This window comes from Miniopterus schreibersii (genome assembly GCF_964146895.1).
Source record: "Miniopterus schreibersii genome assembly, chromosome: 2".
NCBI lineage: Eukaryota > Metazoa > Chordata > Mammalia > Chiroptera > Miniopteridae > Miniopterus > Miniopterus schreibersii.
Genome location: NC_138102.1, coordinates 50,664,042 through 50,781,173, shown reverse-complemented (window position 1 = coordinate 50,781,173; position 117,132 = coordinate 50,664,042). Strand labels below are relative to the sequence as shown.

General features: G+C 38.8%; 1 protein-coding gene across 4 annotated transcripts; it reads left to right on the top strand.

The window, feature by feature from the left end:
- The first annotated feature begins 6,816 nt into the window (after window positions 1–6,816).
- SCEL (sciellin) lies at window positions 6,817–105,306 on the top strand. 4 transcript variants are annotated; one of them, XM_081129597.1, is made up of 32 exons: window positions 6,817–6,969; window positions 23,978–24,039; window positions 24,725–24,842; window positions 27,455–27,514; window positions 31,042–31,110; window positions 35,925–35,993; window positions 36,818–36,856; window positions 38,147–38,227; window positions 41,704–41,769; window positions 55,606–55,686; window positions 58,168–58,233; window positions 59,953–60,012; window positions 63,741–63,785; window positions 64,955–65,014; window positions 65,316–65,375; window positions 66,016–66,075; window positions 67,651–67,710; window positions 69,903–69,962; window positions 73,215–73,274; window positions 73,886–73,945; window positions 74,843–74,902; window positions 75,970–76,032; window positions 79,556–79,615; window positions 79,759–79,818; window positions 79,961–80,017; window positions 87,474–87,536; window positions 93,065–93,157; window positions 93,829–93,900; window positions 95,745–95,819; window positions 98,671–98,779; window positions 101,041–101,143; window positions 102,844–105,306. In XM_081129597.1, exons 2-32 carry the CDS (start codon window positions 23,997–23,999, stop codon window positions 102,858–102,860), a joined length of 2,049 nt encoding a protein of 682 aa, XP_080985723.1. In that variant the 5' UTR covers window positions 6,817–6,969; window positions 23,978–23,996; the 3' UTR covers window positions 102,861–105,306. The 4 variants fall into 4 exon arrangements, with proteins under 4 accessions (XP_080985723.1, XP_080985726.1, XP_080985724.1 ...); XM_081129600.1 differs by lacking the exon at window positions 35,925–35,993 and having other exon boundaries at window positions 6,826–6,969; XM_081129598.1 differs by lacking the exon at window positions 73,886–73,945 and having other exon boundaries at window positions 6,830–6,969; window positions 102,844–104,628.
- The last annotated feature ends 11,826 nt before the right edge of the window (window positions 105,307–117,132 follow it).

Genomic DNA, 117,132 nt, shown 5'->3' with positions numbered 1-117,132 from the left:
CTTAGAGTGATTGCTATGTTACATCTCTTTCCTATAACAAACGATAGATTTCTAGGTATTATCATTTTGGGTACTATGAGTCTTCCATGTTGAACTGCCACTGTTAGTGCGTTCCTATCGACTGAGTTTTCCGAGGTTTATCTCTGATCTTTACAACCTGAAAGAGGCTGACAAAGTAGGGAAACAGTTTGAACAGGAAAGAGCCCAGTTAGTGGGTGATTGAAATAGTGCTCCCTCAAGATGATGAGGTTGGGACCAAAGCAGCGGTGGTGAGAGTCAACAGGAAGGGGAAGGTTAGACTGAATTGGGAGGCAGAATTGACAGTGATGGGCCAGTGATCGTTTAATTGGATGTGGGTGTGAAGAGAGTGAGGGAGTTTTCAACCTTGGGCAATAAATTCCGCTATGGTAATTATTATTTGAGCAATCTCTATATAATCTAGAGAAATCTTCTCTTGTTTTAAGAGAACAGCAAGTGTTATAGGTGAGTTGAAGAGCTAATTTTATAGTCTTTAGTGTAGCCTATTATAGTCTATAGTTTAGCCAGGGATGGAAATGCCTGACAAGAAAATCAGATTTATAAAACAGATAAACCAGATTTTTGGCAAACTGTGAATACCCTTTGTGTATGCACACTCACTGTTTATGATCACTGTTCCTTCATTCAGTGAACAATTACTGAGTGCTATTATGAGTCAAGAACTGTGCCATGGTTTTAGAATAAAGACAAATTTGAAGGCCTGGTCTCTGATCTCAAGGGGCTTATGATATAATACTATGAAATATTTGGTGATGAAGAGACAGTGTAAAGTGGACAAATTGACTACAAATTGAAAAAATCAGAAAAGATGATCATGGCATTACAAAATAACAATCTAGATATAAAAGTAACACTTTAATTATGACGTTAGATTTGCGATCCTAAGTTTTTCAGTAGAAGAAAGAACAATTTTTCCAATCTTTGTGAAATTGTTTATTTTAGCCTGTGGGCAGAAGGATTACTGTATATTTGAAGGGTATCTCATGTTTCTCTATAGAAGACCATGGAACTAGGAAATGTATGCCTCCCCCCCCCCCCCAAGTATTGCTGGGCTTCAAAAATGCTGTATTTGGTGGATATAGGAACGAGTAGAAAAACTTTCAAGCAGGGTTTCTCAACATTGGCACTACTGAGGAGAGTTTGGCTGCGAGTCCTGCTTACCCAATTATAGCTCTGCTCCTACTTCTCTCACTAATTGGAAAGATTAGTGATTGCTCAGATTGCCAAACTGTGAACTATATTCATAAGCAGAAATCTGGAAGATGTTAAGAATAAGACCCAGGAAGGCAGAGTGGGTGAATGGCTCTCTTTCCTCTTGACCATCTAATTACTCTCCACTTAAACTTTAAAACTCAGTCAATATCACCTCTCAGGTACAGGTATAATTCTATTCATTCTCTCTACTATACCATACCCAGCCTTGAAAATTGCTCTGTATTAGTTTATTCTGATGTATTATAGCTATTTCATTCAATGTCTGTCTCACCAAACATGGTAAATTCTTGGAGAGCAAGCACCAGGTCTCACTAATTTTTCTATTCCTTAGGACTGAAACAGTATACTAGAAGCATACTGGGTACCTAATATTTTGTTAAGTGAACAAATGATGAAAGAAACTAATGAGAAAAAGAGGGGTACATTTGTAAATCCATTACAGAGGACAATTTGGTATTGTTTATCTTCCAAAGTTAAAATGGACAAATCCTGCCTGGCCCGCGTGGTTCAGCAGTTGGGCTTCAACCTATGATCCAGGGGATCTCGGTTTGATTCCTGGTTGGGGCACATGCCCGGGTTGCGGTCTTGATCCCCACCCAGAAGGGGGCGTGCAGGAGGCAGCCGATCAATGACTCTCTCATCGTTGCTGTTTCTCTCTCTCTCCCTCTCCCTTCCTCTCTCTGAAAAATTCAATAAAGACATAAAAAAAAAAAAAGGACAAGTCCTTGGATTCAGCAATTACATCTCTAAGAATGAATCCTACAGGTATTTACAAGCATGTGCCAAATATTTATATACAATGTTATTCACTGCAGCATTGTTTATTAGCAAAAGCTTAGAAATGATGGAAATGTCCACTAATATTGATGAAATAGATTATGGAATATCCGCACTGTCAGTGCCAAGCAGCTGTGAAATACACAATGTAGAAAGATCTTCAGGATATAATGTTAAACGAACAGAGCAAGATTCAGAACAGTGTAATCTGCAAACAATAGTGTAAGAAATGGAGAAAATATCGGTATGTTACATTTACTTATACATGTATAAATGTCTCTGGAAGGACCCAGATAAACTAATAACTGCTTTTATTTGGAGGCTGAAGTTTGAAAGGAGAGAAAGACTTCATTGTATTCCTTTGTACACTTTTAATTTCTGAAAAATATAAACAAATGGCTGATTCAGAATATTGTATAAGTAATTTTTTTAACAACTGCATATGGATGGTTATAGAACGTTATTTATAAACATTGCCAAGACTTGGTAGCAACTAAGATGGCTTCATTAGGGGCTTGAATAAACAAAGTGTGGTATACCAAGACAGCAGAGTATTACTCAATGCTGAAGAGAAATGAGCTATCAAGCCATGAAAGTCATGTAGGGAACTTAAATGCATATTGCTAAGTGAAAGAAGTCAGCCTGAAAAGGCTACATATTGTATGATTCCAACTATACAACATTTTGGAAAAGACAAAACTGTGGAGACTCTAAAAAGGTCAGTGGTTGCCAGGGGTTAGGTGTAGGGGGGATGACTAAGCAGAGCACAGAGGGGTTTGGGGCTGTAAAACTATTCTGCATGATACTGGAATGGCAGATACGTGTAATGACACGTTCATCAAAACCCATAAAATGTACAATACCACCAGTGATATCCTAATGTCAATTACGGACTTTGGGTAATGGTGATGTGTAGGCTCGTCAGTTGTAACAAATGTCCCACTCTGGAGGGAGATGTTGAAAACAGACAAGGTTAGGCATGCATGAGGGCGGGATTATATGGGAACTCTCTATACCTTCCCATTTTGCTGTGAACCTAAAACTGCTCTAAATATAAGTCTATTTAAAAGGAAAAAAGAAAAAAAAACTAGTGAGTTAGATTCACACTATCATTAAAGGGCCTAAATTCCGAAGTGATTCCTGGTCATTCTGTGGTCTGACGCTGTGATTTAATGGATGTGGCCTGTAGTATATTATTTTTGGTGCTGTGAGTGAAATAGGTGCACACATCTATGCATATACACATACGTTTCCTGCTAGAAGCCACTGTACTTTTCTGTAGCCTATTAGTCAGGCTCAGGCCTGCTGTAAATTTTGCTTGCCCTGCAGTCTGGCCACAGTCTTCTGATTCAGGTGCCTGTGCTCCTTTCGGGCACTTGGGAGACAGTGGAGCTTCATACTCAAGAAGGTGGGCTCTGCTGTCAGCCTGTCTAGACTGGAATTTTAGACACATCTGATTCCTAGCTGTGTGACCTTAGGCTTTTGTTTTCTTATCTCTATCTTGGATATAACAGCAGCTCCTATAGTGTAGGTTTTTTGTGAGGATCAAATGAAATAATACATGTAGAGCACTTAGTAGTGATTGGCATATACTAAAACTATTGTTATGTTGTTATTGCTATTTTTATTTTCATCAACATCTGCCATGCCTAAACTCTGCTGATTTCTTTGGGCAAGAGTAGTTGCCTGTTTGAAGCTTGGAGAGGATACAGAAAGCCTCACTTAGGAGGTTCAGCTGCATCTTCTTGGTTCCTCCTGATGTTGTTTACTGGAGCACAGGTTTGGAATCCCGGTTTGAAACACCCATATCATTTATGTCATCTGTCCAGTTGACAAAAATATTGATCTCATTGGTCTGACTGCACTAAGGAAGACATGGGCATAGGGAAAAGAGCTTTGCCATAGTGAACAGTGGGTCTGTACTGAAAATGGATTTCAGGCTCCTGAGGGTTCTCTGCTGTGCTCTGCTCCTGGTCATGGTGACGCCGTAGAAGTGAATCAAGCAACGCACCAGCTCCTGCAGCACTGACCATAATACACTAATTCTCACCTCTGTCTACTACCAGCCAAAGGGGAATTGATTCTGTAATTATCACCATAATGACATATGTCTTGTTTTAACATGCACATAGTATTTATTTTCTCCACCTGGGAGGAAAATTGGGAACCCTCTATCTTTCAACCCCTCAGAGTCCCAGAGTAATAGATTAGAGATGCTGATTTGTTCTATTTGTATTTTTTGCATTTTCAGCATCACTTTTGTAATCTTTCTGGGGTGAGAGGTATCTTAGTCCATCTAAGCTTCTACAAAGATATACCATAGGCTGGGCAGCTTAAAAACAACAGAATTTGATTCTCACATTCTGGAGGCCAGAAGTCTGACATCAGGGTGCCAGCATGCTTAGGGGAGGGCCTTCTTCCTTGTTATAGCTGGGGCCTTGCTGTGCCCTCACATGGTTGAAGGTGCTAGAAAGCTCTGTAGGGTCTTTATAAGAACACTAATCCCAGTCATGAGGGCCCTACCCTCTTGACCTAAGCACCTCTCAAAGGCCTTACTTCCTAATACCATCATCTTTGGGGATTAGGATTTCAACGTATGAATTTGTCAGGGTATGGGGCACCACAATCATTCAGACCATAGCAGGAAGAAACAACCATCTAATAACAGTTATTAAATTAATGTATGAAAAGTGGTTAGAAAAATGGCTGGCACATTAAAAGCGCTATATAAATTTTGCTATTTTCATTATTATGTAGTAATAGTGCTCATTTTGGCTGATTGTTTCGTTGGATACAACACATGGAAAAAACACTGTCCTGTTTTAGGTGATACGGTCAGCAAACACTCCTTCGTCTGAGACCTGTGGCAAACATTGCTAATTAACCATGGCACTCTCCTGGGTAAGTCCAAAGCTGTCTTACGAACCTCATATCCCTTCAGGCAGCCAGCACCAAGCAGTTGGCACTGGCACCTGAGGAAAACATTTGCCATCCCAGCCTAGGAGCTTATGTTCCAAAGAGACCTCAGGAACTCTGACACTCACAGTGAAGTAGGCGTGGTGGAGACAAGTTATTCTAAGTATGTTCAAGGCTTCCCCATTCAAGGCCAGAGTGAAACCAAGGCCAAACCTATTCGGCCACTTCCACACCCATGCACATTCTTGATCGACCTCTTCACATTTTGAGATTCTTAATTTTGGGCAGGTTTTTTTTTCTTTTTTTTTCCTGAATGTCTGTTCAGCAATAAGGAGGTCTGAATTTTTCCCAAGTGTTTAGAATTAGCCCTATTTTTGAATGAAAGATTTGGTTCTACATGAAAAGACACTGGTGTGGTTTAGTGGTGTGGGTTCCTGGTACTTAAAATAGGAGAAACCCTCAATTACATGCTGAAATAATTGCTTAAAAGCTCAAAAGGCTTAAATGTACTTTGAACAATGTATTTTACTTCATTACAAGGTAATAACTTATTTTTCTGGTTCTATATTCTATGAAGAACAAAAACGTACATTTATTTACACATTCTATAATGGAAGTCACTGCTTATCCCTACAAGCCAGCTCGGAAACTGTTTTAGCCCATCATTTGGCTAAATGAATGCTGAATATAACTTCTAATTATTTTTTTTTTAGTTTAGCCACATCATTCCCTGTTTTTTTAACTTTCCTATTTGTAGTATTAATATCCAGCCTCAATCCAACCAACATTTACGGGCATCACAGAAATTTAAAACATATTTCTAAAATATTTTGCATATATAAAATTCCATAAAAGGGCTGAATAAACACACACACATATGCACATATATGTATGTATGCTACTTTAAAGAACATTTTCATTTTAGATTTTCAGATTCCTCAGCCTAAAGTAAGGGCACATTAAGGAAGTGATGTCCCAGTTCATAGTGACTGCATACTGCAATTGCTGTGGCTTCCAAACTGCATCTTTCTACTTCTTGTTATAGTCATTTCTGTAACTATAGCTCAGCTGGACTGTAGTTTTCAGGAGCTGTCTTGAAACTGGGATTATTGGTTAACTCACGGTGTGACAGATGAGTAAAGGTGAAACTCAAATGCCCTGGCTTCTCTCTGCACTGTCCCAGGCATGCTAAGCTTTTTCAGAGCCTCCTAGGCCACAGTGGAAGATGCGTCTTAGAACCGGTGTATTAGGAGCCCTCACCTGACATGGCTCTTCTGCAGGTGTTGACAGTGAGTCTGCTGCCGCCCTCAGATGTGAAAAATGTTTTAAGCATCCTTTCCACATTTTTGTGCATAAAAGGATCAGAACTCAGATTCCAGAATGTATTTTTCCTCTGATAGTTTTACAAAATATTCCATGTGTACAGTTTGCATAACAGATTCCTTTCGTATATTCTGATCTCAGGGTTCCAGAGGACTTTTGTCTTCTAAGGGATCTTGGTTCCTATGAGCAGTGTACTTCCTGTGGGTGTATCTGTGCCCCAGCCTTCGGGCACTGTGGGCAGGTAGAGATTCCTCCTGCCTTGAGGTTTTTGTTTTGTTTTTAAAGAGAGAATCCAAAATAGTTTGTGTACTATACCACCTTGCCAGTGATATAATCATGTGTGTCGTTGATATCAATTAAAAAAGTGATAACAGCAGTACTTTTATTTTATTTTTTTTGCCAAACAAGGCCATAAATTATATGAAGAATTCACCAAACAAAGACAGTAGGTCCACCAGTGAGCCTGTTTTCATTGAATTGGTATTTGTACAAGGTGACACCCTCTTTCACACCACCCACCTCCTCCCTGAATGAGTCAGCCACTGAGGGAGAAGCCTCTGAACTGCTCATTAACACAGTCAGGTAGAAGTGGAAACTACACTCAGCCAACGCCAGGTACACATAGGTTTCAGCTGGATCCACCTGGGGAATCACAGCAGGCTGTTTAGACAGAAAGTCCTGGTTGTCTGCTCAAGAGAGGTAAGTTGAATCATATTTGTAAACATAAATATGTCTACTTTACTTGCATAATTTTCTGTTTCCTAAGCAAATGATTAAAATTAGAACTTACTGTATTAACTGTCTTTTTTTCCAGTTAAATTTTGACAACTTTCAATGGGCTGTTCTGCTTGTCAATAGCTAATGATTCCTTGTTGTGCTTTAGATCACATTGCTTTGGATTCCCTGGCAATTTTACACATCTCAGGCATCACAGAAATGGGAACCTTTTTGAGTTTCTGTGTGGGAGCTGTCAGCTAGTGAATTCTCTCAAACATAGGATAGTAAATTCTTTAAGTCAAGAGGCCAGCACTCCCTGGTCTATTTTCTGAAGTGATTATAAAAACATTTTTTTAAAAGGCTCTCCCTGTTTTCACAGATGATGCTTTTAGTGAAATGATGAACCCTGCTGTCTTATAGATAATGTTATATTTGTGTGTGTGTTTTTACTGGTAAAAACATTACAAGTCACTGAGCTGTGAGAGAGGTGCCAAACCTGTTCTCCATCCACTCCATTGTCCCTATTAAGAAAATCACATATTTTGCATTAATGTACCAAGGAATTAAGCAGGGTGGGGTTAAATGGGGGGTGTGGCCTTACAGGGACTAGTGTATATCTGGCCTGCCTCTCTGTTATCCCCTGAGTTCTAATCTAAGAATAGGTATATGGGGGCAATTTTCAATTTCTATTCATATCCTAGTCCTGAAAAACCAGTTTTGAAAGTCCTTTGATAAGAATAGAAAAGTTATTTTAATCAGGCTTTCCTTGATAAATAATAGCTAAATTGGCTCGTCGGACTTGTGTTTTTCTCTCCACCATTTCCATTCGTGATACAGAGTGGCAGGAGTCAAATTCAGGGGCCCCTCAAAATGTGCAACTAGCAGCTCTGTGTCCTTCAGAGGGGCATTTCCCATAGTGTCACAGGCTCTACCTTAAGTTTTAGAGTTTTCATTCCTTCCCTTGCTGACCAGGTCATATGCCATCTCAGGGGGTTTTAGAGCTCAATTCCTGAAGGTTTGCTGAAGAATTTTATAATTGGGCTTTCAAATATTTATAGTAGTCAGAGAGCTAAAGTTTAACATTTGTGGATTATAATTTTACTTTTTATAACTATGATCAAATTTAAAACTGGCTTTCCCATCCACAGTTTATAATGCAGATACAGTCTTTCTGTACTCCAGCATTTAAAGTATTGGAGAAAACTGAGATATGACATCAGTAAAAATTCTAATAAAATATTTGGTTGATTCTAAATTTCAGGACAGAGGGAGAATGTAGGTAAACCTACCAAGGATTTTATTAAAATTTTAGTTTCATGTAAATCTTAGATTCAATTGACATAATTTTCAATTGGAAAAAACATAGGCTCATCTAGTCTAACTCGTGAATTTTCTAGATGAGAACAACACATATGAATGGTAAGCAACTTGCCAAGATCAGAGTAACAGAACCTGAATAAGAAGCCATGTCACCTGACTTTTGTCTAACTAAATTCCCTCACTGATTTTTCAAGTTTCTTTCTTATTAAATATATAGTAGCAATAACTGGGCATTCTTCTGGCTTCATAAATGGACTATAATAATATATTATGCTAAGTGAAATAAGCCAGGCAGTGAAAGAAAAATATCACATGATCTCGCTTATACGTGGAATCTAAAGAACTTAATAAACTGACGAGCAGAATAGATTCAGTGACATGGAAGCATAGTTGAGACTGACGAAATGTCAGAGGGATGGAGGGGGGCGGGGGGGTGGAGGGGGAGAGAGTACCCAAAGAATTTATATGCATATATGCACAACCCAAAGACACAGACAATGGTGGGGAGAGGGACTGGGGAAGGGGAAGGAATGGGGGGGAACGGGTCATTGGGGAGAAAAAGGGACATCTGTAATACTTTAAACAAAAATAAAAATTATAAAAAGTTAAAATAAATAAATAAATAAATAAATAAATAAATAGACTGTAAATGATATGCAAGTGAAAATTTTCTTACCTAGTGATACTTGAAAATTTATTATAGTGTGTATGGTATGACTATGACATAATGGGGTTATTTACCGTATTCATGGGGTTTTTACTCTCTGGAACTGTTAGCCCCTCTGTAGGAAGGTAATGTATATGTGTGTGTAGGTTGTGGTACAGCCAATCAGGGACATACTCACCTCAGCTGCCATCCCATAGGTGTGGCTTACCTGCCTAGCTGTCTTCTCTACCTTTTGACCCTTCACCCATTTCTCTCACCCACCACCTTCACCTCTGGAAACCACTTTTCTTTGTATCTATGAGGGTTTTTTTTAAATGAATGATGTCATACAGTACTTGTTTTCTCTAACTTATCTCACTTAACACAATGTGTTCAAGGTCCATCCATGTTGTTGCAAATGGAATAATATCCTCCTTTCTCATGGCATAATATCCCTCTTTCTCATGGTTTCATATAGTATCCCCCCAAAATGTATACACACTTTACAGCTGATAGCTCAATTGATGTTTCTTTCCTTCCAGATTTAACCCATTGGAATTAGTAATTATTCAAAGTGTGTATACACATTAATTCATTCATGGGCATTTAGGTTTTTCCACATCTTGGCTATTATGAATAGTGTTGTAACAAACATGGGAATGCATATATCTCTTATATAATCCTATTGTCATTTCCTTTGGACATATACCCAGAAGTAAAATTGCTGGACCCTATGGTAGATCTATTTTTAATTTTTTGAGGAACCTCCATATGTCTTCCATAGCGATTGGACCAATTTACATCTTCACCATCAGTGCACAAAAGTTCCCTTTTCACCATATCCTCACCAGTATCTGTCATCTCTTGCCTTTTTGATGATAGCCATTCTAACAGATATAAGGCAATATCTCTTTGTGGTTTTGATTTGCATTTTCTTGATGATTAGGAATATTAAACATCTCTTGATGTACCTGTTGGCCATTTGTATGTCTTTGGAAAAACATTTATTCAGATCTTCTGCTCATTTTTAATCAAAAAATTTTTTGTTATTCATTTGTATGAGTTCTTTATACATTTTGGATATTACCCATTTATCAGATATATGATTTGCAAATATCTTCTCTCATTCAGTAGGTTGCCTATTTATTTTGTGGATGGCTTCCTTTACTCTGCAGAAACATTTTCATTTAATGTAATCCCACTTGTTTCTTTTTGCTTTTAGTATCAGATTCAAACAATCATCACTAAGACCTAAGTGAAGGAGCTTACCGCCTATGTTTTCTTCTAGAGTTTTATGGTTTTAGGTCTTACATTCAAATCCTTGATCCATTTTGAATTAATTTTTGTGAATAGTATAAAAAAGTGGTCCAGTTTCATTCTTTTGCATGTGGCTGTCCAGTTTATTGAAGAGACTACTCTCTTCTCCATTGTATATTTTGTCCCTTTTGTCATAAATTAATGGATCACTTAATGGGTTTATCTCTGGGCTCTCTATTCTGTTCCAATGATCTTTGTGTGTTTTTATGCCAATATCATACTGTTTTAATAACTATAGTTTTGCAATATAGTTTGAAATCAGGGAGTGTGATGCCTCCAGCTTTGTTTCTTTTTTCTCAAGATTATTTGACTATTTGGGGTTGTTGTGATGCCATACAAATTTTAGGATTTTTTGGTTCTATTTCTTTGAAAAATGCCATTGGAATATTGATAGAGATTGCATTGAATCTGTAGATTGCTTCGAGTAGTATGGATATTTTAACAATATTGACTCTTGCAATTCATAAGTACAAATACCTTTCCATTTATTTGTGTCTTTTCCAATCTCTTTTATTAATGTCTGATAGTTTTCAATATACAGGGTTTTCACCTCCTTGTTTAAATTTATTCCTAGATATTTTATTCTTTTTGACATAATTATAAGCCAGATTGTTTTCTTTATTTCTCTTTTTGATAGTTCATTATTAGTATATAGACACACAACAAATTTTTGTGTATTGATTTTGTATCCTGCAACTTTGCTGAATTCATTAGTTCTAACAGTTTTTTGATGGAGTCTTTAGGATTTTCTATATATAATATCATGTCCTCTATAAATAGTAACCATTTTACTTCTTTCTTTCCAATTTGGATGCCTTTTATTCCTTTTTCTTGCCTAATTGCTGTGGTTAGGACTTCCAATACTATGTTGAATAAAAGTGGTGAGAGTAGGCATCCTGGTCTTGTTCCTGATTGTAGAGGAAAGGCTTTCAGCTTTTCATCTTTGAGTATGATGTAAATTATCAGCTTGTCATATATATTCTTTATTATGTTAAGGTACACTCCTTTTGCACCCACTTTGCTGTGAGTTTTTATCACATGGGGGTTTTGAATTTCGTCAAATGCTTTTTCTGCATCTATTGAGATATTCATGATTTTTATCCTTTATTTTGTTAATATGGTATATCACATTGACTAATTTGCAAATGTTGAACCATCCTTGCATCCCTAGAATAAATCCCGTTTGATCATGGTATATTATTCTTTTAGTGTATTGTTGATTTTGGTTTGCTAATATTTTGTTGAGGACTTTTGCATTTATATCTTCAGGGACAGGGCTATTTATCTGTAATTTTATTTCCTTGTAGTATCCTTGTCTAGTTTCTTGCTGGCCTCATAAAATAGTTTGAAAGGGTTACTTCCTCTTCTATTTTTTGAAAGAGTTTGAGAAGGATTGATATTAAGTCTTCTTTGAATGTTTGGTAGAATTTACCACTGAAGCTGTCTGGTCCTGAACTTCTGTTTGTTAGGAGATTTTTGATTAACCACAGGAATTGTGACTGAAATACCTGAGAGATTTATTTTTCTGGTGACTTTGTAAACAAAACAAAGAGGATATGTTTTGAATGACTGAACTCATACTGTGGAATGAACTGCATATAATCATATAATTCACTAAGCACTTAACTTAAGCAAACATTATTTAACTGATAATATCGCATATGATTTAGCCATTAACTTGAAGCATTCTTTAAGAAGAAAGTCCAAGGGAAATCTTTGTTGCTTTTACACTCTTTATCTACTGACATAATCTTGCTTCTAGGCCATTTGTTGATTTCTTTTCCCTTGCTGAGAACTGACATAAGGGCTTTATGTATTAATTGCTATGTACCTGTTTACAATTGCTTAAAGATCACTTTTTAATCAAAAGTCTTTATCAAATGTAATTAAGTGTGTCCAGTTTACTGTTGTAAAAATCCATGTAATTTTAGAATTTAGGAAAGATCTTTTCTCAAATGGATGCTTTGTCAAATGACAACTACATTTTTAGGTTTGCATTTTATGTTAGTTGCTAAACTTTTTAGAGATATAAATCATCCTTTTATTGTGATCATTAATTGGAAGAGTGCACTTTATAGCAATCCATTAAAGACAACTGGCTTACTTCTAGACATGGGAACGAATAGTCCTGAGTACTCATTGTAATTGTATACTTGAGAGCTCTAAGCGTCTAAATAATTTATTCTGTGTTTCTAGACCCAACTTCTCTGGCCTAAAATGTGATTAAGTTTCCTTGATATGGAACTTTTTGGGGGAAAGTAGTGAACTATAAACCACACTTTTTGAAGTGGGATACACATATCCCAAGAGACAGTGGCAGTATTCCAGAAAATGGACAGAAGCCACAAGACAAGCATGCTACATCTACATCAAGAGCTAATTTTAGTTAAAAGATTTTGCAGAGAGCTGCTCACTTAAAACCCTGTCCTCTTCCCTACTTCCCAGCATACTCTCTGGTGTCATTAGTTAAAAGCTTGAAAGGAAGTCATATAGAAAGAAGTGCAGGAGGCAGGAATCCAGATAGATGTGGATTTAATCATGACTCCATTTTAGCCAAGGGTAACTTGTATGACTGTGCTTATCTCACAGCACCAGCGGACAAAAAGAAAATTTCGAGTTCTTAGTGAATTATATAGATAGATGATATAGATATAGATATATAGATATAGATCATATGATATAATATGACGTAGTTTATATTACTATTTCTTTCATAATAGCACAGAGAAGTGTAAAACATTAAGAAATAAATCTCTGCAAGAAAAATGTGGTACTCAGATGAAGAAAATAAAAGTATTTGCTGTGAGAACATAAAGACTTTCTTGAGTAAAAGCCCCTCTGAGTGCTGTTCCTGGATGAGAGACTGAAAATCACAAATGTCAGCTCTCCCCAAACTATTGCATAGGATTCATGCAATTCTAATCCAAAGGTCCAATAGAGTATTTATTTTGGAACCAAACAAAATGATTTTTAAGTTTATCTGAAAGGAATGAATGAGTGAAAATAGCTGATAGAATTTCTACAAAGGAAATTAATCAGGGATGCTTGCTCTAGATATTAAAATGTATTATTAAAAAAAGAATAATTAACAGATTTCTTGACTAGAACATGAAGCACATTCTGGACTATATTATAATTTAACATATGACCAATGAAGAATCATGTATCAATGAGTAAGGGATTCATTCCACCATTACCAAAGCAAACCCATGAGCATTAGAATTGCTATGTAACAATAAAATGTTTTTTTTTAAATGAGAAGAAAAAAATGTGTAAATATTTAATCAATCTGATTTGGCCAGCAAATATTCCTCTGTAACTGATTATGTGCCAGATGCCGTGATAAGTTTTGGAAATACAACTGTAGAGAAGACACCCTTGATTATGCTCTCAAGATCTACAACGTGTGTGTGTGTGTGTGTGTGTGTGTGTGTGTGTCGGGGTGGTGGGTGTGAGAAGAATGTTCAGCCACACAAACAGGCAGCCTGTATGGCAGTGCTATAGAGAAGTGCCCTTTGCTATCTGAGCACTTAACAGGGCCCTTAACTCAGCCTGGGGAGGTAGGAGTGGCGCAGGTTGAGATGGCGTCACTTAATGCTTCTAACATGTCACTTAAGGATATCTAACATGTGACTTCAAATAGAAGTCTTTCCTGAAAAGAAAACAAGTAGTGAAGGGAGCTCAGGAATAAGAATGTTTTAGGCACAAGACATAGAGTGAGCACAATGGCTTAAAGGTGACAAAAAGGAACTGGAATGACTCACTGTAGCTGAAGTTAGAATTTGAGTGAGGATCAGGAAATTGAAGAAATGAGGCTGGAGAATATGGACTGGTAAGTCTTATTAACAATCTGGATTCTATCCTGACAGAAATAGAGCACCACTGAATTGTTTTAAGCAAGGTGTTGACAACTGTGGCACCGGTGGGAATGGGTTAGAAGAGAGCAAATCTAGAGACTGGAAATGTAGCTGGGAAACTGTTAAAATAGTAAGACTTGAATTGGTATCTTGAAATAAAAAGAAGTGCAATCAAGAGATATGTAGAAGTAAAGTTGCAGGACTTGGTGATGGCTTGGATTTTGAGGTCAGAAAGAAGTTGCATGGATGGGATGAGGGGATTTTTAGTGGGTGGAAGAGTTCATAAGGGGAAAGACAGAGAATGCAAAATAGAAAGCTGCTGATAGAAAGCACCCCAAACACATCACAATGAGCTCAGTGAAAAACGGGGAAAATATAGATTAATATCTCTGATAATAAAGAAAATAAGAAAACAATAAGAAATTCATAATAATAATCAATGGATAATTTTCAAAAGAAATAACCAATAAAATTAGAAATGTGCAAGTGAAACAAAATGGTAACACTTTCATCTATTAAATTATTAAAGAGATTAATAAATGATAATTCTAAATGCTGGCAAATGTATGGACTCTCATATGTTCCTAGTGGATTATAAATTGGTATAAAGTTTATGGAAAGAAATTTGACAATAGAGATCAAGAACATTTTAAAGGCTATACCCCTTGGCAAGTAATTTTGCCTGTAAGGATCCATTCAAATAAAATAATCAGAGGTGTTTTCAATGATTTTTCTATGGTTTTATTGAAAAAAATGGAGGAATTACATTATATTGATAACTAGACACAGAAGATGAAAATTATGTAGTCTCTGAAAAAATAATTATTTTTAAGTGGCATTGAAAAATGTGTACCTGTAGGATCCAATAGGCAAGAAAATAACGATGACTGATGAAAGGTGTCTGATTTTCTTTTGTGCCTTCTTGTATTTCCCACATTCTCTGTAATGAGCATGTATTAATAATATGAAAAAGATTATATATAAAATTGGAATAAAGAACAACCACATGACAGAGCTGTTGTGAATATGAAATATGATAAAGTATTTAAGGTAACAGAGTTTTGGCCCTAGTTTGTGGTCAAAATTTGTGTTTTCACTCATTTAAAAAATATTTCCAGTTAGAACCTATGAGGGGCTCAGGGGATAGATTATTTTTATTAAATAGCATTCTCATTAATGAATGCTAGATGAGCGTTTTTGTAAAATGAAACATAACTGTCCCAGAGAGTAGGACACTTTATGCTCATGCTTGATGTTATCATTCCGCAGAAACGATAGGTGGCGGAAACAAGGGTGGGTAAGGTCTTATATTAAAAATGAGAAGAAACAGTAAGAAGATTTTATGGTTGGTGGTTATCACACTCAGAAAATCAGTAGCATATAGACCTCTGGCTAGCTAAAAGATTTCATCTGTGCTACATTCTGAACCATTTCACCGTCAGCAAGTTTCCCAAGTTTAGTCACTGTGAGGCCACATGACTAAAGAAATAGCCAATTTACAGCCGTTGCAGGAGGCTAAAATCAGTCTGCCAGCCTGATAATATTGGATTTCCTTCTACACTGCATATTTAGACCAAACACAGTCCATTAATTTAAACGAACTTCTTGACATTTCTGCTTTGTGAAGCTCTGTTTGTTTTCTCTTTACATAATATTTCATGTTTTTTAATGTGATAATTAGTTGTTTAATGGGTTTTTAAAAAAATTTATCTCTAGAAGATAATGCTTCTGCTTATTACTTTGCAATCATTGGGTCCCACTTATTCTTCTATTGAAAATGGTTTCATAGAACTTGTCCTCTTCAAGTTTCTAGGGAGTTTTCCTTATTACCAGTGACTTCTAAGATTCAAATCCTAGTGGATATGGCACCATTATTGGGCCATGAAACCCTCAAGACTTCATACACAAAGGTGAATACCACTAGGGTGTGTACATATGCCATTTCCTGGACGTTTTTTGCAGTATTTCTTTCCATAAGGAAATGTTAGCTTTTTAATACTTTCCATCACTATAAAGATTTCCCCTAAGGGACTATTCATATTTGGTCTTTTCCATAAATATATCAATTTACATTAAGTATATGAGAAGCTTGATAAATTAATTGAAAAAGTTTGGAGCAGTTAAAATATTCAGTTATCACTCTGTGCTGATCTCACGAGATTTTGGTAAAATGATCAAAGAAAGTCTGCTCCAAATCCCACTCTTGCTTGGGCCCATCACAATGTCTACTGAACAGGGAATGTCATCCTTCTCACCATTTCTTTTAGTCTGGTAACTTTGGCCCCTTTTTTTCCTGGGCTCCTGGAACAGGAACTTCGGTGTCAAGCTGACTTGGGTTGGAGTCCCCATGGTGCACTAGCTACGCGACCTTAGGCAAACTGCCCATCCAGAACCTCTTTCCAGAAAGAACTAGCTTCACCCGCTTCCACCTCCTGCCCTAGCCTTCTACAAAAAGACTGACTTCATTGAAATCCTTGGTCCTAAAGTTTCACTTATGAGAATAATAGAGTCACCCTTAAAGCATTGTGTGAGTCTTAAATGAAATAACACATATAAAATTTAGCTCAAATAGCTGTAACTATCATATGATCCAACATATCAGCAGTCGTAATGGATTTTCCCCCACCCTCTTCTCTTATTCTCTATTTTGTTCATTTATTTTTGTTCCACATTTTTTCCTTTTATGTCTTACTTTTCCTGTTCTTTTTTTGCCCCACCCAATTCCAGTTTCTCTGCTCATATAATCTTTCTTAAGAGCAAGTTAGCAGGTAATGGTAAAGATATTATTATAAGACAATTCAGGAGGCATTTTGTCCTTGGGTGGTAAGAGAAGCGAGAGGTCTACAAAGTCTTGATGTAAGAGGACCCAAAAGATGAAGAATAAGGTTATACTTGGTTGGAAGGTGGCCCAGGGAATTCTTGGAGTTGGGACAGGAGGAGACAAGGCTGGGATTGGGCTATGGGAGTCGCAGATTACCTAATGGATCTACATGATCCCAGGGAAGTGCTATTATTAAATATAGAAATATACTAAAGGAAACTGAGAAAGATCATAAGGGGATAAAGAAACACTGAATAGAAGACATTTTAAGAAATAGGAGATGTTTGATAGTTTCAAATACATCCAGAGAGCACTAAGAAAGTTGATTAGTTCTGTGATTCAGAACTTCAGATGAGTGATTTCACCTAAAGCCTAAAGAGAGGTGTCTTTCGGCAGAAGCTGTAGATAGTGGGCCAGAAGTTGAAAAGTTTATATTTTCTTCTATCCTGATTGATTCTGACATCATGATTTCACATCAGAGTTTCCAACTTGTGTATTCAGTGCTTTAACAGGAAAGGTTTTTGTAGTCCCCAGCATAATTGAGACACACAGCTTTCACACAATTTTGCCCATAATATTCCACATTTAAAATACTGTTGCTGGTGTCTGACATTGTTAGTCATATGTACTGGTAACAGCTTTTGGAGGAGCCACGATTAGAGTTTCATCTTTCTTGTGAGAAGTTAAAAACTTAATTAGAATGAAACTGAATGATGGCACTTAATAATAAGCCCAATTGTCTGAATTGAGGCTACTAAGTTGTCATTATTTGGGTTTTGAGTAGTTTTGAAACTCAGGATAACCTCAGTCCCTAAATAAGTAATTCCTTTAAAGAATGACATAAAATTAATATTTTGCTGCATGTATTTTTTATACTACCCATTTGAGAGGTTTGTAATCTCTAATTCACTCTCTAAAAGGCTATTTTTAACAAGGGCATTATTCACAGAAGCATATGCTGTTGAGCCATTTTTAATAACAAGAAATATCCATATATAAAAATATTGCTTTATATTCTGGGCAAGATGAAAAGAGTTCCGTTGCAGTAAAATTTCTGTGGAATTAGAGGTGGGTGAAATCGGTGCTTGCACTTTAGCAGTTTTAGATTGGAGGTTCTAACAATGGTCCTGGGGCCACCCAATGGGTTGACATGAGGAGATGGTTAAGGTGAAATGGCCAATGGGTTCTAAGGGGAAAAAATGCAGAGCAGATGGGGCTGAGGGAGGTCATGCAGGAGAAGTAAGAGAAACACACATAGATTTGCATTAAAAAGCTCCTGCATATTGATTAAACTATTATCACCTAAAAATAGAATACATAATAGGTACCTCTGTCGATGAATAACTTGGAGCTGGGTAAGAATATAAAATGTTATCGAACCGTCTAGTGGGGAGATAGATCCAGGGAAGAATATAGTGCCAGGCTACTCCTGGCTTCGGTGTGGCCATGGGAGGGGTGAGGCTCGAGGCTGAGCTGTCCAGGGATGATGGAACAGTCATTCATTACTGCTGTTCCTCTCAGCTACTCTCCCAGTATCTTCCATCCTTTGGAACTCCAAGGCATTTCCCTGAGTGTCTGGTATTGAGCATATCACATGGTACTTTGAGAGACATATAGTATGTGTACTGAAAAGAGCTCCTGGGGATGCAGTCACAGTTCCTGGTTCTGCTACTTACTGTGTGACCTTGGGGAGGTTATTTAACTTCTCTGAGTTTGGGGTTTCTGTAATTAAATATAATAACACTCACCTAGGAGAATTAAATAAGATAACATGTATAAAGCATGTGGCACAATCTGAAATACATAGAAGAGACTCAACAAGTAATGCTTGCTGGAAACATTGGACAACTAAACATGTTGCTAGAAATCATATTTTACTAATGAAAGAGTCACTAATATCTTATTTTGTAGATCACCATGAACTTTTAGACCTATTTGCTCCACAATGTCTTCATGACAGGTAGAAAGAACATTAGGATCGAGTAACTGAAATATGGAAACACAATATCCTGAACAAACTAGGTTTATTTTTCTTTTGCAAGGAGAAGTTCAGAGATGGATAATCCAGGGCTATGTGGCAGCTCTATGATAGTGTCAAGGAACCAGTCTCCTTCTGTCTTCCTGCTCTGCCATTGTTAGTGTGTGACTTTAGTCCTGGTGGTTAGTCATGGTCCCAAGGTGGTTACTCCTACCTTCTGCAGCGCATCCTGGTTCCAGAGAAGGGGAAGTCAAAAGGCTAAGCAACTTTCATGGAAGAGACAAGATAAAACTGGGAAAGCAAGTGTGTTCGTTGGAAACTATTCTAGAAAATATATCAGAGATTCTGGAATGGAGCTTGTGAGGTGTTTATAGGCTACCCAAGGCTAGTAACTGGCAGGGAGAAAGAGGTGAAGAGCCATGAGATTGTTTGGAAGTCTTATCTCAGTTGATTCCATTTAGCTAGGCCTTCTCCAGAAGGCATGAAAATATCAGCCCCTCTTGCAGGATGCTGGATCTGATGAGGGCGAGCCATAAGGTAAAGAGGAGATAGCTGTTTTTCTCTAGACAACTCTCTGCAGGAAGTGCTGACAATCTGGATGAGCCTCAAGCTGGAAAACCTCATGTTGAGTCCCAGCTTGTCAACTCATCAGCTACTCAAGCTGATTCCCTGCTTCTGTATCTGCAAAGTAGGGATTATATCATTCTTTTTTTTTTTTTTTTTTTTTAATATATCTTTATTGATTTCAGAAAAAGGAAAGGAGAGGGAGATATAGAAACATCAATGATGAGAGAGTCATTGATTGGCTGCAGCCCGCAGCCCGGGCATGTGCCCTGACCAGGAATCGAACCCTGATCGCCTGGATCCTAGGTCGACGCTCAACCACTGAGCCACGCCCGGCCGGGCAGGATTATAATCATTCTTAAAACACTGTTGTGGAAACTAAATGAGATAAAATATAAATTACTATAAAATCATTGAAAGTATTAGTATTGTCTGAACTCTCCTCCTTACCCAGTGGAGCCTAAAGGGATAACTGCGGTGGGATACCAAGGAAAATCTAAAAAACAACATCCATATGGAATCATACATATGTCATGTTTTATGCCTGGCTTCTTTCATCATAGCATGTTTCAAGCTTCAGCCATGTTGTAACATGCATCAATACTTCCTCTTTATTGCCAGGTAATATTCCATTGTATGGATATGCCACGTGTTATGTATCCATTCATTCCTTGATGGACGTTTGAACTGTGTTCATTTTGGGGCTGTATTAAATAATACTGCTATGACCATTTGTGTGCAAGTTCTTGCATGGGCATATGCCAAGGGGGTGTCAGGGAGAACACAGAGAAGGCTGCTCTGTGAGGGTTTGTCTGCTGCTGCTGCAGTGATTCCCTGGTTCTCCTGCTGCAGGCACTGGACGCAGAAGTCATGGGACTTCCAAAGACACAGATGCCAGGAATCAGGCAGGCCCCTGCTGTCTACCTTCCCTCTCTCACTCTAATGCCAGGGCACTGGTCTGGGCTTGCAAAGATTTATAATGAGCATTATTTCTGGTTGCTGAAGAAGGAGTTGGCTTTGGTTTACAAGCTAGAGTCTCCTTATCACCTTTGGCATGTTAGATACTCTCTCCCTGAGCTTCAGTTGTCTTATCTGGGAGGTGAAGGTAATAACTTGCAGAGTTCATTTGAGGCTGAGAGACAATGCCTGTGAAGAAACCTATTCAGATCAGGTGCTCAACTAAAGGATATTTACATTGTTAGCAACTTCCCTGTGTGGTAGGACGCTGAAGACGCAAGGGCACAGGTCAGAAACAGTGTGGTACAGAGCTCTTGGAATGACTTAGCTGTTTTAGGAACATTTAAATCACTTTTCCCTTAAGCACGCTATTGGTTTGCAAAGGCTGCCATAACCAAATACCACAGACTGGGGGACTTAAACAGCAGAAATTTGTAGTCTCACAGTTCTGGAGGCTGAACATCCAACGTCAAGGTGTTGTCAGGTTTTGTTTCTTGTGAGGCCTTTTTCCTTGGTTTGCAGATGGTCACTTTCCCTCTATGTTCTTGTATGGCTCTTTCTTTGTGCACACACATCTTTGGTGTCTCTTTGTGCATCCAAATTTCCTCCTCTTATAAGGATACCAATCAGATTCCTGATTGGATTACCACCCCCAATGGCCTCATTTAACGTAATCACCTCTTTAAAGACACTCTCCAAATACATGCACATCCTGAGGTACAGAGGGTTAGGGCTTCAACATATGGATTTTCGTGAGACACAATTCAGCCCACAATAGCATCTAGAGAGCACCTGCTCTGGGAATATGAAAGAGGAAGACTTAGACCTTGCCCACAGGAAACTCAAGCTTTTGGGAGAAACAGACAAATAGCAGATCATTATAAAATGCCTTTTCTCCCTTTAGCCTATGTCTCAGGATTTAATTTGCAATCTCTGCAAATGTATCATCAAATATACAGTCAGCATTTTGACCCCCGCAGAAACCCAGTTCAATCAGCTGTGAACTCTTCAGGTCTTTACCTACTAAGAGGAGAAGAATTTATCAGAGCCCGTTTTAGAAACACGAAATGGGTTAGCCAAGAACTCAGAAAAACAGGGCCAGACCGAAGCAAAATGAACAAGTAGTTGAGATGGAAATTTGCCTTTAGATACTTCTTTACCTCTCTTTCTGCCAAAGTTTTAGCAACCTCCAAACACAGCCAGCCAGGGGCTACCCAGACTCCCTGTGTGCTTAGCAGCCCAAACTCAAGGCTGCTCCATCTCCTCCCCACACTCAACCACCCCTCCCCTATGTTTTTGCTCTCTGCCTTCTAAGGGGATAGAGGCATGAAGTTAAGAATTATTGAGCACCTACCGTGTTGGACAATAATTAGACACTTTACATATGTCATCTAATTTGATCCTCAAAACAGCTCTATTTCATTTTATTTTACAGATGAGGGGGCTGAACTATATAAGATACCCAAGGTGACACAGTCAGTAAATAGCATCCTTAAATGCAGATCTTTCTAACTTCAGAAAGACTTTCAGACTCAGCTCTTAGTAGAGTGTACAGCCATGGCTGATTACACTGGTTGTTAGTCTTTGGCTGGGTTCCTTAGAAGCAGTGCCTGAGGGTGTCTGTGACTTACTGAGGGTATGCTCTGGGGAGAAAGGAGAAGGGGAGGCAGAGAAAGGAGCAGAGCGGGATGTGCTCTGGGCTGGCCTAGCTTCAGCCAGACCCCATGGTGAGCTCTGAAGCACAAATCAACCGCAGAATGGCTCTACCTTGAGGCAAGAGAGTCAGTCAGTCACAGGCTACAGGTGTAGCGCCTACGGGCTATTCCCCAGAGCAGATGCGGCCTGAGCCCATAGCCCCTGAGCACCAGATTCCTGAGCATCAATAGTTTCCATTTCTCACAGACTCTTGGGGGAATTTATATTCTAAAGAGAAGACTCCAGGGAAAACAATGACTTCATCCAAAGGAGTGTACCTTTTACCACTTCAGATCCCATAACAAGTTATTATAGGAGATACTTTTGCATCAGAGGAAGGGAGATGGGACCTTTCAGAAACCCCAAGTTATAACTATAAACGGCTGTCTGATAATAGTACCTTAAGTTCAAATAGCACTTATTGTTTAACAGAGTGATTTTTATGTACATTATTCATTGGCTTGTCACAGCAACCTTATGGAGTCGATGGCAGGTTTCATTAGCCCCATCCCACGGGGAGATTAAGTGGTTCAGCTACAGAACTTGAGTGTGATAAAGCTGGGCCTGGAACGTGCTTCTACCCTGAGAGCTAGTGCCTCATTTCACACCCTGCCTGGTTGGATGACCTCTGCAAAAAACAACACCTCACCCAGGGTGAGCAGACGTCTCTGGTTGCCCGAAAATTTTCCAGTTTTAAAACTGAAAGTGTCACGTTAGTGGAAACCCAGAGCTGACCTATCCATTAAACAGAGAAGGAGGTGCCTAGGGCTCATGATACCTTTAGGGGCCCACAAAAGGGTTCTAATTTTAATTCCTTTTATCAGCAGAAGAAAAATAATAATAATAATAATAAATATATAATAGGGAAGCCAGCCTGGATTATTATTCGTGTTTATACTAACAGTCATAAATATAATTTTTAAGTGTATGTGTGTAAAGGAAGTTTCCAAAAATCTGATATGTCCTGGTGCATTATCAGTTGAAATTTAAAAATGTATGTTACAAAAAATATATATATTTAAAAAAAAAAAAAGGAAGAGGCCCATGAAAACAAACATGCCTAGGATTCACAAAGTCATAATACAGCTCTGGAAACCCAATCAGGTCCGGGCAAACCAGGACTGTGGGTTGCCTTAACCCCTTAACAGCTTAGGAGTGGTGGTTGGTCATAGCTAAGAAACTTTGGGCTTTCCATGCAGTGGTTACCTAAAACCATCATTGTTTCCCAGCTCTGTGATTGCCATGCCCCTGGCTGCCCCCCTCTCATCACACCTCTGCTGCCTGGGTTCACCTTGGCTTCCCCAGGAGCCCATGCGCCCTCCTTGGGGAACTCTGCATACCGCGCTGTTTCTCTTTATTAACCTGACCAGACACTTGTCTTAGTTAGCTTTTTGTCCCCAACTCCTGGCTCAGTGCCTGGCCTATCATAGGCATCCAATGCACATTTATTATTATTTTTTTTCACTCTCATTCTTTTTAAAAAATATATATATATTTATTGTTTGCAGTATTACAGATGTCCCCCACTCCCCCACAATGCACATGTATTGATTGAATAAATGGATTAACTGATGACCTGATTCAGCCAATTGCTTGTTCTGTAACACTGGGGACACTAAAAACACTCTGGGCCTCAGCTTATTCATCTGAAAAAAGAACACAGTGGAGTAGATGAACTCTCAGGCTCTTAGGGGACACCTGTGTCACGTATTCATTATATCAGATCCTGTGACTTTGTCAATACCATTGAAAAATGTGTCTCATTAGCAATGGGAGAGTCACTTGTAGATTCTTAGAGTCATTGTTGTGTTTTCCCACCCCCATTTTCCTTTTAGATCTGTACTGGAAGGCAGCATGTCCAATTTCTCCTTAAGAAAAACGTCTCCCACAGGAAATGGTAATGTAGATGATTTTTCCCTTCCTCAGAAAACTGAAAAATTTGGGGAAAACACTCACAGGTCCTAATTATTTTATATAGATACTGAATGCTTAGAAGCAACAGTCTGATTTAATTAGCATTGCTAAAGTTATGCTGAAGAGAAAAGTAAGAATGCAACAGCATTTACTCATATAATTGCAACTCAAAAATTTTTTAAATAAAATCAGCAGAAATGCCCTGTTTTGTGTATGACCTTCTGTGTTTCTCCTGTGAAATTAAAGAATGAAGTTCTTTATAATCAAAAGCACCAGAGCTTATTGACTGTTATTTACTAGGTGTTTTTAAAATAGTCCTGTGTGTCCTTCTGAGGCATATTTCTTTCTTGGGTAAAATGCCACCCACTAAGCTCTGCCCTCGTTTATCCCAGGCCCGTGGTTCTACGCTCCCGGGAGCCAGACGGAGCCTCATGAGCTGCATGGGAAGTTTCAGTTGGCACCTGCGCAGTTATATGTTATCTTTGATGATGGGGTGTGGGATTTGTTTTTTCTTGCTGGTGCATCCTACGTTGAAACAGTGCTGCACTTGCCAGCCGAGGAGGTTGGTGTTGGCCAATCAGATGTGCCTGTCGAGATTTCCAGGTTAAGAAACCCACACTCAACTCTATGCATTTACATCACCCATTCTTTCATTTTTCTGTTGATAGCTATGAAGAGCTGCACTCAGGGGAGCACCCAGAGACAACAGGGTTTCCTCGAGGTGAACAAAAGGAGAACTTTCTTACAGGATAACAGCTGGATAAAGAACCGACCTGAAGAAGAAAGGTAAGAGGGTGTGGAGTGGGTGGATGAGTAGAGCCGTTCTCCGTTTGGGAAGCTAGTGGCCATCTAAAAAGTGAGTACTTTCATTCTAAAACACTTGGTTGCATGGCCTAATTTTTGGTAAGGTTTATTAAGCATAAACTGGTAACATCAGATTTTCAAGAACATCACTACCATTTTTGCTGTTCACATACCTAAGAGGATGTAAGTCATTGGTGAGAGAAAGCAGGGTTTCATTGTTATAACTAAATAGATGTTTGTGGCAGGGAGATTTCTGGTGCTTGTTGATCATGTCAGTTGAAACTAACAGAACAGTATGAGTGCACATTTAAAAATGTAATAGTAATTTAAAATAATTTAAAATAAAATTTATTTATGCACAAGTGAAGTCAATAAATTCTTAACTTATTTTAGTCCCAGCTAGCCATATACCTCTAGGTGGTGGTAAATATGATCTTATTTTGTAAAGGAAAAGACTTACTATTCAGAAAGGTTTATCTGCTTTGAGCATTGTTTCAACTATGATTTTAAAGCTATGATCATAGGCATATTGCCTTCTTGCCAACAAAGATTTACAATCGACATTTGTCCAGCCCAGATATATATTTATTATAAATTATGTATATACATATGCACACATTTTTTTTATTCCCTCTTATGTGTCAGGCTTGACACATCAAGCATTACTTTCCATATCAAGCATTACTAAATCTCACAACAACCACATAAGGTAGGTATTATATCATCATTACACAGATGGGAAATCTGAGTGGTGGAGTTGAGATTTTATGGTCACCATTATCCTTCCATTATACCAATGGTTTTCAATCCAATCAGGGCAATTTTACCCCCAGGGGATATTTGGCAAGATTATAAGACACTTTTAGTTGTCGAAAAGGGGGAAATACTTCTGACATCTAGAGGGTAGAGGCCAGTGATGCTGCTAAACATCCTGCAATGTACAGGACACATCTCAGAACAAAAAATTACCAAATCCATAATGTCAATAGTGCTGAAGTTCAGAAATCTTGCATTTTTAGTAGAAATCTGAATTTACTACTAAACTATCTATGGATGTTTATTTGAGGAGTATGCTTGTAACTGTTAAATAAAAATATCTATTGGTTTCTGTTATTAAATATTATTTTAAGGGACTATGGGGCGTATTTGGAGGCTCACACTAACTTTTAGAGTTAACACTCTTGGACAACAATGATTTCCTTCTGTGAAGCAGTGTTTATGTCATCTGTCAGAGCCTAATATGGCATTAGAGTGATGTCCAATGTAGAGCATAAATTTTGGGTTGCAAATATTTGCACAGATGGGTGAAGATAGAGATGTCTAAGACAAATTAGAGTTGGCAGGAATCATGGTTTTATGCCTTCTTAAAAAGACCCAGGGAAGCCAGCTTGGGTGGTATGACAGCTGCTGAATGAGGGGAAGTTGGCTCTGATGTTTCCCCTACTCCCACTGGCCCAGTTCTGGGCAATTCGTTATAATTTTTCTTCAGGTAAAAACATGGCTGTTGTCTGCTACTCTCTCCTAAGTTTAGGGAAGGATACCAAGGGAGATAGAAAGGTTCTCTTGGGATTTTTGAGGGTGTATATTTGCTGGAGATGTTTCACTGTTCTTCTTTCTTTTTAATTGTCTACTATGGTTTTTTATAGCTTTATTATAAATGATTTCAGAGTGTTGAGTAATGTTAGTGGAGCAGAACCAGAAGAAATGTGGTATTTCAGGTTTGATTGGGTTGACATGAAAAAGATTCATGTACTTACTCTCGGCCTTGGCTCAAGACCAAAGGCTCTACTACATGTTTTGACATTTCCTAAAATTGCCTATACTTTCAGGCAATTTTACAAAGTAAGAAGGACACGGCTTTGGAATTTTCTCTCTGATGGTCTTTTGTAGGGTTGACCAATAGGAAAAGCAAAGGTTTGGAATAAAATGATCTGAGTCCTAGACCCACCTCTGTCACTTGCTAACCTTTGGCCTTAAGGAAGACATGAAATCCCTGATCAATTTCCTTATCTGTGAATTGGAAAAGATAATGTCTTCCCTGCCTAATTCATAGGGTTAAAGACCAAACAGAACAGACTGTGTATTCTCATGGTTCAAAAATGAGCTAAATCTCCTGTGAATAATTACCAAATATTAGCAATTATATTTCTAGTCAAGGAAAACTATCAAGTCCATAAAATGAAGATGCTCAGACATAATGGGCTTAATTAAAATTTAGAACATTTTTATAGAAAACTTTTGCCTTCCTGAAGAAAATGACTCTTCTAATATCTACAAAGTAGATGGCCTTGAGTTCCCACACTCTGATGGAAAATCATAACAAAACAACAAACACTTATTCCATTGTTGAATCACATGGAAATCTTGTGGGATAAGTTAGAATAATGATCATTTGTACTGGCAAACTTGTTTCTTTTACCATGCTCTTTCAAGTGGGGACTGGTTAAAATAAATACATAGTTGTGTTCTTATGCCTGGAGTAAAATGAATTAACCTTGCCAAAAATGGTGAGCTGTTTTATGTCTCCCTTATTTAGCGATTACTAAATACTGTGGCAACTTTTCATGTGACTTCATTCTGTTCTTTCTCTGCAGAGATGAAAATTACGGTAGGGTGGTGCTCAACCGACATAACTCCCATGATGCCTTGGACAGGTGAGTGTTTCAGACGAGTTACGTCATTAGCAGAAACACAAAGGTGGTAGTTTTTGAGAAGACTTGTTCAAGACAGGCGGAATACTTGTGGCTGCCTCAGGCTTTCCCCAACATTCTGGGCACGTGAAGGATACTCTGTGATATCATCAGGGGTTTGCACAGGGCAAACTCTGTGCTTTTCCAGCTCCATGCTTCCAAAACTACAGCTTGAAGAGTAGAATAACCAATCTCCTACTCCTGATGGGGAAAGGGAAAGGGCTCCCACAGAGACATGACCAGATAAGGTATCTCTGAACCTTAGGGAAAGGAACCCTGCAATATAGACATAGCAGCTCCAGAGCTCACTTGCTTTCTGCGATAGTACACTCCTTTTTAGAAACTTCTAGGCTTGTAGAAAACCAGTAAATGATACTCAGTGGCAAACAGACTGACAAAGACAAATTAGTAGGAAAATTCAGACAAAATTAATAAACATAATGATTTAAATAATCTAAGATCGATCAAATAAATAGATAATATTCTTATTAAAACATGTTTACACTAGCACACATACAACCACACCCATCAGAAGAACACAATTATTTATCAGACTCAAGTTTTATCTGGTCCAGTGGCCTGTGTGTCACCAAGAGATACCTGGTAAAGGAGCACAATTGTCTTTCATGGTGTGGGGTTTAAAAAGTTAAGAAGACACCTTCAATATGTCTATTTTGGATACTTTTATTTGTAGACTTTTCTAAACTCTTTTAAACCTTGTCATAATTTTGACCTGTTGTAAGGGAGCCTACAGCCCCCTACACAGAGTGTCCGGTTTTCTGGTTCCCAGCCTCAGTTCATCTGACTGAGTGACTGCTCTGTGATTCAGCTGACTTTCCCTGCGCCTTCTCCTTGGTCTTCATGATTTTGAAGATTACAGTCTTGTTCTCCGTGGGCCTCCATATCACCAAACAAAGGGAGCCTGAGTCCAGCCACCAGTGGAAATTGCTCCCTCCATTTCATTTTTACATGGGACTATTAAAGAACAAACATACTTGTTTTGAAATGTGACTGGGAAAACTAAGCTTCATATTCTCAGTGTGTTTTAGGGTAACAGGACCTTAATGCCTTGTGTGCTTATTTTATATGTGAAACTATATTGGTTTCCTGAAACCTTCTTGTTGGTTGACAGCATTTTGGCTTAAGCATCACACTGAGCTTTTATCTTCAATAACAAAAAATCTTTAAGCCCAAGACATTTTCCCTTTGACATCTAGAATCCCAAACTACATTTTCCAAAAGGGTAGTAGATTATTTTTTCCTTGCACTTGCTCAAATGGATGCCCACTCGACACTTTTTTGCCCCTTTGCGGAGGCTATATCCACGCTGGGGTTCACTCAACACCACTTGGGAGCACCTGCTGTGTGCTCACATTGTGCCAGGTGCTGGAAATACAAAGATGCGTAAGATGCCACCCTTGGCCTTAAGGAGCTCTCACACTTATGAAAAATGATGAATCCATAAACTGAAATGCTAAATAAAATTTGCCATGGACAGTGCTCTTGTAGAAGTGTGAGAGAGTGTTTGGGGAGAGCGAGGAGGGAGAGATGAACTCTGCCTGAATAGCGGATGTGATCATTCACGCTGGTGCTGCTGCTGCTTGAAGGACGAGGAAAGATTCCCCAGCAGGACAGGGTGGCTGGTGGGCATGGGGTGAGGAAAGAGGTGCTCCCAACAGAAGTGACAGTGTGTGCAGAGTTCCTCATGAGCAGAGACTAAAAATAAAGGAAACAGACAATAATACATTCTCAGCACCCTAGATAACAAGCTTCATCTTACTACAAACTAGGAAATTTTACTGCGCAGTTCTCTCCCAGATCATTAAAACACGTCAAATAAGAACAAACAGTACCTGCACGGACGCCTACTGTGAGCCAGGTCCTATCGTAAGGTCTGGGAACAAAAGGAAACCCCTGCTCTCACAGAACGTGCATCCCAGTGGAAGGTGGAGGAGGGAAGGACTGAAAAGAAATAAACACAAAATAGCACGTTCTGTCGTGGTAAGCGCCAGGGAGATGAAAGCCGGCTAATGAGACGTAGGGTGACAGTGTCCGAGAAGGGGCTGCCTTATGGAAGGGGTTGGATGGCCCTGCAGCACCTGTTTGCATTCATGCATCACATGCCATGATGAACCAGAGCTTGGCTTTACTCTGAATTTCCTAAAAACTTAGGGAATTGTGTTAGGGATTTTCCGTTGCTTCTTTCTTGCCTTAACTGACACTACTCCCTCTGCTCTGTTTCCGTGTGTTCACCTTTATGTAGCCCCCAAGGTCCTGCTCAGACTGCACCTCAGCCATGAGGCCTTTTCTGACTCCTACCTCTGGAAATAAGCTTTCCCAGCTTAGAACTTCCTTGTGCTTTACCCGAACCTCCTTTATGACACTGGCCACTTTCTGCCTTTGGGTACAGGAAGGTATCTAATTTGTCCCTTCTAGCTCTGTGTGTGTCGGGTCCACAGCTAATTCTTTCTTAATTTCCTCATAGTTATCAGCACTGCGTTGTATACAGTTTACCTCCAAATGTTTGCTTAATAAAAATATACGACATCAAGTTAAAATTAAATCTTAAATATACTGTTTTAGGACTTTTTACAGATTTCATACCTTTGACCTGTCAGCTTCAGATGGTGCTTTGATAAGCAAACACAGTAAATCGTGGTAAAATTCCCCAGTGAGCTTGCTTTCCCTGAACCACAGGGTCAGACAAGGCATTAAACAGGCTTTATATTTTTTTTTGCTGATTCATCATTCTGATCAAGATATTTCCACTGCTTCGGTGATCATAATTCCTCCTATCGAGCCTTCCAGCCTCTCCTCCCTATTTTCTGGTCTTCTTGCCTCTCCCGTCTCGTGTTAGCGCGTCTTCCTCAGCTCCCTGTCTTCCGTTTCTCCCCTCCCCGCTTCTCCCTCTCTCTCCTCCCTTCCCTCCTTCCAACACCCACCTGTTCTCTCTTCTCCCATTTTCTTCCTTTCATTTCCTTCCAGCTTTTTCTGGTTTTCTCTTTTCCTTCCCTCCCTTCCGCAGTAGGTTCTTGTCTTTCAACCCTGTCCACGGTACTGAACTTGAAGTGAAGCAAGTTGTGTTCAGACTGTTGTGCTGACTTAGGTGCTGCGAAAACTCTGCAAACAAAACAGAGCCGATGGGAAGGGACCGAGTTCCTGCTGTGTAAAAGTCAGCAACACTGACAAGAGCACATCTTCACCATTTTGTATGCTGTGTTGTTTCCTCAGCTGGAGTATGTTACATTCTTGTTAGAAATAAGCGAGCATAGAGAAGAATTCCTTTACTAGCATGAGGAATTGGGTTTGACGTAATTTATTTTTTCCAAGTCAAAACCTTAGAGTATTTGGATATTGCAAGTCTGTCTTTTCTTGATAATATATACATCTCCTACTGAATAGGCCAAAATTTTACCAAATGCATGATAGGTTTTATAAACTATTTTTTCTTTGTAATTTATTTGATCTGTCTCTAATTATCTTTGCTATAGGAAAACAAAGGAGATAAACGAGCTAAAAGCCACAATTAGCCGGTACAGATCTGATGACAGTTTGGACAGGTAAGGCCTTTTGAACTATGTAAGCAGAAGGCATAACAGATATTAAATCCCATTTCTTATAAAGCATGAGATGTTTAAATGTTCACCAAGGTAAGCTTTGAACCATGATATTTTATATGCAGGCACAGAAAGGCTATAAGAATTGAATTATTTTCTTTATAACTGAAAATCTTGATAACACTTTCCTAAAATCCTGCTAATAGTAGATTGATAGGAAAAAAGTGTAAGAAACTAGTTTGAGTATAGGTAGGGTGGGCATTGTGTGGAATCTGTTCAATTTAAAATGGAGAACATAGTATTTGTGAATATGAGTTATCAGTCCTTGTTCCAGCTTTTGGTTTTTCCATCCCTAAGGTGGAGAAACAATAGTTTTTGTATGACTGCTTTATGGAGAGACTGTAAATGATGATAACATGACTGTTTTGATCCACTCTAGGATAAAGACATTAGCTCTTTACTTTAGAAAGCGAAACTACTCTTTTGGCCCTGGCATCACCGTATGGCTTATAGAATGAGTCCATTATGTTGTGTCTGTTATAAGGAAAGGGCTCACCTTGGTAGAGAAAATTGAGAAATGTCTATTCAGGTTGAAGTGCAAATGCTACAAATCACACAAGTTTTTTATTTGGTAGAGATGCCTAGTAAGCATAAGTAAAGAGCAAAGTTAACATCTTTACTTGGAGTCTAGACACAATGGACACCTGAGGCCATCGATAGTTGAGGTCACTCTCTGTAGCTAGAGATGTGCTGTTATTGTAGACAAAAATGCTACATTTTAAGCAGATATGCTGAAGCTTATGGTATATAATACATTCTCCATACAGACCGTGCCAATGTTAATTAATGTAGCAAATGTACATACTTTAATCATAGGTTTTCAGTCAGTCTGTGTAAAGAAGGACAGTCAGTACTGGAATCCCTAAGGCGCTGAAGCCTCTCTTGCAATTAACAGCCTTGACAGAGATGAGTTTGTAGAAGTATATGTGCTAGATCTCATCTCCATAGCACTGAGTGGAGAGAGGGGTCAAAATGCCTCTGTCCATTCACCTTGACCTTGCAGGTGTCCTATTGCGTTGTTAAATGAGGAGAAGAAAACGCTTTTTCTAGGAATGAATTTGAAAGTGCAATAATTATGCCTCAAGAAAGGCAACTATGAGAGAAACCTAAGCCTCTGTAGGCTCTGTGTCTGAAAGTTTATCAGGCCGTCAAGATAGAGCAGGGGGGGAGCATCTGGTCCGCGGGCCAGATATGACCCGAGAAATCATTTGGTCTGGCCCTGCCAAGGCAACCGCAGTTCCAGCCATCACATTAGGGGTGAGGTAATTAAATGTTTGACCAAATGTAGCAGACTAATGTTTAAGTTGATAGTTTTGTATGGCCCTAGAATGATGTTATAAATATCCAAATGCCCTTTGGCAGAAAAAAGGTTTCCACACCCCCGAGATAGAGCCTTGGAACATTAGCCACAGACCAAACCTGACCACACAGGCACACTATCTTGAGTCACCTCAGCTGTGAATTAGAATTACTGGGAGAGCTTTTAAACTTCGTTGATAACTTGTTCCCACCACCTCTCATTCCTCCAAATTCTGATTTAATTAGAGGTGGGATCCAGGCTTTTTTTTTTTTTTTTTAGCTTATAAAGTGATTCTAATACAGCCAAAATTCAGAACCACCAATATAGTCCAAAACCTTAATTAATTTATTTTTTATTTAATTAATTAATTTTTTTTTAAATATATCTTTATTAATTTCAGAGAGAGGAAAGGAGAGGGAGAGAGAGAGACAGAAACATCAATGATGAGAGAGTCACTGATCGAGGCCACAACCCGGGCCTGTGCCCTGACCGGGAATCGAACCCTGATCGCCTGGATCCCAGGTCGATGCTCAACCGCTGAGCCACGCCCGGCCGGGCCAAAACCTTAATTTAATACACTAGAAAATAAAGCCAGAGATTACCTATTTTATTTATGCAGAAGTTTAGTGGCATGTTTGGAAGAAACATCCTGGTCAACTCCTTTCCCAGGCAGTCCTGTCTCCCAACAGCAATCTATATCTCTCAGAGTGTAGAAATAAATGTAAGAGAGAGGACATAGGGGTCAGTATAGAAAGGCAAGTCCTGTTAGTAGGAGTTTGACCGCATAATTCAGGCCACTCCTCATGCAAGATGGGAAATAATTTTAGGAGGAGTGTGATCAAATATATCTGGTGTGTGTGTGTATGCATTTCAATAATAATGTATTTATTTTAAATGAAATGATAAAAGTACTGAGTTTACGTTTGAAGCATTCCCATTAAAAATGTGCATATGTAGGTAAAAATATGTGGTGTTCTAAAGAAACAGAAGTAAATAAGAGCGTATATAGCATGTTATATGGCCCAAATCCCGATGGTGGTTTTCGGACTAATTTGGAAAACCTAGGTTAGGGCGACCTCTAGTGTCTTTTTGTGGAAGTGAAACACTCCCCCCACCCCTCCCACCCTTTTAAAAATAACATTGCTAATAACATTGTTTTGGTATTCCCTGTCTCCAAGACTGGTTCCTATTAAACAACCTATTTCATATCACAAGTTGACCGAAACTTAATTTCTAAGCGAAGCACAAAGTTAATCTCTATAAGTAATAAGACATTGGCGTATATATTGGAATGGTGGTTCAGAGTTCTCCATGATCATTCATAGGCTAGACAGGATAGTGGAGGTAAAGAATAATAATTGAGGGAAGATAGGAGTGTTGGAAAAATCACACGACAGAATCAGGTGTATGAAATTTGGAGATCGACTACTTCCTAGATGGTGGCCAACAGAAAGTCACCTGGCTCCCCTGAGAGTCCATTTCTTCATCTATAAAATGAAAATAGTTACACCTATATTGCAGGGGTGTCCTGAAGAGTAAAGAAAAATGTATCAAATGAGCAGTAAAGAGTACTAGGTAGCTATTTTTATTATCACGTGGGTATTGCCTACCTCTGTACACTGCAGAATTTTGATTACATTCATTTAATTTTAACATCAGGACTCACCTTTATTTAAACCTTGAGAACATTTGGTATTAAGGTTCTGTTTGCTTTAGACTAATTTCCCAAGATAATTTTTATTTTATATGGAGGTCTCATAGACAGCTATAAACTCTGAGAAAAATTTCCAAGGGGCATTTAAGATTTAAGATGTAGGATTACCTGACAACTTATGTACGGTATTCACTGTGGTTTACTGTGGAGCCCTTTAAATAGAAACATCTTGGAGGCTTAGTAGCAGTTAGTGCAAGGGATATATTCATGGTCTTTGCCTGATGATCACCTTAGATGTGAGATTTTATACGTGGAATCTAGGATTCTGTATAAGTTAACACCTGTATTGTGAATAGTTCATTGAGAATATGGAGCTCTGGAGGATTCCAACCTTTCTTCCCTTTTGCATTCAAGAGCTATCAGGTTTGTGGCATTATTTACTGTAAACAGACACTGTGTTTGGGGTTGACTCATAATATTTTAATGTATTAGTTATTTACCCAACATTTTAGTTTCACATGTCAAAATGACATCTAGGAATTTAAATAACTTTAAACGAATGACAATTAAATCATATTTTTTCTCCCATAAACTTTTTAAAGAGTGAAGTGTAGTGTCCACCTTCCCAGAAACAGTTTATATAAGCCCCTGTACTAAAGTTGATAGTAAAAGCGAAAGTTTAGAGAAAACTACAGTAGACCCATAATGTGGGGTCAACAGAAGAGTCTCACTGGCCTTTTGTTTTTCTGAGCCTAATTTTGCTCTGCTCTAGTTTTGTGCAAGCCTGCAGAATGTGCAGAAGACAGCCTCACATCTCAGGAAGAACCGGGTGTGAGGGCCAGAAGGGATGAGACAGGGTTGCAATCATGAGATTTCCAAGGGAAAGACAAACACACTCTTTCCAAACCTATCCTCCTTCACGAGACCTGAGATTACAGGGATTAAACCCTCTGATGGCCAGTAGGCCCTATTAACAAAATGTGTTAGTCAAAGTAAATTAATTTGCTAGGGTAATGTAACCCTTTTAACAAGTTCCTTCTCTTGCCCCCAAGTCTCTGGTTTAGCACAATAGATTACTGCTTGCTCTCATCAGAGTCCAATGTAACTGGCTGAAAGAATAGGGGACTCTGCTCCATGAAGTGACTCGGGGACCTATGTTCTTTCCATGATTTAATGCTGCCACCTTCAATCCATGGACACCAAAGCCATAATGGGAGGAGAGTAACAAGCATGGGGTATCATGCAAGAGGTTTTAGCATGTGTCTGGAAGTGGCAAACAGCATTTCTGCCCAGATTCTTTAGTTTAGAACTCAATCGCATGGTCCCAACTTTGTTGCAACGAAGGCTGACAAATGTAGTCTTCCTGTGTGCTCAGAGGAAAATAAAATGAGTTTGGCAAACATATAGCATTGTCTATGCCACAAAACATTTAAAAAAAAACACCTTGTTTTCCCTTGGTGTATTTTACCAAAATAGAAGGTACTGTCATTAGCTATATGTATTGTTAGACAATAATGAATATAAAATAGTTAATGAGTTAAGAGCTCAATGAGTCAGAAAAGCTAACTGAAAAGCATGAACTTTAAAAATTCCAAACTCTATCAAAATTGCCTCATAAGTCGATTTTTGCCACAAGTAGCCTTTTTATTGTAAAATTTTCTAAAATGTAATATCTGAAAAAAACATTTCTTTTTACTAGAGAAGGGTTATGTCATGAAGTTATTCTAGCATAAAAGAAGTCTAAAAGAAATTTAATAATGTAATGTTCATCCACTCTTTTGTCTTGTTTTTTTTTTTATAAAGGATCTCAGACAGACACGATGCTGCTAAAATATATAAGGCCAATACCTTGGAAAACCAACTAACCAATAGGTACCAGTATATACTAACTTTGGGAAAGGCTCAAGTTCAATATTTTTCTAAGCATTATTTATTTACTTACAATTCTTCAGTCCTACTTAATATCTTTCTGTAAATTCTTATCTTCTATTTTTTTTTTTAACCCTCACCCAAGGATAGTTTCCCCATTGATTGTTAGAGAGAGTGTAAGGGAGGGAGGGATGGGGAGAGAGAGACAGATAAACACCGATGTGAGAAAGACACGTTGACTGGTTGTACGCGTCCCACCCGGGCTGGGGGTGAACATGAAACCCAGGTACGTGCCCTCCACTGGGAATCGAACCCGAGAGCCTTCGGTGTGTTGGCCGACGCTCTAAACACTGAGCCACACCAGCCAGGGCTCCTCTATTTGTTTTTTTTTAACACAAGTCTGGAGTAAAAACCTTTTATGGTCAGAGAAAAGTAAAACCTTGCGTCCTGGCTTAAACACCAAGAGAGCTCACTGCTTCAGGACATCATTCTTACCACGTTTATGTTCCTGTTTAAGTTATCCTGATGGAAAGATTATAAAAATTTCCATGGAAATGTCAATTTTTCATTCTTATTTCCAAACAGAATTACGGAAAAAATACTGAATTTTCTGAAAGAAAAAAACTTCCTTTGTAATCTAGCATAAGACATAAAAATATGATAAAATCACATTACCAAATTTATTCAAATACTGATACTTTTCTTTCTGTCAGATAATATCAACCCTTAAGAATCATAATTCTAAATTCATGGACAATTTCAAATAGATGCAAATAGTTGTTCTTCGTTGCTGCTCAAACTTTTGCCTTGTTTTTTTTCCTTACCAGACACATGTCTGCATTCAGATCACCAGAGGCAACAAAAAAGTATGTACTTTTCTATCTGAAGTTATGTTTTTAGAATAAAGTGTATCTCTTTGTATGTGTTTTAAAAACACACAAAAACTAGGGTATACTGCCCCCAGGCCAAAGTTTAATTGCAATGCAGCAGAGGGAAAGAGTAGAAAGACTGACATTGTCTGCAAAGCTTCAAACATTTACTATGTAGACTTTATCAGAAACAGTGCGCTGACCTCTGCTCTTAACCAAACACCAAAGCCTAACTCTTTTTTCATTTTTTTAAAATCTAGATTTTTTTTACTTTTCCCCCCACAGAACCATTTTATTTTTTTCTTACTCTTATGCAATTTGTTCATTCTTCCCCTACATTTCACATGCCTCTCCAAACACCCATCATATCTACAACCCAACTGAGTCATGAAATCATGAGTTTGTTAACAATCTATTTAGATGAAATATATTTTCCTGGACTACAGGTAGTTACAAACTACCCAAACTAGGTAGATTTAAAAAAACATTTTTTAAATCCTCACCCAAGGATATGTTCATTGATTTTAGAGAGAAGGAAAAAGAGAGAGAGAGAGGGAGAGAGAGAGAGAGAGAAACATCGATTGGTTGCCTCCCATCAGGAATCGAACCCACAACCTAGGTATGTGCCCTGACTGGGAATCTAACTCAACCTTTTGGTGTCCAGGACGACATTTCAACCCAATGAGTCACCGGGCCAGGGCCAAACTAGGTAGATTTTTGAAAACTTGATTAGTTTTTAAATTTCTATTTACATATAAAGTCATTTTCACACTGGACCGAACCTTTCAGTCATTGAAACAGGACTGGGCCACTTCCATTTTTTGAGGGTCTGTGTATATTAATAAATACTAAATAGAGATTAAAAAGGTATAATTCTTAAATGTCTTCTTAAACAAACTAATGCTTTTAATGTAAAAACACTGCAATATAATTTTTAGTCATAATATAATTAGAGGATTAAAATACATATATACATTATACGTGTGTGTGTGTGTGTGGCACACCTGAATTAATGGGTCTGAATTTCAGACACACAATCAGTGTCATATAATGAATGATTTCTTCCTTCAGTTCCCTCAGCTTTAGCTAATTAGATGAGAGCCTGTCCATTTATAATGTGGGTAAACTGAGGAAGAACTTTTTGGCTGTTTGTTCCTCCGTCTTCGCGTGAGACAGTCTGTGGCGCGTGGGGCCGGGCGGAGCAGGGACGGGCTAGGAGACCGTGAGGGTGGCACAGGACAGACAGGCCCCGGGAACGTGACCGTTGTTGTTCTTGTGATCCACCAGGCAACCCGGGGCTTTCTTCAGCACGACCACCGCCAGCACCCCCACTTCCACCTCTGCTGCAACCCCCGTAAAGAAAAAGAGGTACGGTGGGCTCCCTGTGTCAGCCTCCAAGGATTCCTCTTTATTAGTTACTGGACCGGCCCCCCCCAGGCCCAGCGGGGTTCGGAGCCCTCCCTTCCTCCCGCTCCCTCCTCCCCGTCCCAGGGCCCCAGGCCTAGACAACTGGCCGTCTGCAGCTTCGGCCTTTCCCCTCCCGTCTCCTTTTCAAACATGCGACCTTTTCTAGGTACTGAATATTTAGGTGTTGTTTGTGATGACAGAGCCCCGATAGCCAGGCAGCACATTTTAGTAGAATCCTATCCAGGGGATGTCTGAGCCTGAAACAATGACCGATGTGGCCGCGTGTGGTCATGCTCCTGAGACCAGCCTGCTTGGTGGCGCCTCCTCTGCTCCGTGGACGGGGCGGGCCCTTCTTCCAAGCAGAGATGTTGCTCTGTGCTTGTGTGGTTATTGCCTCCCCTCCAACTTCTCCTGCGAGGCCCCCCATTCTGCCTGTGCCGGGGCTTATCCAGTGGGCTCGGAGAAGTAGCTAGACCTGGGGCAGACCAATGTTGTCTGTGCCACGGCGTGCAGTGGCGAGGGTTTTGCGTGCTGAAGAGAACACCGTGCTGGTGAGTCATGCCCCTAATGGACAACAAGCATCTGTGAGCCTCGGTGCTTTGAACAATTTCTTGTCTCCTCTGCCTGCACCCAGGATTGTGCCTGGTGCAGGGCAGGGGCTCGGTGTTTGTTGATGGAGCAATTGGCTGACGTAGTCCCCCCGAGAGAGATGGCTGATTCTGTTTTTTTCTGCAGCTAGAATTCTGTTCACACCTGCAGAGTCTCAGAAAATGTGATCATCTTTTTCTCGAACCCAAATATGACCTTGCCCCGACCATTTGTTAGAAACAGATTGCTAAAGGTAGGAGGGGAGGTTGAAGGTCTGTAAGTTTAAGGTCCATGAGAACGACCTGGGCGTCGTTCAGCGCCCCCTCTCCCCACAGGCTACATGCTGTTCGAGCTCCCACTTGCTTCTTAGGACAGAACGTGGCCTGTTCAGGTCACTGAGGACAAGCTGAGCCCATTCAGCGGGGCTTCCCTTTTATAAACGATGGGATGGGTGGTGTTCCCTCCACTCTACACACCAGAGAGTCTTGATTCTCACCACTCTAAACAAGTGCTTTTGCCTCCACTGTGATTTTTTTATACCTTCAACTTATTTTTGCCACATAACTTGTTTATTTATTTTAGTTAACATGCAATATTGTGTTAGTTTTTGGTGTACAGCATAGTGGTTTAACATTTATATACCTTACGAAGTGATCACCACAATAAGCCTAGGTCCCATCTGGCACCCACATGCTTATCACAATATTATTGGCTGTATTCCCTTTGCTGTATTTTACAACCCCCGTGATTAATTTCATGACTGGCAGTTTGAACTTCTTAATTCCCTTCACCTTTTTTGCTCCCCACCCTCCTCCCATCAGTTTGTTCCCTGTATCTATAGTTTGTTTTTGTGTTGTTTTGTTAATTCGTTTATTTTGCTTTTTATTTTCCACACATAAGCGAAATCATATAGCACTTGTCTTTCTCTGTCTGACTTTTCTCGCTTAGCATAATACCCTCAGGGCCCACCCATGTTATTGCAAATGGCAAAACTTACTCTTTTCATGGCTGAGTAATATTCCATTGTATATATGCACTTCTTTATCCATTCATCTATCAGTGGACACCTAGCTTGCTTCCGTATGTTGGCTATTGTAAATAATGGTGCAATGAACATAGGGGTGCATATATCTTTTTGTATTAGTGTTTCAGTTTCTTCAAATAAATACCCAGAAGTGGGATCATATGGTAGTTACATTTTTAATTTTTTGAGGAATCTCCATACTGTCTTCAATAGTGGCTGCAACATTTTACATTTCCACCAGGAGCTCACAAGAGAGCATCTTGGGAAGGGCCCTGGTACAGGCAGAGGGCAGCCACCATTGGGCAAGACCCATGTGGGTCTTGGGGCTGCTTAGCAGGAGCTATAGTGCCAGCTGAGGAAGAGACTGCATTATGAGCGGAGGCTGGCTGCTGCTTATGTAGAGGGTCTGAAGCCTCTGGAAGAGGCTCTGGCTGGGCAAGTGGGTCAGGCAGAGCAGGTCTCAGGGAATTATTGGAATTTAGAAAACAGTGTTACCCAGGTAATGGAGAGTGACAGATTTTGCCTTCACCTGTTCAGGGACAGCTAAGTAGGAGGAGAGCTCAACAAAGGAACAATGGAACCTGCCAGCACTTCCATCCCTCAAGAGAGTTCCCAACAGTCCTTGCCCTCGCCCTAAAGTTAGTCAATTTAATGCTTCCTCCCACCTATAACCCAGGCAGTTTCCCCCACCTATAACCCATGCCTCTGTGCTGGAGCTTAGAGCCTGTGAGTGTGTGTGTGTTCCCTTGCAGGCCAGTGTCTCAGTCTTCCACAGACTTTTCTCTCTCTCAGATACAGTCCCTGCCAGATGTTATGGGGACTTCGTTTCCTGGCACAGGACTTCCAAAGCCAAGATATCCCTCCCGTTTATTAATCATGGGTGGGGGACCTGCCTGGATGGTGTCTCTGCCCCTCTTACCTGTCTTGATGTGGCTTCTTCTTTATATCCTTAGTTATAGGAATTCTATTCTGCTAGTCTTCAGGTGGTTCTCAGTGACGGTTACTCTATAATTTAGTTGTAATTTTGATGTGTTTGTGGGAGGAGGTGAACTCAGTTTACCCAGTCTGCCATCCTGTCTCTGCCTCGTGCTTCAGGAATTTAAAGCCATTCCTCTGTCCCATCCAAGTGCTTTCTGCTCTAGGCTCTGCCACTCTTCTCTGGGCATCATCATCTTTGGTTCATGGTTTAGTCTTTTTGGCAGAGCCCTTAGCTATCTCTACGAACTAAAATTATGCCCTAGTAATGGGAAAACACCTTTCTAATTGGATACATATGTATTTGTGTGCATGCGTGTGTGTGAGTTTGTGCGTGTGTGTATAATTTGAGGTTAGCCCTGCCGTGGTGTTCGTTTATGTTTTTAACATTCTTACTTAGAGTTTTCTATCACACAGTTTTTTAAAAGCCATATTTTGACTAGAGCATAAGATTGTTGTTATTTTTATCATGAAATATTTCAGATATGCAGAAAATAGAGAGAAAAGGAGGTGTTTTTAAGATAAATACCCATAGACCTACTATCTAGGTTTTTTAAATGTTATTATTTTCCAGATTTCCTTCAGCTTTCTCTTTAAAGAAATGTCCACATTGTTTAGTGTTAGAGGAAATGGGACAAGTTTACATAGGGGAGGAGATAGCACAGAGGACAGTAACTTTCTACTGCATGTATGAAATAGCTTTTATTTTACTTCTGAGGCCTTGTAGAAAACTAATCTCATTACCTCTTTTAGTGTAATTATTTTCAGCTTTTCCTGTAGACACGTGGGGTGGGGGAGAGGATCAGGCCTTTCAAGCACCAAGTTTATAACTGATGTCATCTCTTAACAGACAGTCCTGGTTTCCACCGCCCCCTCCAGGTTATAACACCTCTCCAAGCACAGGAGCAGGCAGAAGGTAAGGGAAAAGTGCCAGATGTAATTACTATGTAATTTGAGGGGACACTGCGTTAGATATTGACAATGTATAACTGTGGATGCTTTGGAATCAATTGGAGACAATTTTGTGAACTCTGAGCGCTGAACAAGACAGTGCCCACTGGGAGGGAGGCCAGGGTACAAGTGCCCCGGTCTGAAATCTGACAAACTGCAAGGAGCAAGTAAGTAGCAGTATTAGTTTGCTAAGAGCTGCGGTAACAAAGTACCCCAAACTGGGTGGCTTAAGAAAAATGTATTTGTCATAGTTCCAGTGGGCAGGAGTCTAAGATCGAAGTATCAGCAGGGTTGGTTCCTCCTAAAGGCCGTGAGAGAGAATCTGTTCCATGTTCTCCCTTAGCTTCTGGTGGTTTCCTGACAACCTTCCTCATTCCCTAGTTTGCATTTCCATCATCCTGATCTCTGCCTTCATTTTCACATGGTATTCTCCCTGTGTGTGTGCTTGTGTCCAAATTTCCCTTTCTTATAAGGACACCAGTCATATCAGATATGGGGCCCATTCTACTCCAGTATGACCTAACCCTAACTTAACTAATTACATCTGCAATGAGCCTATTTCCAAATAAGATCACATTCTGAGGCGCTGTGCATTAAGGGCTTCAACATATGAATTTTGAGGGGAGGACACAATTTAACCTGTAAGAGTGGCAGAGGAGAGAACAGAATCAGCACCATGTGGGGCTCCCACATGGGCACCTGGTGCACCGCAGCTTCCAGTCTGTGGTGAACCCAGACAACTGCATGGGGGTATGTGTGGCAAGTTCTCTGTAAACTATAAGTGATAGGTGGATGTTTTCTATTTTTATTTTTTTGTTTGTTCAGAGCAATAATTAAATTAAAATTATAGATCATGTTGGGGACAGTTTCTTCTACAGTTTCCATACAGAAATGCAAGCAACAATTTAATATATATAGAATAAGTGATTACTGTTTATGAGAAATGGTTCTAAGATCTTGGGATGTATTGGTGAATAAAACATGGAGTCTACACTATGACCTTCAAAGAAGCAGACACAAGTGTGGACACTCCTGTAACCTATGTCATCACTAACACATGAACAAAAACAGGTCTGCTATTTGGTTTTGCTTTAGGGTGTCCAAAGTTGTTTTCATGTCTTCAACCCCTAGAATATCTTACCAACTATTTTCATGCTTCAGTGGGACTTATGTTTCCAATACAACAGTTAGAAAAGAGAGTTATTAAATGATGTGCTTGTTTAATATTAGGTTGCTTTATTTCTTAAAATTGTCATCTGCTGTGCAGGCTTTCAATGTCTCTTTTATTTCCAAATAATAGAAATATTTGAAAATAAGTGTCTTTGTTGTAATTTAGGTTGGATCTATTGGACATAAATTTTAGTCCAAGAATAGACACAAAGAACCCAAGTTGCTTTTCTCACACCTGTTGTTGCTACATATGTGTGTGTGTTATATTATTTGTATCTCTTATATTTATATATAAAATTATTGAACATACTGAATAACCACAACTTGGAATTATATCCACCTTCTGTTAAAACGTTTTCTTTTTAAACCTGCTCATCAGTAGCTGACTTCCAATTATATGAACTGCCAAGTACGGATTATATTTCTAGTTTAAGCCCTTCTTTTCCCTCCAGCTGTGTTTAGATATTTCTCTATGAGTGATACCTTTCATGGAGCTACCTAGGTAGGGAAAATTTTAACTAGGAGTTTTATTAGTTGCTATTGTTTCCTGAATATTAACAAATCCACCTAATTTTGTCTTGATAGACAATAACTGGTACTTAGAAATATCTATTACTTATTCCAAAATAACTTCCTATTTTTGTCTTCTATTTATATTCCAATATTAATGTAAATTATCATTGTAATGAGCAACTGGTTATATAACTGTGTAAAAATATGGAAGGCTTATTCATGAGTTAACATCTCGTGTTTTCAATGCCCATTGAGCCTGTGGATCCTGCACAGAACTGACAGTTCTTGGCTCTGTGCCCTTACAATGAATGCATTGCTGGACATGATTTACATGGAAGATAAAATGCTCCTATTTCTGATTCCTGGCTCAGGTCCATAGCACCAGAACTAAGGGAAAGAGAAAACTATTGGACTAGGTTGATCAGTTGAGATATCCATTCCTTTTATGGAGCACAGATTACTAATATAACGGCTAACCTGAAGGCCTTCTCGGCGAGGATCCGACCTAACGCCATGCCGAGCTTTGCGGGGAGGAATAGAATGATGACAGTCTAGCAATGCCTTTGATTTCTAAAGTGCTTTACTTTGGAAGAGCTCAAAGTGCACCTTCTGCTTCTCACCTTTAATGCCAGTGCATTCCCAGAGCTGAGAAATGGCCTTTTTAGTAAAAGCTGAAAAATAGAGGAAAATATTAAAGGATGAAAGAAAGCTAAAGCTTCAAAAAGAGATCTTTGTCCCCAGAAGAGCCCAAAGAAAATGAAAATAGATGATCAAAAACAGATTAAAAATATGATTTAAAAAAAATTCTCACCCGAAGATATGTTTGGTTTCTTAATTGATTTGAGAGAGAGAGAGAGAGAAACAGAGAAACTTTGATATGAGACTTTGATCAGTTGCCTCCCATCGTACATGACGGGATCAAACCTGCAACCTTTTGGTATATGGGACGATGCCCAAACCAACTGCGCCACTCAGCCAGGGCAAAAATACTATTTTTAAATAATAGCTAATAGCTCAATGCTAACCTATTTTCTTTCATCCTTCACTTATACGCTCCCCTCCCCTCACTCTCCCCTCCCCTCTTCTGCAAAGGAATTTCCCTTAACACTGACACGCTCACTCTCTTTTCTGTTCTTCCATTTGTCAGCCTTTGTTTTTTCCCCATAACATAATCTTTCTCAGAGATTTCATTTCTCCCACACACCCCTGTCTGTGCCGCACATTTGAAAAGACCTCCAGACACCCCAGTCTTAGAGGAATGAGTATTTTTACTGAACTTTTTAACCCTTGATTTCTCTGTGGCCTTTGAAGCCCTGGGCCACCCCACCCCTCCATTGCTCCTTTCTGGACTTACACAGTGTGGGACACTAAAATTTAGTTGTGTTTGGATTAAAATCTATTACAGGCATGATGTAAGCTATCCCAAAAAGGTCTCAACCTTTTTTTTTAATCAACAGAAGAACCCATGATATCACACCTTGATTAATATTTATATGTGTACCTATACCTATGACTATATAACTCTGTGTTTATACCTATATCTATTTTTATATCTACATCTATAACTATATCTATATATAATTCTACACATTCAATTAATATAAGGCTGGTGAATTCAAGTAGAACCTAAATGATAAAAATTAATTTTATAAAATAACCATAAATTATAACTCAATAAAAAAAGCAATTTCCTAAAACAAGTATTGTTTTATGTAGGACATACATTAGTTTTTCAGTGAAAGGGTTAAGAGCTGTGTGATCAAACACAAGTTTGCAGTTAAGAATTGAATCTCCTTGAAAGCCTCTGCCCCCTTTTTGATAAAACAAGATTAAAGAGAGAAGTAGTAATTCATGTTAACAAGACATAGCGTGTAAAGTTTGGAACTTAAAGGAAACCTCTTCTAGCTGATTTCTAAGGTAGCTCCTTGGTCATCGGGATATAAATGTTCTCTGACCTTCTCTTTCTTCTCTTGCTGAGAAGGGAAACTCAGCATAGTGTTTTCAGTGACCAACCTATGTCAACAAGATTATTTTCTCTGAAACCTTCTATCTAAGGCCATCAGAACCTATATATATATATATATATTTCATTTTAATCAAGATTTTAGCTGTTCTTCACTACATTCAGTTGTCTCTCTTCCTACCTCTCTGATTAAACTCCTGCTTCACTGTTTCTCCCCTTTTCCATTTTCAAATCCTTTCCATCTTAAAATAGAGTTTCCTAAAAATAAATAGCCTAATCTTAAAAAACAAAACAAAAACCCACAAAGTTCTCAGAAGCATTGATGATACTTTCCGTCTCCATTTTCTGGTTCCTACCACAATTAGTTCATGGAAACAGCTCTCCCCAGATGGCTAATGATCTCGCAGATTAACTATTTTGACCTATTAGTCCCTATGACGACTTGACCTTTGAAAAGGTGCCACTGGCCACTCATGCCTTTATGAAACCTCTCTCGTTGATTTTTGAGAAATGCCCCCCCCCACACACACACACACTGTCCTGGATTTCCTTTCCTTTCTCTGGCCATTCTTCCTCAGGCTGCTTTACTACCTCCATCATCTTCTGCCAATCCATGAAATGCTGATGTTCAAAGTTTTTCTTCTCCTTTGAACCTGTGCCCTGCCCTCCTGCAGCGTCACCCATGCCCAGGGCTTTGGTGGCCCTGAGCGTGCTCCTGACGCCTCCATTTCCATCCATCCACACCCATCCGAGTCACCTTTGGAGGCCAGGTGCCGACTTGACCCCTCCACTTGAATATCTGAAAACCACCGCAAACCCAGCATGTTCAGAACGAAATTCCTGATTCTCCAATAACCTGGTTTTCTGTGTCAGTTCACACTCCCCTTCAGCGGGCCAGCACCACCGCAAACCTGAAGTTGTTTTCCATACCTGTCCATTCTTAACCACCCAAATTCACTCCACCAGTAAACCCTGTCCGTTTGCTTCTCGGACGCCCCTTGAATCTATATCCCTCTTTCCATTTCTATCACCATGTCTCTCCTGGACACAGCTGCGGCCACCTAAATATCCTCTCTTCATTCACCCCGACACCTACTTCCCTAATCTCTTCTTTACACAGTTGCCAGAATGATGTTTATAAAATGATCATTGGAACTTATCACTCTCCTAAATAAAAATTGTGGCTTTTTATTATTCTTAGAATAAAGACCCAAATCCCTAGTGTTGACTGCCAGCCCGGGTCGCTCATCACTCCCCTTCGCTCTCTGTTCCAGTTTCATGATCTGCGCTTTGCTCCACCTTCCCTGGGCCCTTCTCGCACGCGGTTTGCTCTGCCCTGGACGCTGTGTTCCACCCCTACGGGCAGTGAGCGCTCAGGGCCATGTTTGGATCTGATTTCAAAGTGTCACTTCTGACTTATCTCTGGTCTGTTCTCTGCTCCACGCTGACTCGGGCACAGGCGATAGCGACTCCTTTTCCTTGATTTGTCCAGATGCCATTTGCATAAGATTTTAATAAAGATGCGGAATGGGGGAGCAGCAGTAATACGCTGTAGAGCCCAGACCACACTATGTAAAACGTTACCCTACAGATTCCTATTCGTAAGTTCTTTGGCACCCCCGTTACTGGTCACTTCTCGTTGGCTGGCATTTGTCTGCAGGCATGACCCTGTTGCTAGTCTGCTCAGCAGCCCCTCACTTCTTCTTTCTTCCATTTATGTCTCTCTTTTCCTCCTCTTCTCATCTTACCCTCACCCCTCAATTCCTACCAAGTACTTGGGCCTGGTCGTTTAGGTCTCCGTATGCTGTGCCAGGCTCCCCTCACAGGATCTTATCCTCATAACTCAGCATGATGGTTTACTCCCTCCTTGGGAGGCCCTCTAGGCTGCCTTTAAAAAGAAAATCATTTTTTCCACATCGCAATAATATAAACATACAGTCACACACACTTAAAACATCAAAACTGTCGTTGACCTCCCCGCCTCCCTTACCACCCTCGTCCAGTCACTGCAGAGTGTGAGGGATGTTGTGACCACCTGGTGGCAGGAGCGCACTACAGGCTTCCTTCCGACGGTGCTTTGGGGTGGCCATGGGGAAGTCACCAAGAGCATGAGACTTTCCAAAGGCCACTGCCCAGGGACCGCCACCCAGAGGGAGAGGACGGCAAGGAGACTCCTGAGGGAGAGGGGCTCAGAGGGGAGGCTGCCATGTCTAGGTGATGCCACTCAGCACACGGCGGGAACTCCAAAGGGCAAGAGCAGCTTGGGGGCTTCTATAGCTCCGAAAGTTGGATGCTGTGGTTGCACAGGAACCGTAACACAGATCAACTGTAAGATCATGAGAAGAGCAGCAACATTTTCTGGGAGCTCTGAGGGGGTGAGGAGAGCTCCCATCAGGGGATTCAGGAAAAGGCCCTGAGACAGATGGCGGGGGTGGGGGGGAGAGAACTTATACAGTGCTAGGTTTTCAATCTCGGGGTGATTTCAAGCAGAGTGATGTCACCAATCAAAGCAGGAAGAGAGAGGAGCATAAAACAAGTACACAGTTGGTCTTATGAAGCTGAATGTGCGTTGAGTTGAGCAGCTCGGGCCTGGGAGCCTGGAAGGACATATTTGTGGAGGTAATTTCCAAGCAGTGAGAAATGGGGGAGATGATTAGATAAGAGGCGGGCCAGAGATTCAATTTGGGATTGAGCCCAAAAATTTCAAATGTGGTATCTTCAGATTGAAGTTACCTATGGAGAAAATATTAACCAGGAAGAGAATGAGAGTTGAACATTGATGTGTGTCTACACATGGGGGCGTAGAGGAGGAACCAGAAAACAATAGACTAGTGCGGTTACGTGGTAAGAGGTGAGGTGCAATGAGAGGCAGAGTAAGTCGATGCCTTCTACCACCCGAAACCAGCCCACTCTTCAAAGTCTGGCGTGGATCTTACTTCCCCCACACAGCTTTCTCAGCCCAAGGGCTTGTCTTTGTCACCTGAACTCAGAAAGCTTATTGTTTGCAATTCTCACTTGGCAATTCATTGTGCATGACCTGAAAACATTACTTACTTTTGGGGTATGTTCATAGGCTAGACAGCATCGTCTTATAATCCTTTGAATCATCAACACCTTTGTCCAGAGTAATTTGTTAATAAGTACATAGTGATTAATGAATTTTAATATTTCTTAGTAGATACAAGATAAGGAATTTCCCTCAACCCATTATCAGATTTATATCTTTGTACTTAGGCTTTTTTCTATGTGCTTAAGTTATGATGACTATTTAAACATAGCTCTCTCGTCCCTCTCTCCTGCTCTGTGTCTGTCTCTCTTTCTTCCCCAAAACACTTGTTCAGTTCTGACTATGCGCTCCGAAAGCCCTTTGCTAGAATCCAGGAATAGAGAGACGTGTAAGGCCCGGTCCCTATCTCAAGAAACTCAAACTCTATGGGGGAGTCCACTTGAGCCAGATGTGCTAGACACGAAGGCTGTCCCTGACTGAGTGGCTCCTTGGGGTACGATAAACACAAAGGTTGGGACAGCCACTGACTATGTGGAAGCATGGAGAAGGAGGCAACGGAGGATGTGTCTGAGGAGCAGTGGGGTCAAAAAAGGAGATGCCTGCGGTAAACCTGAAAAAATGGATGAGAGTAAGCCAGGTGCAGAGGCGAGGCGAGGATGGAGCCATTCCCAGCGGAAAGGAGAGGAGGAGCGAAGGTCCTGGTGGCAGGGAGCATGGTGTGTCTGTGCACGTGTGTGCATGTGTCTATTTGTGCAGAACTATGGGGTTTCTATCCGGATGCCTCCTCTGCATTCATCCTTTATCAGTCGTGTTTAGTGGTAGCAGGAAATCCAATCATTCCCATTATGATGCCATGTGGGAAAATGTTATTTAGTATAAGAAATCATGGGGACATACTCGTTTATAATCTGTGATAAGCTTTGGCACCTTTTCAGAATATCCTTTCTGCTTTAAGAGTTAATGCTTTGTTGCTATGTAATTTGAGCTCTGACTATGCGCTAGAGACAGTGAAATATATATTAAAGAAAGTACAAAGATAATCATTATGGAAAATTATTAGAAGGTCAGAGCCAGTGAAAGTTTTTCCCTTCCCACTTCTTTCATTTGAAGATTTATTAAAAAGCCAGACACAAAATAGTTTGTCACTAATCATTAGTATATGTCTTCATTTTCAAGTTCTTACACCCTTCCTCGTCTTTTTGAGTCCTTTGAGAATGATAACATTTGCCAGACTTGAACCAATAGAGTGGGTAATAGGTGGCATTCATGAGAAATGTTTAGTTGCATCAAAATGAAATATGGAAACAAGGTTCCTGGAAAGTTGACGTTGAAGTTGCTTTTTATTTCAGAACCAACCATTCAGTATTGATATTCTGTTTATAGTAAGTTCAGTGCTCTGACTATGCATTTAGGTGACTTAGAGATTCAGTGGTTAAACGCCACATGAAGCTCATAGAAGTCAAGTTAAAGTAGTTGTTTAACAGGCAATATGAATGTTCATGATTGTTATCCATTTTAATGATTTAAAATTAACAATGAAGCCATCACCACCAGTAACAACAAATCAAGGTGGATTTTTTGTGTTTTTTCTGGAATCATTTTCAAAGACAGAGAACAAAATACATAATATCTAGTAAAACTAAAATCATGGAAACACACCTAGGAAAATTACCATATAGTTAAATGCTTACTTGCTACATTCTTTCATAATTTCCATCCATATTTGATTCAACCTCTTTTCCTTCAGTGGTTTTCACTTTTGATTAGCTGATTGGTAGATTTGGGGAGAAAAAAAAATCCTGATTGAGAAGTGAGTTGCCATGGCAACCTTGCACTACAGTTATATTTTTCTGTCAGTAACTATAAATGGTAAAATGTAGCCTTTCTAATTATGCTGCAGTGTTTTTAACTCTTTTGGTACCAAACCTGCTACAAAGTTTGCTGTTAGGCTAAATAGAAACAATATATTTTATTTTTATCTCAACAAAAATGTTCTTTATATTAACCAGAATCTGTTTTGTAAAAATTAAATTATAATACACTCAGCAAAATGTCCAAGTGCAGTGATTTTAAAATCTTATCTGAATGCCTATTAAAAACATTAAAAATAAATAAAATGTTATTCTGAGTTAAGGTTTATTGTTTTTAAAAAGTGTTCAAATAAAATAAGGAGGGAGCAAATTCACAATGTGGAAATGAAGGCCTGAACCTTTAGCTAACAGCCGCTTTTCCCTCAGCCCTGTAGGTCAGCACAGGCGGTGTCTGACCTCCTGACGCTGGTCTTAAGTAACACGTACATTCAAAGAACAGCAACAAACGAAAAGCATCCCTGTTTCCCCTCCACCCAGATTCCCACTGCCCCTCCCGCTCATGGGCCCTGCTGCCTCTGTCATTGGCAGAGGTGCCCCTTGAGGTCTGACAAAGGAAGGACCTTCGGGTTCAGAAGCATAGGAGAAGAAGGGACTGTGAGAATCAGGATACCTTGGGGCAAGCTCTCTGCCCCAAACGTCATCCTCCTCCAAGCTACAACTCCTTCTGCCACAGCCGTAAAAGCCAAAAATTATTTCACTGTTTAGTAGTATTGCCTGAAGGTTATCAACTAGAGATGATAAGTCTCACCTCAATTAATAGCATGAACATCTGACAGGCTAACAGGCTGTCTATGGTCATTCAAATCTTAGTGTCAATTACATAAATGAGGTTTCCTTTCTGCTAAAACTGGGCAGAATTGGAGCACATTGAGGGAATGGTGGTTGGGATATTGCGGAGAGGAGATGGCTTTGGAGCAAGCAGGCTCTGGGGGGCAGGGAAGTCTGGGTGTGAGTGACAGGAGCATACTGAACTCCCATGAGCCTTGAGGGAAGACAGTAGGAATACCAGGTGGGGAGTGCAAGGACCAACATTTTACTTAGGACTGTCCTCATACTCAGCTAATGGGGGACACTTCTTCCTCTCACCTCTCTTCTCCCTCTTGGACATGTGCAGAATGTCATGTGAGTGGAATAACACAGTATATAAAACCTTTTGAATCTAGCTTCTTTCACTTAGCATAATGCATGTGAGATTTTTCCATGCTGTTGCATATATTAATACTTCGTTCTTTTTCATTGCTGAGTAGTATTCCATTGTATGGAGATACAAAGTCCATTTATCTATTCACCAGTTGAAAGGTATCTTTTGTTTCCCAAGATGCTTTAAATGTTCACATACACATTTTCATTTGAACATATGTATTTATATCTCTTGAATAAATGCCTACAAGTGAGATTGCTAGGTCATATAGTGAGTACATGTTAACATTATGAGAAACCACCAAATATCTTTTAAAGTGGCTGTACTATTTTGCATTCCCACAGGCAATATATGAGAGTTCATATTTTTTCATTTTCTTAACATCACTTAATATTATCAGTTTAAAAAATGTATTCTAGCCATTCAAATTGGTGTGTAGTGTATCTCATCATGGTTTAAATTTGCATTTCCTTAGAGACTAATGATGTTGAGCATCTTTTCATATGCTTATTTGTCATACATACATCTTCTTTGGTGAAATATCTGTTCCAATCATTTACCTATTTTTTTGATTGGTGGTTTGTTTACTTATTATTTACTTTTAAGAGTTTTTTAAAAATACATTCTGCTTACTAGGTCTTTGTCAGATATGTGATTGGCAAATATTTTTTCCCGGTGTGTGGCTTTTATTTTCATGCTATTAATGTCTTTCGCAAAGCAAAAGTTTTTAATTTAATGAAGTCCGATTTATCAAGTTTTAAAAAAAATGAATTGTGCTATTGGTGCTATAATCTAAGAACTCTTTGCCTACTCCATGGTCACAAATATTTTTCTTCTAAAAGCTTTATAGTTGTATGTTTCACTTGTAGGCCTATGATTCATTTCAAGTAGACTCATTTTTAATGCTGAAAATAATTACAGTTTCACCTGATAATAGTTGGACTGTTCTTACTATTTCTTTGAGAAAACATCAAAGGACCAAAAGATGCTACGAATTCACCAATACTTTAAAATTGTGTCTCTTTGTGTCTACTGGCTAGCTAAAAAGTTTATTTATGTTCTTATAGATCCAACGTATATTATACTAATTAAGATTTTATGAACCACAACAACATCTACACACATTTGGAAAGTGCAGTGTAGGAATGTGCAAGGTACTTGGTCTATAGCAAGTACTTGGGCACCGTGGAATTCAGGATTCCTTACTATATAACTCTGCCTACCCATAGCCGTGTAGTGGTTTGAAGCCACAGATCTGGACCAATCTTTTCCTTTTATGTATAAATAAGCAGAGGTTTAGAGAGAATCTGAAAGTGAGTGGCAGAGCCAGTCTAGAACCTAGACCTCTGGAATCCTAGCCCACTGTGTGCTCCATTGCTGTGTTATGACTTATTAAAGGCCACTGGCTGCTAGAAAGTGAGACATCAGCAACAGTCATGCTTCTGAACATGTGCCTTGTATTCTGTAAGCTCTCTGACAGCGTGCACCACACCCCTTTTTGAATCACCAGTTTTGCCTCATGCACTGCTTGTGTGTCCTAACAGTGTAACTGGGGTAATTGTGGAATAAGTATTTGTTGAGCTAATGACTCCTTCTTTGGGCAGGGAAAGAATACAAGACAACTGTTGTTATTAGATTTTCACTGGAAATACCTGGAAGAGTGTTGGTTGAGTACAGAATGACACGAGGTCTTGCCCTTGTAGGTAACCGCATGCAGCACAGACTCTCCGTTTCGAAGCTTGCTTTCTCTGGCTTCCACTTTCTGTCTGTCCAGCTCACTCCCTTCAGTTTTTGGATTCCAGAAATTTCTCAACCCCACCGCAACCTCCAATCCATCGATGTTACTATCTTTTCACAGTTCCTCACCCCCACACCCCCCATGTCCCCTTTTCCCTCCATGCCCATCTCAGACCTCGTGGCCCCCCAAGGTGATCCCGGATTCCCAGGTGCACCCGCTCCCCTCCCTTGCCCTTACTCGCTTGTTGTACACACTTGGCTGCATCATCAGCTCAGTTAAGTCAGCTCCCTGTGCATTCCCGCGCCGCCCGAAGCGGCTGCGTGTGGCGCCTGAAGCGAGGAGCACTCACCTCCACTGAGCCTCGGCTGCGGCCCCAGGAGCACTGACAGGCGGCTTAGCCTGGGGGGGTCACGGAGCCGGGGTTCCCGGTTCAGATTTCCCACCTCCTGCACCATCAAATTTAGCCTCTTCCATGGGTTTATTCCACCGTCGTGTCCCCCGGCTCTGGCAGCCTGCCTTGGCCTGTCGCCTTCAGGCAGCTATGTGCCTGCCTCGCTCCTCCCCTCACTGGGAAACACCCCGATGTCACCACCTCCCATTTCCTCCCGAGTCCACTCCTGTAGTGTTTTCCCCCACTGCTCCAACAAAACCACTCTTATCAGGTTACCAATGACCACTGTCTTACCAAGGCCACGGTCACTTCCCGGGCCTTGTTTTAGCTGATCTGTCAGCAGCATTTGGCCCGGCCAGTTGCTCCTGAAAGGCTGTTACTCCTTGATACCACACCCTCATGTTTCTTTTCTCCTTGGCCGTTCCTCCCCACGCCCTTTCACTGTTTTCTTCTCATGTTCTTGATATCTAAAAATATTGCGGGGCCTGGGGTTCGACGCTTGGCCCACTTTTTGTCCTTGCTTATACCGACACCCTTGGTGATTTTGTCCAGTTTCAAGTATTAAACTGTCTCTAATCTGATCATGCCCATATTTACGTGCTCTTCCGTGGATGTTCTCGTGGCTCATTTTATCACTTCCTTCAGTTATTGTCTCAAATTTTACCTCACACAGAGGCCTTCCCAGGCCATTCTATATAAAATACTATTCCTACCCCATTACTCTATATCCCCTTACTATGTGTTATTTTTCTTCATAACACTTTTCTCCATCTGTCATATATTTATTTGTGTATTGAAAAAGCCTTTGCCCGGCCGGGCGTGGCTCAGCGGTTGAGCGTCGACCTAGGATCCAGGCGATCGGGGTTCGATTCTCGGTCAGGGCACAAGCCCGGGTTGCGGGCTCGATCCCCAATGACTCTCTCATCATTGATGTTTCTGTCTGTCTGTCTCTCTCTCTCCTTTCCTCTCTCTGAAATCAATAAAGATATATTAAAAAAGAAAAACAGAAAAAAAGGGAGACAGAGAAATTGTCCACTCTGTAGAGTGCCTCATACATAGAAAGTTACCAATAAGTGTTTGTTAAGTACAAGCATGATCCCATTCAGTTCTGACAGTGCCCCGCAATCCTGTGAGAAGGGTTGTTACAGATGAAGAAACTGAACCAGGTTAACTCACAATCACACAGCTGACCATTCAGGCAGCCTGGGTCTAGAGCCCGCATGCTCACCTAGTGTGCTGCAGAAGCCAGAGAGGTACCTGGAGTCGAGATCACAAGGCCCCTTTTACTAGGTGTGGAATTTACCTTGAGGATAACACAGGACAGCTGGGATGGCTGTGGTGCGGGAGTGACACGCCCTGGGTAAGATTCTGGCTCCCTCCAAAATCTGCAGGTGGCTGCCCAACGCCAGCTCCGAGGCCGCCCAGTCAGGCGAGCTTAGAGGCTGCCTTGGCACTTGTAAAGTTTAGGCTGGTCGTATATACCTATATGCTTTCTAGCGCCAAACTGGCCTATACTGACAGTATTTAAGTCGGATTTAGCAAAGAGCTTCAAATCAACTTTTCCTTGAGGCCTGTGGAATTAAAAACCGTCATTGCTGTTTCTGCAGCAGCCTGATAGTTGACGTAATTCCTAAAGGAGCTTATATATTAAAGCCCAAGAGCCATTTACTGTGCTCATGCGCTGCTGACCCAAAATGCTACGACTTGAGCTAGATAGCCTAGCAAGATATTAAGCCGTTTAAAGAAAACATTATGTTTCAAACCACAGTTGAAGATATGACTTCCAAAATTTTGATTAAATATTAAAGTATCCATAATTTAAATATTTGACTTCTTTAACGTTTAGTGCTTTATAGATTTTGACCTTTACAGTTACCTCACGTATGGGGATGTGTGTAAGATGCATAAGATATTTTCATATAGGTAATAATACATGCATTCAATGAATAGATGCTAAAATAGACTGTGTTTCCATGGTGAAATGAACTGCTGTATTCTGTTTTAAAGGGAACCAGCTGTTCACCCTCCAATACCTCCAAAGCCCAGTTCTCCAGTGTTATCTCCTAGCCATCTGAGACGGGATAATAGGTAAGACCTAGCACACCAAAATTTCCAAAATGAACACAGTCAAGGGAAATGAAAGCAATTGAACTGTGACCTGTTTTGTGTAAAGCATGGGTGTGTTTTGTGTGTACATTTACTGAAGAAGCACATGTAAAAAGCTTTTCTACTTTTGTTTGTCAACACAAGTGTGTGTTTATGTTTGCCTCTGAATACTTATGACCATTACTTGTCTTTGGAGATACACTTTCAAGATAGAAATTGAACAACCTTCATGTCCAGAAAGTGTTCAAGCTCAGGAATCCTCTAATTTATGTATTAGGAACCAATACGCAAGGAGCCCCTCTCTCCCTTTATCTTATAAATATACATGTCCATATATATATATGTATTTGACATATATTATATATACATACATATACATTTTGTGTATATTCACTCATAGCTAAGTTTCCTATTAAGAGCTACAATTTCAATGAAAGATGTTTTTGAAACTTTGTGTCACTGCTCAAACCCTCCCTTAGGTTAGAAATACCTTTGGGTAGTTTTTTAGTCTTGTTTTAGCTAAGGAATTTATAATTTACTTCAAAACTATCACGGATTTTAAAAAATGTTCTGATTAACTTATCTCCAAATCAGGGGAAAAAAAGATGGACTGCATTTCCACTTTGAATCTCTAACACTGTAATTAGTACTGAGAAACAAATTCAGAGACCTGAACATCTTCCCATGTGTTCCTATTAAACTGTTTAATAAGCTCAAATTATCTCTCAAGATGTACGGTGCACATTTCCATTATTATTGTGAAATCTAAGACGGTGTCTCAATGAAGACAATACATTAGATCCACTTCATTGCCTGCCTTTGATTCTTTTGTATTTTTGCTTTATGATGGTGATTTTTTTTGACAACATGTAAGACAATTCTAGAACTATTATTCAGTCAGAGGATAGCTTCGGCTGGAAAATGCTGATTAGGTGGTAGAGATATGTAGCATTAAGTGTTCACCCTATTGAGTTAAAAACCAGGTCTCAATTTCTATCCAGTGAAACTTCACAGGGCCTTTAAAATATTGTCCTTAGGATAAGAGGTTCCATCTTTAATGAGTCAAGAGAATACGTCTTCATTGAGTTAATGAAAAATATAGGCCATGTTTATAACTTTTTATTTGCACAATGGTTATAATTACACTCTTAAAAATAACTTCTCAAGCTTTTTATCTTACATTATATTTTCTTTAATAACACTAACAATTAAATTTTAATTTGAATAACATTTTTAGGGGGTTAAAATAAATTGGATTTAGTACCTCTTAAATTCAAATATAAAATTAGTGACTCTAGAGCAGTGAACTTACGTAGATTCAAAAGAAGCTAAATGCTATGGGAATTAGTGTAATCCATTTTTACTACTCTAATTTATTTCTTCCACATTGATCCTAAAAATAAAATTAGGGCAGCTTACATGCTTTAAATCCTGATTACTTTAATCACAGCAAGATGATTTTAATGAAAGAATATGAAAGGGAAGTGTTTCCTATGTAATTAACACATGTCCTCAGGAGTACAAAAAATAGTTTAATATAGTTTCTTGAGAACAAGCAAGAATGTGTAAGTAGGTTAATAAGATACTTGGGGAAAAAGCAGAGAAAAGCCTTATATCATAAATTGTGACAGAACCTAACACTGTAAAATTTAATTCTATCAACTCAGTGTGGTCATTCCCGATGTGGTGAGTATACTGGAAATTTAAAAATATTTCCCTTGCCCTGGCTGGTGTGGTTCAGTGATGAGAGTGTCGGTCTCAGACAGAAGGGTTGCAGGTTCATTTCCCAGTCAAGGGCACGTACTTGGGTTGCAGGTTCAATCTCCAGCCCCGGTGGGGATGCAAGTGGGAGGCACCAATCGATGTGTCTCTCTCGCTTTGATGTTTTTTTTTCTCCCTCTCCCTCCCTTCCTTCCACTCTCTCTAAAAATCAATGGAAAAAATATCCTTGAGTGAGGGTTAACAAAAACAAACAAACAAAAAAAGGGGAAAAATTATTTCTCATCGTATATATCTGAGCAATTGTATTTCTTGATAGTATTCAAATGGAATGTCTCCAAGGAACTTAAAAAATTATCCCTCTGATGTCTAATAACAAAAACTGATTCTTAATCTTTTCAGATATTATATCATTATCTAAAAGAGATAAGTATGAAAATGCTTGATTGATGGCTGGAAACTAAACTAAAATGGACATGAAATGAACATATTTAGAGCATATATTTCTAGATATATTTAGTGGTTTAAAATATATTAAATGAGCTAGGTGCAATTGCAAAGTTAATATATTGGACTCTATAATCTCAAATAGGATATGTGGTCGAGTTTTAGTTTTTTGTCATCTCAAATAGTGTTCCAATACACTTTGATCTTTTTGAATATAAATGTTCTCTTATAAATGTAAATTTCACAGAGAAGGATTTTCTCACCTAACAAACATTATCTTTAACTTTTAAAATACAGGCAGATTTGTCCACCTAAAGCAAATGCATATACGGAAACCAACAGATCTGCTGAAAGGAGTATAAGGTACAGTGAACTATTTCTGTATCTATGCAATTGTGGAAATGATAAAGCAGGCTTTATTAGAACACTTAAAGTATGAAATAATAATAAAATATGTAAAATCAGTTTTCCAGCTGACTTCAATATGGTGGGTAATAAGTATTTTTATATGTACCTAAGAATTTTATTTCTTTAATTTCTATTCTAAGATTTATGTTAAGAAAACAACCAAAATTTCCTAAACATGATAACAGAATAAGATTAAACCTCTTAGGCAGGAAAACACCTCTTCATTCCCAGCACTTGTCCTAAGGTTGCTATTGATGTATAAATGAATAGGTGGAAATATAGCCATTCGATTGAACTTGTTCCACAAAAGCTTGGCCTAGAATTGGCTGTATAAAAAGGTCTCATCCAGCTCTACCTGCAGGAAGAGGCTCACAACTGTATTGACAACTGTGGGGACGGTTTCCCCATGACAGTCCTGATTTACGCCTGTTGTCTTGCACATCTCATCTAGATTAGGACTTGTTTTGGATATATCATTATGATTTATTTTTTAAGAAAAAACTCTAGTTTTGAAATTAGTTTTTGAGCCAGACATATATTTTATAGGTCTATTAATATGATAAGCCAATTTTTATTCTGGTAAAAAAACACCATAAGTTTACCATTTTACTCATTATGATAAACCAATTTTTTAGTCAAAACTTTTTGACTGAAAGCATTTTCAAAGTTCAAAACTTACAGGCTTTTTTTTTTTTTTTTTTTTTAGAAAAAAATCATTTGCGTTGACTCCCAGAACAGAGCTTGAAACATACATCACACAGATACCTTACCTCTGGGAAACATTGTGTTTCTCTAGCTCCTAATAACTTAAAGTACAACTCTGGTCATCATTTCCCAGACTGTGTCCCATGTGCCGCCAGACATTAATGAATGTTCTGTGAAAGGGTTTACTGGCCCAAGACACTGAGGAAATACAGTTAAATAGAGTTCTCTGGCATGAGGCTTCTCAAAGCCTTAAGTATGCATATATACCTCTGAATCCCCAAATGTTGGTTACACTTCCTAAATTTACTAAACTACAAAATTTTTTCTTCATGGAATCCTAACCTTTATCAGACATTGCTTGTGAAACATGAGTATTAATTACAGGGAAACCTATAGGGATTTTCCCAATTATTCCTTTTCGCGATCTAGAGGGACCTGCATAGATTTACACTGAGTATCCTGTACTGTAGTTTACAATGTACTTTCTTCCCCGTTGGAAGCCTAAGAAGGCAGTGCTTTTTCCCCTCATGTGAGGGATGAATGAATTATCTGAGTATGTTGCTCAATGCTCCTTGGTTCTGGTAGAAAAGTTCTGAATACACTTCTGTGCTTACTTGTGCAGTTAACCGTACTTTCTTTTCCATAGCCTTTTTTAGGAATAGAAATTTGTAGCAGCCTATTATGTCTTCAGGAGAAACTGTAGTTATTTCAGTGAGCACTAGATGGCAGAACCAATGCCCAGATGGAATGACAGTGGTGTGTGTGTGTGTGTGTGTGTGTGTGTGTGTGTGTGCATGCACACGTGCCATGAGCTGATAATAAAGACTATTTTGTTACTAAGTTAGACTCAACAATCCCTAAATAACACATGAGTTATCGCTTTCTTCACTAAGAACAGATAAGAAATTTTAGCTGCTTCAAAGGTAGCTTTACTGTCATTGACTTGTATTTATTTTTCATTGTTTGAAGGCGTCAGGATCTTGACAACATTGTCAAAGTGGCTACTTCACTTCAGAAAACTGACAAGGGGTGAGATCTCAGAGTTTGAGCTTGGTTATTTCTTCTCTCTGTCTTTTGAAATGCTTAACCAGTACCTTAAAGTTCCAACTATAAACAAAACTCCAGTGCTGTTTATAATATAGAATTTAAAAGGAGAAAGAATCAGTGTCCACAGGTGTCCCTGAAAATTGGGCGGTGCAGATAGCTATGGATACTTTTCTTCCTCTGCTTTCTCTTCTGGCTGTACACATCCCAGTGACCTCCGCTATCCACGGTCTTCACCTCATTCTAAGCCACCAGCCCTGTAATTAGGCTGCTTGTCCAGATCTCTATCTGTCGCCCCAACACTCCCATTTACAACATCCTAGGCCACATTCAAACTCCTTCCCAAATAGGCTACTTCCTTAGTTCCCCGCTCTTCTATTATTCATCTTTCCAGAATCATCTTGATCTGTCCATGGCTTTTCCCCTCTATGTAGTATCAGGCATGCATGGATTAAATGTCTAAAGTTTCCCTCGTGCCCTCATGGCCTCACCCCTCTCCAAGCTCTCAGTGACTCCAGCATAGGTTATTGAGTAGCCCTCCAGATTTGCTTACACTCCTCCAGTTTCTGCTCCCACTAACCCGTTGCTACCCATCCCTGCCAAAGTTTTCTTCCTAAGATTCTGCTTGAACAATACTCACTGGTTCCCCATTGCCGACTCAATCACATGAAACCTCACTCAAGGCCTTTGATAACCTGGTTCCAACCTAACATCCTAGAGCTGTTTCTGACTGTACCCTGACAGTTACCCTACATTCAATACCAAATTAAATTACTTCCTTTCTGTAGTTTCCAGATGCTCTGCCTTTGTTTATGCCATTCTACCCATGGCAGCCATTTCCAGCCTCAAGATCATCTTATAATCCATCGAATTCCTACCTATTTTTCAAGACCCAGATCAAATATCACCTCCTCTGTGAAGTCTACCCTGAGTAATCTAGTGAAATGTGACTTCTGCTTCTCTAAACTATTAGAGCTCCACTATTTATATTTCATAACAATTAATCATATTTGGTGCTGTTTCGTGTTTTCTATGTAAATGCCTCATCGTCTCGATTATCTGTGAATCTCTTAGAGCAGATATTTTTACCTATGTATCATATGTCGTTTACTGAGTCTGACCGGATGCTTTCTACAAAGTAGATGTGTTTATAAAGTGCCGTAGGTAAGATGATGATGAGCAGTGAGGAAACCCTGAGTATAAAGATTTCACAGCTTAGATCCCGCGCCTACACATTTTCTTGCTTGATGGAATTTAGTAGTGATGCCGTGTTATTAGGGACTGCAGTCTCACTCGGAACTGCCGAGAAGAAACAGAAATTACGCTTAGCTTTTCTGTGCAAATTCACAAGCTCCAGAAGGGGGCGCTACAGAGGATCTGGAATGTTTCATTTCCCTTTCGTCTCTCATCAAGTTAGATCTCTAATTTTACTTACTTGTTTTTGTTTGGGTAATATTTTGTTTTTAGTAGGGATTAAAAACAGGCAGTTTGTGGTGGGTGAAAGGGATGTTTAAGAGAGAGATAGGTGAGTGATACGGAAAAGAAATTGGGGTTTGGCATAAGTCAAGTGAAAACAGTGAGAGCCGCAGTTGGTGGAACTTTCCTGTCCACTCACCCCAGCCACCAGGCACGAGTTCCACAGCCAGACCCATTCTTCTCAGAGGGAAGTCCCTGCTTTGACGGGGACAGGGAAAATGTCTGTTGCATCCACAGGGAAAATGTCTGTTGCATCGATAGTCGAGTATTGTTACTGTGGGTTGTTGACGGGACTAGAACAGTTTTCTTTATCCCAGCTGCTCTTTGTGATGTTCCTTTGTGAAAGGGGCTGTTACTCTTATCTGATTAAGAGCATTTAATTTATTGCAAATGCAATGGCGAAACTTAATATCCAAAGCTTTCGTCAATTTACGGTCATTTTAAAAGCTAAACTTCTTCATTCAGGATGTAATCTCCATTTAATTTAATTTGCTACAGAGTGTCTCCTCATGATTTATGCTAATTTTCCTGTGATAAACACGAGCAACCCCCAACCCTGATAATCTCATCATTGTGACTCACCAGTCAGAAAGGCCTGTGGCTAAAATTTACAGGATTCTTAGGTTTGCTCTTTCCCTTGGGGACATGGACAGATTCACAGCCTCAGAGTTGGAAGGTAGAATTTCAAGCAAGAAAAGACAATGGGGCATTGTGTCAGGGGACTGGGTCATGTTTGTCCCACACAAGGAGAGAAGGTTAATTTTTTTTCACAGTCAGTACCTCTCATATTTCAGTATTTATTCTCAGCCTTCAATCCTAATACATAATATTACCTAAATGGATTCATCTATGTGATGGTTGTTGATCTAACATGTTCTAAAGGATCTCTAAGAGGACTGTTGCTACCTTGTGTCAGGCATCTTCAAAGCACATAAGTGACTCAGCAGCTATACCTCTCTAAGGCTAAGCCAGAGTCTTGTCATCTCCAAATGCAGTTAAAAAATAAATATGGCAACCATTTATAACTGAAGAATTTAGTATTGACTGAGAACTGTTTAATATAATGGCCAAAATTAATTTATGGTTTGTCAGGCATTCACAATAAGCACTTTATACTCAATAGCTTATTGTTTCCTGAGGTGGGGACAATTACTAGTCTTATTTTACAGATGGAGAAGTCAAGGCTGTAAGAGGTTAGGTAACTCACCCAGAGTCACCTACTAATAAGTGGGGGATCCTGCATGAGAATCCAGGTACCCCTCACTTGGGAGCCTGAACGTGTAACTATCAAGTTACTGGGCCTCGCAGCCTCCCAGTTAACACCAGGAATGAATCAAGAAAAAAGAGAACCATTGAGAGAGTATGAAAAACATGTGATTCTAGATCAGGATGCAGAGAGAACCAAAACTTGTGAATTGAAAAACTAGATGTTGTGGGTGGACCTAAGAGGAAAGGACATGCGGTGGGGCCTAAAGAGGAACAGGAAACCCACTGAGGCTGCCTTCTCCGGGCAGAGAGCTGAGCTGCCGTGGTTCCAAGGATATTCTGGAACCCAGGGGATTCGCGTAAACATGCTGCTCCAGAAGAGGCAGCCAGTGAAGGCTTTCCAGTTCTCAAACACAGAAACAGGACACCGGATTTAGCTGGCATGGTGTGAGGTTGAGTAGAATTCAAGAAAGTAGTCAGGCTACCAATGAACCAGTGTTTTTGAATAACTGCTTTGTGCGAGTACATTGTGCAAAAATAGAATCTATAATTAGTCAATGTACCTGAATTTGTTGATTCCATTAAAAACCGGTATTAAGCACCTACTGGATGAAAGACACTATATTAAAGCCTGAAGAAGATCTGAGGTAAAATACAGTTCTAAATTTTAAGTGTGTCTGTGTGCACAGACACTCGTGTGTACAGGAGCAGGGACAGTAATGTGAGGCGAGCGTGCAGTTGCTATGTCAAATGTAGTAATGAATGCACGTGACATGAAGGAGGTGCAAAGAGACAAAATGCTGCAAGGATTCCAAAACTGGAGGGGACTATGCAGTTGGAGGACTGGGAAAAATTTCTTGGAGAAAGAGATGTTTGAGGACAGCTTTGAAGGATAGACAGTATTTTCATAAATGATAAAGGTGGGATAAGTGGTGTATTTCAGAGAACTCAGAAATAGTTGCTTTAAGGTGAATCTGCCCTTTGACTCTAGGCAGGCTTTTAGTGATATGATTTTTTTTCTCTCCCAAAAGTGAAGAATTGGATAATATCATCAAAATGAACAAAGACTTGAATAGGTAAGAATAAAATACATATATTTTTTTGCTTTATTACTGAATTACATATTGTGATTTCTTATGTCTCTTCAGTATTTGAGCATGAGGACCCACATTGTGGGCTAGTCACAAGAATCCTACAAATCTTGAATAAAAAGCTTGCACAAATCATCATTTCATCATTGTTATAAATGATTATTACAATCCAAAGATTCTGTTATTAAAGTGTCTTTGATTTTTCACACTCCATTTGTTTAGTAAAGCAGTTAAATAAATAACCACATTTCTCTTCCTCAAATATTAGGTTAGTATGTAAACAAAGTTTGGTTTGATCACTAAATGCTATTAGTTTAACCATCACAAAAGCCACTTGTTATCTTAGGTAACATTATCTCCTTATTTTGAATCACTTATAATTGCATACTTTAAAAATTGTAAAAATTGAGGTTTGTGTTAGAGGTGTGTGGAATTTAGTTATTTCTCTGTTACTTTGTCTCCTAACATACCGAAAAAGGACTGGGACCAAAGAAAAGTAGAAACAAAGCAAATGTCAAATGAGTTAATTAATCAAGAGATGTGGTTTTCATACCTGTTCTGACAATAATGATTCATATGATTGACTATCAATAACTCGCTTAAACTTGCCGAGTTTTAGTTTTCTCTGTAAAGAGAAGGAGGTATTCAATCATGAATCATAGACTCCAAAGCCCATGGAGGCCTGGCAGGTGTGAATGAGCGAAGGGAGCTGGCTCTGTGAGACACAGGGGAAGGCCCTGTCCCAAGAGCCCGGCTGTTCCCCAGCTCCAGCTGACTGCTGCCGCATGAGAATCTGAGCCCAGCGTTGCAGGACATTATCAGGAGGTCCTGAAAATTCAGGTTTCTTGGCCATCTTATAAATATTGGCTCACATTAAAATAAAAAACACTCCATGAACCCCATCAACACATCTATGTACCTGTTATGGGTGGTGTATCCCTAATTTGTAACTTTTATTTTCTTTATGTTCCACTTCAATTTAAATTTTGAGTCTATGAAAATATCTGTTTGGAATAAAGCAGTTTCAAGAATTGAGGCTCATCTTTCCCAACAAGCTTCTATTTACTGTCTTTGATGTAAACTGGTCTATGTGTCTATGGAGTAAAGTATCTGTTATTACCACTGACAAGGTTTTTTATTTAATACATTTGAAGAAATCAAGGTCTTGATGGCATCTTCAGAGCAACTCCTAAGGCAGAGCAAACAGAGAAAAGGTAAGTGCATCTGTCTCTAATCTGAAAATGTGATCTCCCAGATTGCTTGTTTAATTCGTTCAGACATTAGCTGGAAGGGAGTTGTATCCTCTGGCATGAAAACGTCCTAGCAGATGGAGTGGTGCCCTCAGTATTGTACATTTAGTTCAGACATAATTGCTCAGAAGGATTTCTGCTCTTTTGTTCACCAAGAGTAAATGGGCAATTCATGAAGAATGTTTATTATAACTGACCTTTCAAGATACCACACAATTTTATTTCAATGTGCAGTTTTTTATTTGAATTTCTTTCTGTTTTACAGAGCTCAAAGCCTGGAGAGTCTCATCTTTCTGAATATCCGGGCAAACAAAGATGGCAAAGGGTAAGGTCTGAGGAAGACTCTTACAGGCCTCTTTGGTTGAGTCCCAGACTGTACGCTGTTTGCTGAGGGAGACCGACGGCCTGCTCAGACCAGGGTCCGGAAGGCTGAGGGAGCAGGCCCTCAATCAGGGTCAGGAGATGGGTGGATATCTTGAAGCCAGCTCTGCCACCTCCATCAATCTGGGTGACCCAGGGCAAGTCCCTTAACCTCTGGAGACTTCTGCTTCCTTACCCATAAAATGAAGGGTATGACCTAGATGATCTCCAAGTTCCCTTTTAAATCTAAAAATGGAAGAAATCTGGCTGTTACAAGTAGTGGACAATAGGCTGGTTGATGAACTAAATATATGTATTACAAGACATTTTGATGCTGGGAGCATAGCCCCTCACCATTGAAATCTTTATAATACACTAGGGCCATTTTCAGTTGGAATCTTAGTTGAGTCACTTCATATGTATATTTCAAATATACTTGTAAATATCTCAAAGTCAAGAGCTATGTTTTTATTTATTTTGTCTCATAAAAAGTGTTAATGAATGATCAGTAACTGAATGATAGTCTTTAAGTTATAGTTCTAGGCTCTTACTGATATACTAGAAAAATGACTTTTGTTACTGATATTATTTTTTCATGTTGAAAGAAACCAAACCCTCGACAGTTTCACTAAAGAAAACCCCAGAACAGTCAAGAATGACAAAGGGTAAGGATTTATGAGAGCTCTGCTTTTTCCTCCGATTGGCTGTTTACCTTGTATTTGATTAGTTATTAGTCATTAAGTTTGCTTTCCTAACATGATAAATATTTCTACTGTCTTGGCTATCCTTGAAAATTATTCATCTGTGCCAGTCTGTGCACAGAATGGTGTTCTAGCCTTCCATGTCACTCTTCGCAGATGCATTCTCAGCCTTCTCTAACGTAGAACACTGAAAGTCTGTTCCATGAGAGTGTTGAGGACAATAACCCCACAGACATGGAATGCTTGTTGACAATATATTATTACAGTGTAAATGTGCAAGTATTATTACTGGTTAACTTTTTTCAAGTGGAGAAAAGAGGAAGTAGAAAATAGCCAATTTTCTGTAAGTGATTTTATAAACTTCACAGGAAAAGATGGGATTTAAGATATTTTATTTTATTTTATTATTATTATTTTTTAAATATATTTTTATTGACTTCACAAAGAGGAAAGGAGAGGGGGAGAGAGAGAGAAACATCAATGATGAGAGGGTCATTGATTGGCTGCAGCCCACAACTTGGGCATGTGCCCTGACCAGGAATCAAACCCCGATCGCCTGGATCATAGGTCAATGTTCAACTGCTGAGCCACGCCCAGCCGGGCGGATTTAAGATATTTTAAAAATGAAGTTTAGAAAGTTCCACAAAAGTAGTGGAAAAGTAGTAGAAATGATTCCACAAAAGTCATTTCTTGGACTAGAAATGAGGAGAGAACAAAAATGATTTGTAATCTGGGATAACTTAGTAGCAACTGGGCTTTGATGCAGGGATTTCTGATCTTGTTGGTGTAGTGGGTGGAGTCCACAGTCCCTTTTTACTCTTCCCTCTCTCTCTCCCTCCCTTCTTTCTTTCTTATATTGAAAGAAATTAAAGTACCAATAGTCTTATCACAGTGAAATCAGAGACATGAAAATAGCAAAGGGGAATGCTTGGACAATTGGGGACTTTAAAGGGTTAAGTTCTTACATCTCCTAATAGTTTTACGTTATTGGCATGTGAAAGTTTTATTGGTTATGGTCAATTTATATCAAGTACTAGAGCCATCACAGAGTCATTTCCACTTTCCCAAGGTTACTCAGAACCTTGAACTTTTTATTAAAAATGACTTCTTTAAACCTTCAATGCGTTTAGGTGAAAAATGTTGATTGTTTGACTTCTACCCCTGATGTGAACGATTTTCATGTTTAAAGAAGACAATGTCTCAACAGACATTAAAGTTGGCTCCCCGCCAACTCACTCATAAAAGACAAAGAAAGAAAAAACTGAGAGCTGGAGGGAATTTATACGTTGAATTGATTTAATCATAACTGAAGGATTGTTAGGACCTTACTATTAGAATAGTTACTATAACTCATCAGCATTTTGCATGAGTAGAGGCACTTGAATTAAATATTTCTAAGAACTTCCAACATTTTAGGTACTGATAACATCTTACCCCTGTTGTGAGAAATCTGCTCTTGTCATAAGAGATTGAATTGTTCTGTTTCTTTCTGTCTGTTGCTCTGCCCTCCCCCCTCACCACCGCCCCAATGCTATAAAGAAACCAAGGCCTTGGCAGTTTTATCCACGTTAATCAAAAGACTGACAAAAATGAGAGAGGGTAAGTAAAACTTCTAACTTGAGGGGGCTCTCTTTTTTTTAGGTTAGCTTTTTACACCTCATTAAAAATGGGAGTGCCATGCTTCCCTCTGTCACAGAGAAAGTTGCACTTTTAGGCCTATTAGAGATTACTAGGCAAAGGAATAGGATGAATGCTGTTTCCATAGGACCACATGTTTGAATTACATTAAAGTAAATTTAGGAAAACCTGCTACATAATCTCTTATTCCGTATTTTCCTAAATAATTTTAAAATGAGCCAAATTTTATACTTAAATTAAGAAATATAAAGCACAAAATTGCAACGTGAGAGGTGTGTGAACAAGTTTTGCTAAACTGATTTAAAGCAAGTACTACTGTGGAAATTAATAAAGAGAATCTAAGGATAGTTACATCAAGGGTCTTTCTGGTCACCTGGCCCTGGAAACATCTGACATCCTTTCAGGGACATTCTTGTTTGTACAAATTTCAGATAAAATTCAAATGCAACCTAACTGCTATGAAGTTTTCATGGTTTTTCAAAGAACTCAAGATCTCAAAACAATCATCAAAGCAAAAGCCAGGGTAGATAAAACTAACAGAGAGTGAGAATTGCTTTGATGTTTCTGAATCCTGGTTATTTTTGCTCAGATTAATTGTGTGATCTTCTCAGTGATATTAAGGGATCTCATCTTTAAGTTTGTCTTCTCTCTTCTGTGTCTGACCCCTGCTGCACTGCCCTTCACTGTGGAGAGTCTGCAGCACATTCTATGTGAATTTACATTCACATACAGCCCAATTAAGTCCCAAATATTAATTTAACTACATTATTTATAGGAAATTTTATAATAAAAATGAATTTAATATCACTATAATAATAGTCTTTAAAATCTTGAATTAATCAATAATATGGAATATATATATGTACACCCATAATACTTTGAAACTGATCTAAACTTTTTTAAAAGAGGTGAAGACCTTGACAATGCTATCAAAAGGAATCCCAGAGGAAGTGAAAATACCACCGGGCAAGACTTATTAGTGCCTTAAATCTGATTTCTGTAACTGACAGTTAATAAGACAAAATGAGTTGGCATTTTAACTGCACAAACATATTTTACTAGCGTGGATTTGGAAAATAGCAATGGGCCACATGGCCTTCCCTCCTTGCTCTAAAATAAAATCACTTACTTTTTAAGAATTGTCCCAATGCTGCCTTTTCTCCAAGATTTTGGACTTTGATTTATTTTTAAGAATGAGTTACTAGTTGAATTTCTTGTGTCCAACAAAAGCACAGTCTAGATATTTTCAAAGTGGAACTCCAAAATGACAAAGATAGCCAAGAGTGAGGTTTAATTAAAACTCTTGTAAATCAACTTCTCCAAGGACGGTGGCCTCAGAAGGCAGCCCAGCGGAGGGGCTGGGCAAGCACACACACTGGGAGTGAGGACACCCCCCCGCTTCTCTCCTATCTCTGGGGTCAGGGCAGCGCTACTCAGCCAGGGTCCGTTTGCTGTCCTCTGCTGTCCCTTTTTGGTTCAGGTTCTACTCCTTTTGGTATCACTCAGTGGATTTTAATGAGGGAAACATGTCCTCTGAGAAGTGGGTCATTAATTTTTCTACCATCTAAGGTATCTCTTTTTTGTCCTTTGTAACTCATCATAACCCAATTATTTTTAAAAGGTTTGAGTTGGGGAAATGGTTGAGTTTATTTGAAAGGATATATTTTTATTATTAAAAATATTTATTATTAATAATATTTATTAGTTTTAATGTTTTAAACTTATCATTATTATTAACATTACTCATATTAAAAAAAACAGAATAGGCAATTATATGTGATTTGTTGAGTAGAAATTTATATCCTGACTGGATCTAGTATAGAACTTTATCTAACTTCAACGCTGACCATTTGGGGTATTCTTACAAGATTATCTGAAGGCAAAGTTGATTTTGTTAAATAATAAGTTTCACATATAACTATGCATTTTGAGAACAAAATAAAAAAAAGATGTTTCTTATTAACAAAAAAAAATAAACTTACATTTTGAGTCTTCAGCTCAAAATGTAAGAGAATTTTCATTTGCATTTAGAGCTTGAAAAATTACAATGCTAGAGAACTTGTAGATTTACCACTTAATTTTTCCAATCATTGTTCACTTGATTAGTGTTTTATTTTAACAACTCTCATTAAATTTTATTTTCTTACTCAAAGAAAACAAGACCTCAGTGGGCATATTAAAGTGAATCCTGAAACAAATAAAAATATCAAGAGGTAAGACACAGCGCTTTTCTCCTCCCTTTGTCTGGCATTTGTCAGCATATTAGCATTCTGAGTGCTTGCATCCAGGAGAGTACACTGAAAATCAAGCCAAAACGGAACACTCTTTTCCTGAAACACATCAGATTAAGCAAATCTATGCAACTGGTACACAGAAATGCATTTTATTCTTGGGTGAAGGTTGCTGTCAGGTAGATTTTGAGATATTAAATGGGAATTTTGACTGAGCTCTTCTGAGCTAGGTGATTTATTTCTTTGTATGTATGTGTGTGTGTGTATAAGAAGTATGTGTATATACAGGGTGGGACAAAAGTAGGTTTACAGTTGTTCCTATTGAAAATAATACAATAAGTAAGAAATAAGAATATAAGAATAATAACCTGTTTCCCATACTCACAACTGTAAATCTCGGTTTGCCCCACCCTGTATGTATGTATATGTGTGTCTATATAAGTAGTGTGTATGTGTAAGTGTATGTATGTATTAATTAGGGTTCTTCAATGAAGCAGAACCAATAGGAGATGATAGATGATAGATAGATGATAGATAGATAGATGATAGATGATAGACAGATGATAGATAGATGATAGATAGATAGATGATAGATGATAGACAGATGATAGATAGATGATAGATAGATAGATGATAGATAGATGATAGATAGATGATAGATAGATGATAGATAGATGATAGATAGATAGATAGATGATAGATAGATAGATAGATAGATAGATAGATAGATAGATAGATAGATAGATAGAAATTTATTATAAGGAACTATCTCATGCAGAGAAGTCTCAAGCTCTGTATTTAGCAAGTTGGAGACCTAGGTCAGCCCATGTTGTAGTTCCAAGTCCAAGTCTGAAGGCCTGGGAACCAGGAGAGCTGATCATATAAGTTCTAGTCCAAGTGCAGGAGAAGACCAATGTCACATTTAGTCAGGCAGGCAAAGTGCCCTGTTACTCAGATATTTTCTGTTCAGGGCTTCAACTGATTAGATGGGGCCTACTCATGTTAGGGAGAGCTATCTGCTTTACTCAGTCTGTGGACTCGAATGTGAATCTCATCCAAAACCCCCTCATATGGAAATAGTTTTAAAACTGAGCTTGTTGGCATGTTGCTGAAAACAGTGTACCAAATATTTCCATGTGGTTTTAGTTGGACTCGTTTTCATTCAGTTAACTCAGTACGTGGTATTATTAGATTCTAAAATGTGTCACTGATGCCTGTAGGCCCAGTCACAGAGCAAGGGCTCAGCCAGCTGAAGAGCTGAGGCACTCACGGTCAGCCAGCGCTGTTCTCAGCAGCCCGGCTTGGTCAGAGGCCTAGAGACTTCTACGATTTTGCAACCAGCAGAGTGAGAAGAAAGCATTGACTTCCTTGGCTACTTTGGTGGTTCGGGGAGGTAACTTGAGGTAGTGAATGTGAACAAGGAGTCCAAAAGACCTGGATTCAATTCTGACTCTGTCACTGGCTAGCTGTGTTTCTGTGCCTCAGTTTACCCATCTACAAAATAGGAATCATAATACTATCATGCCTAGTACATAGTAGATACAAGTAACTGTTAGCAGTAATAAAGGTCAGGTGAATTATGTTTTCTTAATGATTTAGATACTGTTCAAATATTTAATTTACTGTGGCTCTCTAAAAAAATCCTTGTTTTCCTTTATAATTTTTATTAAAGAGAGTATTTTATTAAAGAGAGTATTTCACCTATTATTTTTCACATGTTGGTATGTATGGGTGTATCCGCATGCCTATGTGTGATATGTGTACATATGCATACAAAAGTTCATGGAGATTCATGTGTGTATGGTTATGTGTGCAGTAGTCTGTAGATCTTTTAGAAGTAAAATAAGGTTATGTTTCCTCCCTTATTAAAAGGTCTCAGTATTATCACGTTTCAGGTAGAATAAAATTCTAACCATTGGTGATGGCCTTTTAATTGTTCAATAAAGTCCAGCCAGACTGATCCTTTTTCTATCCCAGGCTCATTCCTGCCTTAGTGACTTTACAAAATTGGAAATTTTAACAATCTTATACTGATATGGACTTTATTTAATATGTTTAAAGAGATCAAGGTCTTGGCAATACAATCAAAGCAAACCCCACAAACACAAATATTATCAAGAAGGAGTCATAATGCTTATTGCCGTGTTATTTTTTGAGTACGAAAACCTGGACATAGAATCCCAGGAATTTTTCTTTTTGGTCACTGGTATTTAAATCTCACATACTTTATTTAAGCAAAAACCAGTCACGTGTTAAAAAAAGTCAACAAGGAGTATTCTGAAATAGAATGGCTGTTCCTGTTGGGTTAATTGTTTCATTATTTGTATGAAAAAGTTTACAATTTGTTTTGCTGCTTTTAGTGGTATACACCTTTTCAGAAATTTGGGTACAAGTAAAAGTTGAGTCAACATCTGGTTGCTTCCAAATATTTGTATCTTTAATATATAGATGCAACACAGAGACTTTATGATACGATCTTAGTAGGGCCACAGGGTAAGGAGAAATAGTAAGAAAAGCAAAATTCCATTAAGATCAGAAGCAGATACTAAAGGGTAACAATAAAGTACTGGCGTGTTCTCAGTGACTATGTAGAGTTTTATATTACAGTAAATATATTTTACATTTAAGAGCTCCCTAGATTTTAATCTTTGTGTTGTTTGTTGCTGACACAGAACTAGTCAAAATTTGTAGTTTTTAACACACAGTTATAAGTACCTGAAGCAGCTACCAGGTGGTATATCAGGGACTTTAACAAACTGGTATATTAATCTTAATCCATTGTTATGAATAGCAAACTTGCTAAAGAATGTCATTTACAAAAGATATATTCTCGAAAGTTGATTTGAAAGTCCCACAGCATGTTGAAATTAGATATTAAGTGGATGCCTTCTGGAATGTTCCATGAGATGTATATATAGACTACTACAAAATGTTTAGTGCACCTGGCAAAGGTTAAGAGTATACCATTAGGTAAATCATCATAGAAACGACGTCCTAGTACAGCCCTTGCTACTGGCACAGTGGCTCCAAGATTAAAATATTCTCTCACTGAGTCTCAGTGAGTTTTAGGGACGGATAAATTCCCACATTCTTCTGCATAGTCACCTTTAACCATCTTCAACTCTTTGGCAAGATCTCAGTAAGTGTTTATACTGTTTCTGAATTTTAATAAATAATTTTACCCACTCGGTATTAATCTCTCATTAACCTCATCATTTCTTTAATGTTTTAAAGGGGCCAGAGTCTTGACAATCTCAACAGAGTGACCCCTGAAGTAAACAGAAGTGACTCAGGGTGAGGACTGCGTCTTATCTTTCTTCCTTCCCCATCTGCCTCAATTTGTGGCACTCATCAGAGCAGCTGTGTTGAAAAGTGTTTGAGTTGGAATCAGAAAGTCTAGACTCCAGTATTTGCATGTGGGTGCCTTGAACACACTGAGCTTAGGCTTCTTTAGTTATGAAATGAGAAATAATGTTTCTCCCACCTTTCATGGATATAAAATCCCCTTAAAGTGAAAATGCACTATAAATGTAAATTATTAACAAAATAGAGCACAGCTACAGCATTAGATGGAGTACTTAGAGAGACCAAGTGAGAGTTTTGGGCAAATCATTATATAATTCCTGAACTGATTTTTTTTTTTAAAAAAACTCAATCTTGCCTACTTTTATGGTTTTATTTTGAGGGTAAATGAGAAACTGAGCCAGTATGTCCATGATTTGTATAGAGGTCATTTTTTTTTTTCCTACTCTTTTAAATGAAGGGCATATATTGGTATTAATTCAAATACCAAAACTTAATAATATAATTCATCTTGAGTACATATATTCTTTAAGTTAAAATACTTAGTTGATTTAATTCCATTTTTATTTACCTTGTATTTATTTGCTTTTTTTTGTTTAAAGTTCCAAAGACCTTGATAACCTCATCAATGTGAATCCAAGAACAGAAAAAAGTGTGCAAGGGTGAGATTTAATAGCTCTTCTTTTTCGTTTCATGCTGACCAGTGCTTAAAATAGAATTAAATCATCATTTCAGCTGACTGACACTGAGCTCAGTGAGAGTTCAAGAGAAGCCATGTAACCTTTACAACCTTACATCTAAAATGTGAACAATTATTAGATGAATCGTTGTTTTTCCAGGATGGACAGGATGCTTTTATTTGCTGATCTGTTTATTTTTCTAAGCAGAGGGGTGGCACAGGAGAGGGGAACGAGAACGGGACTGGAACCCATAGACGCGGGTGTAGGCCTGGCTCTGCCTCACTAGCTGTGCGAACGGGATTGGCTTCTCCCCCTGTTTGGGCGTCAGTTTTCTCACCCTCAAAGTGAGGAGGTTGGGCCAAGTGTTCTCTAGTTACTTCCAACACTAATTCCATTACTACATCCCGATAAGATGGTTGGAGGAATGGAAAGTGCATGCATTCTGAGTTAGGTTACTTAGCTTTTAGTTCCAACCCTGCCACTATTAGCCATGTAGGAAAATCTCAATCTCTCTATGTCTCAGTTTTACTCTTCATGAAATTGGGGTGATAGTTCTTCCTATGTCATAGAATTGATGTGAGGATTAAATCACATAAATTATGTAAATCACTTAGAGCAGCAGTGCCTGGCACATCATAAATTTTCTAAAAACCTTAGTTATTGTTTATTATTTCTATGCAGTTATAGTTAGGGCCAAAAAATATATATTCATGATCAGCACAGAAAAACTCCAACCCTTTGAGATATCTCTGCTTTAATAAATAATTATTTCATAATAAAATATTTTTATAATAAAAATATTTTTAAGTTTTAATAAATATTTGCAACCACATGATGTGAATTGACCACTGATCTGATTATTTCTATAACGTTTTAAAGGGGTCAAAGTCTGGACAGCCTCATCAAAGTCTCTCCTGAAACAAAGAGATCTACCCAAAGGTGAGGTTCATGGAATTCTCCTCTCTCTCCTCTGCTTTTTTTTTCCTGTTCAACTTTAAAAATGTGATGAAATGTATTGCCTTCATAGAGACAGTCAGTGATGGGACCCCAAATCAATAGCTCTGTGTCAGCAACCTGGGTTTACGCCCTTGCTCAGGGCTCCCTGGCTGTGAGCTTTCGTGGAGGGGACAGAATTTTTTAAAAGATCTCTTATCATTATGGGGTTTGTGGCCCATGCCTATGAGAGAAACATCACCCCAAAACAATTTCCTAGAGCCAAGCAGTCTAAAGAAGATTTTCATGTGAAGAAAATTTCTCCTTCCTTCTTCCTCCCTCATTTATTCCCCTCTCCTCTTACTGTCTACCACTGAAAAAAAACTAAAGTTAGGAGGTTATTTTAAAAAAATTATTCTTAGTTCATTGTCAGTTTATAAAATGGAATAAATTAAAGATAAATTGGCTCTCCTTCACAAACCCAAGGATTACTTTTTAAACGATTCCTAAGAAAATTAGCAACATAACATTCTTATACTTGATTAGAATATTTTTGCATGACGTTGAATTTGTTTCTGTCTTCTCAAGAAGTTAAGATGCATTATACAATGGAACAGAAGTTGAGAAAAGCATGGCAGAGCAACTCCAAGCTGCCTTTTAATTCTTGTGAGGATAATGTTGGTGAAAAGCGCTGTGCAGATGTAAGGAATCGTGAACAGAGAGAGAGGAAGGGTGTTTGCAAAAGGAAGCATGGGTTTGGCATCCCGTTGCCAGGGTTTCAATCCTGGGTCACCCTCAGTCACTTCTTAGGTACCTGGCCCCTAGGAGTGTCTTGACTTCTCTAAAGCTCAGTTTCATTGTTTATAAAGGGGGGAAGGGGTAGTAATATACATCTTATTAGGTTGTTTTGAGAATTTTAAAAAGATAACTAATGTATATAAAGTAGAAACAATACATTTATCACTTTTAATCTAAGATTTCATGGAATGATTCAACTGTCAAAAGGAAAAAATGCCAGTCATAAAATTTGCTGATACCAATTGAATTTGACCTTTTATTTTATTTTGTTTTAGCAGTGAACAAGGTCTTGATAAACTTATTAATCTAAGCCCCAAAGCTGTCAAAAACATGGCTGGGTAAGAGAAGGATTTTTTTTCTTTCTCATTTTCTTTTCTTTTTTTGTTTTGTTTTGTTTCTCCTTAACTAAGCACAATATCAATACAAATGACTTATAATCATTCTATTTACAAATTGAATATAGTCTTTTAAAAGCATCACAATTTTTATATGTCACTGGAAATTTAGATGATTTATTTGTTAATAGCAAGAAAGAAAGGCAGCTGAAAAACTTATATGGTGGTAGCTTCACTTTTTTCAGCCTCAAGTAAAGCAACTGAAGAGAGTGATTGTGGCAGGAATCTAACGTCTATGTGCTGTTTGTTTTGCAGAATTGATATTAATGCCTTTGTCTCTCAAATTGATTAAAATGTATTAATGATAATTTTTTAAATGCCTAGACACTTCATTAGACTCAGCACCAGCAAATATGATTCACCTTTGTTTTTGAAGAGTATTTTCTGGTAGTTAGTGGAAATTTTATGAGGTTTACTGTTTCTTAGATGGTTTGCTGCTCCCAGCAAAGTTATGGACCTAAATTTTGATAATTCTTTAAGTAGTATCTGTAAGTTGATGAAATTCACTTTTTGTCTCTGGTTATATGAAGATTTTTATATCATTATGCACTATTAATATACAAATATATATATATCTTAACAATGTTTTTATGATTTTTCTTCTTGAGTTTAATTGGTACATATGAAAATTTTAGAGGTGAAATGAAGGAACCTCAGAGAACTCATAGCCCAGTTAGTTTGAACATTTGAAAAGATGTTGCATTTGAATCAAACCAATTCACTGAAGAGGAATTTAAGATTCAGAGAGATTAGGTGATTTGACCAGGGTCACCACTAGAGAGAACTAGTGGACGACAGATAGTAGTTCTGTGATCTGTTAGGCAGTGAATAATTGCTGAGCACCTACTGGGTTTGAAGCTTACAGCTGGTATCATGAGTAGTGCACTAGATATAATTATAGGCCATGGACACCAAAAAGAGAATTCAGTAGACATTCTGAATCCTATTAACAGCAGGCAATTATCATAGATTAAAGGTAATTATGGGGCACAGAGATGTTATTCCAAGATGATAATAGGTTGTCAATTTAATATATTACGTTTTGGAATACTCATGTACTGCTTGCTGGATGTAGAATGCATTGTTAGTGCTTTACATTTAAAAGGAAAAAAAGGCATTGAATAGCTAATTGACAAGCAGTAAACTTCAGATTCATAGATTCCTAGAAATAGAAGATGTTAGAGGTGGTCAGAGCCTTAGAGATGATCCAATCCAATCTCCTCATTTTACAGATGAGAATACTGAGGCCAGGGGCAAAAATCTGTCTTCCCTGAGTTCTTCTAATTTCTAGCCTAACTCCCAGCCCAACACCCATTCTTTAAATCACAGCACACAGACTTAATTGAGAACCTCAGGGAAACAGAGGAGGCTATAAAGCTGGGATTGTTGCTCTTGCCATGGGACAGCCAGGAGGTGTCTTTTATTGCTTTATAAGGTCACTTGAATGATTCCTTCATAGATGACAATGACACAAATGTGCAAATAACTGTGAAGCATTGCACAGCTTTTAAACTACATGGAAGTAATAATAGGTATTAATAGTCAGATGTATGCCTTTACTAAATCCTTAAACCAAAATAAATGAAAGCAGTGACTTGAGTTGAAAAAAATGTTACATTTTTCCTGGATAAAATTTAGATATAAGATTCCTGTGTTTGCAGGGACCCAAGGGCCCGAAAAAAAAAAGTTGATAAATTTGTTGTTTTCAATTCACTGAGATAAATTGCATGATGCTCTCAATCAAAGCAATTCAGGCCTGTTATTGAGATCCTTGTTTTATTAACATTTAGGACTATGGATAGAACATAGACATTTATGTTTTCTAAGTTAATGTTTCTCAAACTGTGGGTCGCAACCATTACAGGGTCTTGTAAGTAATTTAGGGAGTGTCAATCAGCATTTTTCCCAATTAAATAAAATGAATTAAATAGAGTAGAAAATGAGAGTTCTTCTTATGTAGTGAGGGTGTTATTTCATGAAATTTATGTTTTATTTCATGTGTCTGTCTGTCTGTCTGTCTGTCTGAAAAAAGAGTATTGGGCTGTGATGTAAAATATATTTATTTATTAATGGTCTTTATAAAACAGTAGTTTAAATATCACTGTTCTAGGTAGTTGGATGAATCAAGATTTTTATGTTCAGCAGAAAGGTTAAAATGGAAGTTCTCATGTTTGCAGTTAATTTTATATATTGAAAGATTGTGGCTTTTGAACATATTATCTCCTCTACAAAGTTTTATTCTTTGTATTTTTTCTTCTAATATGTGCCATTAACCTAATTTTAAGGATTTTTGTCTTTCAGGCACAGTTTAGCTTTATGACAGATTTTACAATCAGTAGTTTTGTTTGCAATGGGTAATTTTCATATGTTCATCATTCTTTTAATAGTATTTGTAGATAGCAATTAATTACCTTTGAGAGCATTATTATTAAAAATAATTCAAAACAGCGAAAATCCAGTGAGGGGCTTTCTGTGTACCCCAGAGACAGGAGAAAGGTGATGAATGGATGGAACGGAGGGAATCCGGGAGCTGGGGGAAGCACGCGGAGAGGTTGGGGCTGGGGGGATGCAGACCTTTCTGATGACTGACCTCTAAGTGGCTCCCCTTCCCTTGCATCAATGTTTTTAATGAATAAAGTATGTTATATTTTTGTATGATGAGAAAGCATTGTTGGAGGGAAGGAGGTACAGATATTTGCTCTCCAAGACCATACTGGGAGCAGGTGTTATCAGTACTGGGATTTCTCGACAGGACAAGCTATTGTATTCCTTTGAATAGATATTAAAAAGGGGTTTAGAGGAAAGCTTAGAAAAATCACAACTTCCCAGCCCTAAAAACAGGCATCATCCCGAGGCAGTGAATGATAGTAAAGCATATGAAAGCAAATAGTGGCCTGTGACTGGGAAACAGAACTTCAAATAGGAATCAGACATTTCAGAGGATGCCACTTATTTGACTATGAGCAACTGAGTCTCATTTGGTTTGTCAGTCATCAGAGAGGGAAGAAAACTCAATTTTGAGGGATTGCTGGAACTCACTTTTGCCAAATCTTATGTTAAGGATAATCCCAATTTTAGAGCTTATTATTTCTTAAAATATATTTTGTTGGTGAATATGATTTTTAAAACAACAAGGACACTAGAGTCAGTTTGTGTCTTCATAAAGTTAAAACATGTCAGGGGGGAAAGTTCTGAATCCCCAGACGTCCACTGTGAACACATGGTCAGTGTGCCCTGGGAGACCCGCTCTGGCAGCAAAGCTCGTGGATCAGAGAAATTTTTCTTCTGATCCAGCATCATTTGCACTCCCCTGGGTTGGTTAAAGAACTTACTTCAAGGCTGTTCTGTGCCAAGTCAATACATCTCAAACTAAATGACAAGATAACACATCCTTTCTTCCTATTTCCAACCAGCTTAAACCCCGATTACCTCTAACTTCGCTGCTTTAATTTCTTTCCACTTAAAGAAATCAAGATCTTGACAAGCTCATCAAAGTGAATCCTGAAACTGTCGCCAACAACCAAAGGTAATAGAACTATATTAATTTTTGTGCTTTCGTCAGGAAGACTATGGTGCCTGATTAGTACATCACGCAGATTTATAACTTTAATGATTTTATTAAAAGAACCTTATCATTAATGGGCAATCTTTTCATTTTTCCATTTAAAGAAACGAGGATCTGGATAACCTCATCAGAGTGAATCCGGCAGCGGTCAGGAGCAATCAGAGGTGATCACATAAAAGCAGTCATTTCACGTTTCCACGTGTCTGTTGTCCCTGGGTGCAGTGGGTTTGCAATGTTTCTTTGCTGAACTAGCACTACCAAAAAGCCCATCACTAACTTCAGCTTATTTTCTTCTCTTTTGAATAGCCAAGACCTGGACGACCTCATTAAGGTGAAACCTTCAGCTCTCAGGAACACGGAGAGGTTAGTGACTTTGCCCAGCTATCTTGACATGTCCTCAAGGTCCCGGGTTAGGTATTTCCTCTCCCCTCCCCTCCCCTCCCCTCCCCTCCCCTCCCCTCCCCTCCCCTCCCCTCCCCTCCCCTCCCCTCCCCTCCCCTCCCCTCCCCTCCCCTCCCCTCCCCTCCCCTCCCCTCCCCTTCCCTTCCCTTCCCTTCCCTTCCCTTCCCTCTTGTCTCTCATCTCTTGTCTCTTCTTTTTTTTATTTATTTTTCCTTCTTGAAGCCTTTTATTTTCTTTAGTGTCAAATGGGGGACACATTTACAACCCAGGTGTCTCCTGTTCAGCAAGGAAACATGTTGCACTTTTCTGGAATCAATTGCTTGATGTTAGACTCAGTTCTGTACTTTTTATTTGCACTAAGGCAACTTAGTGTTTATTGTCTTTAGGAAATAGAATGTCAGGACTAAAAAGAAAAATGAGTGAAATTAAATTAGAAAATGTATTTTGGAGAAGCTGAACCAAAATTACGGTTTACATGGATACCTACAGGGATGGGAAAGGAAATTCAGGGTCTTCAAAATTACAGACCCACAGCTAGCGTGGGCTCGCAGTACTTCAGCAGACTTTAGCCTTGGACTTCCATTTGAGTTCTGCAAATATCTTATAACTCACCATCTTTATGTCGTATCATTCACCTAAAGGGCTTTATTAATAGTTAATAGATAATGCACCTGAGTGCATTGTATTAGAAGTCCAAGTTGTTCTACTGACCTGAAATTTTATCATAAATACATAGTTGGGAATCATAGTCTCACTATTCTGAAGTGAAGACAGCAAATTAACATATGGAACCATTTCTTCATAGCGTATTGGTTGGTGCAGATTTTCTTTTTATTAGGAACAGTTTTAGGAGTGATTAGGTTTAGCAACCACATGTGGCTACTGTAGCAAGCTCTTCTCTCAGGGGACCACTCCATACAATGTTCTCTCTCGCCCCCTCTGCTCTTTCACTCTCCCCTTCTCTCCCTTCCTCCCCCCTTCCCCTGACCTTCTTCTCCCTCCCTCCCTCTAGAAAATGTGCTGTGTTGACAGACAATGGGAACTGTCTCATAAGAATTTTGCCTTTTATTGAAAGAGGCTAATTTTATAAAAATGTTGTTTGTATCAGCAACTTCTGATAAAATATCTATAAAAGGAAGACATTCTCCTTACACAGTCAGGATTTCTATTTTTAAAAATTTAAAATATTGGCCATCATGCTATTTTCAGATGGCAGCTTGATCCACAAATGTAACCTAAGTGATATCTGATGATTCTCTAGTATTTACATCAGATTTGATGATAATCGACTTGGATGTTCAAGAATTATCCCAGAACAGACAAGCAAGAAAGACTAAGCTGCCTGTTTGAAAAAAGTGACTTCATTCAGTTGGTTCAGCCACCTGTGTCTATAATGCATCTATCCTGCCTGCTTGGTTTTAGTGGGTAAAGAGAGGGGGCATTTTTAAGTGCCTCCCAGTGGGAATAATAGCCACAAGGCACTTTTACATCCAATTCAATGCAACGTGAACCCTGATTATTTAATAGTTAACAGCAGCGAATCAGAGTTCTTTCTGTGTGATTTTGCTGACATTTCCAAGAGCTGGATATTTAATTCACAGTTAGGGGCGGAATAAACTTCAGTCATCGATCAGAATGTAAGCAGGTGTCCCTGAGCTCCTTCTAGGAACACAACAACCTGAACACATGCAGATGTGCACAGAATTTTCATCCAATCTGGGGGAAGCTGCAGGCTCTTTGCAGTGACAGTTTCATATCATCATGAACTAAGACATGTTAAAGGGAGATAGTCAATTATTTGTAGCCTATAAACTGCTGCTCCCGAATGAAGGTTGAAAAGCACCTAGTGACAGGCCTTTACAGTTAGAGAAAGCATCCTTCATCTGAAGTAGGAAAAAGTGCTCTGAACTATTGGAAGTATTGTACTCCCATCTTTTTAAGGGTTTCCTGTTTGCTGAGACATACCTCCAAGTTTCTAGTGTTCTAACAAGATCCCCTTCCTACTGCGTATTTCTCATAGTTCTGCTCAAGACAGGAAGCGGGAGGGTGTGGGAGAGGGTGACGCTGATTCTTTCCATTGCTTCATTCCCCATAATCAACAGGTTACTTGGGATGCTTCTAATTATCTCAGGAACTGAGACCGTTCGTCATCCCCACAGCTACGATAGTCTAGATTGCTGGTCAGGCTCCTAACTAGTTCTTCTCTTGCCTGTTGCACTTTCTGCCTTTCAGGCCATTCGCCACACTGTAGAGCTATCTGATCACATCGTTCTTCAGATCAAATCCTTCTGTGGCTTCCCACTGCCATAGTCATTGTCATTGGACAACAGCCGTATCCATAGCCTGGTTTCCAAAGCCCACCCCCCTCCTCTGCAGGCCTTCCCCCCCATCCTCTGTTGCGTTCCACCCACGGCCTAACTTGCCCACACTCCACAGTCCTCAGTCCCGCATCGCGATTGTGCGGGGAACTTCTGCTATCCTTTAGGCCTCAGCTTAGGTGTCTCTCCATCAGGCTCTGGAAAGCCCCACCCCACCCACCACACCTGCATGGGGTCCCTCTAGATGTTCTCAAGCTCTCTCCTTTCTGTCCCATAGCATTTGTCTCTTAGAGGGAATGATTATTTAATCATTTCTCTGCAGCTAGAGGATTTTTAGTGGTGAGATTGGGTGTGTTGTTCACTTCCCCATCTACAGTGCATAGCACAACGTGTGGCTCGTATAGGTACTTAATACATATTCTGTGAATGAAGGGGGAAATCTGAAACTAACCAAGGCCTGATAATCATCCACCTAGATAAAGTCTATTGCTTTCCAGCTCTAACATCCTGAGTTCCATGTGTGAAACCAGAATGAAGAAATCTGGTGTCTTCTAAATGGTCTCCTTTCGCCAACCGCTATCTCCTGCTCATGACATAATCCCAGTGAACCATGGTGAATTAGAGCCATTAACATTCTTGATCACATCTTATATTCAAAATACATAAATTTTCCAATTTCTTTATGGAACTGTTAATTGCTTTAATATATAATCTTTGACACTCCCTCATTGAAAAAGAACTGTAAAAATATATAAAGCTGGGCCCATTTGGGGATGTCAATAGAGTTGAAGAATTTTATGGTTATCTCTCTGTATTCTATACTCCTTTCAGAGGGACAAATATTCATTTTAAACTACAGTTAAAGCCTAAGATTTAGTTCTTGGCATAAAAGAAGTACCATAGTAAAATTTTTATATGGAGACTCTTAATTTTGCAAATGTGTTTGATACTCTACAAAAGCAGTTTAAGTAAGCTGTAGAGAGAGGAACATATTGAGGCTTTTAAAAAGTACCTCCCACGTCTCATGAGAAAGGAAGAGCAGTTGGGAGTGAGCTGCTAACTTTCTCTCATACAGTGCTTATCCTAGGAAAAGTAGTATAGTAAGAGACAATAATTAAAGGGGGTCAAATATATGGTGACTGAAAGAGGCTAGACTGTGGGTGGTGAGCACACAGTACAATATACAGATGATGGGTTATAGAATTTACACTTGAAACTTATGTTATTGACCAATGTCATCCCAATAAATTTAATTTTAAAAACAAGACAATAATACCTTGGTCCCTCAAATCTCTATTTTTTTCCCTAGTAGGCTCTGTAAAGGAGTGTTATATTCCTTAATGGGACAGTGCAAAATGAATTACGTAATGACAATGCAGATAAATGCTTAGATACAAAATGTGTGCTATGACTCTATGTAACAGACAGCTCATGTTTTCTCCCAAGCATTTTGAAATCTACATAAAGAAAAGTATTTTTAGTTGCTATGGTTAACAAAATTTCTTTTTAGCACTTCTCACTGTATCCACAGAAAAGTGATGATTTTTCTTTGAGTTAATTCCAGCTGCTCATAAACTATAAAATTATAAGGTGCAATTGACACAAAAAGGTTTTGGAATCAAGCCTTTTGCTCGACCCTGAAGCATTTGACTGGGCTTCTATAAAAATCTTTTTTCACACTTTGACTCACAACTCTTCATCTTCCGCCACAGTGTAAAAGACAGGGTGTAAAAGATGTGGTCTTAATTAAAGAAGGGAAATTTTTTTATATCCTTCAGCTTGGGAAGTTGATCTTCTTGTATCGGATCTTCAAACCTAGGTGATGACATCTATCAGGGTAAACAACCAAAGCAAATACACATTTTGTACTTGACAAAATCTGGAGCTTTTTACTTTGCTTTAAATTTTAGTATAGATTATTCAGAATTCAATCTTATAATCCACCCACCAAACTTGATATGTGAAACTGTTTAATAAAAATACCACTAATAATATGGTTTGTTCAAAGACCACTTTGGGAGTGTGCTTCTTTGAAGGTGTGCATAGGCTCCAATTTTGACTTATCTGCCAGTAGTTATTGCATTTGTAAGATTCTAGTTTCTCGTCTTTCCTCAGGTTCAGGCCCATTCCCATTCTCCTTCACAATAGCTAGGGTCCAAAAGGACTTGGGAGGGGGTAGGGGAGGGGGTGGAAGTTGGGGGAAAGGCGTAGGCAGAGCAAAGACACAGTGTCTGCAGCAGCCAGGAGTGAAAAATGCTGGAGGAAGTGAAGATGTCCACCACCAGGCTGAGAAACTAAGCCTAATCATGTTGCCAGGGCAGAAGCAGATCTGTATCAGTTTGCTAGGGCTCTATAACCACAACCACAGACTAGGTAGCTTAAAACAGAAGTTTATTTCCTCACAGTTCTGGAGGCTGGAAGTCCAAGATCAAGATGTCAGTAGGGTTGGTTCCTTCTGAAGGCCGTGAGGGAGGGGCCTATTCTAGGCCTCTCTGCGTGGCTTGTAGAGGGCTGTCGTCACCCTGTATCTTCACATTGTCTTCCATCTGTGTGTGTCTGAGTCTAAATTTCTTCTTCTTATAAAGATACCAGCCATATTGGATTAGGGCCCATCCTAATACCTCATTTCAACTTGATTGTCTCCATTAAAGACCCTATCTCCAAATAAAGTCACCTTCTGACATAATGTCCTTAGGACTTCAACATATGAATGTAGTGGTGGCAATGAGTGGGGGACATATTCAACTTAACAACATCCCAAAATAAGGAATAAGCCAGGGCTGGGACCTGTGTAAAAACAGAAAGAAATATTTTCAATTCAGGGATGAAGTAAGGCAGGTTCTGACACAAATGGAGGTGAAATGTCCATCACGGGCTTTACCGATCATTTTTATGTGATCATGTGCATGCTATGTACCTGGGTGTAGATGGAGCTGACTGCCCTAAAGGTTCAGGGTCTAATACCCTCCCCTTAGGGCTCCTTTAATGTCCTTCCCAGAGCTAGGTAAGGTAATAGTAGATTTCCCCCAGAGATGGAGAAAGAGAGAGTTTAAATTCATTTCGTTTAATTCCCACAGTATTTTTGGAGCAGCTACTATGTGCAAGGTGATGTTAGGTCATGGTCATGTGTCTCTACTCTCAACTTATAATGAAAAAATGGTACTCAGTTCATCCAAGGTTAGCAGAGAATCACTTCCTGGGACAAAATTCTAATTCCTCAAGATTCACATTTTCTGGTGATCCCTCACTACTCACCATGGCCAACTCTCCCAGTCCAGCATTCCTAGGAAACGGGATTATGAAATACTATGACACTCCACTTTTTTATTCCATTATCCCGAAATATTTAGTTAAGTGTTATTTCAAAATGTTAAGGGGAGGATCACTTAATGCCTAGGATATTACAGTGGCCCGGAGGCTGATAGGGTGGCTCTAGTAAGTAGTGAGTGACCATCAGAGGTGAGGCAAATGCAAAGCCTTGTGTCTCCATTGCTGAATTTGAAGGAAGTGATCAGGGAGGTTTCCTTACAACACAGTTCTAGCAGTTATGTTGAGGAAGTCCTTTTTGAAATTTATGTATTCAGGCTGCAGAATCAAATGATTTAGATATTTCTGAGAGATTTCTGTTGAAATCCTGTACATTTTACATATATTGATTGGCATATTTCCTACACCAAAAGTGTGCAGCTGGTATTTTATTTTTTCAGTTTTTAAAATCTAGTTTATTTATTTATTTACTTTAAAATTTATCTTTATTGTTGAAAGTATTACAGATGTCCCCTTTGCTAGTGTTTTAAATGTGGGGTGTAAGTGTAGTTAAGGAATGCTGACTAACTTGCAGATTTATCAATTATCAATGGTTTGGATGTTATAGAGAAGAATATTAAATTTTATTCCACATATAAGATAAATTTTAATACTATTTTCCATCCTTATCAATATTAACTTTTTGAGTGAGAGCCCTTCTACTGACTCTATGTAAAATAATCTTGTTTAAATCTACTATTCGGGATCAGAAGAGAGATTTACAGAATATGAAATTAATTCCAAAGATGTGAAAATTTAGGGTAGCAAGAAAAATGAAACAGTAGTCCCTCAAAATTTTGGAATCAATAGCACCTACTGCCATGTCACTACAGTGCTATTAACTATAATTTATTTATGCTTATTCAGTTCACCTACAATTGTCGTCATTGTGTCCACACATTTTATCTACATTAACTCATTTATTCTCACTGCAACCTTATAAGATTCGATATTATTGTCCTAGTTCACAAAAGGAAGCTTAGAAAGGTTGTCAAACGTTGCCCAAGGAGAGAAGGGGGATAGATGGCCTCTCTCTGACTCTTAGGCCATGCTCCTAACCAGCAGGGTTCATGACAAAGGCTTTTCCAAACTCATGAAAAACTAATCAATAATTCTCAGTGTTATAGCAAAGATATACTGTAAACTAATACATAAGTAACATTTCAGAGGATACTTATATCTTACAAAAATGTGTCAAATCATAAAGGTAGCCCAAGATTGAAGAGTGTAATTGTCCTATTTATCCTGTACATTATGAATGATTGAATCAAATTTGGGTTTGATTTTTCATGTTTCTGTAATCCAAAAAGCTGGAATGAAGTCTCTAATTAAATATCCAAGAATTGGTTTCAGATGGACAGGTGGCTCAGCCTCAAATCTTGACTCTTTTACAAATTAGTTAATTGACCTTGGAAAATTCACTTAGCCTTTCTGAGCCCCAGATGCTGTCCTGCAAGATTTGTGTCATCTGAATGAGATCATCCATATGGAAATACACAATTAGTACTTTGTGACACAAAGTAGTACTCACTGAATGTTTGCTGAATGTGAATATCAATCGGTTGTTTCTTTACAGACCAGATTTCTCAAACTTTCCAAAGATTAGTTCTTTCTCTCATAACATCATGCTCTCATGTTTGAATAGTACAGATCGCTAGCTCAATGTCAGATTTTCAATGTCCCATATCTTTGTACCACAATGACTATGTCTAAGATTATATACTGGTTTTTAAAGTTTTTATTCATGTTTTTACTTCCTAAAATTATATTGTAACTATTTTTTTTTTCTATAGAGATCGGAACCTGGAAAATTTAATTGAAGTGAATTCTAACGTGTCCAAAAATAAGAATGGAGGGTAAGGCTTATTATAATTTATTTTTGTTTTATGAATTCCATATGAGCCTGTATAAATTTTGTAAACTTGGAATATTTTCTGAGGAATTGAACTATAGTATGGTGTTTAAATATAAGTACTATCTTAACACACACAAAAAAAAACATGTACAGTGTGATTAATAAACTGAGATAGAAAAAATTATCAAAGTTTAAATTCTGTTAAAATTTCTGAGTAAAAGCCTGCTGTCCTATTGCTTAGTATAAAAGGCATCATGAAAATTCAAATTTCTGCACTTGGTCTGTGAAAACCTATTTTTACTTGCTGTTGCTTGGTAGGTTTTCAGTGGTGCAGAAAGCACTCTGAGAATATCTTCCTTGGATGCCTAGTGCTAAAAGAATAAACAAATTCAGCACAGCCACAAAGCAGGACCTCATTTTGAAATTTCTTTACACCACACAGTATAACGGCTTTAAAACTATTGTGCCTTGGTTGCTTTTACAGGAAGGTTTTGGTAGAAGCTATACTATATTGTTGTTACAGACTGTTTACATTTGGGAAGAATAAAAAAATTATTCCATGTTTAGCAATTCCTCCCCACCACTCGTGGGGAGGACCCTAAAACAATAGCGTTCTATTTTGTATCTTCCTAAGGTGCAGCTGCCTTTTCTGTTTAAAAATTTTTTCAATGTAAATAAATGATATTGTTGATAATTTGTGCAGAGAATAGAAAATCAGGAAAAGAGATGGATTGTTTATTTCCCCTTCCCCCCAATATGTATAAGAGGCTCTTGCATCTAACAGGTGGTTTCTTTCTGTTCCCTTAATTCCCCAAATCATCTGCCTTCCTTTTTTTTTTTTTTTTTTTTGGTGGTATTAAGTGATCCTTCCATAGAATGAGAAAGTAAATTTTCAATAGCATCTATTTATCTTGGGAAAAACATTCGGTACTTTGGAAACAGAAACGTGCTTATAATTAACCGATCTCATTCAAATATTATTTGGAAGTGGTCACTAAAAAAAAAAAATTCAAGTAAATGATTAAGTGTAAGGTAGGAACTTCCCTCCTTTAATGTGATTTGCGAGGTGCTCAGGTGTCCACGAGCCGCTAAGGAGGGAGCAGACCCCACCCGAGCCCGCGGGCAGGGATGCAGCTTGGCCTGGCTTCCCCGACCTGCCCCGGAGGCCGCACATTCGTGACCGGAGCACACTCCATGGGGGGACCTGGGCATTAGCCCCAGGTTTTGGGTCATTAATATGACTCAGCTTCTTCCTGCATGTTGGCCTTCGCTGTTTTTCTCCTGCTCCTTCCTCTGCTTACTGGCTTCCTTGTTCCCTGTGCTTTGGCTGTTTGATGACCAAGACCTTTCGATGCCTCCCGGTTCCTGCTGCCTCCCATCGGCTCACTCTAGCTTCCAGGGGCGTGTGGCAGCGAGGGCGTGCCACCTGCAGAGAAGGGTGGAAATGGAAAACACCCTGGGGGGCTCCAAGGTGCACACTCTCCTTTCCCTTCTGCAATTGCATTGGCGCCTCCTACCGGATGTAATCCAACTGTCACATAGACACCCAGTGGCAGGGTGACCGTCATGTTCAGAGGCTTTCACAGTCACCCCTACAAAACCTTCTGTGGACGCCTGAGTTCTGTTTCTAAGTGGTATGCATTCTCCAGTTCTGCTACAATCGTGTATAGGTGTGCTTTCTGCTATTTACAAATTAACTGGTAAGTGTAACCACTGCCCAAGCACTGACAGAACAACTGTAATAAAATTTTTCACTTGAAAAAAAGTGGAAAAAAAATTTTTATACCTATGTATTCTAGCTATCCAAAGAAAAGTTCAATTGACTCTCAAAATGAGTAAATAACAGAAAGACACTGAGGATCAGAGAGTAAGAGAAACAATCAGATTAGTAAATTAGAGCAGTGGAATGGACCCAAGTGTTCAGGCATCAAGTCCTCTTTTCATTGTTCTACGGTAGTTCTTCTTATGTATTTAACATATTTAATTTTTACAAGAGTTCAAGACCTTGACAGTTTTATAGAAGTAAACCCTAACACGGGTGATACAAAATGGTAAGGTCTTAATGAGCTTTTATTCTTTATGCAAATAAGATTTACCAAGTTTGCAGGGATAAGGATGTTTATCAGTTGAAATTGATTTTGCTGTTTAATCTCAGGTTGTTAAGGTTAAGTTAATGAAAAAAATGGACATCTAAATAAGATTCCTGGGTCAACCTACTAAACTGAGACTTGATTCACTTTATGAATGTATTTGCTTTGTATAGTAATTGGATGCCCACGTAAATATCTTTTCTAATTAGTATATTCACAGAGTTGTGCAACCACTGCCACAGTCAGTTTTAGAACATTTTCATCACCTTCGAAAGAAGTCCCACACCCATCAGCAATCACACATCATTTTCCACCAACCCCTCAGCCCAGGCACCTTCTAATCTACTTTCTGTCTCCATAAGTTGCCTTATTCTGGATATTTCATACAAATGGAATCATACAATGTGTGGTCCTTTGTGACTGGCCTCGTTTACTTAACAATGTTTTTGAGATTCATCCATATTGTAGTATGTATCAGTATTTCATTTCTTTTTCTTGCCAATTAATATTCCATTGTATGGATATACAGCATTTTGTTTATGTCTTCCTCAACTAATGGGCATTTGGGCCATCTCCACTACTGGACTGTAATTCACTATTGTGAACAATCTGCTTTAAACATTTGCATGTAAGTTTTTCTATGAAGCATGCTTTCATTTCGCTTGGGTATATACCTAGGAGTGGAATTGCTGGACTGTAGAGTAACTCTTTATTTAACAGCTTGAGAAACAGACAGATAGTCTGTCAAATCAGCTGTTCCATTTGATGTTCTCATTAGCAGTGTTGTGGGAGAGTTCCAGATAGGTACCTTTTCAAGCTGAGTTTCCACTGCAGGAAACATTTTCTTAAGCGTAATTCCATTTGGATTCAGTAAGATCCAACACAATGTTTGGGTTTATATATATATATATTTTTTTTAATTCTCACCTGAGGATATTTTTTCCATTAATTTTCAGAGAGTGTAAAGGAGGTGGGAGGGGAGGGAGAGAGACAGAGAGGAGAGGGAGAGAAACATTGATGTGAGAGAGACACCTTGATTGGTTGCCTCCCACACACACCCTGACCTGGTGGTAGGGAGTGAACCTGCAACCCAGGTATGTGCCTTTGACTGGGAATCAAACCCGAGAACCTTCTGTGGGTGGGCCGACACTCTAACCACTTAGCCATGCTGGCCAGGGCTGGGTTTATATTTTACAGAGTTGTTATTTAATTAAGAAACAAAGCTATGACCATTAATCAGAACTTATAATTCCGCAATGTTTCAATGAAGGAAAACTTAACAATAAAGCTGTTAGGGGACAAACACTGTGAGTCATGAGTTCTCTCCTATGGATATTGTTCAAGGCATCTGAGAAGAATACTTTGGCAGAGAGTCCTCTGTTACGCTGGCTCCCAGATGTTAGTGCACATCAGGATCACCTGCTGGGCCAGGGCTCACACTTTGAGAACCTGTGCTCATTTGAGTAAGGTGTTGGACTGCCCAACCTCTAAGCAGCGGTTCTCAACCTTGACTTGCATGTTAGACTCACTGGAGAGGTTTCAAGCAATTAAATCAGAATATCTGGGTGTGGGACCCATTAGCATTTTAAAAAGCGCTATAGATTATTTCATTGTTTGTCAAAGTATTGTCTATTATTATGGTTCTAAAATTTTAAAATGTGTTATTACTTATTGGCAGCAAAATAGAATTTCCTTTGGAAAATCTATCACCATCTCATGAAAAAAAAAAAAAAAAGGCATGGAAACTATCACAGACTCTGGGAGACTAAAGAGACATGATGATTATGTGGAAGTGGTATCCTGATCTGAATTCTGGAAGTGAGAAAGGATATCAGTGGGAAAATGAATGAAATACAAATGAACTCTGTAGTTTAGTTAAATGCACTGTAGCAATGTTGATTCCTCAGTTTTGCCAAATGTACCATAGTTATGTATGATATTAGCACTAGAAGTTGGGTGAAGGGTATACGGGGATTCTTTGTACTATCTGTGCAATTTTCCTCTACACTTAAAATTATTCCTAAATAAAAGATAGATTTAGCAATCTATCATCCTCCAAACCTACTTCAGTTCTAGAGGCTGAAGTCCACAATCAAGGTACTGCCAGGGCTGGGTTCCGGTGAAGCCTCACTTCTTGGCATGCAAACGGCCACCTTCTCACGCGTCCTCAGATGCCTTTCCTCTGTATATGCACACACAGAGAGAGATCTCTGAGGTCTCTTCCTCTTCTTATAAGGACACCAGTCCTAAGGGTTTAAGGCTCCATCTACCCTTATGACTTCACTTAGCCTTTATTATCTCCTTAGAGGCCCGATCTCCACATCATACTGAGACTAGGGTTTCCACATCTGAATTTTGGGGGACACAGTTCAGTCCATAACATTACTATTTGCAAATTACTTCCCTCTTCTATTTGCAGTTTTTACAAGCTGGTGATATTTGATTTTACATTGCTAAGGACCATGCAAACACATTTCAAGCTCACTGACACCTTTTTGTCCTTTGAAGCTGCCTATTTGTTAAAATTGGGTTTTGTACTATACAAACAATTCCTAGCTAGGTTTATTATTCTTGGAATGACATTTTAATAATCACATTAGAAAACCTTCTAATAATTTTAATTCCACTTTCTCAATACTTAGTGTCATTTTAACTCAACTGTATGTTTTGTGAAACATCTATCTTAGAACTAGAAGATGATTTTCCATGTGCCAGAGATGATAATATGTGAACAAATGTTTTCCTCTCCCTTAAGAGCTCTTTGGAAATGTATGAAATGGCACGTTTGCAAAGGATAAGGCATGATTAAGAGCTAAACTTTCCTTTTGGGTTTCATGTCTCTTCTATATTAGAGTTTACTAACATGGAGGAGGAAAGGAGCTAGACCTTTCACTATTCCTGCCTTAGAACTTTTCTGTGTTTCATAGGAAAAAGCAAATATGCCTACATTTTGTTAAGCATAGTGATATTTTGAGATTAGCAGAAATCTAGGTCAAAGTTCTGCAATCTTCAAAGTATTGCTTTCCATTAAAAATAAAATGAAAATTGGAATTTCTCCAAGCAACCTGTGGATAATTTTCATTAAATTGATACACTCTCAGATATATTGTACATGAAAAGCTTTCTAAAATGGCACTACTATTGTGAAAATATTACCGAAATCGATTTCAGATGGTTCCTGCCTGAATGAAAAGGCTTGTATCCTGGCACTAGGTGATGCGCCACACGCCTGTCGCTCATTCTTGAAGGCACAATAGTGGTCTTCGTAGAGAAGTAAAACAGTACATGTATTCTACTTGCGCACCTGTGTGGAAACCTGGCAAACGTAAACAGGTTCATGTTACTTGAGCAGAATTTTAATAAAATAAAAAATTTTTAGGATAAAAAAAATTCGAAGTAGCTTTGATTTAAAGTACCAAATATGTGTTTGCTTCCTCAGGCCAGATGGCCAACTCAGTGGACTGACTGATGCTTCAAAGGACAGGTCCACCAGAAGCGCTGCCCATTCGTATGAAGCCAGGAAGAATTTCAGGTAGCACCATGGTCAATTATAAAACAAATAATAAACATCACACATACAACCTGACCCCTCTTTTGAAATGCAGGAAGTTCTAACTTTCTCAGTGGCTAAGCAGGGTTACACGAAGGTGTTGAGGTAGCAACTGGGTTGTTGGTAAGTTGTGATGTCTGCATAGGAAAGTGTAGAATGTTATTTTTCCCTAAAACGTCTACTTGTTTGTTTGTTTTTTTAAAGCATGATTGGGACATTGGTGTTGACATTCTTTAGGTGGACTTAAAAGTTTCATTAAATCAGATGTTATTATGTTAGTGAAGGCCCCTTTTTGTTTGAGGTTTGTGGGGCAAGTATGGTTTGGAAATATGAATGGGACATCAGGGAATCAGACACTAAAACATATTACACAAATATTCAAAATAACCTTCATGTTCTACAACAGATTTAGGGAGTGACCAGTTTTCATAATAGTATTCTGGAAGTAAGCCAAGCTAGTGGGAGGTAGGTGCAAAATGGGAGACAAGGAAATTTTGCAGAAATGGATTAATACCACTTTAATGTTTATATTTCAAAGGTTATAGTTTAGAAGTAGTATAGCATTTTTTGCATTGGTTTGAATAATAGCTTTGTTATTTTAAATTATTCTTGTAATTAAACTTTAAACACAAGGTAAAATGTATCTTCCTCAGCTCCAATGCTGACCCCAGGACCATGGGACCAAAGGATACTGTTGTGTACACGAGAACATATGTGGAGAACAGGTACTGGAAGTTTATTTAAAATATTTTTCTATACTTATAATTTTGAAATGATCTCTATTTAAGAAGAAATGGTATTATTTTAGAAGATGCTTGCTTTTTTCAAATAGAAGACCATTTAAGAGTACATTAGATTCTAGGTATATAATGCTTTATAATGTTTCCAATATTAAGTAGTTGTCAAATAATCATAAAAAGTCATTTGATGGACTAAATATTTTAATAGAGCACACGTTTAGATGACAGGATAGCCATTTGAAAGTTTTCATATATGTTTATGTGAGAATGTGACTATATGTTTATAACTAGCTTTATAAAATCACACAAAAATGTCTATGCTGATTTGGAGTTGCATTTTAATTAAATGGTTGTATCCACTGTTGTTTACCTCTTATCTGAAATAAAGGGTATAACTTTTGGTAGATATACTCTGGCCCAAATTACAGGGAATTCATGTCCCACAAAATCTGCTGGTTGTGTGATGGATGTTGTGGACAATGTCGACCAAGGTCAGGGGTGCACAATTCATTTGATTTTCAAGGAGAATAAAAACAAGAATTGGTCTAATTGTGGGGTAACGTGATGGTGGGGCATGCAAATGCAGACATAGGTGACGTGTGTTAATCAGAGCCCATTTCAAAGACACCAGGGGGCAGAGCATCTAGGAGGGCTTCCAGTGGGAGGGGACCGAAGGAAATTCAGTACATTCAGTATCAGAAGGTGAACAACCATCCAAAAAAGAAAAAAGAAAAAAAGAAAAGGTTTCTCAACCCCACACATAATTTATCTTGTAAAATGCACCCCCCAAATTTGATTTTTCTGCTGAATCCAATTCTCCCTAAAATCTATACTGAGTGCAGTGCAGTACAAAGGCCCTGGAATCAGACTTGGGGTTCAATCTTTGTCCTTTACCGACCATGTGGCCTTGACAAAGCTACTTAACAGCTTCAAGTCTCAGTTTCCTCATCAATAGAATGGGAGTAACGATATATGTGCCATGCATAAATATGTGCAAACTCTTACTTAGCATTGTGGGTTATGTTTTTCATAAAGTAGATTCTATTTCTGACAGCAATCTGCCTACGGGCAGTTTGGAGGGAAAGAGAGATTTCTCATTAAAAAAATCCCAAGTGAGGGTGGTGGCATTATCACTCACACTATGAAATAATAGAAGCAGATTGCTCCCAATCCTGATATACTCACAGGTAGCATATGTACTTGGGAAGCAATTATGAGCGGCCAGGTGGGTAGCGCTTTACAGATTTCATTTGTCTCCAGGAAAGAGTGACATTTACAAACTGGAGCAATGAAAGAAATGGAACAAAGAGGACTTTTTAAAATTACACTCTTTTTTTCTTTGCTTTCATGCTAAACTAATCTTTCTTGGATATTTTTAAGTAAAAATAAAGACTTCTGTAGCTTGTGTAAAAGTTGAAGAGTCTCTAGTTCTCCACGTGAACCGTGTACATGTAAATGTGCTTGCACTGGCTCTCGCTTTATGCATTTTCATTATGTTAGGCTGCCTGTGGTTTTCTTTTCGTAAATAAATGAGGGAGGTGCAAGCATACATTTCATGAAAAATGAAAATATCTTTTGCTGTGCATGCTTGCCTCATTCTCTATATACTTGGTAGATATGTCAGCTTATGTCAACTTGGAGGTAGCTTATGTATAAGTATTTCTCCAGATTTAAAAAAGGTATCAGTATATTGTCCTGGCTGGTAATGTCACAAAGAAAATACTAATAAGGCTGCGTGAGGAAGTGTGTGTGCTTTCTCACCTGCATATGGGTACATTAATACTAGGGAAATAGCTCTGTTCTCACATGTCCATATGTGTTGTTTCTAGTAAGTCACCAAAGGATGGCTATCAGGAGAACATCTCTGGAAAATACATACAAACTGTGTATTCGACTTCAGATAGGTGAGTATGCCTATAATTCGATACATAAAAGTCTATATACACACACTTGTATGTACATTTTATATATATATATGTGTGTGTGTGTGTATATATATATATATATTCCTGTTGTCTGTTGTACTTGGAGATGGTGATTGTTATATACAGGGTGGGGCAAAAGTAGGTTTACAGTTGTTCATATGGAAAATAATACATAATTAATAAATAATAATACAAGGATAAACTCTGTTTCATGTACTCACAATGGTAAACTTACTTTTGCCCCAGCCTGTATGTGTGTGAAGTACACCTCTGCATCCAGGAATTTGTTCCTTGGCTTCTGGGCTGCTGCTAATGCCCCTTATTTCAATGAAGCTTTCCATGCCTTGCAACTGCCTCCTAGGCCAGCCCCTCCGCTGTCGCTGATTCCCAGGAGTCCCCAGGACCACCACCTTGTTAGCGTCCAGGTCTCACTGCATCGCTGGGCTGTGCCTTCAGCCCTCCCTTGCTGTGGTTTCCCAGGGCATCTCCCCTTACAAACAGCTGAGTGGGTACGCTGCCATGACCCACTCTGGGCCCACACGCATTTCCCAGGAGGGGGCCACATATCAGTTTTGTGCTGGTAAAGTGACCCCAGGCTTTTGCTGTTAGTGATCATCTTTTACCATTTAATGTTCACTGGGGCACATAGAGGACACTCATGAGAGTGTGGCCAGCAGACTTCTAGGGGAGGAAATGAAAGTAAATAATTAGCATTTCATCCCAACCACTGGAGACCAGCTGTAAAGCAAATGTCTGATATTCTACTGATGGTGTTTCTGTACAGAAGAGGTGGTGAGAAGGCTCATTGAGGGTAAAGACATATCTTATTTTTATGCACAGCTTCAGTTTGTAATACGGTGCTTGGCACTGACCAGTTACTCAATAAATGTTTTCTGAAAAACATGAACCTATGTTCTGTTTGCTAAAGGAAACATGGATGGACCAGGCATCAAAACTATAACCCCTTTCTGTCACTTTTATAAAACCTTGCCCGTTACCAGTATTCTCTGAGTGTCCTGCCTTTTAAGTCATTGTTCTTTGAGGAGTGAAGTCATCTACATAAGCACGAGGTACAGATACTGCCTAGGTGACCAAATACCAGAGCTGGATTCCTCGTAATACTTAGAAAACGTCTTTGACTAACAGTATGATTTTAATAAGGACAACACCAACATCAGAGCTTTCCCTGGGCTCATATTTGTATTGTTAACTTAAGGAAGGAAAGCATTCTTCATAGAAGTATTGCTCTTAATATGAAGAATTTCAGTCCTGGCCCTCAAGTGGTCCTTGAAATTTTTCTTAATCATCAGAGCAAAATTGAATTTCCTGTTAAGACCAGTCAGTCAAGCAACTTTTTCTGTTGATTATTGTGTGAAATAAGCCATGTCCCCACAGTTCTTATCTAAGTACCCTAATCCCATTAAAGTGGCTTCCCACTTAGGGGATTAAGAGAAACTCCTCTGCACGTTATTTATGGTCGTCAGAACCTGCTCCTGCTTACTGACTACTGTTTAATCCCTCCGGCACCCTCTGTATAGCACTTTGGTGCACCCTGTTCACTGTGCTTGGTGTCCCCATCAGGCCCCCCACCTCACTGAGCTCACCTGGAGAGCCCCTTCATCTTCCAGCTGTAAGTCACATGACCCTTTCCACAGGCCTTTCCTGCCTTCACCACAGGGATTAGTTGCTCCTTTGGCTGTGCTCTCCTAACTCTTTCCACATGTCTGTAATACGCTGCAATCATCTAATCACACACCTGGCTACCCCAGTGGACAGGAAGCTTACCAATTGTATGACATCACCCTTTGTGCCTCAGTTTCCTCTTCTGTAAAATGACGATAAAAATAATAGCATCTGCTTCTCAGAGATGTTGTGAAGAATAACTGATTTTAAATAAGCAAAGTGCATGGAAAATGCAGTGTACATATTAAGCATGTTAGCACTATATATGTAGTGGCTATTTTTATTTCACCACCCCATTATGTATCAATTCTGGAAATTTCAGCCTGTATGTGAACCCTGAAACTAGTAAAGTCCTCCAGGTGCTATTGAAGACAGTCCTAAGGCCTCCCAAAAGGAAAGAATCACATAGCTATTGGCCTTTCTTTAGGCTCTGGTGTGACCCAAGGTCTTTTGGACTTGCTGATTAAATATCTATAGTTCATTTATTATTCGACATTATTTTTCCACAGTAAATGATAAAACTTTTTTCTTCATCAGATTTGTGTGTGTATGGGGGTAGGGTTACATCATGTTGAAGAATATAAATGTTATCATAAAAGGTAGCCCAGCATTGTCTTACAGTGACACCAAGGGTAGTGTCATAGGGGAGCATTTTGGTGACTAACCCTAGACCCTAGGGTACTATGGATCCATCATTTATGAATTTACCAGCACACTCTTGGATGGAATTCTATTTTTGTCCTATTGAGTGTTTTGAGAGTTAAAATTTTATATTAATCTACAGTATAATTTTTCTATGATACAGGTAAATTAATAATTCAAAACCCTCTTTGAGCTTCAAGGAGTACTTATAAATTAGTTCAATTAGGAAACTGTAATTATCTTTGCCCTGCCCAGATGGACTTTTGATTGCTAATGAATTAATAATTTGAGACTTTCCTTTATGTTAATTCTTTGATATTATTTTGAGATAATTAGAAGAATCAATTCTATCACTAGAATAAATAAATCCCAAACTTTCCTGGATCTTTATACAATTTCCTAAAGTATCAACAAAATTAACGTATCATTTCCACATCACTTTTGGGGAATACATCTGTTTTTTGTATGATGACAAATTTATTTTTAATTGCTTACATCTCTGTAGGTCTGTCATTGAAAGAGACATGTGCACTTACTGCCGAAAGCCCTTGGGCACACAAACAAAAATGATTTTAGATGAATTACAAATTTGCTGCCATTCCACTTGTTTCAAGGTAAGGATACATTTACTGTGTTTAACTAAATAGAAAATTGCATAATGACTGGAATAAAAATAATTATTTAATGAAATACATGAGACGAAGTTAAAGCTTTCAGAAACACTCTCATCCACATTAATAATGCACTACTTAAATATTTCCCAGAGTCCTGCAGCCTAACCTCAAAGGTTTATAATTACTGTCTTGGCATTAGGCTTAGAGTTGATTCCTGACACATTTATTCCTCTTACCCTAGAGATTTAAACCTATAAAAAGATAAACACTTGTTTTCTTTATAAAAGTTTTTACAACATTTTAATAAATCATGCATTACATAAACTATGTAATGAAGTCCAAAAAAAAGAAATTGTTGAGAAGGAAGCTAGCAGCTCCTTATATCGTGAAGTTAAGACTGAAAGGCTTAATAGTTGAAACTCAGTGTGCTTTTGAGAGCATGATCAATTGTGGTTAATTGTGGCTTAGTATAGTAACAAGAAGGCTTGCATAGGACAGTGCTTCACAGCTTGTGTTTTCATATTTCATTGCTTTTACTTCTCACAAGAATGTTGGGTAGGTCAACATAGTTTTTGGTATAACTGGATGAGCACGGAACTGAGAACCTGAAGATCTGATTTTGAATTCTACCTCTGTCACTAACTGTGGCCCCAGAGACTTTTGGACAGTCACCTAAATTAGCTGGCCTTGCCCTGGCCAGGTCGCTCAGCCAGTTAGAGTCATCTAATGACTCTGATATGCCAATGTTTTGGGTTCGATCTCCAATTAGGGCACATATAAGAAGCAACCAATAAATGCATAAATGAGTGGAACAATAAGTTGTTGTTTCTCTCTCTCTCTCTCTCAAATGAATAAATTTAAAAAATTATTATAAAAACTAATTATCCTGGCCTGTTTTCTCATCTGTAAAACAAAGAAGCTGACTAGACTAATGGTTCTCCATCATGGCTGTACATTATGATCATCTGGGGAGGTTAGGAGGAAAATACAATGCTTGGGACCAGCACTAATTACATCAAGAATCTCAGAGATGATTCCTGGGCATTGGTATTTTTAAAATCTCCTTAGATAGATTTAATGGGCAGCCAGTTTGAGAACTATTTGCCTAAATCTACGGCTCTTTCTGTGCTGACATTCTATGGTTGATGGAAATTATCTAATTCAGTCAAGTAGCTGTAATACTTTGACAACTGATTTTTCTCCTCCAGTTAGCTTCAGACAGTGATACATAGCAATCAGAAATACGATGCCTCATTTTGAGCAAAAACCCCCCACTAATTTTAAGCCACAATATATATAATACTATATAAAATATATCTTTTAAATTGTGTAATTATTTAATTATGAAAAAATGAATATTTCTTTTAGCTATTAAAATTTACTTAATTAAAAATCGATTATAGTTCTTTATTTAAAATTAGTATGCAAGAAAGCTTTTTAAAACAAGGAAATTCTCCTGGTTTTTGCTTTGGTAAACATGAATAATTTTCATTTATTATATTTTGGATGATTTATTTTCATTTTCAATTTAATTAAAAAATACTACTAAGAATTAAAATGTTCCCTCACTCCTAGAAAAAGATGGGTTATTCTATAGCCATGATAATAGAGAACTATTGGGCTGGTTTAAACATGTAAAATTGATCAATGACAATTTACTTCAATAAACTGGCCTCTGAAAGCCAACCAATCAGTGACAGCCTCATGCTGGAAAGTCAGTCAATCAGCAGTGGACTTGCTCCCATGAACACAGGTCTAAAGCAGATGTCAGCCCTTTCTCTAACCAACACTATTCAAAACCACCTTCCCCCAAGCCCTATGTAGGATCAGAAATTTGTTTTGCTTACTGTTTGCTTAATGTCTAGTGTGTATGCCTGGACTGCATAGGTCTCCTTAAGTAAGCAAACAAGAAATACGCTTTGTGTTTCTGTTTTAGATATCAAGTCGTGATCTTATCCTTGGCATAACCAATTTTTGAAAATTTATATCGACTGTACAGTGAGTTAAGTAGAAACTTCAGTGGTAGATATGCTCTGAAATGCACCGCTGCATAGTAGAGAGAGGCTGTGGGAATATATATGAAAAGTCCTGCATGTGCGCTATAGACAAGTACACTCGCACTTTCCCTGTGGATTCTCATGAGGCCGCATGTGAGCGCTAATATGGAGAATCATACTGAGTGAATTGAAAGGGCTTTCACGTTACATTAAGAATCTATACTTTATTTGTGATGTAAATTTATGTATTGTTTTTTACTTTAGTGTGAAATATGCAAACGGCCTTTGGAAAACCTGAGAGCTGGAGACAGTATTTGGATTTACAGACAGACAATACACTGTGAACCATGCTACTCCAAAGTCGTGGGTAAGTGTTAAGCTCTGTAAGACACTATTACTTTTGTTAATAGTAATGGGCATTTAATATTGTTGAAAATGAAGGATTTCAATAAGGCAAAAAATATTTTATTAATTATATTTAGTTAATTCAGCTGCAGATAGTATGGCGGTATTTTGTTTTATGGTATAAAAATCAATCAACATTTATATTGTCTTCTGATATCAGACCAGACATAAGCATAACTAACCAAGGAGGTTATTTATAATAGGAAAATGTTCCATTTTTTTCTAAACAAAAATAGATCTTCTCTGCTCAAACATAGAGTTGAAGTCCATGTCTGTGAATGACCTTTTACATTTGCACTGAAATATACATTTTCACCTAATTTGATTATTCTGCTAAATGCCTTTTAATGTTTTTTAAAAAGGGAAATTTAAAGTTAATTATATATAATTCTATATTAAATATAACATGTAAGATTTTTTATCAGTTTAAGATCAACATTACTCTAATTGGGACTCTTAATTAGCATAAACGACGTGAGAAGCAAACATTAATGACCTGCATTTTTAACTCACATTTTCTATAAACTTAGCATGAAAACTTGAACAGTTGACTTAAAAGATATGCACAGTGCCTAGTAAGTCAGGAAACTAGAATCCTATAAAACTTGATTAGTTTTTTAAAAGCCAGTAACAACATAATAATATGAATTTTATTTTAAATTCATAGTAAATAGATAGGATAACCAAGATGACATTGGGGAGCTGGTCAACAGCACTGCATGACTGACCAGTTTCTTGATGTCTTGGTGTGGTGAATGGAAAGAGGAACATTTGCAATTCTTACATGGGATCCAAAATATGGAATTTAGTGACAGTTGTGTAAGATAAATGAAGTACGGGGAAGATACATCTGGAAAATGCTCTGAAAAATATTAAGAAACCCACGTTCCATCGGGCTGCAGAACCAATTACAAGAACGAGCCTAACTACACCCCTACTTTGCCTTCTCTCCCCTGCTCTCCCCAGCCAGGTCTCATATTCCATTCTCCTCCTAATTTGGCAGCCTTGTCATGATCCAATATTGTACCCAGAGCCTTCATGGACACGGTGGCAGCTCTAAAAACGCTCGGTCTCCCAGAAGCCGTGATTGGCTTAGGAGGTGCGGCCACCGAAAGGCTTAGAAGTCACTGTGTCTTCTTCCTGTCTATGTGCACTCCATGGGCATTGTATTCTTTTAAATCCTCACCCAAGGGCATGTTTTTATTGATTTTAGAAAGAGAAAGAGCAAGGGAGAGAGAGAGAAATATCGATGTGAGAGAGAAACATCGATCGGTTGCCTCCCGAACTTGCCCCAACCGGCCCGGGATCGTACCTGCAGCGTCGGCATGTCCCCGGTGGGGAACGGAGCCTGCGACCTTCTGGTGCACAGGACAGGTGCTCCAACCAACGGAGCCACCCGGCCAGGGCGGCATTGCATTTTACAGGAAACTGAAGTTGTCAAGACATAACTCTCAGGCAGCTCATAAATATGAGCACCAGGCATCGGCCCTTCATATTTATGGCATGACCAAAAGCCACAGTGATGGATGCAGTAGAAGGAAAGAGTAAAATGCTGAATCTCCCATGACCCCGTTGATGAGCTATTATTTTAAAAATTTAATTGTAAGCTACTTTTTGTACTGAATTTGCATATCTAACTGTTATTTTCTTTAAAATTTTCAGCAAAGTGGATTCAATAATTCTGGCATATGGAAATCAAGATGAAAACATTCATCAAGGAATTAAAGTTTTTATTTTAAGAATATGTAATTTAGAAAAGCTTTTACATTGAAGGTTGACCTTTGTGTACAATGAACAATTCTGCTATTGCATAAATAACCTAATTGCCTTCAAAAAGGTCATATACATAAAGGGAACCATCTGTTATCTGGCTAGATTCAGTCATGAAAAATTCAAGTGGTTTCAGTTACCAGTGTCAAAGGAACGATACTGCTGATGGCTGTGAGCATTGTCAGCCCTAAAGATGTCCACCTCTGCTCCAGATTTAGGCTGTCATGGTTTCTACTATAAACAAGCTTCTCATTTTCTCACCTTTGTTTCCCCAAGAATTTGGATTTGCAGACAATATTGACATCTTGACACACTGTCAAGAAAGCAAGATATGTTCCTTCATGTGCAAAAGAAACATTGAAAACATTGATAGACATTTTCTTATAAAGTTTGGCAGAAAAGACAATAACACATAAAGTCGTATGGACCTCAGAAAATCATTTGAACTTTCTGGGTCTCTGCTTTTATTTATAACACAAGGGACATTGGAAATTGTTCCTAAGGTCCCTTTCTGACCCTCAAATTATTCTAAAGCAAATTTTTGTTTGCTCTTTAGAAATATATCTGAATATTTGTTTGTTAATCATATTGAACTAGAGAGGATACCTGAACCATTTAACCTTAGTGTCATCCTTCATTTTATTGCAGATATAATTTTTAAAAACAGGAAGACATTGATTTATGGGTAATGGGTAAAATTATATGACATGTATTTTACATATTATAATTTGTTAATTTTTTTGCATGCATTTCAAGATCTGGGTATATAAATAATCTATGAAAAAGTAATGGTTATGGACTACAAAGACATGCTCTTTAGTATGTTACATCTATTCATATTACATAGCACTTTATATTTACAGATGGCTTATAAAAATAAAATGAACTGTCAGTGACACAGAATCTTGTGGCATGTCTATAAATATCATTGGCTGGCATTGATTTTGTCAATTATAGTGATCACAGTTTATTATGTTCTATACCATACTGGTTAACTTAATTATTTAGCTGCTCAAACTATAGCTTTTATTATCAAAGGGTTTTTCTTAAGAAATTGAAAATTCAGTAATGATATGTGAGGAACTAGGACTATTGTTAAGATTGAGAAACTGAACTTATAAGCTATTTTGTGTACATAGCAATTGCTTCTTGAAGGAAGGCATATGGGACATTGAGGAGGGGGTGGCATTTTGGGGAAGTTTAAGGCAGTTGTAAAAAACTGATATAAACTAGGGAGATTGAAAAAAAGATAATCATGTATTTTCCAAATGTTGATAAATTTAAAGAATTATTCTCTTGTATAAAGCATCTGCTCTTCTTAGAGGCTGGTCCGCAGTGTTAAACACAAAATGCTTATCAAAATTCAGCAATGTATAATTGTTGTCCTATCGAAAAGGAGCCAGAAAAAACAATTAATAATAATTTTATATTCATTAATTCATGCTAGATGAGAAGCAGTGGTAATTGAGCCATATGCTTTATTGTTCTTTTATTACATGCTATCAGAGTGGATCAAAAGAAATAATTTTCTTAGAGTTGGAATTTGTGGCAGAAAAGCACGGATGGAATAGTATCCCTCCCTTTTATGTAAAGTGCATTAACATCTCAATGCCTTTGTAGTAATTAAAAATCATTCGAATGTCATTTTTGAAGTGTTCTACTCTAAAATGCTTCATTAAAAAAACAAACCTGAAAGGAACATATTTCTCACTTTTCTGAAGCTGTTTAATGGGCCCTTTCCTTTACTATAATGTATTAAATTAAACCAAAAGCTGTTGTAAAAATGGAATAAATACAGAGTGGAGAGAGAAGAGCTTCTGATTCTCCAAGTCAGCCTCATCATGTCCGGATTTGTTTGCATCACGGGAATGACAGATTCCTGAAACAATGTGGAAGATCTCCTTATATTGCAGCCAATTAAGAGATGTCTCTAAAAGAGAATTAATTGCTCCACAGGACGATATCCTAAATAAAGCAAAATGGAAGAACTATCATCATCTCAGAAATAGAATTCATTAAAGTAGTATTCTTTCAGTTAGGCCAAGAAATAAAAATGCATTCAAGAAGTAATCTGTACATCCGTCATTGCTTGATTGCAGTCACTCTTACAGTGAAGCTCTGAGTGAGGAAGTGGTTCAGCTCTCACTGTGGTTCACTCACTGACTTGTTTCCTACAATAGAAAATCATGAACGCTTGGAACATTTTCCTGCTCAGCTTGATTCAGAGCTCTGCCAAAGCAAAGGCTGTTTGGTCTGTAACGTGGCAAACTGACAATGACATTTTTTCCCCTTGGTACTACTGAATTTACTGGCTATTTTGGTACAAGGTAAATAAATGGCTTTTAGAGTTTCACCTATTCCGTGTCACTCAACGATTCCTAGAGGCACCCATAAATATCTGCATTAACCTGGGGAGGCCGTTTCCTTCAATTCCCTGCTATTTAAAATGCGAGGCTTAGGTTATTGGCTTTCTAATGTCCCCACCAGCTCAAACATTGCATGGATCTCTTCCTGCTGCTTACTCCATTCTTAGATGGTCCCTCTTCTTAGATGCCTAAGCTCTGTCCCGTGTTTTGCATGTAATTTAAAATTGCATGTTGACTTTATCACAACAAAAAAATTGGTGACCATGCTGAGTCTCATTTACTGGGTCTTTGCCCTGCCGTTTGAGAAGTATGGTTTCTGAGAGATGTTGCTGAAATGATCAAACTCATGAATTAGGTAGTGGTTTCAGTATTTTTAATATAAGAGAGAAAACTGAACATCATCATTGCCTTGTGAAGGCCATCTGGGAAGGATCTTCTACTGCATTGCCTCTGTGCTCTCTTAGATACATTCTTCTCATTAATACCTTGAAACGCCCGCGTGTTCTAGGCTCTGTATAAAAGAAAAGCCTGACTTATCAGCATTCATTATAATCATTCATTCATTCATTCATTCATTCACCTGTTCCATTACTCAATAACTTAAAAATCTTCCTTTATAACCTATGTTCCAGATCTTAGTGATGACCGGTAGCCAAAGCTCCTGTCCTCATGGAACTTACTTCCTAAAGGAGTAATTTGAAAGAGAAAACAAACACAACTTCTGAAAGTAAGAAGGCCCATGAAGAAAATAAAATACAGTGGCTAGGTGAAGGGGGAGTTTTAAAAATAATGGAGTGGACAAGAATAATCCAAGTCAGGCTATTTTCTGGGCTAAACCTGTCCTTTCTTCTTTCACACAAAATGAGATGGGAGTTCAAAGATGCCGGGAGACAGAGACCAGTCAAAGGATGTTTAAGTGTCCTCTGTTCCTCATGAGAGAAAATATTCAGCTATTACTTAGATAGTTTTCAGCCCTCTGACCTGTAGGGAGCTACACCAGATGGCTGCTTGCCCTCGGACCCCGGACTAAAGTCGCTCACTTGGCTAAAGGAGCCCCAGGCGTGCTCCGGTGACCGCGTCACAGGTGGGTCGCAACCAGCCCCAACCTGGAGTGGAATCAGTGGGCCCAGTGTGGTTTCCTCGCCTCATTTAAGGCACTAAGAATCAAGCCCCTTTCTGTTTTCCAAATAGAAACATTAGAAGATTAAGCAGCGCATTTCGGATCTGGGAGAAACTTCTCACAGTAATTTTGTAAACATCACATGTTCTCTTGCCGCAATATGAATAATGTATCCGGTGGAAAGAACATTCAGATCTTGGTATAACTTTCTCGATAGTCACAATTTGTTACTTTTACATTCTTTCCCAAGAGAAAAGGAAGGATCATGAGCTTCAAGAGCCCTTCAGGGTCATAAAGGCGAATTGGGTTGAAAGTCTCCATGTGTTCAGGCCCTGAGGCAAGTGCAACTCTGTGGGTCAGGGAGAGGGAGACTGCAGGGGGCCGGGATTAGTGACCCGGGAGGCATGAGACTGAAGAACAGGCAAGAGACAGGCCGTGGAAGGTTCTTTCAGAATGGATCCTTAAAAATGTACACCATCAAGTGAATGGTGACGTTCACTAGAATTCATTTATATCTTTTAGATTTGTGTCATTAAAATATTATTGAATATTATTAATTTCATGAACAGGTTTACATTATATTGAGACAAATATAGTCTATTAATTTTTTTGACAAAGGCACAAAGACAATTCAATTGAGAAAGAATAGGCTTTTCAACAGATGCAACAAATGGTGCTAGAACAATTTGACACACATAGGCCAAAAAAAAAAAGCAAAGAAAAAAGAAAGGAAAGGAAAGGAAAGGAAAAGAGAAAAGACACAGACCTCACATCCATCTTTCACAAAAATCAACTCAAGATGAATTGTAGATTTACATGTATAATGTAGAACTATAAAATTTCTAGAAGATCAACATGGCCTTGAGCTCGGTGAAGAACTTTTAGATACAATATGAAAAGCATGATCTATAAAAGAAAAAAATGGTAAGTTCAGCTTCATTAAAATTAAAAATTGTGCTCTGTGAAAGACACTGTTAAGAGAATAGAAAGATAAGCCACAGACTGGGAGAAAATATTTGCAAAACACATATCTGATAAAGAACTTGTCCCCTATATATGAATAACTTAAAACTAAATAATAAGAAAACAAAAATCTGAATTAAAAATGAGCAAAATATCTGAACAGAGCCATAACCAAAGATCTACAGATAGCAAAAAAGCATATGAAAGATGCTCAACATCATTTGTAATTAACAACGAGATACTATGTCATGTCTATTAAAACGACTGAAAACTAAAAACCAAAAATACCAATTGCTGGCCAGGATTCAGAAGAACAGGAACTCTCGTTCATTGCTAATGGGAATGCAAAATGTACAGCCACTTTGGAAGACAGTTTGACTGTTTCTAACAAACCTAAACAGAGTCTTACCTTATGATTCAGTAGTTGTACTCCTAGGTATTTAGCCAAAGAATTTGAAAACATGTCCATATGAAAAGCTGCACATGGATGTTTATAGAGGTTTTATGTATAATCACGAAAAACTGTAAGAAACCAAGATGTCCTTCAATAAACCAATGTCTCAACAAACTGTGGTACATCCATATAATGGAGTAATATTCAGCAATAAAAAGGAATGAACTATCAAATTTGCAGAAACATGAACAGTTCTTTTTCTCTTTTTAAATCCTTACTTGAGGATATTTTTTCCATTGCTTTTTCAGAGAGAGTAGAAGGGAGAGAGAGAGATAGAAACATCAATACGAGAGAGACACATCAATTGGTTGCCTCCCAAAAGCACCCTGACCAGGGCCAGGGATCGAGCCTGCAACTGAGGCACCTGCCCTTGGTCAGAATCGAACCCAGGACCCTTCTCCGCGGGCCAACGCTCTAACCACTGAGCAAGCGGGCTAGGGCAGAAACATGAATGCTTCTTAAATGCCTACTGCTAAATGAATAAAGCCAGTCTTAAAAAGTCTCTATGCTGTATCATTCCACTTATATGACATTCTGGGAAAGGTAAAACTGTACACATTCAAGCAGATAAGTGATTGCTGAGGGTTCCGGGGGATGGAGATTTAAATACGTGGAGCACAGGGAATTATTTTTAGCACAATTGAACTATTCTGTTTGATACTATAATGGTGAATAGATAACACTATTCATTTGTCAAAACCCATAGAACTTTACAGTTCAAGAAATGAACCTTAAAATATGCAAATTTTAAAATCTCATGTAGATGGTCAGGGGCAGGGGATACCAGGATGGAATGCAGAATGTAACCAATAACCTCATGTATTACAAATGCAGGAAAACAGCCTTACTAAAGGCTTCTAGTCTATTTGCTTCTAGTTAGTTCCATATGAAAGTAACCTTAGCAAAGGCCTTGGGTGTTATAGTTCTGTCTGCTGTTTCTCTTATTTACTGGCTTCTGTGCCTGGCTTGTCCCTCTCTCCTTCAATGAAATGACCTTTGCAATTGTGTTGATTCCCTTTGTCTGAGGAAGAGCGTTTAATGGAAGACCCTGTTAAATTTCGGAGACAATATTATCTCTTGCTCTTTGTCATAAAGTTACAATTGTTTTTTCTAGCTTGGTTAAGCCCTCTATCACTGGCCTCTCAGTCAATTGAGATTACAGGTCTCTGACAGAGCGAAATTACAATGTTTAAACATTTACCTTTTGCAAACTGGCTAATGTAGGCCTTATTTAATCTCTCTCATGGTATCTTGTTAAATGCAGTAAGGAGCAACTAACATATACTAATATTCAATCTCTTCTAGAACAATGGGCTCCAAAGCAAAGGTGAGTGAGAACTTTGCCAAATATTTTGCTTAGTGTAACGAGGGTCATCAGATTTCCAGCCTGCAGTATTTAGCCTCTCATTCCTTATCCACAGCTAATTAGCTGACACCATGTGTTTTCGGCTTCTGTATGACAGCACTCTAGTTCTAGTACCAGTTTCCAAATAAGTTAGGGCACAATTAAGTGGCTGTAACAAAGAACCTCTAAAATCCAGTGGCTCAAACAGACACATTTTTATTTTCTCTTTGCTGTAGCAAAGCAGTAGTAGCCTCTCTGTTTATGAAATTGTCTAGAGCATACCGCTGTGCATCCGTCTCCTCGTATCTCATGATCAGAGCTAGCTCGCCAGCTTCACAGCTGCGCCCTGCCTGAGGGAAGAGGGAAACAAAGGATGTGATGAAGAAGCTGCCCCCGTTATTGACACTCATAGCCCAGTGCCCATACCTAGCTGCAAGGGAGGCTGTGAAATGTTGTTCCCAGTCATGTGTCTGCTCACACATGTTGAGGTTTCTATTTCTAAAGGAAAATAGAGAAATGGATTGTGGGCACAGGTTGAAGGCTCAGGGCTCCTAACCTGTCCCCTGTGATAGCTCGTCAGTGGACAGCAGCTCAGGATCTCCTATAAAAGTCTCTTTGTAAATACAAAGACATTGGGATTAGAACCTCCGGTCATTGCTAATAATGAACAAAGGATTTAAGATCTTTGTGGCCATTTGAGAACGATTCTGGCCCGATGCCTTCAACTTACAGGATCTGCAGACAAAGAGAATCAGGGACCTGAGTCCCTGAACAGTTCCATAATATAGTCAGCTTGTCAGTGGCAAAGCTAGAACTGGAAACCAGCACACTGAAGTCTCTTTCACTAAATAGGGTTTTTTTAAATGAATACAATATATTGGAAAATGATCTCACCAGAACAGAACACAGCAACAGACTAAACCTCATGTGCCATTTTCTTACTTAGAAAATTCAGGATTTCATTAACTTTTAAAATTACTGTGACACACTGCTAACTCCTACTTAGCTTGTGGTTTTCATGATTCTGGATTAATTTTTTAAAATTTCTTATTGAATTTATTGGGGTGACATTGATTCACAAAACCATACAGATTTCAAGTGTACAGCTAACAAAACATCATCTGCACACTGCATTGTGCGCCCATCGCCCAAAGCAAAGTCTCTTTCCAGGCCCATTTATCTCCCCTTTGCCCAGCTCCACTTGCCCCCCACCCCCTAGTTCCCCTGCCTCTTACCTTATTGCTGTCTGCGTCTCTGTGTTATGTATGTAGGTTTTTTGATGAATCCCTTCACCTTCTTTCACCCAGTTTCCCAACCCCTTCCCTTCTGACAGCTGTCAGTCTGTTCCATGTATCCACGACTCTGATTCTGTTTTGTTCGTCAGTTTATTTTGTTCATTAGATTCCACTTATGAGTGAGATCATATGGTATTTGTCTTCCTCTGACTGGCTTATTTCACTTAGCATAATAATCCCCAGTCCATCCATGCTGTCGCAAAAGATAAGATTTCCTTCATTTTTACAGCTGAGTAGTATTCCATTGTGTAAATGTACCATTTGCAAAATAAGCTCTGCCCTAGCTTGCATGTGTATAGATTTCTTCTTTCACTGGTTACTTTACGTACTCTGTACATGTCACTATTGAATTCATTGAGTTTATTGTCCCTTTGATTTCCATTTAACATGAGATGCTTTATAAAGTCAAACCCTAGGACTAAATAAAAATTTTTACTAAAGTTAATATGTCTTATATCCATTATATGCCTCCCAATTTACTATATTTATCACTATTATAAAAATGGGGAAATGAAGAAAATCAAACCCTATACCAATATTAATCATTTCTTTCTTATACAATAATAACTTCGACTCACTGGAAACCAACTGTTTCAGGCACTTTAAATGCATGTGTTTCTGGATCTTACCTTTTCAGAGATTGTCACAACCTGGGAAAATTTTCAATAGTTGTTAAGTGCATGCAAAATTATTCAAGGAATACTATAGTAATTCAAGAGATCACCCAGACCGCTGTCAGATTCATTATACTTTCTTTAGTAGAGAAAAGTGAGCTAGAGAAAAACCTTTTCTATTATACATGTGCTTTAATGGTACCATCAATTCATTTGCTCACATATGTGCTTCAGAGTGAATTATAACCAAATTTGAAATATGACTCATAACTTATTCAACTGGCAAAAGTAAGCAACAAATCTTCCCTTTCCACCTTCACTCCCATCCCCACCCTACTCCCACTTACCCCAGCCCCAGAGGACTGGTTCAAGGGTAGTCAATACAGTGCTTGCTATATTACACTTACTGAGCTTATATTTAGAAAAACACAACACGATATCATCAATGTATCTCCCTAATCAGCTATAATTCTTTTTTAAAAAAAATATATATTGACTTCAGAGACAGGAAGACAGAGGGAGAGAGAGAGAGAAACATCAATGATGAGAGAGTCATTGATCGGCTGCCTCCTGCAGGCCCCCCACTGGGAATCAAGCTGGCAACCCGGGCATGTGCCCCAACCGGGAATCGAACCCCGATCTGGATTCTAGGTCGATGCTCAACCGCTGAGCCCCACCCGGCCAGGCAGCTATAATTCTTTAATCTCCTCAAATACCCATCCAGTGCTCACATTTCTCCAATTATGTTACAAATGCTCTCTCTCTATGTAAGTCTATTTGAACCATGACTCAAGAAGCTCTGTAGGCTTCATTTGGTTACTATGTTCTTGTCTTTTATAACCTATAGGTACTTCCTTCATCTCTCTTCTTTTTCCTTTGCAACTTTGTTATTATAGAAGCAGGAGAAGGGAAAGAAGAGAGCAGGAAGGAAGGGGAAAGAGGAGAAGCTGAGTCACTTGTCTCATAGTTTCCTGCAGCTTGTATTTTTGTTTCATTTTGTTTCATATGTGTCTCTTGGCCCTTGTATTTCTATGTGGGGAGACTCGACCAGGCTCAGGTGGGGGGTGGTGATGTGGTGGTGCGGGTGTGTGCATGTGCATGTGTGTGAGTCCAGGTAAGTGACCGCGGGTGCTTTCAGTGAAAGCATTGGAAGCACGTGATGCCTTTCATTGTGTGCTTGGTAATTCACTGAAATATTTAAGTATCATTTTGAACTTACAGACTTCAACCTATTGTATGTGTTTCAGTCCATGGGAGTTATTGTTCTTCCTGATACTTAAGTAGTCTAATTTTGAGAAAAAGTTCCAGGCTCATCTAGCACATTTCCTTCCTACCTTAGACCTGCCATCAGCACCTTTATTCCAAGACCCCCTGGACTCGTTTTTTGAAAGGTGGTATTGAAAAACCAGAATCTAGGCACTAGGGTAACTTGTTGCTATTGTGTCGGTCAATACCTCTAGGCCGTTTCAGTGGGTTGTGCTGAAAATAATTATTTTTTCTTACTAAAAGTATACATGAGTTTGCACTGATAATCCAGTCAATTCAGTTCAGAATTGTAAGGTTAAACCCATTGATCGTAGGGGAGATCTCTTTTCTCCCGTGCCAGTAATACCAGTTCTCGGTGACATAACTCTTTTTTGCTTTATACCACAGTGTATACATCACAGTCTCCAAATAACCTTATCAGCACCAGTATCAAAAGTATAGTTTTAGTAATTTTTTCAACTCAAAAGTTCTCTAGGAAAGGGGCAGGATCTAAAACTGACAGTATGGATCATTCTTTCTTAAGCAAATACGAATTGCATGGCTTAAACATATTTACTTGGTGTTACTTAAGATCTGAAGGAAAGTGATGAAGTACTGAATGTGTGGAAGTCCATCCGAGGAGGGTGGTACAATTTTCTGCTCAGAATTAGCACCAGCAATTCAAATGAGTCACAAGAATGCCTATAACTGTTTCTGGTCTCTGCTGTGCATTAACCAGAGGGCTAACGTATTTGCAGAGAAACTCTCCTGTGATGTGACAAGACTCACAATGAGCTGGTCCCCCTCTGTGAGAAAGGCTCAGTAGGGGCCAAGCCATACCCGATTATACCATGGTTCTGCCTGGGCTCCCTGAACACTTACATGGCCACATTGAAATGCATTAACAGATGGTAAATTTTAAAAAAACAGCTTTTTAAAATTTAAAACAAGTCCAAATGTAAACCTCCCTCATCTTCTCCATTCCACTCTTTGCCAAAAAAAAAAGGGGGGGGAGAAAAACATAACAAGTATGACTCTGAGATGTTTATTTTAAAAGCATCATTTATCCCAGATTTCAAAATCTGTTACAACTCCTATTAAATAGTGATGTGTGTGTGTGTGTGTGTGAGCCAATGCCTCATTTTGGTCAGTGTTCCCAGCTGATGACCAGTATGTGGAAACAAGAGTTAATCAGGCCAGCCTGGCTGGTGCGGCTCAGCGGTCGAGCACCGACCTAGGACCCAGGAGATTGTGGTTCGATTCCCGGTCAGGGCACATGCCCGGGTCGCGGGCTCGGTCCCCAGCAGGGGGCGTGCAGGAGGCAGCTGATCAATGACTCTCTCCTCACTGATATTTCTATCTCTCCCTCTCCCTTCCTTTCTCTGAAATCGATAAAGACATATTAAAAAAAAAAGAGAGAGAGTTAATGAGGCTAACCCTTTTAGGAGGTGGTGCAGCGAGGTGGGCGGCAGCCACTGCCCAGCAGACTCTTCCGGAGTGGCACAAGACATCGCATCACCACACCTGAACGAAAGTGACAGTTTCTAATCTTTATTTTTATGAGAAAATGGTTTGTGTTAAGTTTTAGTTTTTATGTAAGAGAGAAGTGTGAAACCACGCAGCCCCCTCTTGTCCTCTGACAGGGATGGGCATGCTGATTAGTGGTGCACCATGTAGGTGCGCTAGGGCTGCTGGAGGGACTGGAGCTGCAGCCTGCAGACAGGTAGCGCACAGTCAGCCATCTGCTGTGGAGTGGGGGACGATGCACTGCTTGGGGTTTTAAAAATTTATTTATTTTATTTTTAAAAAATATATATCTTTATTGATTTCAGAGACAGGAAAGGAGGGGGAGAGAGAGAGAAACATCAATGATGAGAGAGTCATTGATGGGCTGCAGCCCGGGCATGGGCCCTGACCGGGAATCGAACCCGATCTCCTGGATCCTAGGTCGACGCTCAGCCGCTGAGCCACGCCCGGCTGGGCTGGGTTTTTTTTGTGGTTTTTTTTTAAAGTATATAATAAAAAAGTGTAGACTTCTTATCAAAATGACATTCAAAGTTCACACTTTGACTCATCCACAGACTCCACACCCAAACATACAACAATGGAAGAAAAAAAATCCTTTTTATGGACCAGGAACTGAAAAGAAAAAGAGATACTAAAGCCACAGGACTGCCGTGCTGAGCACCGGGTGTGGCAGGAGCCCACAGGGCTACAGTTCCCAGGGCCTGGGGCAGTGGGGTGGGGGCCCAGCCACTCGCGCCCCACCTTCGTTCCCCCATCCCGGGCACAGAGGCCGGGACCGGTGCTGCCGGGGCTACAGCCTGTCAGAGCCCCAGAGCCCCAGTAGATTCCAGGACAGACTTAACCCCCACGACCAAGTCTAGTTGATTTATCCTTTGACTTCCAACTACCCCTAACAGCAGGGCGAAGAAGAACACTGAGCATCGAGAGAAGTGGGTTTGGACTGTGGGTCTTTGGGGCTGGGCCGAGGCAACCCCAAAATCTCTCAACAGAGGGGAGGAAGAGGGGGAGAAAGAAAAGTCGTACCAGCTCAAGTGATCTAAACCTGAAATTCCAAAACATACAAACAAAACTAATGCTAAGAAAGATATTGAGTAATATAAAATGTTGGGAAGTGAAATCACTCTAGACAAAGTGAAAATAAATGTTCCACTTAAAAAGACTTTAAAAGTAGTATGTTTAGAGTTATCAAGGAGGTACTAAAAGGAATAGCATCTTCCCAAAGAAAAGAAATGGGAAATTATGCAGAAAAGACAATTTTTAAAAAACTCAGTGAACTGAATAAACTCTAACCTGGGATAATCAAGATTTGAATAACATAAATAAGCAACATGATTTCAACCATGTGGTATATTTTTATAAATATTGTAAGCTTATATAGTTATATATTTCTATTTATATAAATTATATGTGTGCATGCATTCTTCACCTATCAAATTGAATATATACATACTATTCATGTACACATGGAACATTTTCTTTTATTAAAAAAATATATTTTTTATTAATTCAGAGAGAGGAAGGGAGAGGGAGAGAGATACAGAAACATCAATGAGAGAGAGAGTCATTGATCGGCTGCCTCCTGCACGCCCCCCACTGGGGATCGAGCCCCAACCCCGGCACGTGCCCTGACCAGGAATCAAACCTCAATCTCCTGGGTCCTAGGTCGGTGCTCAACCGCTGAGCCACGCCGGCCGGGAGGAACATTTTCAAACACTGACAGTGTACTACGGCACAAAGAATGTCTCATCAAATTTCAGTGAATCAGACTTATGTAGTAAAAGATGATGAATATATTATATATATATACACACACACACAAGCAAATAAACTTGCATTTTTTAAATTACAAATGAGCCAAGGATACAATAACAATAAAATTATAGCCCAACAACCACAAAAGCAGGAGATTCCAAAATTCATGGGAGTCAGCCAAAATCTTTAAGGTAACTCTTAGCCTTTACTTGGTAGCAGAAATAACCTACATGGAAGCATGTTTAGCAGGCAGTGGCTACACTGAATTTCTTGCTCTCCGGTCTTCCGGCACGATCGCGTACCACTATTGCCTTGAAGTTATATGTAGCCAATGGCTTGTTTTGGGCACTGAAATGAGTAGAAGGACTTTTGTGCCAGTTTTAGGCAGGGCCTTTATGAGTTAGGATACATTGGCCAGACCCTTTTTCTTACCTTGGCAATTGAGGAAACCTGGAGCTGAGCCTCCCGGAGCCCGGGTGCCTGAGTAGGGCGGCATCCTCTGGGCCGGCTCTGCTGTCCTCCTGTTTGTCCACATGCCAGCTGCAACAGCATCATGGGGACAGACTGCCACCATCTCGCTTCCAGGTTAGGTTTCCGCTGTTATTACCTGGATTTCTGCCTTCTACAAGCTAAATTATTTTAGATTTTTTCTTTTTGGAGATGCATCTGCAATCTGTTGGCCTAATCATCTAATGAGCCTGATCTTTTAAAATCATGCTTTGTTGTTTGTTTACTCTGTCTCCGGTTTTTCAGTAGCCTCTGGGAACTTTCAGACACAGTTTTCCATGGACTAATAAAAAACTGCTTACAAATACAATCAAATAAAGCCCTGAGTCTGAAAACAGGCTTTAACCTGGTGATAAAGCTGGAAAACTGTCCCAGTAGTTAACCTCCCCCCATCCCACTCCCTTAGTCACCAGAGCACATTCATCTTTAGACCTTTCGCTTTCTACTTTGGCAAAGGCAACCATATCTTTAATAAAAGTATTTTCTGCTAATTGACACATAGCGTCCTTTTGGAGGGTAAACAAACAAAAATATTCCTGAAGATACGAAATAAGAGCCTATCAGGTAATCACATCCTTTTGTGACACAATTATAATCATTGCTTCTCTGAAGGATCTAGAACAAGATATTATAGTTGAAACACAGATCAGTCCTTTGTGATATAACTATTATTCTTTTCTGAAAATTAATTATGTGCACAGACTATGATGAGGTCCTCACTGACGATTTGTTTTGAATGCACTTGCAGCCACTTCTTTGAGGCTGGCTCATGACTTCTAGACTGTGATGATTAGATGGAGAGAATGCATCTATTTTCCGTGCTCTGCCTCCACGGCTGTGAGCTTAGATCCCGACAGCCACGGGCGTGCGGCTGTGCTGGCCGCTTGAAGGGGAACGAAGGGATCCACTGTCACAGGAAGGCTCCTTGCCCTGTCCTGTCACACAGACTTTCAAATGATTTCTGACTTTGCTTGGTAAATACTCCAGTGTGAC

Excerpts from the sequence above, each read along its gene's own strand:
- SCEL (XM_081129597.1), top strand. The coding sequence starts at position 23,997 with ATGTCCAATTTCTCCTTAAGAAAAACGTCTCCCACAGGAAATG. Across the intron at positions 31,111-35,924 it reads TCTGATGACAGTTTGGACAG|GATCTCAGACAGACACGATG; the intron begins GTAAGGCCTTTT and ends TTTTTTATAAAG. Across the intron at positions 55,687-58,167 it reads CATCTGAGACGGGATAATAG|GCAGATTTGTCCACCTAAAG; the intron begins GTAAGACCTAGC and ends TTTAAAATACAG.